Consider the following 105,005-nt stretch of genomic DNA (forward strand, 5'->3'; position numbering starts at 1 on the left):
TGAGTCCCAGGGCCTGGGCTGGCATGAGAGTTCTTCCCTACTGCTGAGAACTAGAGCAGTGAGCCGTGCCCATGTGCATAGGTAAAAGGAGTTTCTCCAAGCTTGTACGTGCTGCGGAGATAAACCAGGCATTTGGGGCAGCGTGGAAGGAGGCTGAAGGCCCCTGAGCCAGGTAGTGATGGGGATGGAGAAAGTGGGGAACAAGACAAGTGGGATACCACACCACTACCGGGAGCCCCAGAGTCATCTGAGTCTACAGTCAAGTGGGTGCCTGATGCATGGTGTAAAGAAACAGGCAGGCTGGATAATTCCCAGGTCATGGGATCGGGGAAGCTGGGCTTCACAGCCTTATTCCACACTTACCTCCTCTCCTGAATCTGGATTTCCTTCAGTCACCAATGGGGATTCGATGACATATCTGGAGGATGGGAAGGACTCTCTAGTGGCACGGCATGGAATCCCCCAGAGGGGCAGCTCCCTTCAGGATGGTCTTAGCTTTTGCCCTGCAACCACCATGAAGCCATACTTAGCTTCTACCAAAATGTAGGCTCCATGAGGCCAGGGAGTTAGGCTTTTACTTTTCTTTCTTTCTTTCTTTCTTTTGAGACAGGGTCTTGCTCTGTCACCCCGGCTAGAATGCAATGGTGCAATCTTGGCTCACTGTAGCCTCAACCTCCCAGGCTTAAGTGACCCTCCCACCTCAGCCTCCCGAGTAGTGGGGACTACAGCCATGTCCCACCACATCCAGCTAAGTTTTGTATTTTTTGTAGAGACAGGGTTTCATCATGTTGCCCAGGCTAGTCTCGAACTCCTGGGCTCAAGTGATCCTCCCGCCTTGGCCTTTCAAAGGGCTAGGATTACAGGCACGTCCCACCTTGCCCAGTCTTTTTTTTCTTTTTTCCTTTTTTTTTTTTTAATTTTTTTTGAGACAGAGTCTCACTCTGTCACCCAGGCTGGAGTACAGTGGCACAATCTCGATTCACTGCAACCTCCGTCTCTGGGATTCAAGCTATTCTCCTGCCTCAGTCTCCCTAGTAGCTGGTAAACAAGCACGTGCCACCACGCCCAGTAATCTTTGTATTTTTTTTTAGTAAAGACGGGTTTTCACCATGTTGGCCAGGCTGGTCTTGAACTCCTGACCTCAGGTGATCTGCCACCTCAGCCTCCCAAAGTGCTGGGATTACAGGCGTGAGCTACCATGCCCAGCCAAGCCCTTTTTTTTTTTCCTTCATTGAAATTTTTATTGAGATAATTGTACATGCACATGCAGTGTTGAGAAATTATACAGAAAGATCTCATGTAGACTTTACCCAGCTCCCCCATTTGTAACATTTTGCTAATTTATATAGTATAATATCACAACCAGGATATTGATATTATCCACCAATCTTATTTAGATTTCCCAGTTTTACTTGTACTCATTTGTGTGTATGTGTATATAGTTCTAGACAAATTCTAGACTGCATCCACCATCACAGGCAAGATACCAAATAGCACGTCGGCATGAGGATCCCTCGTGTCACTTTTTTATCACCAAACCTACCTCCCGCCCTCCTCGCCTCCCATCCCTAACCCCTGGCAACCACCATAAAATGGTGTCCTTTCAAAAATGTTATGTAAATGGCATAATGCGGTATTAACCTTTTGGGATTGGCTTTTCTCACACAGCAGAATTCTTTGAAGATTCATCCAGTCATGGTGGGTATTCATCTAAGTCATTAGGCATTGGGTGTGTCTGACTCACTATTTTATCCTCAACACTTGTAACACTGCCTCGTGTAATGTAGGCACTCGACACATACTTGTTGAATGAAGGAATGCACCAGTTCTCCCAACAGATTCAACTCGTCAATGCGTCAACAAGAAATGGATGTCTTACGGGAGAGCTCCCGGGAGATGGGGAAGCAAATCCACATGGAGCCCAATGACAACACACGCAGTTCCCTGCTAAGGTTCCTCACTCCTGTTGTCCCTGACCACTCCCCTCTCTCCTCTCCTCCCTGTTGGTCCTGCAAAACCCCTCCTATCGTTCTCAGCATTTTCATTTTTGCCCTAAGCTTACATACCCTGTTCAACAAAAATGCAAGCCATGGAAATGGCAGGACAAAGACCATCTGCTCTTCCTCAGAATCGCCTTTGGGAACCTCAGTGCCTCCAGCATTGATAAAATGGACAAAGGGGGACCAGGCATGGTGGCCCACATCTGTAATCCCAGAATGCTGGGAGGCCAGTGCAGGCAGATCACGAGGTTAGGAGTTTGAGACCAGTCTGGCCAACATGGTGAAACCTTGTCTCTACTAAAAATACAAAAATTAGCCGGGCATGGTGGTGGGCACATGTAATCTCAGCTACTTGGGAGGTTGAGGCAGGAGAATCACTTGAACACAGGAGATGGAGGTTGCAGTGAGCTGAGATCGTGCCACTGCACTCCCGCCTGGGTGACAGAGTGAGACTCTGTCTCAAAATAATAAAATAAAACAAAACAAAACAAAACAAAATGGACAAAGGAGAAATGCCAACTCTAGTGACCTGAGAAAAACCTGATTAAGGGCTGCGTTTGGGTGGCAGGAATGGAAAAGAATTGAAAAATGTGACAAGCCCTCGCCCACTCATTCTTCCACTTTAAATATTTGAGAAGAGGGTAGAATTAAAAAATGCTTCCCCACCTCCTTTCTACTAGATTCCTATTGCCTAACAGTACCCAGAACTAGTCATGAAAAAGGGTGCAGTTCTGCGGGGAAGAAAAATATGTCCGTGGTTTGTTTATCTTGTTGAAGATGACAGGTAGAATACCAGACTGATGAGGGAGGCTGGCACGCCAAATCTTTCTTTCTCAGTTTCAAAAACACGAAAGGTTGATGCCAAGATATTCAATTTATCTGGGTCCTTAATTCTGACACATTTCGTATACAGACCAGGGTAATTAGCTCAAAACTCCACAAGAGCTATGATGCATGCTCCATTCTTGAAGGACCCACAAGACACTCCATCTTACCCTCTTAGCCTTTCTTGCTATGTTTCATGTGGGTGGAATATATGACCAGGAAGTTCTGCAGGAAAAATCACTCTGGATTTCTTTATTGCTTTGATAAAGCCACAGCATTTCTCAAGTGCTCTGTGCTGCAAGCGTCAGGTACACAGTAGGAAACCCAAATGTTTGCTGACCCACTAACTTTTTCCACCAAAGCTTTCTCTAATTTAATCCCAATTCTGGAATAAGCTGGATAGACACTTGGGCAATCAACTCACAAAAAATCTAAGTGTGTTGGCGCGACGTCTACAATATTTGCTCAAACACTTCCTCCAGAACAAAGTTCAGCCTGACTCCTTTAAGTAGGTTGCTGGTCCAGGTTAAGTATAAACACCTTTGATGGCTTCTTAAAAACTGTTTAAAAGACTGGGTGGTTTTTAAATGGCCAGGAGATGTCTTTCTCATGACAAATCAGGACATGCAGACCAAAAAGTCATCACCACCATTCTCAACATCCAAAAATGATGAGATGTGTGGCCTCAGTACTTGAACTTCTTCCAGTGAGTTTAGACTCAGAGATCCTGCCCAGAAAAACAGCGCCGACTGCCCCAGCTCCTGTGCCACATCGAAAAGCATCCTTTGAGGTCCAGTCGCAGCTAAGAGGCAGATTTTCTTGGACACAACCAGCAAAGAGAGATGTGGCGGCACTGTATTCAGCCTGGGTGGGGAAGAGGACAGCTTCTTTCTTTCTCATAATTAAGAAAGGCTTTCCCAAGGCCGAGCGCGGTGGCTCACGCCTGTAATCCCAGCACATCGGGAGGACGAGGTGGGCAGATCACGAGGTCAGGAGATCGAGACCATCCTGGCTAACACAGTAAAACCCCGTCTCTACTAAAAATACAAAAAATTATATTGTGTTTTTATACAATATAATTTTTGGGGGGCATGGTGGCGGGCGCCTGTAGTCCCAGCTACTCAGGAGGCTGAGGCAGGAGAATGGTGTGACTCTGGGAGGCAGAGCTTGCAGCGAGCTGAGATCACGCCACTGCACTCCAGGCTGGGCGACAGAGTAAGACAACGTCTCAAACAAAAAAAAAAAAAAAGAAAGAAAAGAAAAAGAAAGGCTTCCTGATGGGCCGGGACTTGAGGACCTGCCTGAGTGGCCAGAGGGAACTGGCAAGGGGCTGGTCCTGCCAGGCTGGGAGTGCAGGGCAAGGATTTGGAGACAGACGTGGTTGCCTGAACAAAGCAGGTGCTGAGAGTCTTTCCCAAGAAAGAGCAGTGGAAAGAATCAGGCTTAGGGTTTTTTGTTTTTCCTGTGTTAAGTCTTATCTGTTCATTGTAGCACATCTGGATAAAGAAATAAATGAGAAAGACACCACAGTTACATTACCAAAAGGAAACCACTGAAATCATTTTGATATGTTTTTCTCCAGGTGTTTTTGAGTGTGTGTGTGTGGGCAGCGTTTACATATTAGTGATCACCAGTTTATAACCTACTCCTTTTCACTTAACATATGATGCAAGCATTTTCCCAGGTCACTAAATTCTTTTAATGGGTGCGTATTATTCCTTCTTGGGGGCATGGCATAATGTAGACTACCCTATTGTTGGACATTTAGGTTATTTCCAATTTTTGACTATTACAGATAAGGCCCTGATAAGTAATGTCCTGCATAAAATTCTAGAGTTCATCCCCTACCCTGTATTTGGGTGGCTGTTACTGTTATTTTCTTCAGCTAGATTCCTGATTCAAAATTTCTGAGCCAAAAAGTAGAAAAACAAGGTAATGGGTGTTTTCTTGAAAGGCCAAAGGTTTGGCTTGATTCATAAGACTGAAACTGAGAAGACAATTTTGGATATTTGAGGCTCAAATGGTCAAAATGGTGGCAGGACTGAGAAAACCCATCTCTGAGGAAACTGAGAAAACATGGGTACATGGTAATATCATTTTAGTTCAAATCCTCCCTCCTTCCTTTTCCACAGTCTTTCCAATTCTCCATATTCTTCCACTCCATACAAATGCATGATTTTTGTTTGGTTGGTTGGTTGGTTTTTGAGACGGAGTCTCACTTTGTCACCCAGGCTGGAGTGCAGTGGCACGATCTCGGCTCACTGCAACCTCCACCTCCCGGGTTCAAGCGATTCTCCTGCCTCAGCCTCCCAAGTAGCTGGGACTACAGGCATGTGCCACCACGCCTGGCTAATTTTTTTGTATTTTTAGTAGAGATGGAATTTCACCATGTTGGCCAGGCTGATCTCCAACTCCTGACCTCAGGTGATCCACCTGCCTCGGCCTCCCAAAGTCCTGGGATTACAGGCGTGAGTCACCGTGCCCGGCCACAAATACACATTCTTTTTCAGGCATACATTCACACATTCGTTCACTTATTCAGTGATAAGACTGTGCTCACAGATAGTGCTGGAAAAAACCAGTGCCTCAGTGTGCTCAGGGAGTGTATGGCTTTGTGAAAAACCAACACAATACAATGGAATGGAGGTGAAAAATGGGTGTACCCTCTGCAGCCTTAGCCAGGGATGGCCACAAGGGGAAGGATGGTAGCAGTTGGCAAGGTGAAACAGGTGATCCAAATTTAAAAAGGAGCATGTGCCTGGCCCTGGAGTCAGGGAAGCATATGAGAATCTTGAAAACCTGAACTGTTGGGCAGAAGCGGGGGCCACAGCAAAAGACAGCCTCAAGCAGACCCCCACTTTATCTGCACTCAGGTCAGAAATGAAACTGGCATTAACTAAAGGGAATTTTCCAAAGGTGGCTTCAAGGACAATCAAGGACTGACAGTCATTTATATATATATATATATATATATTTATATATATATATATAGCTTTTTGGAGATCTAAGTCACATACCAAAAAACTCACTCACTTAAAATGTACAACTCAGCAGGGCATGGTGGTTCATGTTTGTAATCCCAGCACTTTGGGAGGCCAAGCTGGGAGTATCGCTTGAGCCCAGAAGTTCGAGACCAGCCGGGCATACATATATAATGTACAACTCAATGATTTTAGTTTAGTATATTGTGAGTTGTGTAACCATCGCTACTACCTAATTTTAGAACTTTTATCACTCCAAAAAAAACCCCCTGTATTCATTGGCATTACTCCTCATTCTGCACCCCCCAGTCCTAGGCAACCACAAATTTACCTTCTGTTTCTGTGGATTTGCTTATTCTGGACATTTCATATAAATGGAATTACATGTGGGCTTTTTGTGACCCTCCTTTTACTAATTCTGTTTCAAGGTTCATCTATGTCGTTGCACGAATTGCGACTACTTTGTACTGCTGAGTAACATTCATTGCACAAATATACTACAGTTTGCTTATCCATTTATTTATCAATTGGTAAGCATTTAGGTTCTTCTTTTCTTTCTTTTCCTTTTTTTTTTTTTTTTTTTTTTTTTGAGACAGGGTCTCACTCTGTCGCCCAGGCTGGAGTGCAGAGGCACAATCATGGCTCACTGCACCCTCCGCTCCCCATCTGTTGGGATACTCCTGACTCAGCCTCCCAAGTAGCTGGGACTACAGGTGCCCACCACGTCCAGCCAATTTTTTATTTTGGTAGAGACAGGGTCTCACTATGTTGCCCAGGGTGATCTCAAACACCTGGTCTCAAGCGATCCTCCCATCTCAGCCTGCCAAAGTGCTGGGATTACAGGTGTGAGCCACCATGCCCGGCTGCTTCTTCTTTTTGGCTGTCATGAACAGTGTTGCTATGAACATTTATGAAGAAGTTGTTGTGTGGACATGTTTTCATTCTCTTGAGTATATACCTAGGAGTGGAATTGCTGGGTCACATGGTGACTCTCTGTTTAACATTTTGATGAACTGCCTGTTTTACAAGGTGGTTGTGACATTTTACAATCCCACCAGCAATGTATGACAGTTCAGTATGTCCACATTCTCCCTAACATTTGGCAATGTCTTCTTTTCCTAGTTTAGCCAGCGTAGTGGGACTGAAGTGGCACCTCACTGTGGTTTTCATTTGCACTTCCCTCATGACTAATGACGTTGAGCATCTTTGCATGTGTTTATTGGCCATCGTATATCTTCTTTGGAGAAATGTCTACTGAAATCCTTTTTTTTTTTTTTTTTGAGATGGAGTCTCGCTCTGTCCCTCAGGCTATAGTGCAGTAGTGTGATCTCAGCTCACTGCAACCTCCACCTCCTGAGTTCAAGTGATTCTCCTCCCTCAGCCTCCCGAGTAGCTGGGACTACAGGCGTGTGCCACCACTCCTGGCTAATTTTTGTATTTTAGTAGAGATTTTGTCATGTTGCCTAGGCTGGTCTTGAACTCCTGATCTCAACTGATCCATCTGCCTCACCCTCCCAAAGTGTTGGGATTACAGGTGTGAGCCACCCCGCCTGGCCTCAAATTCTTTTTTAATCAGGGTACTTGTCATTTTATTGTTGAGTTGCAAGAGTTCTTTATATCTGATATATGTAAACCTTCTATCAAACATATGATTTTCATATATCTTCTCCCATTCTGTAGCTAGTCTTTTCACTTTCTTGATGAAGTACAAAAGTTTTTAAGTTTTGATGAAGTGCAATTTATCTAATTTTTCTTTGATCACTTGCACTTCCGGTGTCGCATCTAGGAAATGGTCATAAAGAATTACTCCTATGTTTTCTTCAAATAATTTTACAGTTTTGGCACTTACAATTATGTCTATGATCCATTTTGAGTTAATCTTTGTATGCAGTGTGAGGTAGGGGTCCAACTTTGTTCTTGTATACATGGATATCTAGTTGTGCCAACAAAAAAGTCACCATTTGGGGTTGAAACATCTTCCAGACAGGGCAAAAAAAAAAGTTGCCCCTTTCCCTCCTACATTTCCTAGATTTTTCCTTCATTCCAAGAGAAGCAGTTGTAGGGCAGCTCTCTGCTGGCCCCAGCAAGGCTTAGTTCAAGACCAGAAAACCCAGATGGATGCGTCAGTGGTGGGTCCCACAGCTCTTTCTGCAGTGGAGATTTAAACGACTTCCTCTGTCTTCATCGCAGGGTCCTGGTGAGGTTCAGGTTAGTCCAGCATATCTGTGCTCCATTCAGAGTCACATGTCCTGGCGTGATTCACCAGTATTTTCTTTAGGTGAGTACATTCACTGTGTTCCAGAAGGACTGAAGGGGACTGATGTCCTGGAGTAGGTGGGAAATCTTGGGGGGTGGCTTTGGGATTGATGGAAGGCCTGGATTGCCTGAAGGTCACCTTGGCATTGTGACTTTGTCTTCAGTCTGCCATTTGGTTGGGGAAAGCAAGAAGCCATGGTCTAGTTCAGAGTTCTTTGCATTACCATTGGAATTAGTGTAAGAGGGATAGCGATGTCCATGTTGTTTGTGCATCCTCTCTAGGTAAGGGCAGGAACTGAGCTTATTTATTATAATAATTACAACACCAATAACCGCTAAAGTCTATTGACAGTTCATGCTGGCCTGAGCACTATGCTTCAGCGCTTCACACATGAACACAAGTCTCCTATTGATGCAAAAAATTACTGCAAACTTGGTAATGCCTTAAAACAACATCAATTGATTTTCTTACACTTCTGGGGGTCAGAAATCCAAAATGAGTCTCACAAGGATGAAAACCCAGGTCTTAGCAGGGCTATTTCTTCTGGAGCCTCTATAGGTGAATCCATTTCCTTGACTTTTCCAGCTTCCTCCGTTTTTAGCTTGTGGCCCCATTACTTCACCCTCTCTCCCCCTGCTTCCATGGTCACACCCAGATAATCCAGGAGACTCTTCCCATATCAAGATCCTTACCTTGACTACATCTGCAAAGTCCCTTTTGCCCTATAAAGCAGCATTCACAGGTTCCAGGGATTAGAACCTGGGTATCTTTGGGGGTCACTATTTAGATGACCACAAGCACCCAGTTCTTAATGCACTCAATAAATATTTGTTGAGTGCATGAATGAATTTTAACTGTTTAGCATCATTGTTGGCAGTCTCTTGGCTCAGTCCTTTCAGGAATGTGTGTTCTCCCTTCCATCAAGTTTGTTCGAATCTCTTCAGTGAGGATTTCCTGACCATAATTTAACATCACAGCTGGCCCCTCCATCACACACACTCCCAATCCCCTTATCCTACTTAAGTTTTCTTCTTCCCCATAGCTTTTTGTCATTTAATATATTGTATAATTTACTTAAGATGTTTGTTGGTATTTGTCCACCTTTCTCACTAGGATGTATGTTTCGTGGGGCAAGGAGTTTTCCATGTTTTAGTCTCAGATGTATTCTAGGCATCTGGAACAGTGTCTGGCACATGGCAGGTACTCAGTACATGTGTGTGGAATGAACGTGTGAGCTGAATGGCCTCCCCAAGCCTCATTCAGCGGCAAATCTGGTTCTTTATCTACAGTGGCCAATCTTGGCTTTCATGGCGATGAAGCCATGGCCTGTTGTGAAGCCAATCAATTGCTGAGTAACCTATGGATTATCCTGTTTACTGGGCTCCACCCCATTCCATTAACACACCAGCAATTTTGATCTCTAAAACACAGATAACCTCAATTCTCATCTCCACCAAGACTTGCGAAAGTCTGGGAGGGAAATGAATGGTTTGGCTTTGAATAGTTCTTGAAGGATAAATGTTTTAGAATTAAAATGATTGCAGAGTTGAGATAGTGAGTTGTCCCTGGCTGAAGTTGCCAGAATTTGTGATGTTGGGTGTTACTGTTTCCACCAGTGTGCCTGCAGGTAATGAGTTTGTGGTTTCTGGGGTTGGTTAGTCTCAGTTTGTTCACTGTAGAGGGGTCATGAGTACCTGAAGAGGTGTGGTGGAGGGGCTTCAGGGTGCCCGTTGGCTTCCTGAAACTGCATGTGAGTTTCTGTGTGCATGCGTGTTCTCAAGGAGAGTAGAATCCACAGCTAGCCTCGGATTCTCAATAGGGAAGTGAAGCACTTCTGCACTGCCCCAGCTCTGAGGATTCAGTGGTTCTGTGTCTGGGGATTTATAGCTGAAATTCACAGGCCGCACACAGCTCAGAAACGAAAGTCAGTCATGTGAAAGGTGTGTACCTTCTCCTTGTTCCTACGCCCAGACTAACCAATTGTGCTAAAGATGCCAAACCAGGTGCTGGTTCAAATCTCAAGTGGACTAATGTCATTTTTAAAAGACGGTGGGCATTTCTTGAGGCCTCTATTTTTCTCATAGGTGAAATACAGATACTTCTAATTTCTTTATTTTTTGTGTAAATATAAAAGTACTGGCCGGGCGTGGTGGCTCACGCCTGTAATCCCAGCACTTTGGGAGGCCGAGGCGGGCGGATCACGAGGTCAGGAGATCGAGACCATCCTGGCTAACACGGTGAAACCCCGTCTCTATTAAAAATGCAAAAAATTAGCCGGGCGAGGCGGCGGGCGCCTGTAGTCCCAGCTACTCGGGAGGCTGAGGCAGGAGAATGGCGTGAACCCGGGAGGCAGAGCTTGCAGTGAGCCGAGATCGCGCCATTGCACTCCAGCCTGGGCGACTAAGCGAGACTCTGTCTCAAAAAAAAAAAAAAAAAAAAAAAAAAACGTACTTTGAGGGTACAGAATACTATAGAATTGCAAATAATTAATCATAAAGGGAATATATGCCATTTTTTGTTATGTGGCAATAGACTGTCTTGTTCCCAACTCCATCCGTCCATCCATCCACTCTGTGAACATTCATTTCCTCACAGTAAGTATGAAAGCTACCATGTGTGTGACCAAAGCTTTATATGCGACACTTATCCTGGCGGGGCACAGTGGCATGCCCCTGTAATCCCAGCATTTTGGGAGGCTTAGGTGGGAGAATTGCTTGAGGCCAGGAGTTCAAGATCAGTCTGGGCAACACAGTGAGACCCCATCTCTAAAATTAAAATTAAAAAAGAACACTTATTCTCACAAAAATCATGACTAGACTGAGGTTCAGAGAACACAGACCACTTGTTCAGTCACACAAAACAGCCAGGAAGTGACTATGCAGACCTTGAACTGAAAATCTAATTCTATCTGATGCCAATGGCAATGTCTGTTAATATTACCCACCAAAATACTCCTAATGGTGGAGAACAGGGAAGTCACCTACGAGGGAAATGGAGGGAGAAGTCTTAATATAGCATCTTCAAATCTGTGTTTTACCTTAAAATGCATGCAGGGGTGCAGTGTACTCCATATTAGACCCACGCTTGTTTTCACATCAAAGAATTTCCCACCAATCTTTAAGTACAAATGATGCTTTTGAGAATGGGTGTAGCCTAGCATAGCTCTCCGTCACACTCCCCACCACACACACCATTTTTCCATGTCAGACTTTGGTGTTTCAGTCTTACGTCCTGTTGGATTGGAGGCTCCTAGAGGACAAGATCTCAATCTGATTCCTCCTTTCTCCTTCCCAAGACCTAGCCCAGTGTCCAGCATGAAACAAGTACACAGATAACGAATGTGGCAAAGACTTATTGCATCTCTGCCTGAGTCAGGTGTCATGAGAGATACAGATGGTTACAACGTGGTCCCTGCTCTCAAGACAATTACAATTGAGCTAGAGAGGCCAAGCTTCCATTAATGAAAACGGTCTTCCCAAGACTCTTGGTACACCATTTTAAAAGCTTAGAACTGGTCGGGCGCAGTGGCTTAAGCCTGTAATCCCAGCACTTTGGGAGGCCGAGACGGGCGGATCACGAGGTCAGGAGATTGAGACCATCCTGGCTAACATGGTGAAACCCCGTCTCTACCAAAAAAATACAAAAAAACTAGCCGGGCGTGGTGGCGGGCGCCTGTAGTCCCAGCTACTCGGGAGGCTGAGGCAGGAGAATGGCGTGAATCCGGGAGGCGGATCTTGCAGTGAGCTGAGATCCGGCCACTGCACTCCAGCCTGGGCGACAGAGTGAGACTCCGTCTCCAAAAAAAAAAACAGCTTAGAACTGTCGGCCCAGCGCGGTGGCTCACGCCTGTAATCCCAGCACTTTGGGAGGCCGAGGCAGGCAGATCACAGGGTCAGGAGATCGAGACCATCCTAGCTTTTCACCTCGTCTCTACTAAAAATACAAAAAATTAGCCAGGCATGGTGGCGGGCACCTGTAGTCCCAGCTACTCAAGAGGCTGAGGCAGGAGAACGGCCTGCACTCCAGCCTGGGCAACGAGTGAGGCTCTGTGTCCAAAAAAAAAAAAAAAAAAAAAAAAAGCGTAGAACTGTCATAAAGCAAGAGAAGAAATGATAGGTAATTAGACACCAGACAAAGTTCCATTAAATAGGACAAATTTTGTGAAAAGTGACAACCTGTTCCTCTGGAAATGCAGCATTGTGTCAATTAAAGAGCACACCTTGAAGTCACAAAGTACAAATTAACGATGTTGAAACCATTGTTTCCCAAGAGGGAAAAGTTGAAAATACAGTCAGCTGCACTAGATGCTATCTGCTTTGCCAGAGATTCTCAGTCTTGGATTGATTAGGCTTGGAGGGTCACATTGAACCCATGATACATTTTGAAACACTGGGTAGGCTCTGGGCTTATCAAATGGAATTCCATTCATCAAATATTTCCCGAGTTCATTGTGTAGGCACTGGGGACGCACAGAGGGACAACGATATATGATGAATGGCTCATATACTTTGCAATGAAGCAAAGATTCAAAACCCTGGCTATACCATGAATTAGTTGAGGACGTTAGCACAGGACAGGGGTTCATGTCTCTGAACCTCCATCTTTTTGTTTTTGAGACAGAATCTCACTGTCACTCAGGCTGCAGTCCAGTGGTGCAATCTCGGCTCACTACAACCTCTGCCTCCTGGGTTCAAGCATTTCTGCCTCAGCCTCCCAAGTAGCTGGGATTATAGGCGTGCACCACCACACCTAGCTAATTTTTGTATTTTAGTAGAGATGGGTTTTCACCATGTTAGCCAGGCTGGTCTCAAACTCCTAACCTCTGGTGATCTGCCCACCTTGGCTTCCCAGAGTGCTGGGATTACAGGTATGAACCACCATACCCAGCAAGCCTCCATCTTTTAAACCATAACATGGAGACCCTAATTCTTATCTTGTAGGTGGTTGCAAGGATTGAGGGTAATAAACATAAAGCTCCCTGCACAGGAAATTGCACTGAATAAGAACTTCCCAAAGGGGTACTAGGGGAAGTGACATCCTAGAAGAATTAAGAAAAAGAGCTCTGATTTCAAGAAACTCCCAGGCTGAGGTGGGAGGATTGTTTGAGCCCAGGAGTCCAGCCTGGGCAAAATGGTGAGATCCTATTTTGAATTTAAAAAACAAATAATAACTAAATGTTAAAAACAAGAAACTCCCAGTCTGGTGTAAGGACCAAAATGTTAACAAATGTCATTAGTGTGATGGGTGTGACATTTTTTTAGACTAACACACACTGAGAATTTACTGCGTGCCAGACACTGTGCTACCCAGTTGTATCTGGATAAACTTGTTCACTTTTTTTTTTTTTTTTTTGACAGCGTCTCACTCTGTTGTCACAGGCTGGAGTGCAGTGGTGCAATCTTGGCTCACTGCAACCTCTGCCTCCTGGGTTCAAATGATTCTCCTGCCTCAGCCTCCCAAGTAGATGGGATTATAGGCGCCTGCCACCATGCCCAGCTAATTTGTGTATTTTTAGTAGAGACGGGGTTTCACCACATTGGCCAGGCTGGTCTCAAACTCCTGACCTCAGGTGATGTGCCTGCCTCGGCCTCCCAAAGTGCAGGGACTACAGGTGTGAGCCACCACACCCAGCCACACTTGTCCATTCTGTGCAAAACCATATAGAGCAGGAATTACAATTATTCCCAGTGAGGAACCTGAGGCTTGGGCAGCTTAAGTAACATGCCCAGGGTTGCGGAGCTGGAAAGTGATAGAAGCTGGATTTGCATCTTGCAATCTGCCTCCTGAGGTATAGATTTCAACGCGCAAGCAAGCCGGAAGAGGCTTCACAGAGGTAATGCAGGAGCGGCAAGAGGTTTTTCAGGCATCAAAGTCTTAGCAGAGAAGTTCAGGCAGGAGGGAAAAGCAGAGACAAAGAGCTGGCAGGATGAATCAGCTGATTCTGTTCAGGAATTCAGGTGGGTCCGTGTGGAGGGTTTGGATGAAGGATAATGAACATTCAGAAAATGAGGTTGAGGAAGGAGAGAGGGGCCAGATGGTGGACACCTCAAGCGCCAGGCACAAAGACCTGCACTTTTACCTGAGTAAAGGGTACCAGTAAAGGGTGTTGAAGACACGATCACTGGCATTTAGGGAATGGATTCCACCTGCCTATGTTAATAAAGGAGGTGACTCCACGCAGCATATTTGAATGATCAGGGCACATCAGATTTTCCAACTAAAGGACTACTTTTCAGTTATTGTTCATGTGCAAATCTCACTCCCTCCCCTGCTAGCCAATATGTTTCTTAAATCAAATGTTGATTCTAATTGCCTTTGGTTTCCCCTAAGTGCCTGGCATAAGGTAGCTGCTTAATTTTTTTTTTTTTTTTAATGAATGAGTGATTAAAAGCAAGAGTGAATTTACATTTAGGTCTATGAGCCTCTGAAAAGAGATAAATTCTGAGCTGGATTCAAGAAAATGCATGTATTTGAGGTGGAGCATAGACCTAATTGTGAAAAGGAAAACAAAAAAAGCTTCTAGAATAAAGCAAAGGAGAATCTCACGATTGCCAAGATTTCTTAAACAGATTATGAAAAGCACCAGCCATAAAAGAAAATATTGATACACTGAACTTCATGAAAGCTAAGACCATCTCTTCATCAAAGGTACCATTTACAGGGTAGAAAGGCAAGCCACAGACTGGGAGAAGAAATCTGTCTTTATTTATATATAATTATATATACATAATAAAGAACACCTAAATATTAACTTAAAAATCCAACTGTTGGCCGGGCGCAGTGGCTCATGCCTGTAATCCCAGCACTTTAGGAGGCTGAGGCGGGCAGATCACTTGAGGTTGGGAGTTCGAGACCAGCCTGACCAACATGGCGAAACCCTGTCTCTACTAAAAATACAAAATTAGCCGGGCGTGGTGGTGCATGCCTGCAATCCCAGTTATTCGGGAGGCTGAGGCAGGAGAATTGCTTGAACCCAGGAGGTGGAGGTTGCAGTGAGCCAAGGCTGTGGTGAGCTGAAACTGCGCCACTGCACTCCAGCCTGGTAAACAAGAGTGAAACTCCATCTCAAAAAAAACAACAAAAAAAAAAAAAAAAAAAAAAAACCAACTATTAAAAATGAGACAAAACTTCAGTAATCACCTAACCCCAAAAAGTCACCAAGTGGTCAAAATGCATATAGAAAGGTACTCAACATCATTATTCATTAGAGAAATACAAATTAAAATAAGACGCCCACCAGGCCACCTATATTCCCACCAGGACAGGCATAATTAAAAGACCACCAATTACTGGAGCATGTGAAGCTACTGGAACTCTCAGACATTACTGTGGGAGTATAATTTGGTACAACCACTCTGGAAAACTGTTTGGCAGCATCTATTCAAGCTGAACATATGTGCCTACCCTACAGCCCAGCAGCTGAACTCTTCACCATATCCGCCTGAGGAAAAAAGTGCATCTATTCAACCATATAGCTTTATTTTATTTATTTATTTGAGATTTATTTATTTATTTATTTATTTATTTGAGATTGAGCCTCGCTCTGTTGCCCAGGCTGGAGTGCAGTGGTGCAATCTCGGCTCATTGCAACCTCTGTCTTCCGGGTTCAAGGGATTTTTCCTGCCTCAGCCTTCCAAGCAGTTGGGATTACAGATGCCCACCACCACACATGGCTAATTTTTGTATTTTTAGGAGAGACGCCATGTTGGCTAGCCTGGTCTCGAACTCCTGGCCTCAAGTGATCTGCCCACCTCAGCCTCCGAAAGTGCCAACCATATATTTTTTAATGTTCATAACAGCTTTATTACAATAGCCCTGAAGTGGAAATAATTATCTATCCATCAATAGGAAAATGGATAAGTATATTGTGGAGTAGTCACACAATGATATACTCACAGCAATAAAGAACCAACTATTATGCTACAAGCAACAAAACGAAAGAATTTTGAAGACATCATATTTGAGTGAAAGAAACCAAATGCAAAAGTTCAAGAACAGGAAAAACAAATCAATAGTGATAGAAACCATAACAGCGTTTTCTCTTTTTTTTTTTTCTTTTGAGATGGAGTTTCACTCTTGTTGCCCAGGCTGGAGTGCAGTGGTGCGATCTCGGCTCACTGAAACCTCTGCCTTCCGGCTTCTGGTTTCAAGTGATTCTTCTGCTTCAGCCTCCCAAGTAGCTGGGATTACAGGAACCCTCCACCCCGCCTGGCTAATTTTTTTTGTATTTTAGTAGAGATGGGGTTTCACTATGTTGGCCAGGCTGGCCTCGAACTCCTGACCTTGTGATCCGCCCGCCTCGGCCTCCCAAAGTGCTGGGATTACAGAAGTGAGCCACCACGCCTGGCCAGTTTCTTTTGGATAGTACTGACTGGAAACGGGCCTGAGGGAGCCTCTGGGTTGCTGGAAATGTTCTATATTTTGATGTGGCTGGGGATTTCACATGTGTGAAATGTTTCCACTTCACACGGAAACATTCATTCAGCCATACGCTTAAGATTAGTGCACTTTACTGTGTGTTATACCTCAATAAAGACATTTTAAAAAGCTAAATGTATTAAAGTATTAATTAGTTTCAAAACTTACTGGTTAAAGAAGAGGTCTGACATATTTCAGAAAACATAAGGATGGATTTAAACATTAAAAAAATAAATTAAAGGCAAGGAACTTCAATAAAAGCAGTAGACTGGGATGTTTAAAGCCCTGGAGTAGAAAATGAAGATATCAGGTGGAGTTAGAAAATAGATGAAATTCACCAAAAACCCAGCATTAATGTTAGGGAAAAACAAGCAGTGAGACTGTCGACCAGAACTTGAGGCGGTATTGCTGGTGGGCCCTGACTGGGAGGTGAAGAGACTAGATTTCGACTTGAGAGTCAACTAGAAGCTAATCATTTTTGAGCTGGGCGTCAGGCATGATGGTGGTGACAGTAATGACACATGTAACAGCTCTTAGCATTCACTGAACACCTGCTACAGGCCGGATCTTCTTGTCAGCACTTCATCACTGCCGTCTCATTTAAGCCTCATAACCGCTCTGTGAGGACTGCTACGATTACCCCAATTTTACAGAGGGAGAAATTGAAGAAGCAACTTCTAAGTCACGGAGAACAGACCAAGAGGGAGGTTGTTAGGAAATCCCTTGAGTTAAATGAATTTAAATGACTTCACAGATATTTAAACAAATCTAAGGCACAGGCAAATTACTTATGCGATGTAAATTCTGCAGAATAATCCAGCTCATCGTACACCCAGCAGTACCCTGGCTAGAATTCTAGGGAGAAGACCAGCACCTCTTATATGCTTTCAGGTATATAAACTACATACAATACACAACTAAATTTAAAGGGTGAAAAGTGCAAAGTGGTGTACCTTGACAGGGGAGAATAAAGGTTCTTGCATGGGACCTAGCTTGAAAGAAGTTATTGGGGCAACCTATGCCCAGAGCTGCTATATTGTGAACTTCTAAGCTTTTCAAGTTTTATTTCAGGTCCTTTGAATCACTCTTGATAATTCATCTTCCTCCAAGTTGGCAATGTCAGGTTAGGCAGCAAGAGATGAAAAGGTCCAGGAAAATATTCATTCATTCATTCATTCATTCATTCAATAAGTAAATATTTATCGAGCACATACTATATGCCAGGCATTGCTTTAGAGGTTAAGAATACATTGATATATAAAATAAGAATCCTTGCCAGGCCTCATGAAACCTTATAATCAGAGGAGATACATAATACACTAATAAACATATATAATTTTAGGTAGTGATTACACGCAGTGAAGAAAGATGAAGCCGGTTAAGGGGAGGCATTTATACAGGAGTGTGAGCCAAAGCCTTTATGAGGAGCTGACATGGCAGCTCTGATGTAAGAAGAATGAAAGAGCAAGCTATGAGAATCCGAGGAAAGAGAGTTCCAGGCTGAGCAATTAGCCGGTGCAAAAGCCCTGAGGTGGGAATATACTTGGCTTATTCAAGAAAGAGCAAAGGAGGCCATTTTGGTTGGTGCACACTGAGTGGGGAATGGCAGGAAAGGAGGCCATGGAGGGAGCCAGATCACGCAGGGCTTTTTAGACCACCGTAAGGGCTTTGGGTTTTTTTCCTAAGTTTGAAGGAAAGCCATGGGAGAGCTTTGAACCGGGAAGTGACTTGATCTGATTACCTTAGGAGGAGAAAACAGTTCATAAGGGGGCAAGAGAAAAAGCAAGGGGAGCAGTTAGGAGGCTGTTGCGGGAGAGCTGAATGGTACCTGGATCAGCGTGGTCTTGGAGGAGGTGGGGAGAACTGGCTGGATTCAGAAGTTAGTCTGCAGGGCCGGGCATGGTGGCTCACACCTGTAATCCCACCACTTTGGGAGGCCGAGGTGGGCGGATCACCTGAGGTCAGGAGTTCGAGACCAGCCTGATCAACATAGTGAAATGCCATCTCTACTAAAAATACAAAAATTAGCCAGGTGTGGTGGTGGGCGCCTGTAATCCCAGCTACTCAGGAGCCTGAGGAAGGAGAATCACTTGAACCTCAGAGTTGGAGGTTGCAGTAAGCCACTACACTCCAGTCTGGGCGACAGAGCAAGACTCCATCTCAAAAAATAAATAAATAAATAAAAGAAAAAGAAAAAAATGTAGTCTGCAGGAAGAGCTGCAGGATTCACTGGAGAAGTGGATGAAGAGTATGAGAGACAGAGGTCAAGAATGACCCGAAGTTTCTGCCCCTAGGTAAATGAATGGTGCTGCCATTTACTTGGAAAATGATTAGGTTTAGGGGTAAAATCAGGAGCTTTTGGTTTTGTTTTTTGAAACAGGGCCTCACTTTGTCTCCCAGGCTGCAGTGCGGTGGCATGATCATGGCTCACTGCAGCCTCGACCTCTTGGGCTCAACCGATCCTGCTGGGACTACAGGTGGATGTCACCACACCCAGCTAATTTTTTTTAAGTAGAAGCTTACTTTCTGAGGTGTTAAATTCTAGGTTTCTATTATTCAAATGGCAATGTCAAGCAGGCTGGTGAATATTTCCATTTTGAGTTCATTGGGGAAATATGAAAAACAACATGTGAAATAATCCCTTGTACACAGAAAAATCTCAATTCTATTAGAATTCATTCCTTCAGCAAATATTTATTGGGCACCTACTGTGTGTCAGGCACTGCACTGGGTGCTGGGGTAGGGTACACGATGAATTTGGATAGGAACAGTTACTACCTTCATGGAGTTTCATTACAATTTAATTAGTTCACTGGTTTCTGAGACACATCTCTGAGTACTGTGTAAATATATAGAACCAACTCTCAAGCATTATAAATACTGAGATGTTCTCTGACTCAGCAATTTGTAGGAGCCTAGACTTTTTTTGGAAAGAAAAGAGCTATATATAGATTTGGACAAATGAAAGATTTACCCAATAAAATGTCTGAAGACTACCTTCAAATGAATCAGAAGAGACTGTCTCAAACAAATGAATGTTTATGACAAGTCGACTTGGTGTAATGGAAAAGCTTACAGGGCTGGAAAGCAGAAGATCTAGACCTCAGTCTGTTCTGTCCTGACTGGGTCACACCTATGACCTAGACTGAGTCATTTGCTCATCTGTACTTTGGTTTTCTCTTCAATAAGATGAATCAGTTGGACTTGATATTTGCTAAAGAATTTTCAGTGTTAATATTTTCTTTGCATTATTTCTCTTACTGGACTCTTTAGGTAGTTTTTAGAAAATAAAAGCCCAAATCCCCAAGTGGATTCCTCTCTTGAGGGCTCATTTTTCAAAGCAAAAGAAAGCTCTTTTTTTCCTTTTTTTGCAAAAAGAAATTGCTTTCTTGTTTTTTTAATGATTGTAAAAAATTATGCACGATCAGTACAGAAAATATAAATCGAGGAAGCACAAAGTAAAAGCTTCTAAAATAACACTGAGCTAACTGTGCTTTCACCATCACTGTATCTATAGCAGTTATCATATAGCAGGTGCTTTAAAAACAGCTGCTGAATGAATTATTACTGTTAATATCTTGTAAACATCCTTTTTGGTCTTCAGACCAAAAACGAATACATAAATAAATCCTTTCTCTGGGTTGTTTCACCTCTAAACCAGAAGAGCTCAGTATAGCCACCAGAGACTAACACTGTTAGGACAATATCAAATCTCTTACATTGTAATATGTTTCACAATGACAGTTGATATCTGATGCCTATGGAATGCAAGGAAACAATAACATTTAATCCATCATTCGGAGAGGCACAATATCAAGGGTGGCTCAGTTTGAGCAATACCAGGAAAGGCTGCAAAAGAGTCCACAGTACTTCAGCTCAAGCAAGAGTGGCTCCGGCAGCACTGAGAGAGTAGGCTCTGCCTCCTGAATCCTTCTTCCCACACTTGGGCCCTTTTCCTGGCCCACAGCACCAGGACGAGCTTTCTGGGGCATGTGAATTCCACTCAACACATTTTATTGGCAACCTAGCATCCATCTGATTGTCAACTACATTTTCAGTCAACTAATCGTTTCCTGATTACCTCTGAACATGAATTATAGCCAGATCTTATCTGCAGACCCATGCTACATTTTTTCCCCCAAATGGAATTAGTTGCTAATGTTGAAAATCTGGAATATTCAAGTCAGTCTGAATTTTCAGAATCTCTTAAAAAGTTGTTAGATCCACCACCACTGGGCCCCTATCGCACAGAGCAATCAACTAGAGGTGAGGCGCATGTGCTCTTCAGCTCCCATAAGCCTACCTACCCCTATTGTCTGACATCCTGCATCCCATAGGTTGCTTTGCTAATTTACCTGATATGCTCCTTCTAATTATATTAAACATTCAGGGGGTACCTCCTACACATCAGGCACTGTGTAAGTCCTGGGAGCATAGGTAGATATGGCAAAGCTCCTGCCTTGGAGGAACTCACAACCCAGCAGCGGAACTGACTTATAAACCAGTAAATTACAGTAGAGTGTGGTGAGTACAGCACAGCAGCAGGAGCATGCAGAGGACAGACCCACTCTGTCCTGGGAAGCCAGCTGAAGATTTCCTGAAGGTCATGTTTAAGCTGGGTTTTGAAGGATGAGGAAGAGTTCACTAGGCCGATGGAGTGGTGGGGAATAATAGGAACAGTGTGGGTGGTATCAAAAGTATTTATAAGGTCATCTTCTGATTAGCTGCCTGTTGCACAGATGATCCTTTCAAGCCAGCAACTACCTTTCTCTTGATGGTCATTCCATTTCCTCCTTCTGTCAAAACAACAGGGAATGTTCACCTCTGCCTGGAAGAGCCTGCCTGACAAATCCCCATTCACCTCCAGTTACTTCAACTAAGGCAACCTTCCTACTCGGATAATTGGTTACCTGACAGTGATCCTATTACTGAAGCTCTTTGTTTTGGAACCTCTGTTATTTAAAGAATAGACTAGCACACCAAGCAATTAATAAGTACTTATCAAATATCTACATTGTGTAGAGAACTCTCCTTGGTTTTTTATCTTAAAAATGGCAAACACAAATTAACTATGAAGCAACAGAGAATACAGTTCAGAAAACATTTATTTATTTTATTTTTTATTTTTTTGAGACAGAGTCTTGCTCTGTCTCCCAGGCTGGAGTGGAATGTTGCGGTATCAGCTCACTGCAACCTCTGCCTCCCAGGCTTAAGCGATTCTCCTGCCCCAGCCTCCTGAGCAGCTGGGATTACAGGTGCCCGCCACCACGCCTGGCTAATTTTGTATTTTTAGGAGAGATGAGGTTTTTCTGTGTTGGCCAGGCTGGTCTTGAACTTCTGACCTTGTGATCTGCCCACCTTGGCCTCCCAAGAAACATTTATTAAGTGTCTGGTATTTAGGTGTTTTTCTTTTTTTTTTTAATCCCTCCATCCATCCAACATTGAGTTAGCACTGTTACACACCAAGTACTGTGCTTGGCACCTGGAAATCATGCTGAGCCACGATAAACATAATATAGCAGGTGACATGGATAAATAAACCCATTACAATAAGTTTCTTGCTGGAGCAATGTTCAAAATACAGCAACTGCTTGGAGAAAGGAATGTCAGCTGCCCTGGGAGGTATTGCAGGACTCCCAGGGCAGCTGACATTCCTGGGCAGGTATCATGGAGAAGATAAGTCCGAGCTGCTTGTCTTGTGTGTTTCTTACCTTTTTAAATATATTTTTTGGCCGGGTGTCGTGGCTCACACCTGTAATTCCGGCACTTTGGGAGGCCGAGACCGAGGCAAGCAGATCACAAGCTCAGGAGTTCAAGACCAGCCTGGCCAACATGGTAAAAGCCCATCTCTACTGAAAATACAAAAATTAGTCAGGCATGGTGGCACACGCCTGTAGTCCCAGCTACTTGGGAGGCTGAGGCAGGAGAATCACTTGAACCCGGGAGGCGGAGGTTGCAGTGAACAGACATTGTGCCACTGCACTCCAGCCTGGGCAATAGAGCGAGACTCCATCTCAAAAAAAAAAAAAGAAAAAGAAAATATTTTTCAACATCCACAAAAATATAGAAACAGTACAATGAATCTCCACATCCCCATTAAACATCCACAAAAATATAGAGACAGTACGACGAATCTCCACATCCCCATTACGTGGCTTTAACAATTAGTAACTTGTGGCCACTTTTGACTCATCTACACTCCCATCTGCTTCCCCATCCCTTTGTTGTGTTTTGAAGCAAATCCTAGACATCATTGCATCCGGGAATACTGAGCTGCATTTACAGAAGGAAGTGGAAATGCATGTGTCTTCCACAGCCGTTCCCTTCCCACCTATTCTTCTGCTCTGAAAACAGTTAGATACCCAGATTCCTGCCAGTGACTCCAAAGCCTTGGCTGGTCTGGGTAAATACCCAAGACTTTATTGGAGCCTCTCAGTTGGTTGAAGGAAAAGACTGGGCTGCTTCAGTGAAAATCCTATCCTGTCTTGACTGGAATGCTGGCCACATTCTTCTGGTCAGAGGTCCTCATAAAATTGCTAATTTTTTAGAGGCTTATGGAGTACCTAATGTTTGCACAAAATGGTAGCTACATTCCACACTCCCATGTGCCCTGAGCAGCCTCCAGGGAAACTTCAGATACTGTGGGGCGTGGCCTGCCAGCTGAGCTGGCCCAGAGATCCTTTCTGTCACAGCTTTGATCTTCACTGGGTTGGGAGCCTGTCTGAATCTAAACATCTGCTTCTCTACTGCCCACCCCTTCAGCATTTCCTAGCTCTCCCTGAAAGGTACAAACATGCATGCAGTTACTCAACCAGAATATTTATCCTTGACTCCCTCTCCCTCATAATTTCTTTTAAAACAATCCACCATTGTCCACCTCCCATCACCCTTTCATCCAGGTGCCCATTCCCTTCTCTTAAGTCCTGCAATACCTAAACATCGATCGCCTTTAGCACATTCATCCCCGCCTTATTCTCCACGCAGGAGCTGAGTGATCTGCACAAAACCCTCTGCTAAATACCCTTGCATGGTTCTTCACCCCTGCAGAAACTAACCTCCTTCCCACACCAAGGAGGCCCTACAAAACTTAAGGACCCCTTCGGACTTCTCCAGCTTCATCTGCCACGTCTCCTTCCTAGCCCGCAACCAAAACCATCTTTTCTGGGTCTGTTTTCTCGGGTCTTTGTGCTCTCACCTGGGCAGCTCCTTTTCTCTCATAAATAAAGCAAGCTACAGCGACTGCGCCCTTGCTTCCATGCGTCATCTCATGGGTCCACAACACCACTAAAAAGTCGTTTTCATTTTGCAGGCGGAGAAACTGAGGATGGGCACCTTATCCATGGCCACACAGCTAGTAAGTGGAAGAGCTGCAACCAGGATTCAAACTCGCGGTCCCAGAGGCCGCAGGCTCAACCACAGAATCCTAGCCCGCCCGCACATCCCTCCACCGCCGCAGGGACCTACCTCATCCCTCTACACCTTCCGCTGCACCCAGGCGGAGCTGGTCACGCGGGCGGAGGAAGGAGGCTTCTGATTGGCTGCCTCCAGCGGCAGGGGAGAGAGGGCGGGGAGCGACGGTGCGGGGGCGTCGCGGAGAAATGACTTCATGACGCGGCTTCTTAAAGGCGCCGGCCCAGCGCGCCGCGGATGGCACAGGCGCGTTCCGGGGGCTCCAGCTTCTGTTCAGAGCGCGGAGAGCCGGGCCGGGCGGGCGCGCGCGCGGGACTCGGCGGCTCGAGTGGTCCGGCCGGGCGGTGTCGGGAGCCGGACCCGCTGGCAGAGGAGCGGGCGCCGCGATGGCTGAGGGCAGTGCCGTGTCTGACCCTCAGCACGCCGCGCGTCTGCTGCGAGCGCTCAGCTCTTTCCGTGAGGAGTCCCGCTTCTGCGACGCGCACCTGGTCCTCGACGGGGAGGAGATCCCGGTGCAGAAGAACATCCTGGCGGCGGCCAGTCCCTACATCAGGTGGGGAGGGGGCCGCGGCGGGCGGGCGGGTGCGGCGTTGCTGCCCGGAGCCGGAGGCGGGGCGGCCGGGCCGGGCGTGGCCCCCAGACCCTGTCTCCTGTCCCCGGCGCAGGGGTCCCCGCGTCACCGTTGGCGTGGCTTCCCTCCCGGCACGCGCCGGAACCCGGCCCCGCTGACCGCGTCCCCCGGGCGGCCTCTGTGCCTTCCGGGCCGGCGCTCCCCATGGGACCCCCGCGCCCCTCGGAGTTGTCCCCGGACCCAGGCCGCGATCCCCCGCCCTGTCCCTCCCGGTTCCCAATGCGCCAGCGGGCGCCCGGCCTCGGAGACCCGGAAGCCCCCAGATCCTGTCCTGGGCCGGCCGGGACCCGCACCTGCGAGCTGGGCGAGGCCGCCCTGGGGAAGAGTCGCCCCCTCGCCCTGGCCGGGCCCGCGGTCCCAGCTGAAGTTCGCCGGCCGGTCGCCTCCGAATTCACGCTCGGGGGCTGGGCCGGCGCCGCCAACCCGGCCGGGAGCGCCCTGCCCGCTGGGAGGCCGGACCGACAGCGCCTCGCGGGGTGCTGGCAGAGAAAACCCTCTCGAAGTTCTCCTTGGGTTGGTAGTCAGATCCCCCGGGCGAAATTCTTCTCCTTGCCAAACGTGTCTTTTCCGCTCCTTTCTGGTAACTGTTTAAAAGAAGAGTTACACGTTGAAGTAAACTGTGGCGAATTCTCAGGATGCTGTTACAACCCGAGGACCGTGAGAGCCTTGCGACTAAGGGCATTTTAATACTTTAGTAAAGCAAAACTTAACCTGATTTGCCAATTCAACTAACCAGGTTAATTAAAAGGTTGATAAGACAGTGCTTATACAAGTATATCAGATCTTGCAGAAGGCTATCTTTTCTTTTAGCAACCTTCTTGCAAACTAGGTTGCTGTTTTAATAAAAGGGAAGGGGGGAATGCTAAAAACTGGAGAAACTGCCCAGTAAGCTGGTTAAATATAGGCTAATGGTAGAGAATATCACTACAATTGACAGGTCACAAAAAGCAAAATGATGTGTATTCTTAGCGCTTTGTCCCAGCAAAACCACCACAAACGCTGCACTTTAACCTTTGAACTGGGGAGACATTTGTGCTAACTTAGAAGCAGTTCAAGCGCTCTTGTAACTTCTGGTTTCTCCTGGATTTGTTTTATAAATCCATTTGCGCTCTTTGGCGGTGAGGGGTGTGGAGTGGTGGGGGGGCGGGAGTGGGGGCCGAGGTATCATCGTTAGTACAGAATTGGGATTGCTAATGTGACAGACAGCTTCTAGCTGGCAGTTCAGAGGTTTGAGCAACCAATCTCAAATTGGAATCAGCAGGCCATCTTCCCTGTTTGGGAAAATGCTGAAGAAAACTACTTTAGATGCGTTATTGTTACAGTTCTTTAAATGGCATCCGTTTGGCTTAAAAGAAGTACATTGCAAATCGCCTTGTCCTTGCTTGCTATCCTTGTTCATTTTTCTCCGTAGCACTTACCACTATGATGTACCCCGTATTTTACACATTTACGTTGATGGTCTTTCCCAACCACAGTGTGAGCTCTATGAGGTCGTGGTGTTTTGTTTTGTTTTTTGAAACGGCGTTTCATTCTTTCGCCCAGGCTGGAGTGCGGTGGTGTGATCTCGGCTCACTGCAACCTCCGCCTTCCAGTTTCAAGCGATTCTCCTGCCTCAGCCTCCCAAGTAGCTGGGATTATAAACACCCACTACCACGCCCGGATAATTTTTGTATTTTTAGTAGAGACGGGGTTTTACCATGTTGGCCAGTCTGGTCTCGAACTCCTGACCTCGTGATCTGCCCTCCTCGGCCTTCCAAAGTGCTGGGATTACAGGCGTGAGCCATGGCACCCGGCGGTGTTTTCTTTTATCCACTGCTTTACTCTTTGCACCCAGAAAGAACAGTGCCTATCAGTTAATGTATTGAATGAATGACTGCCTTTGTTTCTACCACAGCAAATTCGGACATTAGCAAATTGACTCCATTACATTTTCATAGTAGATAGACACTGAGTTATACCTAATTGAGAAACCCACTGGGTTCAGAGTTTGAAGACCAGCTTTGTGCTTCCAGCTTTTACTCATGTTAGCTGTGAGTTGCTGGTAGATGACAAGGCTTCAGCTCACTAATCTGGTGAGTGAGGGATAAAAATGAGTCTTCTCATTTAATCACTGACCCACCTGTGAAGAAATATGTAATAGTGTTTTGACACATCATAGGTCTGTTCCCAGGTTTTCAAAGGTAGTACCCATTGAATTAGGAAGTATCTCTAGTCCAGTTCTTTCACTTTCTAAATAAGAAAATAGGGGCTCAGTGGACTTTAGTGACTTGTGTTATGAGGTTATTAGTACTTAATGGTTGAACTAGGATTAGACTCCGAATTAATTGCACCTAGCCTTCTAACTACTCTTACCCTACCAAGTTAGAGCATCACTTGTATTTCACTGTTCTCTCTGTGTAAACTCTGTTAGCTGGCTTACAGTATCTTATAATTAAAATGCTTATCAAGCACTTTTATATACTGTCTCATTTTGGTTTCCATTTTCAACCATCTTTAAAGGCAAGGCAGATTTTTTTTTTACATTTTGTAGGTAAACATGAATCAGTCAATACGTGTTTCATCAGTGACAGATTAATTCCTTAAAGTTTATTTGGCTTTTGAAGTGATAGAATGTCTTGAGATTTTTAAAAAATTATCAATTTCAAAGCTGTTTCAAAGTAATTTGATGAATCTGTACTACTGACTAGAAATAAATTTGTTAATTTTTTATTTTTACTGGTAATTTTAATACCAGTAATATTAGGCTTTTATAATGTATTTGTTTTGTTTGAATAGCCCTTTAGAGAATTATATTGAAACAAAATGTATATATGTATTCTAGAACTTGATGTTTCTTATCTTTCCCTTTTGAAACTTAAGCATTTAGATCTGTGATGTCATTAATCTGTGAATTGGATGTTCAAAAGTTCGGTGATCTCTGAAGTTTTATGAAATTCTGATTTTGTTTAATGTCTGTGTTTGGCCTAGTGTTGGTAACTGACATAAGTGCTGGTGTGATTCTATGGTTTAGAAGCAATGTTATGACCTGGCATGGTAGCTCACACCTGTAATCCTAGCATTATGAGAGGTGGAGGTGGGAGGATCATTTGAGGCCAGGAGTTCCAGACTAGCCTGGGCAACATAGACCCAGTGTGTACAGTAATAAATCATATACATAAAAAAATAGGAGCAGTATTATCTGTTGCTTAATATGTGCCCAACGAAGGGAGCCAGTCCAACTCTGTCACACTGGGAATTAAAGTAACTTTGTTTGGCATACTATCTACTTAATATGGAAAAGTCTTTTGACTTACTGGTTTAATCTTTTACTCTACTTTATCTTTGATCTAGCTTTTGTTTTTCCTGCTGACTCCCTCAACAATCATACCATGTTAGAAAGATTTTAAATATAAAAGGAAAAAGCCAGAAAACTCAACTTTGGCAGTACACCCTCATGATCAGCTCACAGAGGACTGGCATTCCCAGGTTATGTAGAGAGCATGTGTCATGCAGCCCTAGGGTGCAGCTGCTCCAGGAAGGAGGCAGGACCTCCTGGGGTCCCTCAGCTCAGTAAATGGCATGCATGCCCCTTTCCCAGCATGCTCCTTTCCCAAAGCTTTTCCTCCTTTTGGTTCCTGGGTGAGATTTTCTCTTTGGTTTGTTGGGGAAACTAAACCAAAAGTAGTTGACAGGCTGGGCACAGTGGCTCATGGCTGTAATTACAGCACTTTGGGAGGCTAAGGCAGGAGGATCCCTTGACCCCAGGAGTTCCAGGATGCAGTGAGTTATGACTGCCACTGCACTGCAGCGTGTCTGGGCGACAGAGTGAGACCCTGTCTCTTAGGTTAAAAAAAAAAAAAAGTAGCTAACAACCTTTATAAGAATGGCAAAACTGAATTCGTAGTCATAAGCACCCACAGAGTCTTTCCTTTCTCAGCAACTCTGAGACCTTCCGGGGAAAGCTCCCTGGCGCTTGCAGGAAATTTATTTTTCTTTTGAGTATTACAGTTTGCTCTGCTTCATGTCTGAGGCTCTTCCGATTCTGGCACAGTCCCATTGATCTGATGCAAAGTTCAGACCCATTTCTCTCCAGAGCTGTGGTTCTTGGGGAGTAATGTGTGTGAAAAGGATTTGAAAGTGAACTGCTATGGCATTGTGGTGGCTCTGTACAGGTTCCCAGTCCTGTGGTCACTTGTAAAATTTAGGGTTTTCTTGAAACCTATTGCAACAAAAGTTTGTTTAGCTTTCAGTCCTGGAGAGAAAAAGAAAAAAAGATTCCTAAGATTTTTAGATCCTATGATGAGTCAGCTAAGAATGTAAATGGCTGTTTTTCCCCCTCTTATTTTTTGAGGTCTAGTGAGGATAGAGTGAGACGTTGGGCCTCAAATCCAGCCTAGGTCATCGTGAGCAAATTTTCTGGGCTCTAGCTTCCTTATCTGTCAATTGAGGTGGTTGGGCTACATGGACAGCAAATCCCCTTTAAGTCTAAGTTATGTAGCTCTGTGCTATTTTTGTTTTGCCTCTCGTGTATGTGTTGTGAGGAGGAGGACCTGTTTCTGTTTTTATAGCTTTATTGTATCATTTAAAGTTTTGTTTTATGTTAATGTTAAAGCATTTCTCTTCCCCTGTCATATAGAACTTTATTGGGTATTCCGTTGTATAAATCCAGGCCTGTAGAGTTGTATCGCAACAAGCATTTGTTTTATGCTGTTAATCTGGGTATGTTCCAAGGCTTAATTATTGATGAGCCTGTTTTGCCATTTAAATATGAAGTTTGACTCATAGATGATGCTGATGAAACTACTTAAGGAAACCAATATGATCTCTGTAGGAGGTCCAAGTTTCATAGTAACATGGACATTATTATTATTATTATTTTGAATATCTGAAACATACCCTGTAGTTTAATGTCACATGGGCACTAAAGTCCATGAGTACTATGTGGTGTGTGCAGAGGCTGCTTTTCATTCCCAGTTTACTTTTCTTGATTAATTTATATGAATAACTGCACAGCCTCTTTTTAGATTCTTTGCTTCCCTGTTAATGCTGAAAATACACTACCGAGGCAGCAGCATCTACTAAGCGTTCCCTGGTAATGAAAGTCTGGCTGTGAAGCAAAGTGATTTCGCAGTAATGCTCAGTTAATAATGTTTTGCTTACTTTACAATATTTTCATAATCTTTTCTCCGCTTGTGCTTCGAGTTGATAGTCTTCCATAGCAGCTCCCGAATGATTGTCATAAGGATCTTGAATAGTGATTGTAGCCTGTGAAGTTTCTTAGTGCTCAGGGGTTAGAAGCTCCAATTTCTGAGTCTCTTTTCAAATCCTGAGCCCTCTTAAAATCAAATTGACATTACCTATTTCTTGTACTCTTATGGTGATGGAAAATAAGCTGGGCCTGAGTCTCTTTTAAGGGATCTAGACTTCGTTTTTATCTACTTATTATAAGGCATTCCTAACAACTACTCAGAAGATGAAATTTGTCCAGAAGGTCTTGATAGTTAAATGGTTCTCAATGATTTTCCTTTTCTTTTTTTCCTTTTTTCTTTTTTGTAATCACAACCTTGTTTGATTAAACCCTATTCTTACTGAGTTTTTCAAAAGTGATAATAACTATGTTCAGTTTCAGAAGATCAAAGACATATTTTATCCAGGCTTCTAAGGAAACTGAGCACTTGTAAATTTCAGTTTAACACAGATTACTCATGTCAGTTTAAAGATGTTTGTTTATTTTATATAACACAGTGGTTGTCACTATTGGTAGTAGTAGATGTTCTAATTCTGGGAGGTTTTTGGAAGGTTTCAAATGATGAAACAAATCAATAAAATTCTTGTTAGACTAATGACTCTAGCATAAAGGGAAGTGTGGGGTGTTCAGATTTATCATAGAACTTCCCCGAGGATTGTTACTGTGAGTAATAGTAATGTAATAGAAGTAAAACCTAGCTCTGGTTAATTTCTCTAGTGGGTAAGTCCTCACTCGTTTACCTATCCTGTTTTTACTTCTGCCTCTTATTATGGTTTGCATTTTCTCCTGTGACGTCTCCTTCAATGTTCTTAAATTAGTTTTTGTTATATAATTTAGGATTGAAGTAAAATGCTCTTCCACATAGAAATTCTGGTTCCTGGCCGGGCACGGTGGCTCAAGCCTGTAATCCCAGCACTTTGGGAGGCCGAGGCGGGCGGATCACAAGGTCAGGAGATCGAGACCATCCTGGCTGACACGGTGAAACCCCGTCTCTACTAAAAAATACAAAAAACTAGCCGGGCGAGGTGACGGGCGCCTGTAGTCCCAGCTACTGGGGAGGCTGAGGCAGGAGAATGGCGTGAACCCGGGAGGCGGAGCTTGCAGTGAGCTGAGATCCGGCCACTGCACTCCAGCCTGGGCGGCAGAGCGAGACTCCGTCTCAAAAAAAAAAAAAAAAAAAAAAAGAAATTCTGGTTCCTTAGGATTTATATTTGGATGATATAGACTAAGCATCCAGTTTATAAAACCGCCTTATCCATTGTTTAAAGTGTTAACAAGTTCTTATGATATCAAAGTGGGACTTAAAATCTATTTATAATTTGTAAAGAAAACATAATTAGGACAAATAAGGGTTCCTTTGGCCTATGAGTGCCATGCAGTAAGTTCTTCACAGGGTTGCATCATCCTTCTGAAAGATACAAGACTATCATTTTGTGTACTAAAGCTGTAATATAAATGAATGATTTGTGAGTTTGAATTCTGGATTAAGGGTGGAGATGCGGGGGTGTGGGGTGTGACAAGTGGCAGACTATGGTTGCGACCTTGCATTTGAGTGCTTCCCGTGGGTTCTCTGCCTCCTAAGCCACAATGAATCCAAAGAAGGAAGAAAATCAAAGGCTCAGGTAAAGGTGGCAGCTCTGGCTCTGTGGAGCATAAAGATTCTATGTGCATCTAGATGCCTGGACACTCTGCCAGAGTTCCTGATCCTGGTGCTCGGAAAAGCAGAGTTAAATCATCTTCCTAAGTACTTAGGGCCAAAGAGTGACTTAGCCATAGAATGATGGTCAGATGTTTGCTGCATCCATTTCTCTCTGGGAATAAATGGTGAATGCCCTAATTTCTCATAAAATTGTTACAGAAATACTGCGAAATAGAAATACGTAGTGCTTTGCCATTTGCTATTATAGTGAAGGGATTTGGACTTTTCCTCTGTTCAAATAAATTAGAAAAATGGGATACTTAGGGAAAATAAGATATTGGCGAAATGTTTTGTTAGTTATCTCCAGTGTTCACCACATACACAGGAGATAAGACATCTCAGCAGCGGGTAGGTACCAGCAAGATGATGGCAACCAACTGGCAAGGCCACTGCCCTCCATTTCAGTAGAGTAAAGCCTAGAGGGCTTTCTGCCAGTAAAGCCCTAGATATGCCAATGCATATCATAAATGGAAGATGGGAGGACTAGTTTTTAAAAGGTGACTGTTGAATAATGGAATATAGACCAATTAAATATCTTTGGGGTTTTTTTGAAGTTGAGTTTTTATAGAAACTTAAATGTATATTTTTGCTCGTAGATATTTTGTGGTTCTCTCAACTACAAAGTGTTTCTGTTTTTAAGAACAATTTTAAAGACCATTTGATGCTTGTGATTTTTATGGTAACATATTAATATGAGTAGATATATTTTGAAACGTAGTTTTATGGTCATATTAGCATTCATCAGTAACAACTGCCTGCGCCTCTGAATAATATTAAATTGTTTAATTACTGAGCTCAAAATATTTGCACTTTTGTTACTTAAATTGTTTATATTGATCAGTCCCTGAATTGTAAGACACTTCATACTGAAACCTCACATTTAGGCTGTGAGTTTGATATGAGTCTTCTAACCCACAGAGAACATTCGCTAGAAGTGAAGCCAGAAGTTTAAGGACAGTGGGATTTTGAAGGACGATGAAAATCCTTAGAAAGGCCCCTGATATTCGTGTTTGCCATTCTCCTCTCCATGCCACAGCGCCTAGTCTACTTCAGTGATGGAGCTGGAAGCCAGCAGGACCCATTGGCTAATTATATAGTCTTCCATTTGGTTAGTCAAGGGAATAGTTTCCCACAACTTCTAGCTTCTCTTCCTTACATGAAAGTTGGTACAGGGATTTGACACTTACTATAACAGATGAGAGACTTCTCTCGGGATTTTTGGTGGGTTGGTTTGTTGTTCTGCTTGGGCTCCTTAACAGCTACTGTCTTGTGCTACCAAAGCTATCAACTTTATTTCCCGCCTAAAAATTGTAACCCCAGCTGTTGGTAGGAAAGGAATGGACATCTCATTTTTATCACCCGCTGAGTGGGGGGCGTGAGCAAAATAAGTTACCATTTCTTTTATTTACAGGCTTCTTTCATAGTGATTAGAAAAGGGGTTATGAAAATATTCACCGTCATCACAGGTCTTGGGACATCCTTAAGAAATGTCATCAGTGCCTTAACCCATATGCTGTGGGGATGTGTTTACCAACAGTAGATTACAGTTCAAGAATTAGCATTGTCTAAGGTTACTGAGATATACTGTGCATTGTTTCTTCACAGTAAAGGGGCCTTATATATAATTAGGGTGTTGTTTAGGGAGTTGATTACAGGTGTAGTCATTCAACACATGCAGAGGAGATAACTGGAGACATCTCAGCAGTGGCTGTGTACTAGCAAGATAGCAGCAACCAACTGGCAAGGCCACTGCCCTCCTGGAGCCTCCATTTCAGTCACTTACAGAGGATTGCGCCTTCCGGGATTCCATCCTCTTGTACTGCCTGCCACTGGAGCATGTATTCAGTGATCTCCCACAAAGAGTATCGAAACTAACACAGTATGTGGAGACCTATGTCAGTCTATTTATTTTTCTATCTCTGTGGGGCTGGAGAAGGAAATAAACATAAAACTAAAGATTTAAAGATTATGTTCGATTGCACTTATTTTTTTTTAGAACATCCCTGTGTTATGGGTAGTTTCAGAATCTCAAAAATGAGCAGAGAATAGATTTGCTGTGTTTATCAGAGTAGACACTTCTGATAGTCTGCCCTAAAAGAATTTAATTGGCTGATTTGACCATTTACTATTATAGTAGTTACCGCAATTAATCACATTTACAGAAACGACTTTCTTTAAGTAGAGAACATCAGTTCTTGGCTAAGCCTCTCTAATATGCTCGTTTGTTCATTGACCTTTCTAGATGGGGTGCCAGCATCCATGGGGGCTACCTGGGAAGGTGAGTGGTAAAGAGATCTAATTACAAAGCCATATGAGTGCACTGAAGGAAGTCCACAGAGGATGGGCATGGCTGCCGCTGTGGCCTGGGTGACAGGATCCCTGCTCCGAGGTGGTGCCGTTGAAGCTGAGATCTGAGGAAGGAAGAGGCCTAGGCACGAGAAGAGCAGGGGGAGGCACCAGGACCAGGGGTGGCACCAGGACCAGGTCAGGCCTCTCTGGGAACAGAGCATCACATACCTGGGAGTGGTGAGGAAAGGGTGGGATGGCATCGACACAGATGAGAGGCTGGGAAGGCCTGTGGTCCCTGAGTTAGAGCTGGCATTTAGACTGCTTCCAAAGAAGATGAAACTTCTGCTGCCGTGTGGAGCTGGCTGGGGAGGTGGTGGGGTGTAAGAAAGGGACAAAAATGCAATTTATGGCATAGTTGAGTCTGATAGAGAATTTAGGCTTTTTCTAAATCCAGGGGCTATGGATGGGCAGTGATGTATTCTAAAAGAGGAATATAGCATCTTGTTTGTACATTGTTTTAAAGTCACTCCAATGTATTGCTGCTGGGTGTGCTCTATAAAAGCCAAGAGTGGAATCAGTGGCCATTTCAGCGGGCACTGCAGTTGTTCAGATGGAAAGTGGGATGGCCTAGGCCAGGGTTTGGCAGTGGAGGTGGACACAGCAGCTGGATTACAGACATTTGGCACCAAGACATGTTGGTGAGGAAAAGGGCAGACCAGGGATGGCTCACAGCCAAGGATGGCTCCCAGGCATGCTGTCGCCTTCTTCATCGTCACCAACAGATGATGTTCATCACACTTACTGTGGGCATTAAAGTCAGGACAGTGTAGAAAGATTAGTGAAATACAGAGTCTGCTCTCAAGTTTTACAGCTTAGTTGTGAAAAAACAGAGTATAGAACAAAAGCTATTTTAATTATACAGATACTTCTAGCTGTAGGAATTGTGAAGGGAAGAACTACTTGGACGATCACATATGGAGGAAATGGTATTTGAACACAGCCTTGGAGAGGATGAGTAGGAGTAGGGTGGGTGAAAGGGGACAGCAGGGCCATTGAGGCAGAACAAAAGATAAATGTAGGAACATCAGGCACATGTTCAGGGTAGTGAATAGAAACAGTGGCTGGGAGGAAGGTAAGACATATTCTAGCATGCCGGGTTATTGGTTTAGATTTTTACTTTATCATCAGTTGGTGATCATGAAAGACTAGTACTATGCTGAAGCCCTACTTTAAGAAGGTATTTAGTTGCTGTGTATCTACAGGACCAGGAAGGGATGAACATGGAGCTACTAGACCGATTGAGAGCAGCACACTGGGACAGTGTCCTAGGCACCAAGGTGGCAGTGGGTCTCCAGAATTAGGGAGGAAATCAACTGAATGCTAATTGAACATGAGAACTAAGAATGAAGAAGAAAGAGACAACAGGTTTTGAGCCTGGCTGCCTAGGGAAAGTCGCAGAGATAACAGTCTGTCTTAGATGTGTTGAATTTGAGTTAACATTGCTGTTTAAACACCTTAATTATATTCTTCTAGTCCTTGACAGCTCTGCAGAGTACTTCACCTGTCTGTGAATGTGTTTTGCTTTCTGCATGTGTTTCTTGTCTCTCTGCCTTCCTTGACTTCCTACTCTTGCTTGGCAGATAATTTCATATTCATCCTTCAAGGCCCGGTTCAAGTATCTCTTTCTCTGTAAGATTTTTCCAACTCTGCCAAATAATCACTCCCTCCAGCAGGCTCCTTTAATTCATGGTGTGTGCCTCCAGCAAGGCGTGCATCATTGCCTTTCATTTAGTGTGGAAAACCAGTAGACATATGGACTGGGTAATTTTCAAGCCCATCATCTTTTATGCCCAGGGCCTGGGGCACTCAGTCCGTAAGCAGAACTTTCATATGTAAGATAATTGAGTTGGCCGGTCGCCGTGGCTCACGCCTATAATCCCAGCACTTTGGGAGGCCAAGGTGGGCGGATCACCTGAGGTCAGGAGTTCGAGACCAGCCTGACCAACATGGAGAAACACCGTCTCTACTAAAAATACAAAAAAGAAATTAGCCGGGCGTGGTGGCACATGCCTGTAATCCCAGCTACTCGGGAGGCTGAGGCAGGAGAAGTGTTTGAACCCGGGAGGCGGAGGTTGCAGTGAGCCGAGATCGCACTGTTGCATTCTAGCCTGGGCAACAAGAGTGAAGCTCCGTCTCAAAAAAAAAAAAAAAAGATAATTGAGTTGTCTGTGATACGTATGTAGAGTCAGCATTGCTTAATGGCACCAATACATTCTGAGAAATACATCATGGGGCAATTTTGTCACTGTTCGAACATCACAGAGTGTACAAACCTAGAGGGCATAGCCTACTACATGCCTGGACTATCTGGTGTAGTCTGTTGCTCCCAGGCCACAGACCTATACAGCATATGACTGTACTGAACACTGTAGGCAGTTTTAACACAGCAGTAAGTATATTTTGTGTATCTAAACATAGAAAAACCACAGTAAAAATACGGCACGATAATCTTACGGGTCCACTGTTGTATATGCTATCCATCAGGGACTGAAACGTCATTACATGGTGCATGACTGTCCTGCCGAAAAAAGTAAAAGGTCAGAGTTCAGGATGCTGAATATACTACTTCCAAGTAAAGTTGAACTTTCTGCCATAACATTTTAGTATGTAGCTGAATACGTTTGTGGGGTAGGGCAAAGGGACAGAATAAACCGTTTTACAACAGAGTTTAGAGTCTTAATTCTGGACTGTTTTAGATGGCATGGTCAGCTCCCACGATTGCAATTTCTGATGCCAAGAAAGCTGCGAGAAGAAGAGACCGAATTCTTTATTCAGAAAGAGTAGCTCCGATGAGAGAGCGTTTTGTCTCAACATGACTAAAGAATTAATTGAGAAGCATTCATTTCCTTGACAACATTTTGGAAGGCATTTTCAGCTTCAAGTTGTTTGGAGAAGTTATAGCAGTGGATTATAAATTAAGGAGGCGCCAGAAGCAAAAAGGTGGTTTTCAGACGGAGCTTAAAGATGCTAACGGGAAGTTCATCCTGGAGCTGCCTCTCTTTTATTAAAGGGAACTGGAGGGGTGTGTTGGGGGCTGTAGTTTTTGTTTCCCCTACGCCCACTATCTGCTTTCTAAAAAAGGAAAAAGGAGGCAGTCTCTTAACACTCACTTAATGCCTCGGTTTGAACTACACAAAAAGGACGAGTACAAAGACAATGATAAATTCACATGAATTCCTGCCTTCCTTTTGGATTCATTTAGGAGGTCTACTTTCTTCGAAAAGGCACAACATTTTATCTTCCTTGTAACTCTCTACATTGGGCAAGAGAAAATGGAAAGTGAGTAGAAACGTGAACTCACTTCTGAAATATGGAGCTCTTATGGTATCTAAAGTGCTGCTTGTGTACTGTAGCAAAAAAAAAAAAAAAAAAGATGAGCCTGTTTTTAATTAGATAGGGGAGACTTATAAGAGTACCCCCCAGAGTGAAGGGGCTTGTTCTTGAGATGCTCATTTGCATGGGGTCTTGAGGTTAGGTAGAAAGAGCCTCTGAATAGCCTCTGAAATAGAACACCAAAGTAGAAAATCTAGAACTATTTGACAGGTTGTGGCATGAATGCCTTTCTTTTATGTACCTTTCCAAAAGGTCAGGGTGTGACCAGAACAAGGAACCAGGCTTGTTTCATTCAAGCAGAATTTCTTGGCTTCACAAGTTGCTGCATCATCATTTTAATCGTCTTTGAACTCTTAAAATTTTAACATGCATTTTCAAAACTTGTCTTATAAGAGAAAAATTTTATTGACTGCTTCACTTTCAAAATTACATGAACTGGATTTACATTTTAAAAATCTATTTTATACACAAAAAAAAATGGGAAATTACACTGGAGCTTAGTTTATGTTGCCCTCAATTTCTGAACAGTGTACTTAATGTATAGTTACAGTTGAAGTAGTTGAAATCTATATTTACATATTATTTACGGTTCATCTTTTTACTTGAATTCATTTTACATCTCTCTTGTATCTCAGTGTAATGCCCATAGTTGTCATTTTTAATAGCTGTTATTATGTCATATTACTGTTTCATGTTATATGCTTCAGAAATGTCATTCCATTTGCCATTTAATTTGTAGGGTTTTTTCCTTCTGAATCATGACACCATAAACAAATCAGAAAAAGAGTTTGGGTTCTTTTTGTATTTTTTGTGAGTACAGGTAAACCTACTTTGGAGACTATATCCCAGGTCTGAAGATAGAAACAGATTTGTTGTTTGTTACATGAAGCCAGGTTACTGTCCAGGAAAACTGTCTTATCATATAAAGACCCTAGCAGTGTGTGTCTTACTTATGTTTTTTTTTTTAGATCTGTCACCATTTTTTAAGATCTATCAGCATTACTTCATCACTTTTGGAAATGATTTCTCAAAAATTGTTATTTCACATATCTGTTAGACTGGATTTTTAAATGTTGTGTGTTTGCTATTGTAAAAACATTCAGAGCAGGGATTGGCAGACTTTTTCTCTGAAGGGTCAGAAATAATTTTGTGCTTTGCAAGCCCCGTGGTCTTGGTCACATATTCTTCTTTGTTTTTGTTTTAACATCCTTTTAAAAATATAACAACCATTTCTATCTCCATGGCTAAACAGGCAGCAGGTTGTAATTTGTCACCCTTTCATCTACAGTATTAGATTTTTTAAAATCTGGGCATAAAATCTTGTAACTCTGAAGATCATGTTTAAAACGCTAATTAGACCTAATGATGATTTATATGCCAGTCTTCTGTAGAGCAAAGATTGATAGTCAAGGCCTATCCTCCCTGACTCTCTCATCTCCTCTTCCTCCACCCTTTTTCTCCTGTTGTTTATTCTCTTCCTTCTCCTCTATATTTTTTCCTTCTCTCCTGGATTCTTTGCCCCAGCAGAAAAGTCTGCTCATCTTTCCCAATGCCTGGCATGTAGGAGATGTGCAAATGTTGAACAAACGCATCTGTTAAAAGCAAACAGAGGAAGCATAGATTCATTCAGGGCAACTGGAATCGGTGTTCCTGGGTTGCAGCCCTCAAATGTGGCCAGATAAACTCTCTACTTATATTGGAAAAAAAAGAAAAAAGCAAACATCCTCTTCTAACAAGTGCATAATTTCCCTGACCTTGCAGCCAGGCTTCTTGAAAGAATAATATCTCTATCTTGTGCACAGTCTCGGTTCCTGGTTTTTGTTCAATCTGCAGTTAGGCTTATGTCTTACGACTCCATTAAAACTGTTCTTTAAAAAATTGCTATGTATAATTGCCAAATCAAGTGAAAACGTATTTATCTTGACCTGTCTGCTGTATTTATCACTGTTAGATCTTTTTGTTAATACGTTTTGTTGATACTCAGTCTCTCAAGGCTTCTATGGCACCTTTTGTCCCATGTTGCCCACAGCTTGCTTTTCTAGCTCTCCTCCTCATCTGTTCCTATTCCTTGATTAGGCATAAGATTCCATCCTCACCCTGCACTCTCCCATGGTGATCTCATCCACCCCAGAGATGCTACTGCCTTGACCTCTCTCCTGAGCTCCACACCCGCTGATACCAAGCCCGCTACATGGCCACCTTAAACCCAGTCAGCCTAGCTCCCTTCCCCCGCCAGTGGGCTGTCCTCCATTGACTTTGTGGGTTAATATACTACCAGACTCCCCAGGAGAAATCTGGGAGGCAACAGAGATACCACCACCTCCCTCACTCTCAGCATCTAATTGATGCCCATGCCTCTCGTTTCTACCTCTCACATCTCTGGAATCTGTCTCCTCTTCACCATTGCCACTGGCCCTGCCCATGCTCAAGTGCCAGCTTCCATCAGTTCTGACTTGTGGCAGGACCTCTCACTGGTCCGTCTGCCTCCCTGCTCAGCCCCCATCAGTCTCCACACTGCTGCCGCCAGAGTGGTGTTTCTAGAATGTAATTGGATAATGTTTAAAACTCTAATCTCCAGAGACGTGGCTGATTCAGTGCTGGGGCAGGAAAAAGACACAAAGAGGCTGGAGCATTTTGTGCCGGAAAGCACTGAGGAACTCAGAAGACAGAGGCTTTGTGCAGGGCACAGGAGCCACCCGGAAGGGACTCCCGGAGGCCAGTGCTTCAGCAATGTGAGCAAGAAAATAAATAACAATAGAACATTGCATTCTACTCCAGAGAAGAAGATAAACACCCATGTGCCTGTGCATGGATAAATGAATAAATGGATGAATAAACTAATAAATGGAGGAGAGGAGATGGGTCTTTCTTATAAAAGAATTTCAATGTGTATATGTAGAAGGAATAGAGGATAGAAATCATCATTGAAGTACCACAGTTATTGTAGCAGACAAGATCTACTGATGGCTACAAAAAGGGTGAGATTTTGAGGAGAAAAAGATATTTATATATTCTCAAATTATCTCCTTTTGTATACTTATTACAAAGGGAAAAATTATAACTTAACAGTGGAGAAACCCGACAGGCACCACTTTAACCAAGTGACAAAGTTCAACATCACTAGTAACAAGACATAGCAATATCATGTTCTCCCTGATATGATACAGACAAGGATACAAGGTCATTTTTGTAGTGTGTCTGCTAAAAATGCATAACCTCAGTGGAATTATGAGAAGTTAAACAGAACAAGCATGGTGGCTCAAGCCTGTAATCCTGGCAGGTATGCGGCTGAAGCAGGAGGATTGCTGAAGCCCAGGAGTCTAGACCAACCTGGGTAACATAGCAAGACCCCATCTTTACAAAAACTTTAAAAATTAGTCAGGCATGGTGGCGCATACCTGTAGTCCCAGCTACTCAGAAGGCTGAGGGAGGAGGAGCACTTGAGCCTGAAAGTTTGAGGCTGCAGTGAGCTGTGCTCGTATCACTGCACTCCACCCTGGGCAACAGAGACCATGTCTCCAAAAAAGAAGAAAGACAAATCCCAGTTGAGGAACGAGATGCGAAGTAATTGACCAGTGCACATCAAAGTGTTAAGGTCATCAAAGACAAGGAAGGAAGGACAAACTGTCACCAATTAGAGACATGACAGCTAACTGCAGGTTGGGACTAGATTGGATCCCAGAACAGAGAAAGGACACTGAGGGGGAGAAAGTGGTGATACTCGAATAAAGCATATAGTGTAATTAGTAGTTCTGTAACAATATTTATTTCTGAGTTTGGATAATTGTAGGGTGCGAAGGAACTCAGCACAATTTTTTAAAACTTTTTTTAGAATCTAAAATTGTTTCAAAATCAATAGGTGAAAAAAAGAAAACCAGATTCTGAAGGAGCGGCTCCATTTCCCTCAAGGCGAAGTCCAAGTTTGTTTGTGGGAAGTCCTTCAGGAACAGCTCTTCCCCATATCCCACCCTGTCCCCTCATACACATGGCTGCATTCCGCTTTCTAGCTTTGCCAAATTCCTTGCATTCTCTCATTCCTTTGTTGAAGTCGTATACAATATAGAGCAAATCTCTAAATTTAAAACGGTTTATTTGGGAAGCAACAATTACATTTTGGGACATATGCCCAGACTGGGTGGTCTTCAATATGTCAGAAGAACAAAGAGAAGACTGGGACATATTCTGAAAGAAAACCCTTGGAAGGCTGGGCGCGGTGGCTCATGCCTGTAATCCGAGCACTTTGGGAGGTCAAGGTGGGTGGATCACCTGAGGGCGGGAGTTTGAGACCAGCCTGACCAACATGGAGGAACCTGTCTCTACTAAAAATACAAAATTAGCCGGGCATGGTGGCGCATGCCTGTAATCTCAGCTACTTGGAAGGTTGAGGCAGAAGAATCTCTTGAACCTGGGAGGCGGAGGTTGCTGTGAGCCAAGATCATGCCATTGCACTTCAGTCTGGGCAACAAGAGTGAAAATCTGTCTCCAAAAAAAAAAAAAAGACAAAAGAAAAAGAAAAAAAAGAAAACTCATGAACTCTAGAGAAGCTTTCAGGAACTGGCAAGCAACAGTGGTGGATAAACCAGGTGGAGACGTGGCAAGTCATTTCAGCAAGCTACCAGGTCAGACTGGCTGTGGGGTTGCAGCAGGCTGTTTCAGCAGCTGGTCTTGTGGAAAAGTTAGTTCCTGGAGCAGGAGCTATGTGCCCTAAATGCTTTTTACCCTGGTCCTTGACTCAGATTTAATTGGGTGTGACTAGAATGACCCCAGTTTGTATGATCAACTTTCACACCTGGGATGTAGTCCTTTACTCTAATGCTTTTGCTGTCCCCCTTCCTTGGTGTACTTGCTCTCCCTCCAAGTATGCCTGCAAGTGCTCAGCCAACCCGAGTTGGGTGCCATCTCTGTGAAGCCTCCTGTGACCACTCTCCCGAGAGCTGATTCTGCCCTCTCTTGTACATAGCACACGCCTGCTCCACAGTGCTTACAACTGTCTTGTCTCCTTGGTCTCCAATCTGTGGTGGTTCCTCAGTCTTTCCTTGTCTTTCATGACCATAGCTCTTCTGGTGGGTACTGATCAGTTTTTTTATAGAATATCCCTTGTCTTGGGTTTGCTTGGTTTCTTATGATTAAGTTGGGTGGGAGGGGTGCATTTTTGGCAAGAACGCCACGGAATTGATACCATGTCCTCTTCGGTGCATCATATCAGGAGACCCGTGATGTTCGTTTGTCCCAACATGGGTATTGTTCAGTTTGATCACGTGATTTAAGAGGTATCCTCTAGGTTTAGGGCCAAGCGCAGTGGCTTACTCCTGTAATCCCAGCACTTTGGGAGGCTGAGGCAGGCGGATCACAAGGTCAGAAGATCGAGATCATCCTGGCTAACACGGTGAAACCCCATCTCTACCAAAAATACAAAAAAAATAAGCCGGGCATGGTGGCATGTGCCTGTAGTCCCAGCTACTTGGGAGGCTGAGGTAGGAGAATCGCTTGAACCCAAGAGGCAGAGATTGCAGTGAGCCGAGATCACACTCCACTCCACTCCGCTCCGCTCCGCTCCAGCCTGGGCAACAGAGCAAGACTCCATCCGCCCCCCCCGCCAAAAAAAAGGACTCCACTAGGTTAATCTATTTTTCTTTTTATAATTAATAATTTGTGGGAGCAACACTTTGAGATTATGTAAATATCCCATTCTTCACCAACCTGCATTCACCAGTTTTAGTATCCACTTTTATTTTATAACTCAGTCATTCCTTCTGTATTTAATAGGTGGACTCTGAAATTTTAGACTTAAGCAGGTGGGTAGAAAATAGTACCATTTACTAATTAGGGACAACTGGGGAGGAATAGGCTATGAACAGCCTGGGGGGAAAAGGATTTATGGAACACAGTGGATACTTTATATCATGAAACATAATGCTAGAGGCTTACATGACTGGATTAAAATCCAAACCAGAAATGATTCATAGCATTTCATTTCATTGACATTAAGTCTATGGTTAGAAGTAAAAGTTTGTCAGCTCCTCAAGGGCGGAGACTACCAACTAGTTGAGATCTTATTTCCGAATCCATACTTAGTACCTAATATCTCACTTGGTGCAGTGAGGAGGCTAGCTACACAAAACAAACCACCTATCCACCAATCCAGTTTTCACTGGTTTGGTTACACTTTGTAGCTCTCCCTCTAGGGGTGGCTGCGTTCCTCCCTGGTCCAGTTGTGACTTATAGTTGTGCACGTCTACAGTCCCGGGGTGCTCTGTGACTGCTGTCTTCCTGCTTCCTGTCCCCCAAACACATGCACACTCTGCAGAAGTTTCATTGCACTGTCTTCCCATTTCATTTGTAAGTCACACTTGCTATGTTCTCTTTTCAGAAAACATAACCTTCCTTGAGATAAATTTCTCCTTTCTTCAAATCACATGACTCTCAAAGATACATAATTGCTATTCTCATATTTCTTCCAGATACAGATGTAATTGGACATGGTTACGCAGAGCAAAGCTAAATACAAAATGCTACATTATATTTCCTCTTCAAAGTGGATGATGTGATATCAAGAGGGGAATGGAAAGGTTTCTGTGGATCTGCCTGTGTTGTATAGTTGGGGGAAGGGAGGCTGTCGGGGAAGGATAGGACTGTGGCTGTGGCCTCCTGGGAGTTGCTTCTGCACCTCCCTTGTGAAGGTGGGTCTCCGTCACCTTCGTTACTGTGTTGTTGGTTGGTGGGATGAAGATACCTGGACAGTAAACCCTTGATTTTCCTGAAACCTTTCCTGACTTTTCACTACATTGCATCTCCGAATCTTCCCAGGCAGGGCATGTGTGATGTTGAGTAGAGAGCAGAGAAGCGGGCTGAGATGGTGTGCGACTATTTTATTCCCAAATGAAAGCCTCCTCCTATAGCCAGCCCTAGAGTCCAGTTCCCATTTGGATTATTGCACTGGGGACATTCAGGCAGCTGTGGATAGTGGAACATTTGAGCATTGAATTGAACTGCTGACTGTCCAGCACACCCTGGGTTGATATGGAGAGAAAGAATCCCCTTCTCATGGAGGACAAAGCAGTGGGATGGAGTGCGGAAAAGCTCACAACCGCTCAGCCAGTTCATGATGCCATTCTAAACAGTGTGGCCATTTGACTACAGAGCCACATGAGAATAGTCACCAACATCACGATATTAAAATCTACTGGTTCTTTAAGCTGGCTCTGTGCTCATTTATCAAGTCAATTCATATTTATCAAGTGCCCGTTCAGTACCATTTTATTTGGTATGGGGATAGAGCAGGAAACAAAACAAAGTCCCTATTTTCATGGATATTGACATTAAACAAATGCATCATACTAGATGGTGATAAATTCTATGGAAAAATAAAGCAAGGGAAGGGGTTGGAAGCTTGTTGTTTTAGACATGGCGGGTACCTTGGCTGCTCTTTGGAGGTATTATTGGAGCAGAGACCTGGATCCAGGGAAGGATTAAACTGTGTGACTATGGGGTGGTGGTGGTGGTGGGTGGAGGGATGGTGTTCCAGGCATGGAGGAGGTCAGGACAAGCTGGGAACTTTTTTAACATGCACATGCTTGGACTGGATTTGATTGGCCTAGTTTGGAACCTAGGAATCTGTTTTTTTATAAAGCTCTCCTGAACATTCTGAGAAGGCAGACTGGGGAACTACTCTTAAAATCCATTCAAATGGCCGGGCACAGTGGCTCACGCCTGTAATCCCAGCACTTTCGGAGGCTGAGTCAGGCAGATCACCTGAGGTCAGGAGTTCAAGACCAGCCTGGACAACATGGTGAAATCTTGTGTCTACTAAAAATACGTGGCCGGGCATGGTAGTTCACCCCTGTAATCCCAGGCCTTTGGGAGACCCAGGTGGGCGGATCACTTGAGGTCGAGAGTTCGAGATGAGCCTGCCCGACATGGTGAAATCCCCTCTCTACTAAAAATACAAAAATTAGCTGGGTGTGGTGGTGCACACTTGCAATCCCAGCTACTCATGAGGCTGAGGCAGGAGAATCGCTTGAACGAGGTTGCAGAGACAGAGGTTGAATGAGACAGAGGTTGCAGTGAGCCAAGATCACGCCACTGCACTCCAGCCTGGGCAACAGAATGAGACTGTGTCTCAAAAAAAAAAGTCCATTCAAATGATTCTAAGATCTGTATGAGGAAAAAGTGTTTATGGTGAGTAAAAACCATAATCTAGGTAAAAAGAATTAGTGGCAGAGAGAAATGAATAGAGGGAAATGAAAGGAAATAGTAAAGAGTCCAGCTCTGAGCTCAGTGAGAGGAGGTGCCCCCTGCAGGTTCCTGCATTTCCTCCCCTTCCCCTGCCTTATCCCCTTTGCTCTCAGTGCTCCAGTGTGAGGCTGATGGCGGTTCCCAGGCAGGTCACCAAGACCATCCTGTGTGGTGGTGTTCTCTCCTCCCCTCAGCACTCCACTAACGTGGCTTTGTCCAGTGGGAGAGCACCTTGGTATTAGCCTGCGTAGCTCATGGAGCTGTACAGAGGGCAGCTCACCTCTAGGCCCCTGACACCCAGTCCACACCCCACTGCCTGATGAGGGGCTTCCTTGGGTTTCCCTCTGAGACCTCTGGTTGTGTCTCAGACATCTGTGAAAATGCTCTTCTTCCATGTAGATGGAATTCTTGGATGGCAGGAACTGTGAGATAGAGGGGTTGATGTTTTCCCACCCACAAAAGTGGGCTGTAAACGCTTGTGTGAGACAAGGCCATCTGTTAATGGAAACATTAACTGCAAATTGATATTTCGTTTAAGTTGAATGGGTACTAAAAAGATCCTTTTTTTATTTTTATGTGTTTATTTATTTTGAGATAGGGTCTCACTCTGTTGCCCAGGCTGAAGTGCAGTGGCATGATCACAGCTCACTGCAGCGTCGACCTCCTGGGCTCAAGTGATCCTCCTACCTCAGCCTCTTAAGTAGCTTGGACCACAGATGTGCACACCACCCCAACTGGCTAATTTATTTTATTTTATTTTATTTGTAGAGAGGAGGTCTCACTCTGTTGTCCAGGCTGGTCTCAAACTCCTGGGCTCAAGCAATTCTCCCACTTTGACCTCCAAAAGTGTTGGGATTGGTAGGTGTGAGCCAGCATGCCAAAAGCTTTATTTTTCAGAGCAACTTTACGTTCACAGCAAAACTGAGAGGAAGATACAAATATATCCCATGTACCCCCATCCCTACCCATGCACAGCCTCCCCCATTATCAATATCCCACACGAGGGTGGTATACATTTGTTACAATTCCTGAACCTATATTGGCACATCGTTGTCACTCAAAGATTGTAGTCGACATCAGGGTTCACTCTTGGTGGTATGCCTTCTGTGGGTTTGGACAAATGTGTCATGACACGGATCCACTATTACAGTATCACCCAGAGTGGTTTCACTGCCCTAAAAATCCTCTTCCCTGAATGTCTATTTTCAGGAGCTCCTGAAGACAAAAAAGCAGTTGGAAGGCATCTGTGAAACAAATTCCCCATGGGAATATGAATTATTAGTTTGGCGTAAGTGGGTACAGGAAGAAGCTACACAGGCCCGTCTTCAAATATCTCAGAGTCCGTTCCTGGTAGCGACACAATCCAAGGTGACATGATGACATGATTCATTTGAAATTGTATGAGTAATGCCCATGAATCACCCGCAAATTTCTGCAAATCTTGACTTCTTCAACATTACATTCTCTTGTTTTCTATTTAAATATGTTTCTTTGCTTCTATTGGAGACAAGCTTTTACATCAGAGGGGAAGAAAAGTCACGAAGACTTATTCTCTATCACTGTTACGTCACACCCCATTCAGTCACGTCTAAAATGATTCTTAGAAGACAATGACCAGGCCTATTACCTGGGTGGTCTGTTGTGGCATTTAGACACATTGAACTTTTCCAGCAGTTTGGAAGCAAGAAGAGAACTGTATGTACCCAGTGGATGACTTTGGCTCAATTTTAGTTACTTACAAGTTGTAGACCCCTTTCATGGATGTAAAACTTTGGAATTTTTTTTTTTTTGGTATCCACTGGAACATGGATACCAACTTCTTTTTTAGCTGGTAGTCAGTGACTTTTCTTATGTCCTTTTTTTCCATATTGTCAAGAAAATAAAATGAATATTGTTTTATTTTCTGTTCTACTGTAATAGAACAGAAAATTTTTTTAAAAAGTTTGGACAGAGGATGGGTGCTTGGGAGAAAAATAAATTTGGACCACATGATGTGCAAGAAGTATATTATAAATCCTCGAGTACTGATTGATTTGGCCAGAGTTAAGCCTCGAAGACTTACTAGGGTAGGTCTCGGGGCTGAGTCTCTGCAGTAATTCTATATAGCTCGTTTCAGCAGCTCAGTCAAGAAATGTTCAGGGATGGAAGAGACTGCAAATCACCTTAATCTCTTCTGTTTACAGTTGAGCAACAGGGCAGAGAGGGGAAATGTCTTCCCCTAGAAACGGAAAGCTGGGAACAATGTGTCATGCATGGTATTTGTATTTGAACACCTGAGACCCATTTTTATAATACTCTCAATTGTTTCTAATTTTTTTAAGAGTGTTGTAAAATTGTCAAGGTGGTATTTTAAGGTTGCTGCATTTTCTAGGAGAGTTTGTAAATTGAAATCATGTAATAATAAAAGAATATTAAGACTTCCAACAAATTTACATGTCTGATCCTGTAGCCTTCTGAGATGGGGACGGAGAACATAGAAAAGGCCTGTTGATTTGTAGGCTCACTCAAGGAAAAAATGATCAGTTATTAACCCTTTAGCTTAGCTCTTTTTAAATGATTATTATTCATTACTCATTCAGTACAGTTCATTGACTTCTCAGTTATATGTGGCAGAGATAAAAACAAAGTGCAAGATGAGAAAATTCTAGATAAAAAAGGGAAATCTAAGGCGAAAATGTTTTGGTAGGTATTAGAAAAATGAAAGTATATGGAAGGAAAGAAATGCAAAACAATGGAATAAAACAAAAGGTATATAGAGATTTAAGTTGGGGAGTTGGGGGAAAAGTGAAGACAGTAAGAATAAGAACAAGTTTGTGTAGTTACAAAATTAGAAAGGAATGGTGACTGTCCCAGAAATGCGGAAGAGAAATGGCTGTGAATGGCAGAAGGCTGTGGAGCAAGACTGCTTCCCAGTAGGTTTGAGTGACTCTTACAATCCACGACTGGAAGGAAGGGCTTTTAGAGGCCCTGATTTCCAACTTTCACTTCATTCTTGGCAGACAGATAGATGATCATCCAGCCTGATGCTACTAAGATGTCATGTGCAGGCTGGTGATGGTCTGCAAATTGTTACCTGCCCGTGGTCATAGAAGCACAAGAGTTTAGAGACTCTGTTAGCAGTCTGACAGAGTAATTTATGTCTGTTGAATTTTATTTATCTAGGAATTAAGTCATTATGTTTTACAAAATATTCATCTGGGATTAATTGGAAATACAAAAAACATAGCACAGATAATTGGAGAAGCACATATTAACCCCTTGCTACTCAAAGAGTGGTTTGAAGACCGACAGAATCCTCATCACCCAAGAGCTCATTACAAAGGCAGGCACTCAGGCCACATCGCCAACCTTCTGAATCAGAAAAACCTTGTTTTGACAAGTTGCCAGTTGATTTGTATGAGCATCAAAGTTTGAGAAGCACTGGGCCTTAATCCTTTCAGTGTTGTACAGATACAGTTATTAAAAGTTCTTCCTAATTTTTGGTCTGGTTCAGCTTTGTCGTACCTGAGGTCTTCAGAAAAAGTCATATGTGACAGCGCTTCACATTTAAAGACTTGAGTGTTTAAAGACCACTGTCAGCTCCAAGTTTATTGTACATGTGATCATTGAACATCATCTTCACTTTGTAAACTGCTGGGCTGATTGTAAGCATACAGTGATAAAGAGGGCTCCAGCCTTAAGGAACTTGGAGTTTAGTAAAGGAAATACAGAAATACCATAATGTAGGCCAGAACTTGATATCCCATATGTCATAATAAAGTTACTGATAAAGTGCTGGGGAAATTTATAACAGGAATTTATTTTTACCTGCAAAGAGGTAAGGGCAGAGGTGCAGCCTGTGGCATGATGGAATGATCTAGGAAAAACCTGTAGGACAGCTGGCATTAGAACCGATCTTTCAAAGACGGGTAGGAATTGGGCAGGCAGAAATGGTATTGAGGGACGTTAAGGGCAGGATAGGATGATGGGAAAGTGTCAGGGGCAGATGTAAGTATCTGAATTTAAACCATAATTAAAGTTTTGTTATTTAACCTTCAGATGTTTGGAGACTTTGTACAGCAATTCATTTTTTCATGGGCTTTGGAAAGGATCACATTTTATGGAAGTCTGAAATGTTCCATGCTTATATTTCAGAAAGTCTCTTTTTCTGTCCTCTTAGCCATTGTGTATCCTCTGCCACCTGCTGAGAAAAACCTGTATTCTTTATATTTGTTCGTTTTTTGTTGTTGTTGTTGTTGTTGTTTTAAATAGAGATGAGGTCTCACTATATTGCCCAGAATGGTCTTGAACTCCTGGGCTCCAGCAGTCCTCTCACCTCAGCCTTACAAAGTCCCGGGATTACAGGCATGAGCCACTGTGCCCAGCCAAAATCTGTACTCTTTAAAAATGATCCTCTTTCATTGTGGAAACATATGACAGTAGAATAATCTTTAAAAAATAATAACAATAAAACCCATCCAGTCACATGAGTCAAAAATAAAAATAATAGAAAACAATAAAAGGGCTCCTTGTCCGACAGACATCTCATACAGGCAGGTGCCAATCTGGGATGAAGCTTTCAGAGGAGGGATCAGGCAGCAATATTTGCTGTTCTGCAGCCTCCACTGGTGATAGGGTCTGGAGTGGAACTCCGGCAAACTCCAACAGACCTGCAGCTGAGGGGCCTCTCTGTTAGAAGGAAAACTAACGAACAGAAAGGAATAGCATCAACATAAACAAAAAGGACATCCAAACCAAAATCCCATTCGTAGGTCACCAACATCAAAGACCAAAGGTAGATAAAACCACAAAGATGGGGAGAAACCAGAGCAGAAAGGCTGAAAATTCTTTGGAACCCAACTCCTCGCCAGCAAGGGAACAAACCTGGGCAGAGAATGAGTTTGACGAGTTGATGGAAGTAGGCTTCAGAAGGTCAGTAACAACAAAATTCTCCGAGCTAATGAAGCATGTTCTAACCCATCACAAGGAACCAAAAAACCTTGAAAAGAGGTTAGACAAATGGCTAACTACAATGACCAGTGTAGAGAAGAGCTTAAATGACCTGATGGAGCTGAAAACCACAGTATGAGAACTTCGTGAAGCATACACAAGCTTCAGTAGCTGATTTGATCAAGCGGAAGAAAGGATATCAGTGATCAAAGATCAAATTAATGAAATAAAGCAAGAAGACAACATTAGAGAAAAAAAAGAGTGAAAGGAAATGAACAAAAACTCCAAGAAATATGGGACTATGTGAAAAGACCAAATCTGTGTTTGACTGGTGTACCTGAAAGTGACGGGGAGAATGGAACCAACTTAGAAAACACTTTTCAGGATATTATCCAGGAGAACTTCCCCAACCTAGCAAGGCAGGCCAGCATTCAAATTCAGGAAACACAGAGAACACCACAAAGATACTTCTTGAGAAGAGCAACCCCAAGACCCATAATTTTCAGATTCACCAAGGTTGAAATGAAGGAAAAAATATTAAGGGCAGCCAGAGAGAAAGGTCGGGTTACCCACAAAGGGAACCCATCAGACTAACAGTGGATCTCTCTGCAGAAACCCTACAAGCCAAAAGAGAGTGGGGGCCAATATTCAACATTCTTAAAGAAAGGAATTTTCAACCCAGAATTTCATATCCAGCCAAACTAAGCTTCGTAAGTGAAGGAGAAATAAAATCCTTTACAGACAAACAAATGCTGAGAGATTTTGTCACCACCAGGCCTGCCTTACGAGAGCTCCTGAAGGAAGCACTAAACATGGATAGGAACAACTGGTACCAGCCACTGCAAAAACATGCCAAATTGTAAAGACCATTGATGCTATGAAGAAACTGCATCAATTAACAGGCGAGATAACCAGCTAGCATCATAATGACAGGATCAAATTCACACATAACAATATTAACCTTAAATGTAAATGGGCTGAATACCCCGATTAAAAGACACAGACTGGCAAATTGGATAGAGTCAAGACCCATCAGTGTGCTGTATTTGGGAGACCCATCTCATGTGCAAAGGCACATATAGGCTCAAAGTAAAGGGATGGAGGAAGATCTACCAAGCAAATGGAAAGCAAAAAAAAGCAGCGGTTGCAATCCTGGTCTCTGATAAAACAGACTTTAAACCAACAAAGATCAAAAGAGGCAAGGAAGGCCGTTACATAATGGTAAAGGGATTCAACAAGAGGAGCTAACTATCCTAAATATATATGCATCCAATACAGGAGCACCCAGATTCATAAAGCAAGTTCTTGGAGACCTACAAAGAGAGTTAGACTCCCACACAATAATAATGGGAGACTTTAACACCCCACTGTCAATATTAGACAGATCAATGAGACAGGAAATTAACAAGGTTATGCAGGACTTGAACTCAGCTCTGGACCAAGCAGACCAAATAGACATCTACAGAACTCTCCACCCCAAATCAACAGAATATACATTCTTCTCAGCACCACATTGCACTTATTCTAAAATTGACCACATAATTGGAAGTAAAGCACTTCTCAGCAAATGTAAAAGAACAGAAATCACAACAAACTGTCTCTCAGACCACAGTGCAGTCGAATTAGAACTCAGGATTAAGAATCCTACTTAAAATCGCACAACTACGCGGAAGCTGAACAACCTGCTCCTGAATGATTACTGGGTAAATAACGAAATGAAGGCAGAAATAAAGATGTTCTTTGCAACCAATGAGAACAAACACACAATGTACCAGAATCTTTGGGACACATTTAAAGCAGTGTGTAGAGGGAAATTTATAGCACTAAATGCCTACAAGAGAAAGCAGGAGAGATCTAAAATCGACACCCTAACATCACAATTAAAAGAACTAGAGAAGCAAGATTAAACAAATTTAAAAGCTAGCAGAAGACAAGAAATAACTAAGATCAGAGCAGAACTGAAGGAGATAGAGACACAAAAAACTCTTCAAAAAGTCAGTGAATCCAGGAAGTGGTTTTTTGAAAAGATCAACAAAATGGATAGACTCCTTGCAAGACTAATAAAGAAGAAAAGAGAGAAGAATCAAATAGATGTAGTAAAAAATGATAAAGGGGTTATCACCACCGATTCCACAGAAATACAAACTACCATCAGAGAATACTATAAACACCTCTACTCAAGTAAACTAGAACATCTAGAAGAAATGGATAAATTCCTGGACACATAGAGCCTCCCAAAACTAAACCAGGAAGAAGTTGAATCTCTGAATAGGCCAATAACAGGTTCTGAAATTGAGGCAATAATTAATAGCCTACCAACCAAAAAAAAGTCCAGGACCAGACGGATTCACAGCTGAGTTCTGCAAAGAGGAGCTGGCACCATTCCTTCTGAAACTATTCCCATCAATAGAAAAAGAGGGAATCCTCACTAACTCATTTTATGAAGCCAGCATCATCCTGATACCAAAACCTGGTGGAAACACAACAAAAAAAAGATAATTTTAGGCCAATATCCCTAATGTGAAAATCCTCATCAATGCGAAAATCCTCAATAAAATACTGGCAAGCCAAATCCAACAGCACATCTAAAAGCTTATCCACCACAGTCAAGTTGGCTTCATCCCTGGGATGCAAGACTGGTTCAACATACGCAAATCAATAAATGTAATCCATCACATAAACAGAACCAGCGACAAAAACCACGATTATCTCAATAGATGCAGAAAAGGCCTTCAACAAAATTCAGCAGCCTTTCATGATAAAAACTCTCAGTAAACTAGGTATCAGTGGAATGTATCTCAACATAGTAAGACCTATTCGTGACAAACCCAGAGCCAATATCATCCTGAATGGGCAAAAATTGGAAGTATTCCCTTTGAAAACTGGCACAAGACAAGGATGCCCTCTGTCACCACTCCTATTCAACGTAGTATTGGAAGTTCTGGCCAGGGCTATCAGGCAAGAGAAAGCAATAAAGGGTATTCAAATAGAAAGAGAGGAAGTCAAATTGTCTCTGTTTGCGGATGACATGATTATATATTTAGAAAACCCCATCATCTCAGCCCAGAATCTCCTTAAGCTGATAAGCAACTCCAGCAAAGTCTCAGGATACAAAATCAATGTACAAAAATCACAAGCATTCCTGTATTCCAATAACAGACAAACAGCCAAATCATGAGTGAACTCACATTCACAATTGCTACTAAGAGAATAAAATACACAGGAATACAACTTACAAGGGATGTGAAGGACCTCTTCAAGGAGAACTACAAACCACTGCTCAAGGAAATAAGAGAGGACACAAACAATGGAAAAATATCCCATGCTCATGGATAGGAAGAATCAATATTGTGAATATGGCCTTACTGCCCAAAGTAATTTATAGATTCAATGCTATCCCCATCAAGCTACCACTGACTTTCTTCACAGAATTGGGAAAAACTACTTTAAACTTCATATGGAACCAAAAAAGAGCCCGCATAGCCAAGACAATCCTGGGCAAGAAGAACAAAGAACAAAGTCAGGAGGCATCATGCTACCTGACTTCAAACTTTACCACAAGGCTACAGTAACCAAAACAGCATGGTACTGGTACCAAACATACATAGACCAATGGAACAGAACGGAGGCCTCAGAAATAACACCACACATCTACCACCATCTGATGTTTGGCAAACCTGACACACACAAGCAATAGGGAACAGATTCCCTGTTTAATAAGTGGTGTTGGGAAAACGGGCTAGCCATATGCAGAAAACTGAAACTGGACCTCCTTACATCTTATACACAGATCAACTCAAGATGGATCGAAGACTTAAACATAAGACCTAGGGCCATAAAAATCCTAGAAGAAAACCTGGGCAGTACCATTCAGGACATAGGCATGGGCAAAGACTTCATGTCTAAAACACCAAAAGCAATGGCAACAAAAGCCAAAATTGACAAATGGGATCTAATTAAAGAAATTCCGCACTGCAAAATAAACTATCATCAGAGTGAACAGGCAACCTACAGAATGGGAGAAAATTTTTGCAATGTATCCATCAGACAAGGGGCTAATATCCAGAATCTATAAAGAACTTAAATAAATTTACAAGAAAAAAGTAAACAACCCTATCAAAAAATGGGCAAAGGGTATGAACAGACACTTTTCAAAAGAAGACATTCATGCAGCCAGCAGACATATGAAAAAACGCCCATTGTCACTGGTCATTAGAGAAATGCAAATCAGAACCCCAATGAGATACCATCTCACACCAGTTAGAATGGCAGTCATTAAAAAGTCAGGAAACAACAGATGCTGGAGAAGTTGTGGAAAAGTAAGAACACTTTTACACTGTTGGTGGGAGTGTAAATTAGTTGAACCATTGTGGAAGACAGTGTGGTGATTCCTCGAGGATCTAGAACTAGAAATACCATTTGACCCAGCAATCCCATTACTGGGCATATACGAAGGATTATAAAACATTCTATAAAGACACATATACACATATGTTTAGTGTGGCAGTATTCACAATAGCAAAGACTTGGAACCAACTAAATGTCCATCAGTGATACACTAAGAAAATGTGGCGCATATACACCATGGAATACCATGCAGCCATAAAAATTGGTGAGTTCATGTCTTTTGCAGGGACATGGATGAAGCTGGACACCATCATTCTCAGCAAACTATCACAAGATCAGAAAACCAAACAACACATGTTCTCACTCATAAGTGGGAGCTCAACAATGAGAACACATGGACATAGGGAGGGGAACATCACACACCAGGGCCTGTTGTGGGTGGGGGTCTAGGGGAAGGATAACATTAGGAGAAATATCTAATATAGATGACGGGTTAATAGGTTCAGCAAACCACCATGGCACGTGTATACCTATGTAACAAAACTGCACATTCTGCACATGTAACCCAGAACTTTAATAATAATAATAATAAAAGGGGCTTCTTGTAACCTTTTCCTTGATAGCCTAGTTTCCCCATCCTAGTACTGTCTGCAAGACACATGCAAGTTTTCCACCAACAGGAGTTCTGGGGATGGTTTCAGGGTGTCACTGTTCCACCTCAGATCGTCAGGCATTAGATTCTCACAAGGAACGTGCAACCTAGATCCCTCACATGCCCAGTTCACAATAGGGTTTGCGCTCCTATGAGAATCTAATGCCACAGACGCAAACAAGTACAGCTAGCTCTTGTTTGAACCTGGGTTACTTTAAAATAAGAACTCTAATTTTAGCCTGAAGCTCCTCTATCCAAACATGTTTTGGAGATACCTCCTCTAAATTCGTTAGTGACTGTTAGTGTCCATCTGGGTCTAGTCAGGAGAGAGAAACCACAGAGCAGTTTGAACAAAGAAAATTTAATATAAAGAGTTAACTACAACAGGAGATTAGAGTAATGAGGGATTGGCCAGTAAGAAGTAAAGAAAACTCTTAAAAAATACAGGAATAGATATATGTAGCATCTGCTACCCCAGAGCTGACTTACTAGGACACACCCATGGCTCACTGTGTGGCAGAAAAGCCACATTGTGGAACTTGCTGGAAATATGTCTTCTAAGGCACCAGTCCATGTCCTTAGGACTGGGCCACACGGAGGTATGTGATCGAACTTTCCCGCCTGAGCTCCTGTCAGATCAGCGGTGGCATTAGATTCTCATAGGAGCGTGAACCCTATTGTGAACTGGGCATGTGAGGGATCTAGGTTGCACATTCCTTTTGAGAAGCTAATGCCTGATGATTTGAGATGGAACAGTTTCACCCTGAAACTATCCCCACAACTCCCGTCTGTGGAAAAATTGTCTTCCATGAAAGCAGTCCCTGGTGCCAGAAAGGTTGGGGACTGCTGCTCTAAGATGCCTGAGAAAGCTATTCATGGGAAGGTGCTTGAAGGAGGCTCTGGGGAAAACTTCAGGGTGTGGTTGCAGCTGTGCACTGTGGGAGCCTGGTGCTGGGGAGAAGACTGCCTGGCAGGAGGCAGGTCTCTTCACCAGAACCAGCAAGCAAAACTCTCACTTCCTGCAGTGTCTCTCCAGTGCCTTTAACTGAAGCTTAGCATCATGCCATTTGACAAAGGAAAATGATTTAAAAGGATCAGATCCATTTTTCCAAAGCAAGCAAAAAAGGGTGAATTTGGAGCTGGGAAGCTATATATGTTGATAATCAGTTCAGTGACTGAGAAATACAAATGGTCATGACATCCTAAGTGAAGACATGTCTGCTACCAAAAAGATTATATGATGCATTTCAAAGCCAGATACTTCGGTATTTTGTTCTTACCACTTACACTGTTTTCTCTCTTGATGGAGAATTGACTCAGATTCTTTCCTTCACTTTTAATAAAAGCATCAGGCAAATAGATACACCTAGAGGACAGCCAGTGGCAATGAAGTACCTTTTGAGTAAAATCATTAGTTCACTAGAAACTGTATGGGCAGGAATAGTAGATAGCAAATACAGGGAGGAAAGAAAGTTGTCTAAATATCCTCTGTATACTGTCATACACATTACATATTCTGTGTTAAAGACCTACGAGGGCCTTCTGTCACCAGAATGGACTGGCTTCCTTCTGCTGGTACATAGCTGTCATCCCAGGATCATCCTTCACCATTACTCTGCATTCCTTTCACTTCCTTCCTGTTTGGATTACATCTTGTTAATATCCAGAATGTTCCACTTTCTTGATACATTCCTTTGTTTTGTTGGGGCACATTTTCTAACACCATCCCGAGAAAGGCTGCATGGGAAGTAAATTGTTTTGTGACTTCATATAGCCGAAAATGTCTTTGTTCCCTCCTGCCACTTGATTGATAGTTTGGCTAGTTATAAAAATCTAGGTCTGAAATAATTTTCTTTCAGAATTTTAAAGTAATTTATTTTTTGTTATTTAGCTTCCATTTACAAGTATGAAGCCATTCTGATTCTTGATCCTTTCCATATAGCCTATTTTTCTTTCTGAAAGCTTGTAAGACTTTTTTCTTTATTTCCAGTGTCCTGAATTATTATGATGATGTGCTCTGGAGTGGGTGTGTTTTCATCTGTTGTTGAGAGTACTTCCTTAGTAGTCTTATCTTTTTTGGTGGGGTGACATTCCTTTTTTTCAGATGTTGAATCTTCTGGACTGATCTTCCAGCTTTCTTAACTTACTTCTCCTATTTTCTTTTTTAAAAAACTATTTAATAAATTTTTTAAAAATAGAGTGAAGTCTTGCTGTGTTGTCCAGTCTGGTCTCGAACACCTGGGCTCAAGCCGTCCTTCCAAAGCCCTGGGGTTATAGGCGTAAGCCATGTGTTCAGCCATCTCTTGTATTTTCTGCCTTTGTCTTTTTGCTCTTTTCTGGGAGATTTCCTCAACTTTTTATCTTGACCCTACATTAAAAGAAAAAACAAACTTTTTTTTGCAATCATTAACATGTTTTGCTGGCTTATGAATGTTCCTTTTTATATCATCCTACTCTTGTTTTATGTACACAATATCCTGTCTTTTCCCTCTGGGAAGATTAAGATGAATTTTTCTTTTTTCTTGAACTTTTCATTTTAGCACAATCCTTACTTCCTTTAAGTTACTTTTTTTCTTATCAGTTTTGGTCCTGTCTTTTATCTTTGTTAAATATCTAGTGAGTCCTGTTTGCTCAATTTTAATAGCAGTGCTCTAAAACAGTTTCTTAACCCATGTTCCCAAAAAATATGTTGCAAGTGTGTGAAGATACTGATGGCGTCAGTCTTCAGAGTAGCTGAGCAGCATATCCAGAGGCTGAGCCTACAGGCCGCCTCTATTTAGCCCAGAGTAATATTACGTTTTCTGTGTGTAATGTGACATGAGAAAGTTTTAGAAGTACCAGAGTCCTATAGGTAAGACTTGTTGAACACAGGTTTCGCTATTGTGTGATCAAACTGGGTCATTTTCTTAGGGCAGATTGATGTTCATGCCCTTGGGTCTGTACCCTTGGGCAGATCAAGTCCTCCAGAAGTCTTTGTCTCTTGCTTGGAAGATATGTTCTGGCTTTCAGTATTTTAGGAGCAGAGTTGGGAGAAAAAGACTAATGGTCCAGCATTCAGTATGTAAACATTCTGTTAACTCTCAGTTACAATACACCTACCCTCAAATGTGCCTGGTGCTCCACTGTCCAGAGACCCTCAGTTGTATATTATTCAAAATATAAGTCATTTGTTTTTCACTGGAGCTAGGGAGAGTCTTACTAAGCTCTGAAGGGAAGAAGTGTATACACATGGAGGGAGAATCCGGAAATTCAGCTATTTCCTAAGACTTTGTTAATAGTTCTCTTTTTAGCTTATCTTTTACCCCCTGCCCCACCCCAACCCCATCGTCACCTACCCTGTATTACCAGTTCCTGGAGCCTTTCGGGAGTCTTCAGTCCAATTTAGGTTGAATCTCAGCTTTGCTTACTGCTAAATTAGGATTAAGCTTCCTCAGATACTCCAAGTCAGTTACCCTTGTCTGTTTTCTAGCATATGAAATTTCAGTGACCGGGTGCGGTGGCTCATTCCTGTAATCGCAGCACTTTGGGAGGCTGAGGTAGGCAGATCAGTTTAGGAGTTCGAAACTAGCCCGGGCAAGATGACGAAACCCTGTCTCTACAAAAAGTACAAAAATTAGTTGGATGTGGTGGTGGGTGCCTGTCGTCCCAGCTACTTGGGGGGCTGAGGCAGGAGAATCACTTGTACCTGGGAAGAGGAGGTTGCAGTGAGCCATGATCGCGCCACTGCACTCCAGACTGGGTGACAGAGTGAGACCCTGTCTCAAAAACAAAAAAAAATGAAATTTTGTTAATATTATTTCCTATTCTCTTTGTATTCAGTCTACCAAAAGTCTGATTCTTTATTGACTTTATTATAGAAGTCTGAATGCAAATAATGAATTTAAATATTTGTTTCTAAGAAGTTTTCCCTGTAACTCACTATTTGGATTACCAGTATTTGAAGGTGTACTTTTCTTTTCTTAGAAAACATGGTTATTAGGTAGCAGGTAACACAGTGTCAATCCTGAGATTTAACAGAGTTATATTTCATGCCAACAGCATGTTTCAAAGCTATTTTTAAATTTCACTTGAATTTTTTTAGAAAACCTCAAATTTTCTTAGTAAAATATCAAGAATATCTGGGTATAAGTTCTTAAAACACAAAAAGCATTGACTGAAAAATTGTTCTTCAAATTCTGTATCACTTTGTTTAAGAAGTCTTTTTTTCACTTTGGGAGGCCGAGGCGGGCGGATCACGAGGTCAGGAGATCGAGACCATCCCGGCTAACACGGTGAAACCCTGTCTCTACTAAAAATACAAAAGATTAGCCGGATGTGGTGGTGGGCGCCTGTAGTCCCAGCTACTGGGGAGGCTGAGGCAGGAGAATGGCGTGAACCCAGGAGGCGGAACTTGTAGTGAGCCAAGATTGCGCCACTGCACTCCAGCCTGGGCAACAGAGTGAGACTCCGTCTCAAAAAAAAAAAAAAGAAGTCTTTTTTTAAGTTTTTTGAAAGGCACCTTTTAAAAAGTTCATCTGTTAAACGATTAGTATCACAAATACATAAAGAACTCCTCCACCTCAATATGTGAAGGACAGTTAGTAAAAAATGAACACGAGAGACATGAACGAATGTTTTGCGGAAGGGGAAACATGTGGCCACAAACATACAAAGAGATGTTCAGCACGTGGCTAGTAAGAGAATGCAGATGACAACCACAGTGAGATACCATATTTCACTTATTCAGTTGACAAAACTTAAGAAGTGTGACAGACTCAAATGTTGTGGAGTTTATGAATCAACAGATGCTCTTACACATGCATAGTATATGAGGCTGTAAACTGCGCCACCTACTACAGAGAATAAGTTAGCATAATTCTACTCCCCGGAGTAGACCCAAGGGACATTTTTTTTTTTTTTTTTTTTTTTTTTTGAGGCAGAGTCTTGCTCTGTCACCTAGGCTGGAGTGCAGCGGCGTTATCTCAGCTTACTGCAACCTCTACTCCCAGGTTCAAGCTATCCTCGTGCCTCAGCCTCCTGAGTAGCTGGGATTACAGGCGTGTGCCACCACTGCTCCCAGTCGATTTTTGCATTTTTAGTAGTGATGGGATTTCACCATGTTGGCTAGGCTGGCCTCGATCTCCTGGCCTCAAGTGATCCACCCACCTCAGCCTCCCAAAGTGCTGGGATTACAGGCGTGAGCCACTGCACCCAGCCAAAAAAGTATTTATCATAGTACAAAAGAGTCATATGCAGTAATAGTCGAAGCATCACGGTTCACAGTATCAAAAACCTGGAGACAACCCCAGATGCCCATTAACAGGAAAGTGGAGTATTGCACGGCAGAAAGAACAGAAGAACCAGTGTGATATGCACACCTCTATAAACTAAGTCATCTTTATAAAACAACAATAAAAAATGGATGATTAATAAATTATAAAACACCTTAAAATTTAAAATATGTATTTCATGGATGCAGTAATAAAGCAAGGAAAAATTGAGCATAGGATTTAGGATAATGGTTACTTCCGATGGTGGAAGCAGAGGAGTGGATTGGTGGGGAAGACCATCTGGTTAGAAGCGGGCTATTGACAAGGTCTTAGCTTTTGTTTTGGATGGCAGGTTTTTGGAGTCCTTGTTACATTATTGAAGATTAATTAGGTAATTCAGTCCATTAGAAAATAAGCCTAAAGAGACTGAGATTTCCAAGGTGAAATACAGATTAATGGTCATGTGGATCTTAGTTCTTTGCTCATCTGTTTTGTTTTTGTTTTTTAAGAAGTAGTATTTGGGATCCTGGGACCAATGTTTTGTAGTTGAAAGTTATAAAAATACATAGACCTAAAGTTAACGAACTAAATTTTCTAGGTGGGGATGCATGTACTGATAAGTATCTTATACGTTATAGAGTATTGAGTACATAAATATTTATAGCTATTTCTGTTCTTTCATAGAAATTTTACATTTTTTTCCCTTTCTTAGGACAAAGTTAAACTATAATCCTCCAAAAGATGATGGATCAACTTATAAGATTGAACTTGAAGGGATATCGGTAATGGTTATGAGAGAGATCCTGGATTACATCTTCAGTGGGCAGGTATGATGAGAAACAAAGGAAGGAAGACCTAAGTAGAGGCTTCTCAAGCTCAGGGTGAGGGTCTCCTTTCATCCATTATATGACAAAGTAGCACTGTCATCTTCATCTTCTGTCACTGTGTGCATTGACTGACATCTCCTACTGGTAATGGCATCCCACGTGTGTTCTTCCATGGCTCTGCTCCTAGAGAAGCAGATGAAGTAAGATCTTAGGCCCAAATCCCAGTTTGTTGCTACCATCCTGAGCTCCACCTTCTCATATGAGATATTAAAGAACATGGGATGCTGCCCTGACTGCTGTCTTTTTGGTTTTTGCTTTGGAATCCCAAATCCAATCTTGCTTTGTATCCACACGACTGGGGATACAAAACTTGTTTTGTCTCCATAGCATGGAAATAGGAACTTCCTGGGGCATTGTGGATTATTTGGTAGAGACAGAGAGTTCCTTGTAGATCGTTCCCAGAGAAAGAGGACTGACAGAAACGACAAGCAGCTTATTCACGATGCCCTGGTCCTGTTGCCTCAGTAGTACCCACATCCCTGCCCCATCCTCATTCTCTCTTCCTGATGTCCCTTTCCTCTCCATGTCCACGTGAACTTCTGGAGGCTTTGTGATACCCAGGGAGGAAAATGATAAGCGATCAGACTTCTTTCTTTTCCTTTGCCCTCCTCCGACTACCCATTCCCCATGATGTGATTTCAAGCATAGCATGAGGACTCAAGAAAAATCTTCCATGTGAATCAGGGCTAGTTATTTTTTTTGTCTTTTGGTTTTTGGGTTTTTTTTTAACCGAAGGAAGAGGTCAGTGCATCTTACCTTTGCTGTGTGAGAATGCATTTCATCTTTATTCTTTCTGAGATCTTGTTCCCTACTCTCTCCTTTATTCCTTCTTCATCCCTCTTGTTTTCCTTTCTGTAGGGGCTGTTTCTCCTACATATTTTCTAAGTATTCTGAATGTATTGCTTTCTTTGTCTAAATATATTCATTCTGTCCAGAGTTAAACGCAGTGATTCTCATCCTTTTTGAAGCTTTTGGTTTGATTTCATGCTTTCTCTCTTCTCTCAACACTAGGGGGTGGGTATGTACATGGATGATTGTTAAAAGTAAATGAATTTAAGTTAATTTGGGGACAGCCCGGAGATACTCTGTAGCATCACAAAACCAGGCCTAAGACCAACCTCTGGTCCAACTTGTAAAGTCAGTCCAGCAGCAGTTATTAGTGTAACAAGTTATAAGCCAGTAAGAGCCTATTCATGTTCAGGCTTGGATTTGAAACTTGAAACCTTATTTACAGATTGACTTCTGTGATTTGTTTCCAATTTAAATTTAAAATGATAGTTGCAATGTAAGTTATAACAAACTCCTGAATTGGCAGTTTTGTTTTATTGAAATGCAATTCAGTGTTTTTTTCACGTGCCTATATTTGAAGAGTCTACAGCTGCCTGCTGTCTTGTGGCTAAATGTAATGTCATATAAATGGAACATTTTCCCCTACTTGTGGCTTACTCAACATACTACTTTCCACATTTTTGTTGTTCAGTTTCTAAGATGATTGGCAATTATAGTTTTTAAGAAATCTGTGGTACAAAAAGTGTAAAATATAAAAATGTGTCTTGCTGTACTCTTCATGAAGTCTCCCTTGCATTTGCGAATGTGGGTGAAGTGCCCATGCTTTGGGGTCGTCCACTTAGGACTGTGGCAATATTTTGGAGAACTGTTTCTTTCCTGATGCTTTGGAACACTGTGAAGTGGGTGGAGAAAGAAGCATTAGTCAGAAAATTGAAGAAAATTAAGGAAAAGTAGATGTTCATAATGAGAAGAAAAAAAACTAAAAACACCCTTGTGTTAGGGATTTATTCCAAAAGTAGTTTTGAGGCCTAAATGTATCTGTCTGTGAACCAAATTGCACTGCGTACAGTGTTTTGGGATGTGGAATGAGGCTTCTGAAACACTGTAAACCCTTCTCCCTTCAAGGGATTAGCATTCAGGTTAGCATGCCATTTAGCAGAATGGTGAACTTCATAGGTTGGGAGGCAAGATTTTCATCAGTTCTGATGCTGGTACTTAATCATATTGACTTTACCATAGAATGTAGAACTTTCCATTTCCCAAGCATTTGAGTCATTAAGGTTTTTCTCTGAATTACAGAAGTGAGCAACATGGACGGTTTACCCTAGAAGGGTGATTGGTGGTTGACATTGGTACAGCAAGGGCAGAGCTGGGAAAAGTTAACCAAGCACACATTTGCTTGTGTTGGTGCCTTCCAACTCTTGGGAAAAAAAAAAAAATGCTGGGTTAAACCATATGAAATTGCCAATATTCGATTATCTTTGATCTAAAATAAATGGAAATTTCATGTGGCCCAAACTAATAGATGAGTGGTTTGGGTTTTAAATGTACACATTCAAATATAAGATAATTATGCTACTTTTTTAGATCAGGCTAAATGAAGATACAATCCAAGATGTTGTTCAGGCAGCAGACCTGCTACTACTGACAGACCTTAAAACCCTGTGCTGTGAGTTTTTGGAAGGCTGCATTGCTGCTGAGAACTGTATCGGTATCCGTGACTTTGCACTACATTACTGCCTCCATCACGTTCATTACCTTGCCACAGAATACCTGGAGACTCATTTCCGAGATGTCAGCAGCACGGAAGAATTCTTAGAACTGAGTCCTCAAAAGCTTAAAGAAGTGATTTCTCTTGAGAAGTTAAACGTTGGCAATGAAAGATACGTCTTTGAAGCAGTAATTCGATGGATAGCACATGATACAGAAATAAGAAAGGTACCTGTCATTTATAACATGGTCAAATTTGCCTTTTTATTTCTTTTTAATTACAGTTATAGTTGTTTTATTTTTCTTCTTCAACGTGAAAGACTTACAAAGCAGCAATCTAAAAGATACCTGTAAAACATGTTTTCCTATATCGTGAAAGCAGTTGGTTTTTGAGACCAGTCTGCAAAAGCCCATGCCACACAATAGATCAGTGAAAATATTAACCCTTGTAAGGAGTGTAATATCCTTTGCATGTTGTTTTTAATGGGAAAATGCATTTCAAGCTCAAGCTGGAGATTATAGAATTGCAGTATCCCCACCCTGGCTCTCAGCTTCCTGACCTACTACATCACTAGGCTAACCTCTGCCAGGCCTCAGGTACCTGCAGCAGGCAGGGGGGTGACACGTGGAGCGCTGGCAGGGGTGGAGGGGCATGGGCCTGAGGAGCTTCAGGTGTGATTGACACCACGCGGGAGAAAGCAGGCAAGCTCTGGAGTTTGTGTGGCAGTGCAGTTTCGAGAGGGAAGGTCCTGGGAGTGACAGCCTGGAAAGAGGGTCTTAAAGAATATCAGCCGCTAGATCCAAATTGTGAATACCTTGGAGGAAGGAGCAAAATCACAGGACTTGAGGGTTTTGGGGGGCAGAGAGTCTCAGTCTGTCTCCCAGGCTGAAGTACAGCAGCCAGAGTGGCACGATCATAGCTCACTGCAATCCCAACCTTCCCGGCAGAAGCGATCTTCCCACCTCAGCCTCCGAGTAGCTAGGACCATAGGTGTGTGCCACCATGCCTAGCTAATTGTTTGATATTTGTAGAGACAGGGTCTCGCTGTGTTGCCCAGGCTGGTCTCAAACTCCTGTGCTCAAGCAATCCTCCCTCTCCAGCTTCCCGAAGTGCTGGGATTACAAGTGTGAGCCTCCATGCCCAGCCAGGACGTTAAGTCTGATTATTATAAATAAGACAGTAGCTCCAATTACTGTTTTCAAAATAAGAAATATATTAGGTGTTAGAGAATGGATCTCAAAATGTATAATTGTACTGTTAATTGTTCTTATAAGTTAAAACTCGACTATTAAGTTTTGATGATGATTAACATAATTTTTTGAATTCTGTAAGCCCGGAAGTATGTATATTTAGAAACCATATTTGTAGTATTAGTTTTAATTGGGACAGGTAAGGACAGGTAGTGTTCTGTTCTCCATGTGAGTTGGGGAAATTGGTAAAGGAGGTAGAAAAATTAGAAAAATTTCCAATGTGATCCTACTCACCAAGATCACAGTGGGACATGCTGCTCCTCACCAGCTTCCGTCCTGCCCTCTTCTTGCCTTAAAGCAGGGGACATGCTTAAGGTTGGCTGGTTGCTGGGGAAATGAGGCAGTTCTTTGTCCTTTGGTCAGTTTAAACTTCATGCTGTAAAGACAGTTGATTTTTAAAACTCACAGTTTTATTTTACATTTGTAAAGTACTTTAGTCGGTTGGTTCAAATTTAGTGATTGAGCAGTAAAAGGATATAATTCATATTAGTCGTGTTAGATATTTTTGAATAGTAATTACTGCAGAAATGATTATATAGTACTCAGGATTTTTTTTAAATTTGGCTTTTATATATTTTTCTTGTAATATTAATGTTGATATGTTATCTAAGTTTACCATATTGTATCGAGCTATTACTGTATATAATATTTGTATAAACATGATTTAACTCATGGCACATCCAAATGTGTGAAAGAAAGCAAATTATAGCTGGTATTTTCGCTCTCTTTTCCTATTGAAATGGGACTTCTTTAAGGTGTAAAGGAAGCTGCTTGAAACTTTACAGTGATACCTCAAACTGATGATTTTTAAAAATTAAACTTTTACTTATCAAGACTCTGGGCAGTAGACAGTCAGGGCCAGGAGAAGATGTTCAAGCAGGACCGATGTGTCTCACTTGCCTGGTAATAACCTGAGTGTTAACCGTTTGTTTTCCATGAGGTGGAAAATGTAGATTCTAAAAATGATGCGTTGCATTTTCCATTGTTTTCGCCCCATCTTTCTTCCCTCTTCTGCAGGTCCACATGAAGGATGTTATGTCAGCTCTGTGGGTTTCAGGGTTGGACTCCAGTTATTTACGGGAACAGATGCTGAATGAACCTTTAGTACGAGAAATTGTCAAAGAGTGTAGCAATATACCGCTCAGCCAGCCACAGCAAGGAGAGGCGATGCTGGCCAACTTCAAACCCCGGGGCTACTCCGAGTGCATCGTGACTGTTGGTGGAGAAGAGAGGGTGTAAGTATGAGGTGGGAGTTGTTTGAAAAGTGGTATATGGGAAGAGGTAGTTCCATGTAAACAAGAATTCATAATGTTTTTCAGTATCTAAAGCATAATTACATTCAGTTTTTTAAATGTGTTAAATATTCTTTAGTGCACTAAAACTAGTGATGGTTACTTATAAAAAGAACTGTACGAAGCATATTAACTACTGATCAATGGTTTACTTCCTTAGTTCCCGGAAACCCACAGCAGCGATGCGATGCATGTGCCCTCTCTATGACCCTAACAGGCAGCTTTGGATCGAACTGGCCCCTTTAAGCATGCCGAGAATTAACCATGGAGTTCTCTCAGCAGGTACCGTTCTGTGGCAAATTTTCCTTAAACACCAGATCAAGTAATGTGTAATCTCAAGGTTTTACAGAATGACTCAGAGCCTTTTAAAGATACAACTTTATTATCTCTACATGATATTTTTAGTGTAGTTCTAGCTTTTGAGACCGTGGTTAGGAAAACCGTATCTTCTGTCAGTCCTTATTTTCCACAGATCCTCAGCACATAGCTGCTTTTCAGAGCTAGTGGAGGAGCAATTACTTGATGACTTAATGTCAGGAGAGCAAACTTCAGTGAGGCTTACCACTAAGTAGCTGGAGGGCCGCACCTGGAACACAGCATTTCTTTGCACCATGGTAGTCCCATCTTTGAAATTCATGCAGCTTAGAATTACAATATGTAATTATATGAAATATGTTGTATAAGGCCGGGCACAGTGGCTCACACCTGTAATCCCAGCAGTTTAGGAGGCTAAAGTGAGAGGATCACTTGAACCCAGGAGTTCAAGACCAGCCTGGACAACGTAGGAGAGACAACTGTCCTTAATAAAAATCAAAAAAATTAGCCAGGAATGGTGGCCATGTACTTGTGGTCCCAACTACTTGGGAGGCTGAGGTGGGAGAATCTCTTGAGCCCAGGAGATTGAGACTGCTGTGAGCTGTGATCACACCACTGTATTCTAGCCTGGGTGATAGAATAAGACCCTGTCTCAAATAAAAAAAAAAAAAAAAAAAAAAAAAAAGAAGTTATGAGACTTTAGGAAATGCTACTTAAATAGGCAATGGCTTAAAGTTATTTACTACAGAAAATGTTTTACTTGACCTTTACAAGTTTGAAAACTGTACTTTATCCAAAGCTCTCCCTTAAGGAGGTGATAGAAAAGATAGCCATTGAGGCATTGCCTTTGCTGGCTGCCTTTCTTTTCGCCATGGTCCTGCCCCCTTGTCCACCTGAGAAGTGTCATCTCACATCATTCTAATTATGGTCAGCAGCCCTCCTGCAGTCTTTATTTAATTGTCTTTCCCCAGCAACATTATCTTTAAAAATTTATTTTTTATTTTTCTTTTTAGAGATGGGATCTTGCTATGTTGCCCAGGCTATAACATTTTTAAAGCTATACTTTACCATTCTGTATCATACAAATGGCCAAGGCTCTACCATAGTATAGAAGTGGAGTCTTTTTGTGAGTCCCGAAATTTTTTTTTTTTTTTTTTTGAGACGGAGTCTCGCTTTGTCGCCCAGGTTGGAGTGCAGTGGCCAGATCTCAGCTCGCTGCAAGCTCCGCCTCCCGGGTTTATGCCATTCTCCTGCCTCAGCCTCCCAAGTAGCTGGGACTACAGGTGCCCACCACCTCGCCCGGCTAGTTTTTTGTATTTTTTTAGTAGAGATGGGGTTTCACCATATTAGCCAGGATGGTCTCGATCTCCTGACCTCGTGATCCGCCCGTCTTGGCCTCCCAAAGTGCTGGGATTACAGGCTTGAGCCACCGCGCCCGGCCAAGTCCCAAAATTATTAAAGTTATTGTCAATAGTGAAGAGCTGGACAGAGTAGCCTGCAGGATGTAGGTCTAGTGTCCCTGTTGCATCATCTCAGAATTAGCTCCCTTACATTTCCCTCCAAAATATATACACATATTCCTAATTTTCACTCATACACACCTATCACAAAGGCTCCTGTATCACTAATTTTTGAAAGTATCCCAGAGGGATTAGTGTTTCAGAAACCCAGCAATGGAAGGAGCAACTGTGTACAGTGGAATTGACGGAAACGGAAATGAGTGAATGAAGAGGTCCTCCCATTTGTCCAGCCTGCATTGTTTCTTTCTTTTTTTTTTTTTTTTTTTTGGCCTTTTAAAAATTGATTTTGACTGTTTCTTGTCATTCAGTTTTTCTTCTCTACCAGTTTGAAGTTTACATTCTTGTTGATAGTCCTTTAGGAAGATTACCTTAGAAATTATAGCCTGTCTTAAATTAGCAAAGTCCAAAGTTAGTCAGTACCTGTGTTCTCTTCAGAAGTTTTTCTTCATTTTCCATGTTCTACACTCTTGTAGTATTAAAATACATTATTACTAATAAATATGTACAGTAGATCGCCCTTATCCATGAGGGGTGCGTTCCAAGACCCCCCCAGTGGATGCCTGAGACCATAGATAGTGCTGAACCCTGTACATACTATGTGTTTTTACTGTACATGCATACCCATGATAAAGTTTAAGTTTGGCACAGTAAAAGATTAACAACAATAACTAATAATAAAACAATGATAACAGTATACTGTAATAAAAGTTATGTGAATGTGGTCTCTCTCTCAAAATGTCTTACTTTACTGAACTTACCTATTTTCGGACTGAGTTGATCATGGGTGATAAAACCACAGAAACCAAAACTTCACATAAGGGGGAGCTACTATATACGCAATATGTGTTTTTTTGATATATGTTGGATGGATGGATGGATGGATGGATGGATGGATGGATGGATGGATGGATGGATGGATGGATGGGTGGGTGGATGGATGGACAGACAGACAGGTAGGTAGATAGATGATTGATTGATTGATAGATAGGAAGGCAGGCAAGTAGTTAGATAGATAGTGTTCATTTGGATTTGCCACTTTCCTTGTTCCTCCTTCTTAACTCCTCAGACTTTCCACCTGGGATCATCTCCCTTCTCTCTGCAGTTCATCCTTTTGAATTTCCTTTAATATGGGTCTTTTAGTGGACAACACTCAGATTTGATTGCCTGCAAATGTCATTATTTTGTCTTCATTCGTAAAGAATATTTTTGCTGAGTATAGCATTTCAGCTTGGTATTTATTATTTTTCAGCACATTGAAGTCATTCCCCTGACTTCTGGCTTCCATTGTTGTTAAGTCAGTGGCGAGTCTAAAAAATCTTTTCTCTGGTGTGTATTTAAAATTTTCTTACTATTTTCCATCTTTTTGTGTCACTGTGCTGTTCTCTTCATTATTATCTTTTGATTATCTTCTACTCAATGACTTTTCTCCTTAACTGTGATGAATCTGCTATTAAATTTATCCATTGATTTTTTTTTTTTTAATTTCTACAAGTTCTTGTCTTTTTAACAGGAGAATAACTTAATTACCTTCAAATCCACTCTTATTTCTATAGTTCCTGTTACTGGAGTTATCTTCAAGTTAATTTTTATTTTTTAAACATGATAAGCATTTGTTTAAATTATCTTTCTTTTTTAAATAAATATTAGACTTTATTCTTCATCATCCAACTTGAAAAAATCATCTTTCTAGTTACTATAATATTTGAAATCTTTGCAAGACTATTTCCTATGATCTACTTCTGCTGGTCTTTTCTTAGAGTCTAATATTTGTTATGTCCGATATCTGTGGCTGGATGCTGCTCATTTTATTAAACATTATACGTAGCAGCTGGGCGCAGCTCACGCCTATAATCCCAGCACTTTTGGAGGCTGAGGCGGGTGGATCACTTGAGGTCAGGAGTTTGAAATCAGCTGACCAACATGGTGAAACCCCATCTCTACTAAAAGTACAAAAAGTAGCTGGGTGTGTGGTGGCATGTGCCTGTAATCCCAGATACTCAGGAACCCTGGAGGCAGAAGTTGCAGTGAGCTGTGATCACACCACTGCCCTCCAGCCTGGGCAACAGAGCGAGACTGTCTGAAAAAAAAAAAAATCGAAAAAAATTATTTGTAGCCGTAACTTTCTGCCTTAGATGTCCTGGGATGTTAGAATCTAAGGCTTAGATTAAGGTCCTTTCTTCTACAGAAGTTTTGCATTTGTCTCTGCCAGTTGCCTGAAAACATTACTAATTTGGTATTAACTGTAAATTAAATTCAAGGCTTATAATTTCCCAGATAGCAAGGAGGTTTAAATCTGAATACGAATTCTGGTTGGCCTTCATCCTGACAGTGTAGAACTTTGGAGAGGATCTCCTGCCAGAAGCCACATTTTCTGTGGACCTAGAGCTTAAACGTCTGTCTTTTTCATCCCGAGGACAAAAGATTTAGATTTTCCTAGATTGGAAATGCCCTCAGAGTAAAATGGTTTTCATGCTTGGTAACCTCTGTAGGTCCCAATTTTCCCCTCAGTTTTGCCTTGTTATTTTGTTGGCTTCTCCTCTTCTAAGAAAATTATTATTGTTACTATTTTTGAGACAAGATCTCACTCTCTTACCTAGGCTGGAGTGCAGTGGCATGATCATGGCCCACTTCAGCCTCACACTCCTGGGCTCAAGTGGTCCTCCCATTTCAGCCTCCTAAGTAGTTGAGACTATAGGCAAATACCACAATGCCTGGCTAATTTCATTACTTTTTGTAGAGATGAGGTCTTACTGTGTTGCCCAGGCTGGTCTTGAACCTCCTGGGGTCAAGCAGTCCATGTACCTTGGCTTCCAAAAGTGCTGAGATTACAGATGTGAGCCACCACCACCCAGCTAAGATTATTTTTTAAATGTTTTATCCAGCAAATTAAGTGTTTTTTGCGGAAGAATAACCTAATACACCATTACATGAAATCGGAAGTTCAGTTGCTCTTAGATCTTGTTTTGAATAGAAAGTGCACACAAGTGCTTCAGATCTGGGTATTCCTGGGGTTTTGAATGAACAGATGTGCGCTGTGGTGCGGACGTTGTATGAGAATCCCAGAGGCTGGGAGGGAGTGGAAGAGATGAACTGACATGGCCCAGAGCTGGCTGGTGACTGAATGGGTGACGTCAGGCTTCCTTTTTCATCATAGGGTGGTGAAAATCCACTCAAAGACAGTAATGAGTAAAGCGAAATGGTCAAAGTGAGTCACAGGTTGGGCTCCATCACCAAGGATCCAATGGGATGTAATAAAAGTCCTGAATCCAAAGAGAACATTGTTGTCGTCAGAGAGTTTCTTCAGATGCTGTTTCTATATATTCTATGGCATTTATGGGTGTTGAAGGCTCACATTTCATATTTCTTGTGTTTCCTTTGATCTTTGCAGAAGGATTTTTGTTTGTATTCGGGGGCCAAGATGAAAATAAGCAGACTCTTAGCTCGGGAGAAAAGTATGATCCAGATGCAAATACCTGGACAGCATTGCCACCCATGAACGAGGTAAAACACTGGTTCGGTTTGTTTGATGTGTTTCTCTTTCCCCTTAGCACTTCTGTTTGTTTTGTGTCTGAGTTCAGGGAAGAAATAGCAGCCCTGCCAAGCCCCCGCCTCGTTTGCTCCAACCTCTCCTTCTAGTGCCCGTCTCTCCTCGCCTTCCTGGCCCTCACTCATTCTGGCCTCCTTCAGTTTCTGAAATCTTCCAGGAATGCTCTCGCGCCGGCCTTCCCGTTTGTCCTGCCCTGTGCAGATGCCAGCGTGGCCTGCCCCCTCCTCGCAGCACCTTCTCAGCGGGCCTCCCTCCTGCCTCTTAGCTCTCCTGTCCCTGTCTTCATACCACGTCTAACCATCTCATGGACCAGGCATTTTGAAGTTTTTCACATAAGCTCTTTGATGGCAGAGAATTATGTGTGTTCTGGTCAGTGTTTCATTTTCAGCGCTAGAATCGTGCTTGGCACATAGGGTTCACTACGTAAATATTCGTTGACAAACGGACATGAAACACCTAGGGCTTCTGTGATCCCAAATAGCCTTGGCCTGACCCTGTCCTCCACAGCCCTTTCTGCCCTGGTCAATCCTAACCTTTCCCACATCAACCTGAAAATACTGCCCATTGTTATGCAAAAATAATTGTATTGAACCAGAGGTAACAGTTCATTTTCTTTTTGTGAGCTATTATGGGTTAAAAAGTGAGGATTTTCTGAGGAACTCACCATGTATTTCATAACCTTGTTTTGAGAAATGACTTTGGCCTCTCTGGCTGCTGTGCTGGAAGAGGGGCTGCTAGGGAAGCCAGAAATCTTTAAGAAGCATTACCGGGGCGGGGCGCGGTGGCTCACGCCTGTAATCCCAGCACTTTGGGAGGCCGAGACGGGCGGATCACAAGGTCAGGAGATCGAGACCACGGTGAAACCCCGTCTCTACTAAAAATACAAAAAATTAGCCGGGCGCGGTGGCGAGTGCCTGTAGTCCCAGCTACTCAGGAGGCTGAGGCAGGAGAATGGCGTGAACCCGGGTGGCGGAGCTTGCAGTGAGCCGAGATCACACCACTGCATTCCAGCCTGGGTGACAGAGCGAGACTTCGTCTCAAAAAAAAAAAAAAAAAAAAAAAAAGAAGCATTACCGGAGAAATGGTTTTGAACGTGTTACTTCCAGCTGGAACGCTGGGAAAAAGAGATGTCTCTAATTTTTAAAAATAATTCCAACTTTTATTTTATACTCGGGGTAGGTATAAACCTACATGTGTAGGTTTGTTACGTGTGTATATTGCATCATGCTGAGGTTTGCAGTAAGATTAATCCAGTCTCCCAGGTACTGAGCATCGTACCCAATAGTTAGTTTCTCAGCCTTTGCTCCCCTCCCTGCCTCCCTGCTCTAGGAGTCCCCAGTGTCTATTGTTGCCATCTTTATGTCTCTCTAATTTTTATTAAGTATATGAATATTAGCTTTTAATATGATCCTTGGCCTTGTGTGTTCAGAGATCGCTGATGTCGTTTCAGGCAAGACATAACTTCGGAATTGTGGAGATAGATGGGATGCTGTACATTTTGGGAGGAGAGGATGGTGAAAAGGAGCTGATTTCCATGGAGTGTTACGATATTTATTCTAAAACCTGGACAAAGCAACCTGATTTGACCATGGTCAGAAAGGTGAGGACCGCATTTTGTGGTAACTAGTTTGTGTACACATTGGATTTTAAACTTAATGTGTCTTCATATCCTGAATAAACCTTTAATATAACTGATAGTGTTAAAAGAATTAACTTTATAGAAGTCTGCCTTTATTGGTAGTTTGCCTTCCCTGTCATCAGCCACACACCAAGATAGGAAGGTGGGCGTGTGTGAGAGTTTACCCTGGTGGTGGGCACCACCTGACCTGAATGAGAAATGTTGCCTCTCCCCCACCATTGTTTTCTACTTTCAGATCGGCTGCTATGCAGCTATGAAAAAGAAAATCTACGCCATGGGTGGAGGCTCCTATGGAAAGCTTTTTGAGTCTGTGGAGTGTTATGATCCCAGGACCCAGCAGTGGACTGCCATATGTCCCCTGAAAGAGAGGAGGTACACGGATGTGGGTGGACTCTTCACTGGGTCTGGAGCCCTTACCCTTACCCTGCCTGGGTTTTGTTCTTTTCTTTCAGAGTAACCTTTTCTTTGACTTGGCATTTCCTGAGAAAGGAAGGCCTACATAGTAATGCTGCAGAGTTAAACCAGCATAAGAGGAACGAGGGAGTGAGATCTCGCGTTGTACTGCTTGTGCCTGATACGCTGTGTGTGGCCTTTCAGGTTTGGAGCAGTGGCCTGTGGAGTTGCTATGGAGCTGTATGTGTTTGGGGGAGTCCGAAGTCGTGAGGACGCCCAGGGTAGCGAGATGGTAACTTGCAAGTCCGAGTTCTACCATGACGAGTTTAAAAGGTAACTAAGAATGGTTTCATGTAGCTACTGCAACTTTTTCTTTGTGCTTTCAAAGTTGTATTTTAGCTTTGTTTAGTTTTGTTTTCAGTCACTTTATTAAATTATGGGTTTAGGAGATATGTCTAATGCATACTAGGTATTTATTCAGTGACTTCACAAGTCCTAGTGACTTAAAATGTCTCTAAATAGAAAATGTTTCTAATATGTAGATCAGATCTTGACAGTTGCTTAAAATCATTTATTGGCTCCCTATAGCTTTTAGGAAAGAGTTTAAAACTCCTTACCTTGTTGGGCGTGGTGGCTCACACCCGTAATCTCAACATTTAGGGAAGTAGAAACTGAAGATTGCTTGAGCCCAGGAGTTGGAGATTTGCCTGGGCCACATAACAAGACCCTGTGTTCTCCAAAGAAAAATAAACTCCTTAACTTAGCATATGTGGCCTTTTGTGATATGGCCTTTGCTTTTTCTGCTACTAACCTGGATACTTTACACTGAGCCACTTTCCCCTGCGAAATCAAGTATGATTGTCTCAGCTCTGTGTTCATATGCTGCTTCTTGCCTAAAAGCTTCCTTCCCGCTGAGCATCCAGTTAGCTTGGCCTTTTTCAAAACTGCTTAGTTATCAAAACCTGGAGAAAGCCTTCTCACACCTTCTACTCTGATTTAAATCCCTTCATCTGTGATCCCATGCACTCCAGACAGGTCTCTCTCTGGGGTTGTAACTGTTAACTGCAAGCAACTTCAGGGCAAGGTCCACCTTCGTCAGCTCTGTATCCTGGCTTCCAACATCCTACCTGCTTGTATCAGATACTTAGTAAAATGTTGATTAAGTGGCTAAAGCGTGGTGTCCGAGATTCTTAAAACCTCTGAAAAGTGCCACATATGTCTTGTAGAGTCGATAACATCCTTCTCGATGTCTTCTCTCTTTCCTCACGCATTTTATTGTTGTAACCACTGAACAGTATTTTTATTGCGGTAATATGTTTAAATCCTAAGGGGAAATGGGTATGCTAACCATAATTTTATTTGAGTAGTTCAGTTATGTTACCAGAAGAGGGTGCCATAACATAATGTTTAATTTCATGCTGTTTTAGATTAAGGCAGTCAGTGAGCAGTTACAAAGATGCTGGAAATGCATGTAAATGCTACCTAACTTGTATTTTAAATTTAGGATATTTGCGTAGCCTTTTTTTCTAATTATAGGAGTAGACTATCTTAGGAAAGTTTATTAGAGAGCAGTTTAGAGGATACTTGCTGTAGTGGGGCCGATTTTCAGACTTCTCTACATTTTTCCTTCCTTGTTACATGACTGGGAGGGCTGACGGCCCAAGGGATGAAGGCCTTTTTTTTTTTTTTTTTTTTTTTTTGAGACGGAGTTTCGCTCTGTCGCCCGGGCTAGAGTGCAGTGGCATGATCTCAGCATACTGCAAGCTCCGCCTCCCAGGTTCAAGCAATTCTTCCCCCTCGGCCTCCCGAGTAGGTGGGACTACAGGCACGCACCACCATACCCGGCTAATTTTTGTGTTTTCAGTAGAGACAGGGTTTCACTATGTTGGCCAGGTTGGTCTCGAACTCCTGACCTCATAATCCGCCCGCCTCAGCCTCTCAAAGTGCTGAGATTACAGGCACGAGCCACCACACCTGGCCTATCAGGTTGTTACATATTTGTAGTGGATAAGCTTTTAATACAACTATTACTTGCTTTAAGTTCATAATAATTAAACATAAGACTGTTGTTCCTTCTTTGCTATTTAAAAGCACTTCCAGGCCAGGCACAGTGGCTCAAGCCTATATTCCCAACACTTTGGGAGGCCAAGGCAGGCGGATCACTTGAGGCCAGGAGTTCAAAACCAGCCTGGCCAACATGGTGAAACCCTGTCTCTAACTAAAAGTACAAAAAAAAAAAAAAAAATTATCCAGGCCTAGTGGCACACGCCTGTAGTCCTGGCTGCTCAGAAGGCTGAGGCATGAGAATTGGTTGAACCCAGGAGGTGGAGGGTGCAGTGAGTCGAGATTGTGCCACAGCACTCTAGCCTGGGCAACAAAGTAAGACCCTGTCTATAAATAAATAAATAAATAAATAAAAGCACTTCCAAATAAAATTCATGTATGTTTGGTTCCTTATTCCTAAGCTCTCCAATGTTTGTAAATAGAATAAAGAAAGCTGTTAATTTATCTTATCAATGTAAGATTCTAACATGTTTAGATAACATTAAACACACATACAACACCAAATGCCATGTATTTATTTAATCTTCAAACAGTACTCTGAAGTGTATGTAGGTACTGTTACTATTCCTATTTTCCATATGAGGAAATCACAGCACTGAAAGGGTGAGCGATGTGCCCACAGACAAACAAGGAGCAAGGAGCTGAGGCGGGATCTGAACTCAGGCATTCTGGCCCCAGAGTCCACCTTTTCAACTACCACACTAGGTTGACTTTAAAATGTAGGCTTTCCTATATTGATAGAACAAACAACATGGAGGAGTAGTTTATTTCTTAAAAGATCAGATGCAGATGTGTTACATTGGCAGAGCGTGGAAACTGTAGTTGCCGGATGAGCAGTCCATATTCGATTGGAGACCGTGTCGATTGTTTTTAAGTAATCTCTTGTCTTTCCTGTCTTTGTTCCCTATTTTTAGGTTAAAACTTTCCGGGAAAAAAAGGCCATATCTTATTCTTTTCTGTTTTTCTGAATAAAAGCAAAACTGCTTGAAAGGGAAGCAAAGAAACTGCCATAAAGCATTACCAAGTCAGAGCAACAGCGTCATATACCCAGAATGACAGTTTCTCTATTTCTGTTCCTTGTGTCCCTATTCTGTTAGTAACACTACTATCCTCCCAGTCATCCATGTTCAAATTCTAATTTGAACATGGTAGAATTCTAGATTACTCATCTTGGCCGGGCACAGTGACTGACACCTATAATCCCAGAACTCTGGGAGACCCAGGTGGGAGGATCCCTTGAGCCCAGGAGTTCAAGACAACCGTGAGTAACATAGTGAGACCTTGTCTCTACAGAAGATTCAGAAATGAGCTGAGCATGGTGGTCCGTGCCTATGGTCCCAGCTACTCGGGAGGCTGAGGCAGAAGGATCACTTGAACCTGGGAAGTGGTGAAAGCTGCAGTGGACCATGATCATGCCACTACACTCCAACCTGAGTGCCAGAGCAAGACCCTGTCTCAAAAAAGGGAGTCATCTTGAATTCTGTCTTGTACTTTGCAACTCATCAGTTGCCAGGTCTGGTCCTTTTTTAAATCTCAGTAGCACTTTTCACATATCCCACCTTCTCTGCCCCGCTGCTCTCCTCACAGTCACTCCTTCATCTGTGTAGTGTCTTTAGCCTCTGGCCAGCCTTGCCTGTGCAGTTACTCATTTGTGGTTTTGAAAGACGAACCTGACAAAAACTTTTTGCTCAGAGTTTTTGATTGCCCTTCTCAAAGTTCTTGACTGTTTCCCATTGCTTACCAAGTAAAGATAATAGTACTTAGCCACCTACTCAGGGTTCTCCATGATTTGAAGTTAAGAAAAAGCTTCACCCTTTTTTAGTATCTTTCTTTCACATGTCCCATACTCCAGCTCACTTTTTAAACCCTCTTGTCTTTTACTGCCTCCATGCATTTGCTTAGCCTGGATGCCCCTCTACTTCATTTTTTACAGTATATGAGTTATATTAACTGTTCTTTGAAGTTGAGGTCTGTCAGTTTCCTCTTTTGATTCCTGAATATATAACTAGAATAGACATACTTGACAACTGCCAGAATCACCATACTGGTTCTCTGACACATGGATTGGGGGCCACTGTGACAACAAGGGCTAAGTGGAAGTCCCTGGAACTTTCCTTCTCTACCAAAATAGAAAACCAGAAGCAATACTGCATCCTGGGGGAATCTGCAAACATTATGCCACCATCAAAGACTAGAAAATGCAGGAGAGGCGATGCCTATCACATCCCCACTTAATTCACCTAGAAAAAGTAGAAAAGTAAAATGGATCTCGGAAAATCTTAGAAATTTTTTATTTCAAACAGTATGTTATCAATTTTTAAATGTTTGTGTAGTTTGTTTTTAGGTTTTCCTTTTACTTGGGGTTTCTTTTACTCTTTTCTAGCTTCTTCAGGTAGAATTCTAGATTACTCATGGTAGATCTTTTGCTTTTTTAATGCACACAGCAAAAGCGTTCATAAACTTAATCAGGTGATCATACTGATCTCAGATTCTGTCTCAGACGTAATATCCTCACACAAATGTTGTATCTTTATGAGGCACAGTTCCCAGCCTTAGTATGGCAGCGATTGACATAGCTAATGTATTTTCTTCATACCAATTTGCAAGGGTCACCAGAAGCAGTTTGCTTTTACTTGTCAGGGGCAACAGTACACCTGCACAGCCTTGCCTCGGGGCTGTGTCAACTAATATATAATGGGCTAATGTCTGCTGTGTAGTAGTCCACAGATACTTTAATCACCATGATGTTCCACAAAACATCTCATTGGTCTACCCCATTGACCACATTGTGCTGTTTGTATCTGATGGTTGGGAAGAAACAGGTACTTTCAGATGCCTTAGTAAGACTTGTGAACTAGAGGATAAGAGATGAACCCTACCCTGACCACATCTATTTCAGTCATGGTCCAGTCAAGAGGCAAAAACCACACCAGTCATTTGAATAGGGAAAATGTAATATATGTAATTATCACTAGTAAGAGACAGTCAGCTACTAAAAGACTCTGAAAACCGCAGAAATAGCTAACATAGGAAGTACAGCTGCTACCTTTAGGGCAGAGGAAAAACACCTGAGGAGGGAACAAATTAGAAAGTATCTTCCCCACCCCACCGGGCCGAGATTCATCCCATTGGAAGTGTGTGTGCTGAGGCCACTGGAGAGCAGAGCACCAGGGTGCCAGGGGCCAGAGAAACAAGCTGGAGAGTGTGCACCCCTGGTCTCCTGCAGGCTGGTAGGAGCACACACAGGAGGAGTGAGAGGAGGGCAGCCGACAGCGGCAGAGCGGCCCTTTCGCCCCCAGCCTTGCCGCAGTCTGCAGCCTCTGTGGACAGAAGACCAGCTTCTACACGTGGTTCATTTCTCCATAGTATTTTCTGTTTCATTGATTTCTACTGTATTACTTCCATCCTTTTACTTTGGGTTTCTTTTACTCTTTTCTAGCTTCTTCAGGTAGAATTCTAGATTACTTATGGTAGATCTTTTGCTTTTCTAAGGCAAACAGTGAAAGCCTTCAGCTTTCCACAGAGCACACTTTAGCTGGACATACTGATATGTTTTATTTTCATGACCATTCAGTCTGCAGTATCGTTTTTCCTTCTTCAGATTGGATGGTTTCTGTTTCTCTGTCTTGTTTGCTGCTGCTTTCTTTTGTTATCTCCATCCAATGAATTTTTTTATTTCAAGTATTATGTTAGCAATTCTAAAATGTTTGTGTAGTTTGTTTTTAGGTTTCTGAATTTTCTGTGCTGAAATTTCCTATCTTTCCATCACAAGCATATTTTTCTCTCTCATATTGAGCATCATTGTGGTCGTTGTGTTCAAGTCCTTGCCTGTTAATTCCAGTATCTGAGTCATCACAAGAGTTGGTGTCTATTGATTGTTTGCTCCCTTGAGAAATGGGTTCTCATTTTTCTGGCCTTCTTTTGTTGAGAAACTCTAGACTGGATCCTGGATGTGGTTACTATTATGTTGTTGAGGCCTTGAATTTTCTTATATTGCTTTAGAGTGTTGCTCTGAGTTTTAGTCAGCAATTGACTTCGTTAGACATAAATTGCAAGCCGTGCCACCTGCCATGGGTGGCAGCTGAAATCTCAACCCAGTTCTCGAAGCCTCAGTCATAAGCATACATGGTTCCAGGGTTAGTTGAAGACTTGAGATGAGTGGATGCACACAAATTGAGGGGTGCTTCTCTACCTCTCTTCTTTCTCAGGTTCTCCACTCACACTTTGGAGATCCTGGTTGCCCCAAGACCCCTTTTCCTGATTGCTGAGTCCTGTAGCCAGAAAGATGGCTATCTTTTCTGTAGGGGTTTAGCTACCCAGAGCTGCCCCCATGAGGCTGCCTTCAGAGAAAGCTACCAAGAAGCAGGGAACTTAGTCCATACGGGTTGCTTGCTCAATCAACTTTCCATTGCTTTCCGGAATCTACCTGCTTTTCTTCAGTTTCCAGAGCGCTCAGGTAGTTGTATTTTGTCCAGAGTTTACAGCTGACACTTGCAGCAGCTGAGGAGCCATTTGAAGAGTTTCTTCTGCCATACTGGAAGCAGATGCCTCACGATAGCTCTCTTTTTCTTTCCTCCTCTCCTTTCTCCTCAATTGATTGCCCTCTTTTCCTCGGTAGCTCTCTTCCTCTCTCCTTTCCTGTCATTCCCCTTCTACTTCCCTGTCTCTGAAGTTCACTGTTGTAATCCATGCTGTATTTTAAAGCTTCAGTCTCAGAGCAGTCTTAATTCTGAGTTACCAGAGGGTGCATCATTATAGCCCCCAAGTACTGACAACCCCATGTTTGAAAACATTGTAACTGAAGACACGATATTGCCTTGTTCATTGCAAAAATTACTATCGTTTAATGATACCTTCTAAGTACTAGAAACTATGCAAAATACTTTACATTGGTATTTCATTTCATCCTCACAACAATCATTTGAGGTTGGTGACGGTATCTGGTATCTCACTGGACAGATGAGGAGACAGGCTGGGACAGCTAAACTGTTCAGGTCAGTGAGAGGATGAGTGGCATGTAAAACCTCATGGCCCTTTATACCTGTTTTATGAGCAGCCACACCTGAAGATGCAATTCAATTAAATTTTCAAATTAGTTCTGTTTAATTTGAAGCCTCGTCTTTACCTAAAATAGATCACCTAGGCTTATTTTTCTGAAACCCAGGAACTGAATCATTGATGTGCTTGGGAGAAAACCTGGTAGATCATCTATGTAATCCAGTTTCTTTAGCTTAATACAATCATTCCAGGGATGAACTAAGTTGGTTTGATTCAGAATCTGGGAAGAACTTAAATGCTGAGGTGTAGTTATTTATGTTTACGCCTAAAGACGTGAAATGTGAATAAACCAGCATTGTAGTTTGATGTTTTTCAAACATTTTCTTTCAAAGTTGTGTTCAGGGCCTCCATTTTCACTTTCAGCACAAGCTTTTAGATTTTTTTCCCTTTTCCATTTTATTGGAGGCATTTGGGAGGCAGGGGTCAAAATCTATATCCCAGTCCCAGCAAACTACCTGACACCTATCAACATTCACATGTTAGTTGAATCAAATATTAGATGAATGGCATTAGAAGCATGGTGCTTAGCTTTGTTTCTGAGTTGTTCTGTGATCATTAGGCTTCTGTGTTTATTGGAATTCTAAATGTGGAAGCTACCTGCTGTAGAAGAGTCTAGGAAGAGTGTTCATTGAAATAAAAGTAGTGCTGTTTGGGAAATAATTGTACATTTCTATTTGACATTGAGATGCCCTGGCTGCTTCACAGCATAGAGTTAGAGATGATGGAGTGATGACCATATGACTGTGGCCTCCAGTGAGGGTAGGCCTGGACCTTGGTTACTCTTAAGACCATTTAGATGCGTTCCCAAGGTCCTACTGAAGTCCGCTGTGACCTAGCTATGCCTTTTAGCTGTTAACAGATGATTGTTCCCTGAGAGAACGTTATTATTACCTAGGAGGGTCTAGATTTACTCTTTAAGAAAAAGAAATAAAAAACTTTTATTTTCAAATACTATTATACACTTGTAGAAAAGTTGTAAAGTCAAAGAGTTCTCATTTCCAATAAGTCATTCACTCAGCTTCTCCTAGTGTTAACATCTTACATGACTGTAGTACAAGCATCAAAACCAGGATATTTACATTGTCCAGAATTATTAGGTAAAGTACAGACTTACTGGAGTTTCACCAGCTTGTCCTTTAATGTCTTTTTTCTCAGTTTCCAGATCCAATCCAGGATTCTACATTGCATTCAGATACTATGTTTGCTTAGACTCCTTTAATCTGTGATAGTTCTTCATTCTTTTTTTAAATTTTTTTTATTTTATTTATTTATTTATTTATTTTTGAGACGGAGTCTTGCTCTGTCGCCAGGCTGGAGTGCAATGGCACCATCTCAGCTCACTGCAACCTCCACCTCCTGGATTCAAGTGATTTTCCTGCCTCAGCCTCCCGAGTAGCTGGGACTACAGGTGCGTGCCACCACTCCCAGCTAATTTTTGTGTTTTTAGGAGAGACGAGGTTTCACCATGTTGGCCAGGATGGTCTCGATCTCTTGACCTTGTGATCCACCCGCCTCAGCCTCCCAAAGTGCTGGGATTACAGACGTGAGCCACCACACCCAGCAGGTTCTTCATTCTTTCCTTGAGTCTCACGACCTTCGTCCTCTTGAAGGTTATTGGTTCGTGTTTTGTTTTTTGTTTTTTGTTTTTATAGGATCTCTTAATTTGGATTGATCTAATGATTTCTTGCAATTAGACTGAGGTTATACAGTTTGGCAATACCACAGAAGTCATATTATGCACTTCTCTGCATCATATCGGGGAGAACACATTGATGTGCCTTGTTGCTGGTGACGTTAACCTTGATGACTTGGTTAAGGTGGTATGTGTTAAAGTTCTCCACTGGAAAGTTAACTGATTTTCTTGTTGTGATTAATAAATATCTTAGTGGAGATAATCTGAGAATTTGCAAAACCCTTTTCTCCTGAAACTCTGAAGCACTCATTTGAGCATCCACTGGTAGACCTGGCCTGCAGAAGTCATTACGGTGGTGTTTGCCTGATGTTGATTTTGTTTCCGTCACTCCTCTGCATTTATGAATTGGAATTTTTCAGTAAAGGAAACCTGTCCCTTTTTCCTGTTAATGTTTTCAAATTATTTATTGTATGTGGATTCATGGATATTTATTTTACTCCCTGAGTTATAAATGCAGCACCATCATTACTGATTTTCATGCTCACATAGTTCCAGCCTCGGCTGTCAGGAGCTGCTTCACCGTGGCTTCCTTGTCCTTTGACACACCCCCATCCTTTTTTAAGCACTTCCTATCTGGCACGACAGGATGCCCCAGACCCCTCTTATATTTTCTCTGCCTCAGCTCTGGGACCAACTTCTTCATAGAGCCTTAAATCTTTTTAGTGGTTATTAAATTGATTTTCAACAGAGGTGCCAAGACAATGTAGTGGGGGAAAGAAAAGCCTTTAGCAAATGGTGCTGGAACAGCTAGCTATCTATATGGAAGAAAGTGAACTGTGATTCTTGCCAGACACAAAAAAATAACTTGAAATGTATCATAGACCTAAATGTAAGAGAGAAAACTGCAAAATTTCCATAAGAGAGCATAGGAGAAAAATCTTCGTATTGGGGTAGGCAAAGATTTTTTAGAATGACGCAGAAACTGTGACTGTAAAAGAAGAAAAGGATATATTGGAGACCGGGCGCGGTGGCTCAAGCCTGTAATCCCAGCACTTTGGGAGGCCGAGATAGGCGGATCACGAGGTCAGGAGATCGAGACCATCCTGGCTAACACGATGAAACCCCGTCTCTACTAAAAAAAAAAACAAAAACCTAGCCGGGCGAGGTGGCGGGCGCCTGTAGTCCCAGCTACTCGGGAGGCTGAGGCAGGAGAATGGCGTAAACCCGGGAGGCGGAGCTTGCAGTGAGCTGAGATCCGGCCACTGCGCTCCAGCCTGAGCGACAGAACGAGACAAAAAGAAAAGTTAAAAACTTCTGTTCTTCAAAAGGTTCCATTAGGAAAATGAAAAGGCAACCTACATGCTGGGAAAAAGATTCATAATACATGTATCTAACAAAGTATCTGTATCAACAGGATATAAAGAATCTGACAATTCAATAAGAAGACAGTAAACCCAATTTTTAAAAAATTTAGAGACAGTCTTGCTACGTCCTTTTTGTTTGTTTGTTTTGAGACAGGGTCTCACTTTTGCCCAGGCTGGAGTGCAGTGATGTGATCTCAACTCATTGCGGCCTTGACCTCCTTAACTCAAGCGATCCTCCCACCTCAGCCTGAGTAGCTGGGACTACAGGCAGATGCCACCACACTTGGCTAATTGTTGTAATTTTTGTAAAGACAAGGTTTCACCATGTTGCCCAGCTGGTCTTGAACTCCTGGGCTCAAGTGATCCACCTGCCTCAGCCTCGCAAAGTATTGGGATTACAGACATGAGCCACCACATCTGGCCCCCAGTTTTAAAATGAGCAAACCTTTTAACAGACATTTTATAACAGAACATAGGGCTGGGTATGGTGGCTCACACCTGCAATCCCAACACTTTAGGAGGCCAAGGCAGAAGGATCACTTGAGGCCTGGAACCTGAGATTAGCCTGGGTAGCATGGTGAGATCTCATCTCTGTGGAAAAAAAAATTGTTTTCATTAGCTGGGTGTGGTGGTGTGCACCTATGGTCCCAACTACTTGGGAGGGTGGGGTGAGAGGATCACTAGAGCCCAAGAGGTTGAGACTGCAGTGAGCTGTGATTGCGCCACAGCACTCCAACCTGGATGAGTGACAGTGAGACCCTGTCTCAAAAAAAAATCTGTAAAATGACCAATAAGCACATGCAAAAATGCTCAACATCATTAGTCTTCAGGGAAGTGTATGCCATTAAAATAGCTAAAATTAAAAATATAATACTGAGATCTCACAGTAATACTGAGCAGTTGGAATTCTCACACATTGCTAATTGGAATGCAAAATTATGACATACCATGTTGAAAAGCAGTGGGGCACTTTTTTTTTTCCAGTAGAAAATACCCTTACCATATAGCACAGCAATTTCATCAGTCCACAAAAACAACTTGGCTCTCTAATGTTCCTGACAGCCTTATTCGTAATAGCCAAAAACTGGAACATCAACAGGTGAATGAATAAGAAAGTCTGGGGCTGGGCTCTATGGCTTACGCCTGTAATACAGCATTTTGGGAGGCTGAGGTGGGCAGATCACCTGAGCCCAGGAGCTCGATACCAGCCTGGGCAACATGGCAAAATCCCATCTTTATGAATACATACACACACACACACACACACACACACACACAGGAATTAGCTGAGTGTGGTGGTGCACACCTGTAATATCAGCTGCTTGGAAGGCTGGGGTGGGAGGATCACCTGAACTGGTAGGTTGAGGCTGCAGTGAACCATAGTTGCGTCACTGCTTTCCAGCCTGGGGCAACAGAGGGAGAGCCTGTCTGAAAAACCAACAAATTCTGGTGCATCCGTATGATGGAATACTGCTTAGAAATAAACAGAAATGAATGACAGATGTAAACAACAGCATGGATGAATCTCAGAAACCTTGTGCTGAGCAGAAGCAGGTTGGAAAGCACATGCTGTTTATGACTCAATACATGCTTCATTCTAGCACAGACAAAACTCCTATCTGTAGCAACTGGCAGCATGTCGGCGATTACCTGGCAGTGGAACATGGGGTCGAGATTGGCGCAGTGCCTGATACTGCTGATGACTCACCAAGTTTGCTGTGTCAGTCTTCCAAGACGTTGTTGTCATCCTTTTGATTTCTTTAATTTTGTGCATCGGCTTTGTTTTCAGGTGGATCTATCTTAACGACCAGAATTTATGCATCCCCGCCAGTTCCTCTTTTGTTTATGGAGCTGTACCTATAGGAGCCAGTATTTATGTTATTGGAGATCTTGATACAGGTAAGAGTGTTACGGTGATTTTCTTGGAACTGTTTCCTGGTGATTCTGGATACGTTTTCTCACCCTTGCTTATTTCCGTGGCTTAGGTACCAATTATGACTACGTGCGTGAGTTTAAAAGAAGCACAGGAACCTGGCACCACACTAAACCACTCCTTCCATCCGACCTTCGCCGCACAGGGTGTGCAGCCTTACGCATTGCGAATTGCAAGCTTTTCCGCCTGCAGCTTCAGCAAGGCTTATTCCGTATTCGTGTTCATTCCCCGTGAGGGGAATGAGGAAGCAGAGCAGAGAGCGAGATCCTGACCCAAGGGCACCATAACATAGCTACGAAAGGGAGAGCAGAGATGGCAGCTGAACTCACTCTGTGCTGGGCTTTGGTATGGTAACTCTTTGGTGGCTTTATGATGCTTACAAACTTGAGCTTCAGCTCTTGTTTGGGCGAACACGTAACTGTTGAAAAACTACCTGGGAGGAGTGAGTTCCTCCAGTTAGATGCGGCTGTAGACAATGGAGGCTAGTAAATATCAAAAGGAAAAGGGAGTGGGAATTGGTATCATGTAAAATATCAAAGTTAAAATACTAAGGTGCATTTTCCCTGAAGGGAACTCATGTCTGACTGCTGTGTTCAAATACGTAGCTTTGGTAACAAACAAAATCCATATATGCAAATCAACATATCCAAACATGCCAAGACTGCTTTTCCACTGCACTTGGAAGGATATATTATGCCTAACCCTGCCCAACAAATTAAGGTTTGTGCCTAAAATGTTAGATCGGACCGTATGCCAGTTAGTCTCCATTTATTCCTAGTACTCTGTCCTAAGAATCTTTTTAAAGCTATATCATAATGAATTGAAATGAAGAGAAAATTGCTCTTTTATAACTTTATCTTAGTAATGTAAAGCTTCAGTAAATTGATGAGTCAGGTTGCAGCCCTCATGTGAACTGAAAGAAGTTGCTCACTTCTGTGTTGACTTAGATCAAGACACGTCACGCATCCTTTCTGGGGTAGTACCTGTGGCGCTGGGAAGGGTCTCCTGCAGTGCCATTCTGCCTTCTCAATGAACAAAACCATTTTCTAAGCATGAGGATATTAGTGAGTAGGAGATTTTATAAAAGAAAGACCTGAGTCAGACAAGTAATAAAGGTCTGCTATGGCTAAAAAAACACAAACAAAAAAGCTCGCCAGACAAAATATATAGGGATCAAAAACTTTTTCACATAACCTGTCTGAAAGCACACAAAGTCTTGTTTACTACTGTTTAGGGTTTGAAAGCTTGTCTTAGAATGCGAATCTGTGTTAAGAATCTAGTCTTTGTAATAGAAGTTTCCCAGTGGCATTCGCTAGTGAGAGTTTTAGATAAATTGTGTTACGAGTAAAGTTTGGCTGGTAGAATAAACTACCTCAACTTAATTTCATTCTGTTCACAGTAGAGCAAATTAATCTTTTCCTCCTTCCCTCCTTTCCTGTCTCTCATTCCCACCTCAACTCAGTTTACCCCACTTCTCATTGGGGGAAAAACGTCTTTTGTTCGTGGAACGTATCTTGTAAGATATTTTGTTTTCCACTTGAATTACACCACCCTAGTGTGAAATCGGGGACTTCAAAGTGCTTGATTACTTCCTAAATTAAATTTTATGCAATGTCAAATTTCTAATCAATTTACTATACAGTACTTCATTTTTAATTGTTTTCTACAGCTTTTTTTTTCCTCTTGGAATATGGCTGTAAGAAGCAGCATTTTGTCTTATTAACACATGTATAAAGGTATCCTTTGGTTGTAAATCGAGAACAGGAATTTCTTCCAGAAACTTCCTATATGGAACATTTGTATGCAATTAACATGCATATGAAAAACATGACTTATGTTCTCCCACCCATAGACATGAAAAAGGGTGACCTAACTGTGATTTTTTTTCTTATACCTGCCGGAAGTCAGTACAATGCTACAAAAGTTGCTGAAAGATGCTATGCCTGTGGGGTTCTAGAGAGTGCTGGGTGTGGTACATTAACTCTCCATTTTAACCAGAAGTTACCTGATAAGAGGAGGTGTAAGGTTTTTATCTTATGTACCAGAGGCACCAGGCCAGGTGTGCTGCAGAGTCATGTAATTCGATAATGTTTAATATGTCAGTCAAAACCAAGTTCAGAATTGTTTTGTGTACCAGTCAGCTGTTGTCTGCACATTTTCTTAGTGACACTGTGGAGATCTTTTAATGAAGGCAAACTATGTGGCCTCTGCAAAGAAAGGAAGATTTTTCTTTTTTACAACTAGACATTAGTTTTAGAGGAAGCAAATAGCTGAAAAACTAAATTTGCTTTGGTGAAATATCCTGTACAAAACAGTACCTTGGCATTCAGCAGCTGCAATTGGGGAACATTAAAACAGTAACTGACATGCAGTTAAAGCCATGATCGTCAGCAATTCTCTTTTTTTAATTTCTGACATTTAAAGTTTTTTTTCCAGTCTACGCCAGGCCTCTCCAAGGAGACAGTTCATTATTTAGGAGTGAATGTGTTCCTCTTGCAATATTATCAGTACCTGCATGACTTGGTAAATTCATTTTATAAAAATAGTGTTGTTTTTTTTTTAATTTCGGTTCATTGACACTGTAACTGCAGAAATTAGATCATGTTTTATAAAATAAATTTGCCACATAATATGGGATGCAATAACCAACAAAAGCTGCTAAGTGCCAAACTGTCACTTTACTCTATATCAGCATTCAAATACTGTGTTGAAGTAAAGGGTTGTATTTAATTTTACTATGCTCCAAAATTAATCATGACTCTTTTGTAAATTATAGTTATTTCAGTATTGTAAAATAAATTTTGACTCATTTCATGCAGGTTTGTGTTTTAACATTCCACTTATGCCTTGAAACATCATTTCTTGATAACTTTTTGATACTTCTTTCTTGATAAGTCACTTTTACCAGGTGTGTGTTGGGATTGGTGGCTCAGGATAGGTCTTAAATTTTACATACAAATATCTTTGGGGGAAGTGCAATTTATTTTCGGAAGGAAAGTTGTCTCAGGTTAGAATAAGTGAATATTTAAAGAATCTTTCCTAGGCTGCAGTCTAAAATAGGTAGTTTCTTTGTTTAACACATCCAAATTTAGATTTTTCAAAGATTTAAGTGTTTAATTTAAAGTGTTTTTTGTTTTGTTTTTGATAGTGCTTATATCCTGTGAGAAGAAAAAGTGTGAGAGAGGAGTGAGTGAGTGTGCGTGTGTGTGTGTGATACTATTTGACCTGATAAATGTATTGGTATGTGTTTACTTTTTGAATTGTAGTTCTAAACTACATATATTACTGTCTCCTGGTGCTTCAGATAAATTCTTGAACCTGTTGACCTTCAGTTTATACTACGGTGTCAAACTCATATTGAGTGTAAATATTGAAATATTTATAGTTTATAATAAGTTTTACTTGGTGTTCGCATTTCTCTTCTTTAGAAGGATCAAAAACAGTGTTACCAACTCGTAGTTGGTATACTGTCAAGATTTGGCTAAGAACTTTCTAAATTCATTGTTTAGCTTAATATTTCATTGCTGTAAGGAATTGATAGCTAACCGTAGGCTTTTTTCAAACTGTATAACAACCAAAAAAGAGCACTTGGGGGTATGTTGGATGTTGTTTTGTTTGTAAACACTTTGTTATATTGCACTACCACTTTAATGATGATACTTTCTTCATTGATGGTTTGGAAGTGTCATTTTTATAATTTATGAGTTGGGGGGATTCCCTAGTCAATGTATAGGAAATACATCCTTTGTACAAACATGGTAAAGAGAGGACTGTCTTTGCTATGGCACCTAAGCTACTCATGGGTAGTTAAGTTTCATTTCTAGAGAAATGTCTTAGCTACTGTGGCCCGTTAGAGTTCCATTTGGTACATTCCTACCTCAGTGTACCAAACCAGGAATTCCAAAAACCTTCCAAGGAATTCTAGAAACACCGCAGTATTCCCTTCCAGAATGTTGGCATTCATGATTCAAGAGGCCTCCCGTGGTCAGATGAAGACCTTTGGTTAAATGGGGGAAGAGTGAGGTGGCGCTTTGACTGTTTCAATTTAAAGATGCTGGAACCCCGTGAAAAACACCTGGTGGAAGGGAAAGGTGAGGCGGCGCTTTTCCACTGGCGGCTTACTGAGCACTGGAGTCCAGGAAGTCAGTGAGAAGAGACCAGCTGAGTGTAGCAAAACCCGCCTGGGGTCCGCCAACACCTGTCTGATGAGCACCCACTAGAAACTATGCTTGCCGTCCTGGGAGTTGAACAGTGAGACAGATGTCACACCACCCTCCCACTCAAGGTCATAAACCCACTATAGGATGGGCAAGGGCCCTGTCTTTGTCATCTGCCAATTTCAGTGCCTGCACAGAGTAGGTAGTCAGTAAACATTTGACAAATAAATAGAAGATTCTTGTGATCCAAGTAATGTTCTTCTGTTGAAAAGGGCACTCCAAGAGTGACTGATTTTACTGGGTTTTCAGTGAGAAACTTTATATCCGGATGGGCCAGCCTCCTATACGGAGCTGAAAGTAGGATAGCATAAACAATGCCACGTGCCTCACGTACATGATGTACAATCCTGTGATCTCCGTGTGTTCTGCAGGTTTTTGAGACCCTCTGTAGACTCAGCACAGCTTGTAATGTTGATCATGTTTAATACTGGGCTTTATTGACTTCTTTTTATGTGGGTCTCAAAATCTTTCCAGGACATACCCCTTTGATCCTCACACCTCTGGAACAGGCAGGGCACTCTCCCCGTTGTACCAGGATAATCTTGGAGGCCTGATAGATATGGCTTCATTTCTCACTTTAGGGAGGAGCAAGAACCACAAGCAAAAGCCAGGTCTTCGGATGATCAGCTTACCAGTCAGCCAGCGAGGCTAGAACGTGATTTTTCTAGGCATACAAGTATTTTTAATAATAGGATAATCATTTTTAGTATTAATACAATTTAAGCTCCCAAACATGTCCTTTGCTGGTTGCACAGGCATGAGCTGAAAGATCTTTGATTTTCTTTGTTAGTTAGCTGTAGGAAGGTTAAGAATTTACTAAGGGCGTAAGAACAGAAGAAAATGTGTTTGAAAGAGAAACTTTTTTATTTCAAAGAGCTTCATGTATACTTCCCTCTCTTATTCCTTGTAATTAGTAAGGGAAAATAAACTATGTCTTAGAATGTTGAGGAAAATATATTGCTAGCTTTTAATAATTCTTGAAATACTCTTTCCTCTTTCTGTAGTTTTGTAGAAATTACAGAGATTTATAGTGTTAGGATGAGAAGGGACCCATTTGCCCATATTCGAGAACACGAACTTGGATTGGGTGTCTGTCGTGCCTGCTGGCAGTGAAGGCTCAATGGTATTGACTGCTAGGCATTTCCTATATTTTTTGCAAGTTAGCTGGTAAAACTTGCTAAGGTTTTGTGTTTTTCAGAAGTAATCCTGTTATTATTTCCATTTTAAACATAGTTCAATATTGTCTCATTATAATAGTTCCATTTATGTGACATCTAAGGAATTGAGTCATACTTCCAAATGACTTGGTCTAATGCATACAGTTTAGGAAAGTTTGTTCTTTTTTATTTATTTATTTATTTTTAATTTCTTTTAGAAACAGGGTTTTGCTCTGTTGCCCGGGCTGATCTCAGACTCCTGGCCTCAGACGTGGAGACCTAGCTGGGACTACAGGCATGAGCCGCCATGCTCAGTAGAAAGTTTGTTCTTTTTTAGTTCTGTCATTGAAATTCTCTAAGTGATTGGATTTTTAAACTCCTTCCCTTTCTCATGAAATTAAACATCTAATAAATAAAACTGCATTATATAATTATTTAGTCAGAAATGTCTGTTGCCCTCTCTTTTTTTTTTTTTTTTTTTTTTCTGAGACGGAGTCTCGCTCTGTCGCCCAGGCTGGAGTGCAATGGCGAGATCTCGGCTCACTGCAGCCTCCGCCTCCTGGGTTCAAGCAGTTCTCCTGCCTCAGCCTCCCCAGTACCTGGGATTACAGGTGCTTATCACCACGCTTGGCGAATTTTTTGTATTTTTAATAGAGATGGGGTTTCACCGTGTTAGCCAGGATGGTCTCCATCTCCTAAACCTCATGATCCACCCGCGTCGGCCTCCCAAAATGCTGGATTACAGGTGTGAGCCACCTCGCCCAGCCTCTTTTTTTTTTTTTTTTTTTTTTGGTTTTGAGATGAGATTAAAACTAATTCTTTTAAAGTCACTACTCAACTGAAGTTTGGCCTGATTATAAATGTTGATATTAATTTCTTCCTGGGTCAACAAAGTTGTTGAGCTTCCTTCCCTGCAGACATTGAAAGAAAACCAGAAATTGTACATTCGTGATTTGAATTAGAGAAGGAACAGGTGGAAAAGGATGGCAACCCACAGAGTCCGCGGGACCCACTGCCTTAAGATAAAGTGAACAATTAGACACTGAATAGGATCCACGTAAATGAGCAGCCATTTCAAATCATTCACATCCCAAACGTAGGTTCTTCTGTCTTCTGGTTGGTGAATTATATTTATTAGGATCTTATTTTTAGCATTTCAGTACAAATAGTAGGTTTGGGTACCTTATTTTTATTGTTTTTACTCATCAGTTACGAATAAGGCATACCTTAGAACCTTGGGTTAAATTTTTTCAAGTTATACCAGTGAACTTGGTTTAAATACAACTGTAGTAACTTGCTTTATCATGTTTCCTGTTTAATTGGATGAGAATTACATGCACTCATTCACTTGTTCTTTGTGTTTGTAGGAAAAACTCTGTTCTCAGCTACCTCATTATGTCGTGTTGTGCTTGATCCCCTGCCAACTTAGAAGAATTCAACACATTCTGTTCTTTAACAAAAGCTTGGAAGCAGGCAGTCAGCGGCCTTGAGGAATACAATTCTCTAAGGCCTCTTTTCCATTTTACTACTTAAAAAACAAACAAAAAAACAAAAACAAAAAAAAAGAAAAAAGCACTTACAACCAGGAGGAACAATAATTCTCCTAGAGTTGCTGCAAAATGATTACTTGAAACTCAACTTGAACTTTAAAGAGTCTTTAAAAGGCTGTGTTTTCATAATGCAGAAAAGTAGTATATTTAAATGCCACTGCTGTGTAAAACAGAGGGCTTGATTTCCATTCTTGTTAGCATCAGACAAGAAAATGTGTCCATCTGTCATCTGACCCAGTATTTGGGATTTGGGTGCTTGAGGATACTGTTTTTTTCGTTTTCTATAAGGTGCTATTGCTTCCCAAAAATCTTTAATTTTGATGAAAATCTGCTCATTGCTAAGTTCCTCCTCACTCAAAGTGTTCCCTAAGTGCAGAGTTGAGGTTGGCAGAACTATATAGAGTTGGATGATACTTAAAATCATGAATGATGTGATTTGTTCCATGTGTCCATGGAACATCCCTCAACTTCCTCCAGTATGCGCCGTCTGCACCCCGCACGTGGTGGCCTCCATCCTCCCTACTGTCTGTCAGCTTGCCTGGTCCCCAAGTCAGGAGGAGGGAACTGAGGAGGCTCACCAGTGGTAGGCAAGACTCCTCCTTCCAGGAGATCTTGTAATGCCCAGTTTCAGGGCACAGTTGTACACAGCCCTACTTAAATGGAGGACTTCAGTGATGCCGTGGCCGAAAGAGTTATGCCCATTTCTAAAAGCCTGGCATACTTGGTATATTTTTCCTGGTGCTTAAGTTGTACCACGTATAGCCAAGTTTAACTGTCCTTAAGCATTAATAAGATTTAATTTTTATGTTTGTGCTTTTCAGAGTAAAGGGCTTGCTTTCAATAGTAGAATGGCAAAGCTTCTCCTCCAATGACAATCTGTTAGCACCCTGTTGACTTAGCTCAGGACATGAGACTGACTTAGCTCAGGACATGAGACATTTCCTGGAAGTGATTTCCATGAGAACAAAGGCTTATTCCTTTAACTTAACCCAGACTTTGTTATTTTAATTATTTTCAGGCAATCATCTTTATATACTTTCCTTGCAAACCCAGTGGTTGAGAGCGTAGGCCTTGGTGTCAGGTGCATCTGGGGTTGGGGGCTTCTGCCACACTTATTGCTCTGTGACTTGAGAAGCTCTTTAACCCCAAGGCTGTATTTCTTATGCGGAAGAAGAATAGCAGGAGGATTTACCTCTGTGGGTCGTTGGGAGGATTAACTGGGTGATGACTGTAAGCACTTGGGAGAGCGCCTGGCATGCAGTGACCGCTGTTGCTGCCACCATGATTATGTCACCTCTCAACATGGGGTGGTAGGAGGCCCTGTGGGTGAGGCCAAGGCTGCCTGCACTGAGTGTCCCGGGCCTTATAGCTTTCTGCATTCTCACATCTGCTGCCACGTGATATACAAGTAAATGTATTATATGCTTGTGTTCATAAAATACTTTCTTATTTTTATTATTATTTTTTTTTTGAAACAGAGTCTCGCTCTGTTACCCAGGCTGGAGTGCAGTGGCGTGATCTCCCAAGTTCAAGGGATCCTCCTGCCTCCGCCTCCCGAGTAGCTGGGACTACAGGTGCGCACCACTATGCCCAGCTGATTTTTTGTATTTTTTTAACAGATGTGTTTTCACCATGTTGCCCAGGCTGGTCTCGAGCTCCTGAGCTCAGGCAGTCCGCCTGCCCCAGCCTCCCAAAGTGCTGGGATTACAGGTGTGAGCTTCCAGCCAGAAAATGATTTACTTTCTAGACCCGTGCCACCTCTCTCCTACATCTCTCATACTTAAATTCAAGACAATTCTAGATAGCTGAAACAGCCCAAAATACATGTTTAGAATACATAGAATTATAAATAACCCTCTGTTTAGACTATGCCCAGTGAAATTCTCCAGTAATACTTAAAACTCTTTAAGTTGAATTTTTCTTTTTTTCATTGAAATAGCAAAGGTAGTAATCTATATTGGTCAAAGAAATTAGATATTTCCTCTATCTCTGTTTTAGATCAGTAGACCTAAACTATGCTTTCTTAACTTGGATGTGACATGAAATTTAAAAACAAATATGTGTTACAAGTACTTGTGTGTAAGTGCATGTGTGTGTGTGCATGTGTCTGTGCGTGTGGAACTTTGGTACCTTTGCATAAAGAAGGTTATTTAACAAAGTCGTACAAAAAGTGAACTACTTAATCATTCTATCATATCATACACATCTTTTCCTGGTTAGGTTATGAGACTGGCAGAGGTAGGAGTATATGATGTGCTCAGCTTGTCTCGATTTCAATAAGACATTTGATAAAGTCATTCTTGATCTCTGAATATGAAAAGGAAGTAGAACAGCCGGGCGCGGTGGCTCACGCCTATAATCCCAGCACTTTGGGAGGCCGAGGCGGGCAGATCACCTGAGGTCAGGAGTTTGAGACCAGCCTGACCAACATGGAGATTAGCCGGGCATGATGGCACATGCCTATAATCCCAGCTACTTGGGAGACTGAGGCAGGATAATCTCTTGAACCCAGGAGGTGGAGGTTGCGGTGAACCAAGATGGTGCCATTGCACTCCAGCCTTGGCAACAAGGGCAAAGCTCCATCTGAAAAGAAAAAAAAAAGAAAAGGAAGTAGAACTAGGATTTAACAAGGGACCAAAAAGTCGGTTGAACGGCCGTATTCAGACAGTGTTGGTAAGAACGGTTCTTTGGCAAGATCACTAAGGTGAGCTACTCTAGCAGCATCCTGTTTGACATTTTTATCCATAACTTGTATAAAAATAGAGAAGGCAAATAAGAGTGCTGGGCGAGACGTGTTGGGTGTTAGATCTGCAATACTCGTCACAGTCTAATGGCTAAATGTAAAGTCTTATGTCTTGGTTCAAGAAAGAACATTGCTATATGAAATTTCAGGAAAACGTTGTGGCGGGGTGGGTGGGATATTGAGCGTTTGAACGTGAGCCAGCCCCTGTTTCTCCTGCCCTAGGGGAGGTTGGTGCGGCGACCTTCCCACTGTCCAGATCGGTAGCCTTGCTGACGGGGCACGTCGTCACCAAGGGACCTGATTGTTGTCATGGTTTTGTCTTGTCCTCCTCTCTGGTGAAAATCTACTGCAGTTTTACTCTCGGCTCCGGAGGAGAGGGCACGAGCCTCTGCCTGTGGGTCCTGACCCCTCTTGCCTTCTAAAAGATCTGCTCAGGCCGGGTGCAGTGGCTCACGCCTGTAATCCCAGCACTTTGGGAGGCAAAGGCAGGTGGATCTCTTGATGTAGGAGTTCGAGACTAGCCTGGCCAACAAGGTGAAACCCTGTCTCTACTAAGAATACAAAAATTAGCTGAGTGTGGTGGTGGACCCATGTAATCCCAGCTACTTGGGAGGTTGAGGGAGGAGAATCACTTGACCCCGGGAGGTGGAGGTTGTAGTAAGCCAGGAATGTGCCACTCCACTCCAGCCTGAGCGACAGAGGAGGTCTCTGTCTCACAAAAATAAAAAATTTAAAAAAAAATTTAAAAAACAGATCTGCTCAGAAATAGGGGAAACACGGGATCGTGATCATAAGAGGTTTATAGGCTGAGGTGCAAGCCACGTCTTCAGAGCTTGCCGGCTGTGTCTTCTCCCCGTTTCCTTCACTGGTGAATGAGCTTTCGTTCGAACCAGCGTTGGTTTTTCTCTCCATGTTCCGCTGTGGCTCCCCACAGACCCTGCTAGGTGGAATCTCTGAGAAAACAGGCACTTCGCAGTCAGCGCATCTTTCTCTGCCGGCTTAGGGATTGCCGTCAAGGTGGAGGAAGGGTGCTTTGGCCGTGTTTGGAGTCATTGCTTTTACTCACTCTTCTTGGGATAGCTTTCCCACCCTGCCCTCTGCTCCTCTATCCCAACCCTCTTCCAGCCTGCTTTTTTAACTGCTTGAGTTATGTAACCAAAATAAAAAGGAAAAGAAAGGTGTGGTTGGGGCAGGTTGCGGGGGGTGAGAAGAGTAGCTCTTCTGGTTCCTCGGACCACATAATGCCCAAAGCAGGAGCCTCAGAGATCCCTAAGCAGACCTTCATACTAGCACTTTCCACAACCAGCTGGCCCTGGCTGTGAGAGTCAGATCTGTCCCCAAAGGTCCAGGTCAGAACTCAGGCCCAGGGCCTCTCCCTTCGGAGGCACCACTAAGGACACATCCCAGCCCCTTAGGCACCTGTAGGCTAGAATGACACCTTCCAGGCCGGCCCCAGAGGCCCTCAGGGCTCCCCTCCAAGCTGGGAGAGCAGGCAGGCAGAGGCCGCACTCACTACCTCAGCACCCTGCGCAACCCCGCGCTCCCAGACGTGCTCTACCCGGGTGGCCTCTTACGTGACAGGCCCTCTGCCACGTCCGTTCGCAGAGCCATGTGGGGAGCCTCCGTGTGGGTTCTCCTCTGTCCCTTTCCAGCTCGCATTTGCCAGAGCGGAGCGCGGCCCTTGTTTCCTTCTCTCCTCTTCAGCTCTGACTTTAAAACACACTGTGTTCCAAATCGTGGATGGGATCAGAAACTAGAACTGCTTGTTTATGAGAGAGACCACCTTTTCACGTTCTTTTTAAAAGGAATTTGTGCTTCAAAAGAAACTTCAGAAAATAAATGTATTGTTAGTCTAGCATATGCTCATTGAAATTGACTTACGTTTTATTTTAAAAAATCATGTAGGATCTGGTACATGGGGCAGGCAAAAGGATATCATCAGCTTAAGAAAAAAGAAGTAAGCCTTCCATTTGTGTGGGTGATAACCTCTTTTTCCTAGATCGTACCTCACAATTCAAGCTCTCCATGAGAACAAAGATAATCTGAATAAAAATTTTATGTTGGGAGATTTATCAAGTGGCCTTTAGTTAAGAAAAGCACAGGCTATTTATTAGCACAACTTGCTTGATTAAATAATTCGTGGCTTTCTCTGCCATTGGGGTTCTTTTTGTTTTGAATTCAGCTTTTGTTCAGTTCGTCTATCTTGTACCCCTTCAGTTCGCCGGCGACATAATGGTGATATCCCTTTGTTTTTTGTGTCGTACCTTCTGTGAATTGTGACAACCATCCAGTAATCACTGTGGCTTCAGCAGAAGTTTTGAGCAAGCTTTGCAGCCACTGTTGGGGTGTGTACCAGCAGCCTGGAAGTGATCAGCAGAGCTGACAAAAGCACCCCTCGCTCTGCCCACCTCCGCACAGTCCCGTCCTCATCAGAAACGGTATCGCAGATGCTCCTCAGGTAGGCGCGGGCAGACTCCCTGCTGTGTTACTAGTGACGGTGATGTCTGTACCGATCTGCGAGTGAAGTCCATTCATGACACACTAGAAGTGTGTACATTGTTTCATTTTCCATCACGGGTGTGGGTCTTCTGCCATGAAAGAGAACCGTCAAGGAAATTCTGAAAACAAGATTCGTAAATTCAATTTGACCCTCCCTAATTCAGGGCTGCTGTTTGCAGTGGTCCCTGGCCCAGCAGGTGGCTGGCATGGCTCCTGTTGGCTCATGCCAGTGTTGTGCTGGACCCTCGAATATGTGACTGTCATCTTTGTCCAAGACTGGTTTTAGCAGTCGTGGTTTGTCATTTTGATGCTTTGAATACTATAAGGAAAATGCCATGAATACCATATAAATACCACACCAAAACTCATCTTGTTCAACACAAACCTGTTGGACATATCTGTGTTTTCCGACATGGGACCTGCAGAATAGTATTTCCTTTAAATCCTGCAACTTGATTATCTAGTAGAATTCCAAATAGGTCTACCTAGACAGATATTCAGTTAAGATTATATTGTGTGTGATATTATCCTATCTTTAATAAAGTCCTACTCCTGAAAAACAGGGATTTGCAATGAAAATAATAGCTAAATGGAAGGCAGGTTTAGAAAGGTCAAAATACTGGAAGTGCTAGAAGGCTGCGACTTATAAAATTGTACTCCCCAAGTTCAGTAGGATAGTAGAGAAGTTGTGCTAAGTTGATTTCATTGAAATGTCACGTCTCACATCCTGTGGTCCAAAGGTATTAGTTTGTTTTGTGGAATAATTTTCTATTCACTTGCTGGTAAGAAATTTAGCAGTCAGAAGTAATTTTTAATTAATAACCTTTCTTTTAAAAAGTTGCTTTATGGTTTACAAGTAATACTGATGCAAAAAGCATTTGTTAACCTAACTGAAGTGGCACGCACTTTGTTTCCATGCTTCAGTATATTGTGGGGTTGGTCCCTTTTCATGAACCCAGGACCTGTGCTTGGGGAACGTATTGCCATCATGCTGTTCTCTTGTACCAAGGATCAGTGAAAGTGTTTTATCTTTTTTATGTAGTTTGTATTGACTGGATTTTATAACTGTAAGAAAACAGAAACAGAGTGTTGTATTTTGATCTGAAATTTGTGTATATGCTAAACTAATTTTGTTTTATGTATTGGAAGTTCATTTAAAAACTTGAAATATTTTCTAGAAGGGTACCACACAAAATGAATCATCTTTAAGCTGTTTAATTAACCTAATAAAATAATTCGATGGGGAAGGCATTCTAATTGTTTCTGATTTTTAGAGTGGTTCCTGCTAAATCAGCATTATCAATACAGCTTGATTTAAGAATGGAACGTTGTCGTTTCTGTCATTTACACGGTGTGGGTGTCAGCTCCTAGACCCTGGCTTGTGATGTTAGATCCGTCCCTTGGCAGCACACCCCAGTCACTGCCTGAGCCTCCTCCGTCGCTGACTGCCTGAGCCTCTCCACCGCCGTCAGCGTAAATCTCCTTGCTGTCTTCCCTGGAAAATGGTTTCAAATTGGCTTTCCTCAGAAGAGAGAAAGAAAGTAGATTTCAGCGGACTAGAGGACCTTGATATTAAGGGCTTAGTAACATGAGGCAGAATTCCATCTGCAGAAAGCAGAATTCTCGGTCGCTCCCTCTTCCTGCACTGTCCGGAGACAATAAACCTACGAAGACTGGTAGTACTTAAAAAAAGATAATTCAAATACAGATCTGCACTGAGGGCAAGGGGTAAAGAGCTTAGCAACTCTGCCGTAACGTCCAGGTTAGGTAAGGACAGGCAAGTGCGCAGGCCGCCTGCAGACTCCCCCTGAAATCACATGAAAAGAGGCAGTATATTAATCTTTGGTCCCACAGCATGGCAGAGCGTAGGTGTGGCAAGTGGGTTTAAATTTTTTTCCACCTTTCACAACAAGGTCATGTGGTCCAGTGGCCTGTAGCCCTTTAAATTTTCATTTAACTTTGAGACAGGGTCTGGCTCTCTTGCCCGGACTGGAGTGCAGCGGCGCGATCTCAGCTCACTGCAACCTTCACCTCCTGAGTTCGAGTGATTCTCCTGCTTCAGCCTCCCAAGTAGCTAGGATGACTGGCACATGCCACCACGCCTGGCTGATTTTTGTATTTTTAGTAGAAATGGGGTTTCACCATGTTGGCCAGGCTGGTCTTGAACTCCTGGCCTCAAATGATCTGCTCGCCTCAGCTTCGCAAAGTGCTGGGATTACAGGCGTGAGCCGCTGTGCCCTGGCCTGTAGCCCTTTTATCTTTGGGGTGAGGGCGAGTTGCTAACAGAGTCTCCACCAAAAACCAGTGCCTGAGGCAGAGGGACGCTCTGTCTGTGGAGGAAGGCACTTTGCAAGTGGAGAGGTGAGGGGTTGACTGTCACCATCCTTAACCGTGTTGACTGCTCCCAATGGTAATAACAGATCTCCTATTGAAAAACTACATGACGGAGCCCATCTTCAGCACCTCACGTGTTAACTCACTTCATCCTTGCAATAGCCCTAAGAAGAAGGCACTATCATTGTGTCCATTTTACAGCACAGAAAACTGAGGCATTGAGAAGTTACTTTGCCAAACTCATGGCCCATGCGGAGGGCAGAGCTGGGATTCAAGGCCAGTTCCAGTGTGCACACCCATAATGAATGATGTCATAGTCCGGCCTGTCTCTCTGGAGACGGGACAGACCTTTTTTGAAACTGGCTCAGTTGTTGAACAGCCATGGGTGGAAAGTCAGACAGTATGTGGTAAAGGGGTCAGGAAATCCTGCTGGGGGCTGAGTCAGGACCACTGTCCTTCAGCTGGAATAGGAGCTGATGGAAGCAAAGATTTTTTTTTTTTAATACCAAGTTTGAGTGACTTCTTAGAGAAACCTGTATGTGTCTGGAGAACTTGAGGGAGTCCATCCATGTGAATTCTGCCCACTCTGGAGTTGGGGTGTGAGCAGGTCATGCTTGGGGTTGTCTCCATGGTTACTGGGCCAAGGGGAAGATTGGGTTTCCTCTGAAGATTGGGTCAGCTGGTTCCACTGGCCCCAGTCCATTGACACCAATGATCCTTCTCTACCAAGGGCACTGGACTTGAAAAACCCATTTCCTTAACTGGCTATGCAGAGGTGGGGCCAAGTGGTATCTTAGCTCTGCTTTTAAAAGTGAGGGATAAGCCCAGACACAGTGGCTCACGGCTGTAAATCCCAGCATTTGAAAGGCTGGGGCAGAAGGATCGCTCGAATCCAAGAGTTCCAGACCAGCCTAGGCAACAGAACGTGACCATGCACCTCCCCCGAACCTCCACCAGTCTGTACAAAACATTTAAAAATTAGCCAGGTGTGGTGGCACATGCATGTAGTCCCAGCTACCTGTGAGGCTGAGGTGGGAGGATTGCTTGAGGCCAGGAGGTCAAGGCTACAGAGAGCCGTGATCACACCACTGCATTTCAGCCTGGGCAATAGAGCAAGACCCTGTCAAAAAAAAAAAAAAAAAAAAAAAAACATAAACACTCTTTACTCTCTTCTCTACTCTAGCATGGCTATAACTTTTTTAAATTTTAATAAAGCAGAAAATAGATGTTGGCAAGGATATGGAGAAACAGGGACCTCGTGCACTGCTGGTGGAAATGTAAATGGTGCAGCCACTGTGGAAAACAGCTTGGTGGCGTTACCATATGACCCAGGAGTTCCACCCCTGGACCTATAGACCCAAGAGAAGTGAAGACTCAAATAAATACTTGTCTCGAATGCTCATAGCAGCGCTATTCACAAGCCAAATGTGCCCACACAACCAGAATGTGCATCAGTGGATGAATGGGTAAACAGAACTCAGTCTGCCCACTCAGTGGAGTATTATTCAGCCGTATGAAGGAATGGGGTGCTGACCCATGTTACAATAGGAATAAACCTGCAGCGTACCATGGGAGGTGAGAGAAGACCGTCACAAAAGGCCGCTTACTGCATGGCTTCATTTATGTAAGTGTCCAGAACTGGCAGATTGCTAGAGACGAACCGCAGGTTACTGGCTGCCAAGGGCTGGGGAGACGGGGGGATTGAGAGTGACTATTCATGGGCACAGGGTTTCCTTTGAGGGTGATGAAAATGTTTTGAAACTGAATAGATGAATGCCCAACGTGGTGAGTGTGCTAAATGCCACAGAATTGCTCTCTCAAAAATGACTGACATTTGGTCAATTTTACCCCAATTTTTAAAAAGAGAGAATGTAGGGGGCAAATAAGAAAAGTGATTAATATTCCAGTAGCTGCGTCGCTGGTGATATGAGGAAATGGAAATCCACTCTTTTTCTTCTGTCTTTATTTTTTTTTTATTTTTTGAGAGAAGATCTTGCTCTATTGCCTAGGCTGGAGTGCCGTGGTGCGATCTCCACTCACTGCAACCTTCACCTCCTGAGTTCAAGCGATTCTCATGCCTCAGCCTCCCATGTAGCTGGGATCACAGGCATGCACCACCACACCCACCTAATTTTTGTATTTTTAGTAGAGATGGGGTTTCACCATGTTCAAGACCAGGCTGGTCTTGAACTCCTGACCTCAAGCAATCTACCCGCCTCAGCCTCCCAAAGTGCTGGGATTACAGGGGTGAGCCACCACACCAGGCCAGGAGTCTACTTTTATACCTGCATTAGTCCGTTTTCACACCGCTATAAAGAACTACCTGAGAATGAGTAATTTATAAAGAAAAGAAGTTTAATTGGCTCAAGTTCACATGGCTGGGGAGGCCTCAGGAAACTTACAGTCATGGACAGAAGGAGAAGTAAGGCATGTCTTACATGGCAGCAGAGGAGAGAGAAGGGGGAAGAGCCGTACACTTACCAGACAACCAGATCTTGTGGGACTCTAGCATGAAAGCAGCTTGGGAAACCGCCCTCATGATCCAGCCACCTCCCACCGGCTCCCTCCCTTGACATGTGGGGATTACAGTTCAGATTACAATTGAGATAAGATTTGGTGGGGACACAGAGCCCCACCATATTAATACCCAAAGTGCTGTTTCCTGTAGATGGTCCGGGGTGGCCCAGACTCCGGCTGGAGAGAGGTGGGTTAACAGCACCAGGAGGAGCCCACCCACATGTGTACCAACCAGTGTTCCCCAGTGATCCCCCATCTCGCCCCAGCATCAGGGAATTGGGAGGAACCTGGGAAGGCAAGTCTCCTACAGCCTTTAAACTCATATTTCTGAATCAAATTCCGTAGGAGCCAACCTTCCAGTTAAAAGCTCAGGCCCTGGAGCTAACCTTGGGTTTAAATCCATTCTCCGGCACTAACTCGTTTTGTCAGCTGGGTCCCTACTCTCTCTGCCTCAAGTTCCCTGGGGACAGTGAGTGGCAAGGACCCACAGACTCAGAGCTGTGCCAGAACTCGGTGAGTTAACGCGTGGTAGTGCTGAGAACAGTGGCTGGTGCAGTCGAGACCTCCTCCTGCTGGCCGTTAAGCCTTGGGCGCTGAGCCCCAGCGATACTGATAGCTACAAACTACCCACTTGTGCACAGTCGCCACTTCCGCACAGTCGCCACTGCCAGCCCAGCCTACATCTCCCCAGCTGCATCCCAGAACATGGATCCTGGAGGTGGGAAGACTCCTCACCCATCCACAGTGTGTACTCCTGAACTATTTATGGGGAAAAGGCAGTGCACACTCCCTTGGGTTAGAGGTGGGGTGCTCAGATTTCCCAGCCTGGGACTCTTGCCATAAGGGTGGATGTATTTGTATCAAGCAGGATATACTTATCAGCTGTGACCAGGAAAGGAGACACTCACAATTCCAGCACGGCCAGAGAGCAGTTGCCACAGCCGCCCCGTGTGTGTCCAGCACAGCTGTGGGGCAGGGCGGAAGAGGAAGAGGGAAGTGCAGCTTGCCTTGGCCTCCCTCCCCTCCCGTCCTCTGCACTCCCCAGCGATTGTCTAGGGCCAGCATTCATCAAACACCTCCCCTACCAGATCCCGTGGAGGGGTTGCTAAACTTAGTCATTACACTCAGAATATTCCTGAGATGAGACGAGATGGTCAGAAGCTATTAAGAAACTTGTTCCATGGCTGGGTACGGTGGCTCGTGCCTGTAATCCCAGCACTTTGGGAGGCCGAAGTGGGCAGATCACTTGAGGTCAGGAGTTCGAGACCAGCCTGGCCAACGTGATGAAACCCCATCTCTACTAAAATACAAAAATTAGCCAGGCATGGTGGCACATGCCTATAATCCCAGCTTGGGAGGCTGAGGCAGGAGAATCACTCGAACCCGGGGGATGGAGGTCTTGTTGAGCTGAGATCGTACCACTGCACTCCAGCCTGGACAACAGAGTGAGACTCTGTCTCAAATAAAAAGAAAAACAAACTTGCTCCAAGTCTCATGGCTTGTCTGAGGCAGAGCCAGGATTTGGACCCACATCTGTGTGATACCCAGGCCTGTATTCTCTCTCTGACTGTCCTTTGTCCTTTGTGCCATCTCTGTGTCATTATACACAGTACAATGAGGCTGGCACCAACAAATCTTCCTCTGCTCCAACGGGCCCCAGAGATGCAGCCAGAAGAACCTGGCCACGTTCAGGGGCCTCCCTTTCGGAGTTCTCACCTCTGCAGGAAAAAAACCTTGAGATTCCTGATCTTTGCCACCCCCCCCCCGACCCAATTACATCTACACCCTACTCCTAGAGCCAGTGAATATGTCACCTGACACGGCAAAAAGGGCTTTGCAGATGTGATTAAGGACTCTGAAATGAGGCAGTTATTCTTGATTTTCAAAGTGGGCCTGCATTAGTCCGTTCTGCATTGCTATAAAGGAATCCCTGCGACTGAGGAATGTACGCAGAAAAGAGATCTGTTGGCTCACGGTTCTGCAGGCCATACAAGCATGGCACCAGCATCGGCTCGAGAGTCTCAGGGAGCTGGTGGTCATGGCGAGAGGTG

General features: G+C 42.8%; 1 protein-coding gene across 1 annotated transcript; it reads left to right on the forward strand.

Moving 5' to 3' along the window:
- Positions 1–24,117: 24,117 nt before the first annotated feature.
- GAN (gigaxonin) lies at positions 24,118–99,354 on the forward strand. The gene is made up of 11 exons (XM_050773201.1): positions 24,118–24,444; positions 61,255–61,369; positions 63,806–64,156; positions 66,197–66,414; positions 66,632–66,753; positions 71,695–71,807; positions 73,304–73,453; positions 73,728–73,864; positions 74,090–74,218; positions 85,794–85,903; positions 85,990–99,354. The coding sequence occupies exons 1-11, from the start codon at positions 24,278–24,280 to the stop codon at positions 86,169–86,171; spliced, it is 1,794 nt and encodes a 597-aa protein (XP_050629158.1). The 5' UTR covers positions 24,118–24,277; the 3' UTR covers positions 86,172–99,354.
- Positions 99,355–105,005: the final 5,651 nt, after the last annotated feature.

Source organism: Macaca thibetana, chromosome 20 (genome assembly GCF_024542745.1).
Source record: "Macaca thibetana thibetana isolate TM-01 chromosome 20, ASM2454274v1, whole genome shotgun sequence".
NCBI classification, from domain to species: Eukaryota; Metazoa; Chordata; class Mammalia; order Primates; family Cercopithecidae; genus Macaca; species Macaca thibetana.

Excerpts from the sequence above, each read along its gene's own strand:
- GAN (XM_050773201.1), top strand. The coding sequence starts at position 24,278 with ATGGCTGAGGGCAGTGCCGTGTCTGACCCTCAGCACGCCGCGCGTCTG. Across the intron at positions 61,370-63,805 it reads ATTACATCTTCAGTGGGCAG|ATCAGGCTAAATGAAGATAC; the intron begins GTATGATGAGAA and ends CTACTTTTTTAG. Across the intron at positions 73,865-74,089 it reads TGTCCCCTGAAAGAGAGGAG|GTTTGGAGCAGTGGCCTGTG; the intron begins GTACACGGATGT and ends GTGGCCTTTCAG.